Genomic DNA, 132,306 nt, shown 5'->3' with positions numbered 1-132,306 from the left:
CCAGCAAGGACATAAGCCACTGATAAAAGGAGAGAGGCTTTTATTTATTATTCAGCCATCTCCAGGGTTTCAGTGCCACAATGCATTACCCTACTTCCCATATACATTATTTATTTCCTGGTTCAACATAGGTAAAGCTAAAGTGAATATGAAAGATGTTTGAAGCCCATACACAAAAGACTAATCCAGCCCAGCTTCCCCAAGCTGAAATCCCTTCTCTGCTCAAAACCCGGACTAAAGATGAAATCCTGCTCCTGCTGAAGTCAAAGGGAGTTTTTAATAATGGATTTCAAGGGCTCAAAGCCTTAACAGATGTCTGAAGGAGGAGTGGCCCTGGATGCAGATGTCCCTCCCGAAGCGGGTCTGCCCAACCAGCCACCCGCTTTTGGGCAGCGCTGCCCCCGCCGTCTGCAACACAAATGATTACGAGCTCAGGCAGCACCGACACCAGCATCGCAAAACCAAAACGTCTTGGGATCCTGCTGCTACTTTTTTTTTTTTTTTTTGGCATCGAGCGTTCAAAGGGAAGCAAATTCAGGAAGCGGAGATGTTCCCGAGCCTTTGGGTCACAGCCTTACCGCCATCTGCAAAGGAAACAATCAAATTTCACCTCAACCCCGGTGAATCCCAGGCCGGCACCGGTGGCCGTCCCCGCAGGCTGCCCGCCGCGGCAGGAAGGCAGCGTGTGGTGGGCAGCTGCCACACTGCCGGCTCCCCGGGCTGGCAGGGATGGGCATCAGCTCTGGTCCTTAGTGCCGAGTTACTGTGGGCACCGTTTCTTTAGAGAACCACGGGGATTTCTTTGGATAAGCTGTATGTCCAGGAAGGAGGGAGAGGAATTTGATCCTCCACACCTCTGTCCCGAGAGGGGAGTGAAAAAAGATCAGCCGAGATTATTCAGGCATTTACATTTTGATGAAAGCCAGCACTCGCCGGGAGTTACCTTGCAGAGGAAATGTTCTTTCTTCCATCGTCCCTGCTGCAAGGGATTGACAAAGTCTGACAGGGTGGGCTCGCAACACTCAGCCTTCAAAAATGTGCTTTGCCACCCCCACACGTACAGGCAGGGACGTTGAAGGGGGGCTCCTCAGCGCAGGGACACGCTGGCTTCCCTCCGACCTTCTCCCACCCCTCCCCGCCTGCCACCCCACCATGGCCCTGGCACCCTGACCGGTAATTAGCAGAGCAAGTGCTATTAATGTGCAGCGTTTAGAGACCACTTAGCCAGCACTCCCCGTCCTCTTGCTGGGAGGTAAATGAGCCCCTTACCTGGGCCTGGGGGCTTGTCCCATGCGGTGGGGGCTCCCTGGGCAGTGTCCCTGCCATGGAGGGCTCTGGGACCCCACCTCCCCATGCCACCTCCACACCTCACCCCATGCCCATCCCCTGCCTCCTCACTCCAGGAATGGCTTTTGAATTCAAACTTCAGCTTTTTAATCCAGGCTCCAGCCTTGCCCAGAGGCAGCAGGATCTGGGGAGCTGGCACTGGGCACGAGCATCATGAGACCCCCCCAGTCCCCTCCTGCCAGGGCCAGCTCGGAGGAGAGATGCCCCTCACACAGGCAGGGTGCTGCCGGTGCCCGGCGTCAGGCAGGGATCAGCCACCAGCTCCCAAATCCTGTGTCCCCCTGATGCCCCTGCGGCTGCTCGGCCGGGGCTTGCTGCAGAAGCACTGTCAAGGACAGAGATTTGCTGGGCACCTCCGTCCGCCACCTCTCCTTGCTCTGCAGGAGCAGGGTCAGAAGGGGACGCTCCCCCTGTCCCTGCCACCCGCTTCACCTGTCACAAAGCATCGCCATGCCAAGACCAGCGGCCATCTCTGCAACCAGCTCCCGGGGGCTGAAACCCTCCTCAGATATGCAAGATCTCCCAGTCATGAGTGTTGATACAATGATTACCATGTTTGTTATGTTAAATACCACTATTTAAACAAGGGGTGCCCGTAAGCATGGTGTTAGGGAGCCCATGTCAATATTAGCTCGTGAGCAGCAGCAAGCAGGTAAGCTGGAACGGGTGAGGACATCCTCTCCCATGTGCCATGCAAGTAAAGCCTTCGCCTTAACTTTCGAACCTTCTTTGATCACTTCTCACAATTGTCTTGTCATCAGAAAACGGAATGTGGTTCTTTATAAATAACACTTGCTTTGATGTAAAATCTCTACGCTTTCTGCTAATAAAATGGCCTTGATTCAGCCCAGCCCCAAGCAAAGCCCATAAATATTGCTTTACCCTTCTTAAGAGCGTGCTTGAGTCCCTCCGATAGCAAGGGAAGGTGCGCACATGCTGCGACGCTTTGCCGAACGTGGGGAGGATTCATCACACGCTGCAATTTAACCGTGCACTTAAGTGATTTGCTGAACTGGAGCATTAAATGGGAAGCAGCGATTTCTTTTAACTGCCTATAAATACCATAACTTCTTCTCATAGCTGGAGCTATTTTTTAATGACTGGTGCTTAGCTACATTGAAGTTTAAAACCCCGTGGAAAAAAAAAAAAAGCCCTACTTCAGCACATGGCTAACACAAAAGCAACATTTCTTGTCCATATGGAGAACATATTGGCTGAACTCAGCTACGAAGCGACCTTTATCTTCGCTCGTGAGATGAGACCAATTAAGTCGGCGGTGGCAATGCTGCCGGTGAGTTATCGCTCTCCTTCCTCGGGCAGATAAAGGTCAGGCGTGAGGCGGGCGATGCGATGCGATGCTCACTGCGCGGCGGCTGGCTCTGCTACCTGTTGCCCTGAGACAACTGCGGATGCCCGCAGGCTGCTGTTCCTTGCATGGCCCAGAGGCTAATTTTCAGCTAATGGAGAGATTTTGGGCACCCCCACCTCACGGGGGATACTGGGGAGAAGGTCTTCAGACGCATGCATATATGTGTGTGTGTATATATATATATATACACACACGCTCTGGCACTGTGCATGGTGGAGCTCCAGACAGAGCAGCCTGAACCAAACCCCTTCTGCAGCCCTGGGGGTTTCTCCCCCCGCTGCCAGCCCCGTCCCACCGTGGGGCACGGCTGGGGACCACGGTGGCCTTCGAGCTGTATATCACTGCAGCCGGGTATCATGGTCAGGGCGCAGGGCAGCCACCTCCCCCAGGGGATGAATTACGGAGCAATAAACCACACTCGTCTCAGCAGGAGGGTTTTATGCCCACCATCAATCAGGAGACACAAACAGCTCCGTTCCCAGCCTGACTGGCAGAAAGCGAGGCAGAAATGGGTGCACGAGGATCCTGGGGATTTATGGGGGGGTCCCGGCCAGGGTAGGAGAGCTGGGCACCTCGGTACCCTCTGGCCCCGGTGCCCCTGCAGTGTAAAGCATTGCAGCGCCGGGGACGTGGTAGCATCTCCCTTATTACCCATCCAGCCTCTCTCGGCACCTGGGAAGGGACCAGGCAGAGGCAATGGCTGTGGCCATGGTGTCCTGGCTGCCTCGGGTCTTATTTAACCCACTCACATTGAATCTGAAGAAGTGCCAACAAACCTGGCAGCTCCCAGGCTATAAATACATGTATATCTACATATACTTTTGGAGTTTGTGCCCATGCACCTGATGCTACTTGGATCAAAAATTCAAATCAAATCCAAACCTGCCCTGAGGAGCCAAGGAGGTTTTGGGAGCTGGGTCTGGGGACGGCCGGGCCGGAGGCTGGCAGCAGCCTGCCCGCAGCAGAGACCTTGCAGGCGCAGTTTTGTCAGCAGACACCTCGCTCTCTGCTCATCTGTTTGATCTCTAATTGATAGAAAGCATCATGTGGAAAAAAAAAATTAAAAAATCCTCCTTGTGGAGATTTTGGAGGAAGGGAGTTGAAGATGTGCGTTTGGGGCTTGCAAACCCTGCAGCGGTAGTTAGATACCTAAGTGCCTTGCTGAACATGGCCCTAAACATCTGCTTCCCCATTACTTACAATTAGGAGAAAGAGCGAGATCCAAGCCAGCACATCCAAATGACTGTATCCTAAGCACAAACACCTGGACAGAGAGAATACCTCTCACCTGATAGCTGCTCTCCTCCTAATAGGTTTGTTTCCCTGGCGGAGAGGAGTTGCTTCCCGAAGCATCCTGAGCAGCACACTGCCAGCTCTCTGGGGCGGTCAGCTACAGACCAGCCTTCTTGTCAAGACATTAACTGAGATGAAAAGGCAATAAAACTACAGACCCTGGTTCATTCTTCATGAGAACAACCCAGATCCGAGCAGCAGAAAGACTGCAAACCTGTCTTCACTGTGGTGCAAAGGGTAAAAGGGGCTGCAGGAGTGCAGAGTCACCTCTTAACCTCGAAACCCCTCGGGATGTCCTCCCTACATTTCTTTGGGCAGCAGAGCTGCCTCGCACCCCCAGCAAGCAGCAGACCGTCGCCTCTCCTCCCGTAGCCCAGTTGGACGTTCCAGTCATCCTCCTGGCCGGAGCTCGCTCCCCCTGCGCTGGCAGCACGCGTCTTGCTCATTTCCATGGGATCCCAACACGCACTTTTTTTCTGCAGGAGATACTTCAAGGACATGAATAATAAGGGATAACGACACACCAAAGTACCATTCATGTATTTATGTACGGTCTTTTCCCTGGCTCCAGTTAGCTTCTATAAAGCCGTCAGTTTTAATGAGCATTTTGTTGTTACCCTGATGTCGCAGGATCTTATATCTTTTCCTTGCTCTGCTGTGAAAGTTTTCCTTGCTGTTGTATAGACGTTTTTCCAAGCTAAAAATAGGATTATCTTTTTACCGATCAAGTCTGTCTGGGATTATGTATTCAAAGAGCGTGATATAGAGACGTGGAATAAAGGTTTAATGAATCACAAAATTGAATTCTTTAGGGGCTGGCAGCATTTTTCTGAATAAAACAACAACTTAATGTCCTACGTGTTGTACTTTACGAACTGGGACCTAAACTTATCTTGTACAAAGGAAATTACAGAGGCAATCATGGGAGGTCTTTTATTAGTATTTCTTCTCTCCCCGGCACAGAGTAGAATATGAATTGATTGTCAGAGATGTTTTAAGTGCCTTTGATTGAAGAGATGATCTCTGATAAGCTGCTGGAGGAAAATAGAAGCCAACAGCTGCTCCATTTAACATCAGCTAGCCTCCAGTTCTGGCGGTTTGCTAAATAACTGTTTTACATTCATAAACACATCTCTGTGTCACAGCCACGCTTGCACACACCTCCCCGTTTCTGCGGAGCGCTGCGTGATGCCAGCTATTCAGTGGTGCTGTAGGAGAAGTTAAGTTGTGATGCTGAAAACACACGCAGGTCCTTCCTCATCTTACCAGGCTGGACGCTGACATTTTAAAATAGCCCAGCAGTTTCTGACGGTGCTATATCCCTTCTTAAAGTGGGGGAGAGATCATCATCCGTGTTTCAGAGCTGAGGAGAGAAAATAAGTCATTCGCTGTCCATGGCATTGGGTCTAGCAGACAATTGAGTCTCAAATATCAAACCTTTGCCATTAATAAATTTTGAGGGAGTTGCTGATCCCTGGATAACTCTGCCACACTTTCCCCCAGCTTGCAGTATATTACACCAAGTCACTGCCGGGCCCATTTTATAACTCTGGCAGCTGCTTATTCCATAAACCGCCTTTGCCCATGTCATACAAATTGTCTTTATTTTCATATCAGCACTTCCCATTCACTTCCCAGGCTGGACAAGGGCCCACAGCCCTGAGGTGCCTGGCCCCAGCAGGCGAGCACTGCCAGCTCCGTGCCCGGCTTTCGGCTCCCCAGCCTGCCAAACCAGGACAGACGTGGACACGAGCTGCCCCAACACGTGCGTGGGTGCCGGGGAACAGGCAGCATGGGTTTCTGTTGCCGGTGCTGCTGGGGACAGGGAGCCCTGGCCAGGGTCTGCACCCCACGGGGAGCATCCAGGGTCCTGCAGATATAAAATGCATCTAAATGACCTCCAGTTCATCAAGCAGTGACGAATGCATGGGTGTACACCTGCCATGCCTACCTTTGCATGCAAGAGCAGCCCTACGTGAGCATAGCTATAGGATAAAAAGCCGGCGCTTTCCAGCGGTGGGTGGCAGGTGACTCCCCAGCCCAGTCCTGTGACATACAGCCGCTGCGTGCACAAGGTCACCCCACAGATGCGGGAGCGGGACCGGAGCGGTGGCCCGGGGCAGCAGCCTGCCCCACGCTCCCCCCTCACCCGGCTCCAAAGCCCAACCTAAGAGAGGAATTTATGTCCCACAGCTCCTCTGCGAGCAGTGCCCTGAGGCACCCAAAATGAATCCCTCGGTACAGTTTTATTACTCAGTTCAAGGTGCAGTTGAAAGATGTTGTCCAATGCAGTCGTGCTTTTCTCCTCCTCCTCCTTCCTTGTAAAGGAGAGGAGGAAAACCAAGTTGCTGGCTGCCATCAGCACCGTCCCTGCCCTGGGCACTCCCGTGCCAGAGCCGGCACCCTTCGCACATGTTGCAGCCTGGTTTACTGGCAGCCTGCTTTTGATGCTGTCCTGGAAAGGCTCTGAGAAGCTCACAGGCCCTGCATTTAGCACCAGCAAAGCCTTTTCCAAAGGAAACGCTTAAAAGGTTATGCAAGAATAAAGCTAAAAGGGCTTGTAATTATTGAGAGTTGGGCAGGGGCTAAATTAGCCAAGCAGAGTCATTACCCACTTCAGATCTTGACTGCAAGGCAGCGAGAGGATGCACATCTCCTCGAGCTACAGAGCCGGTCAGTTCAGAGGCTTTACTCACCCCAGGAAACCTGGGTCTCCCAAACAAAGGGCAGCTGCAAACGGCCGGTCCTGCGGAGCGGCCACCTTGGCCCTGCTGTAGCAGAGCGGAGGAGCTGATGCTAAGCAGCTAAAACTTGCTCCAAACCGCCCTGACCTGGCCTGCCCATGTTTTGTAGGGAGTTTCGTGTCCTCTGATCCCTCACAGCCGACTGACCTTCCTTCTATTGGAGGGGAGCAGAGCAACCGCTAAACTTTGGGGTGCGGCAGCCCTGGGAGCGACTTTGCAGGCTCCTTCCCTCCTCTCGCCCCAGACTGCTGCAGCTTAAAAAGCCAAGGGGAAGATATGGCAGCTTTCGGCCATCACTCCTGATGAACCACTCGGCGAGGCAGAAACGACTTCTTCCTTCTGCCACAGGGTCTTTCTGCTGGAAAACATCCCCTGGGCTATGCCTGGCGTTGAGGGACCAGAGCAGGCCACGCAAAAGATGCCAGCTCAGACCTGTGCCAGAGATTAGTGATCAGACATCGCCGGGAGTGTTCCTGTCAGGAGAAACCACCTCCTGTCCGGGGCAGCGGCATGGACGGGAGTCTGACCCGATTGCTGAGGTCCCCGAGCAGGAGCAGTCGCGGCAGGGATGGGCAGGGGTTCCAGCGTGTTCGGGCAGGACCCGGGGCGGGGGGGGAGGCAGGAGTGGGGACAGGACTGACCACTGCGGTCAGGTCTGCTCTTACCATGTCTTCCTAACGCACAGGGAGAGGAGCTGTGTTTGTACCATGGGTAAGTGTGAGCTTATTAGAGAGATGGAGGGGGAACTGAAGCAGCACCTTCTACAACAGTAATGGCTCTCAAGGTGCTGGAGGAGAATCGCTTCAGTGCCCTGATCCAGACATACATTCCTTTTGCGATGTCTCCAGGGAATGAACCTGCCTGTAGCTGGAGGCCAGCACTGCGGCTCGGGGAGGCACCGTGCCAGGGCCCGGGGGTGCCAGCACGGTGGCTGCGGGGCACCATCCCCGCTCTGCCGGCTAGCAGCCCGAACGTTGGAGATCCAGCCGGTCTCTCCCGAGGTCTCCTCTACAAACCTGGCAGAATTTGGTTTCAAGATATAAGTTCACCATAAATGATATCATAAATATTAAACCAAACCAACCCTTCTGCACTTTGCCACGCTGGGAGCGCTGCCTGCAAGACGCACGTGTGGAAGCGCGGGCTGAATTTCTGAGCGCTGTAGTTATAGCAACAAGCGTTCTCGTTTATCTATCGGCAGCAGTTATGCAACTCTCGGCTGCACCTTGAGAAGTGCAACTCGCTGTACAAAGCCTCTGAGCAGCAATGGCAACCAAAAACTCATGGGCACTGGCAAGGGGGGTGGCTCTCAGGCATGGCACGAGCCCCTGGCTGCAACACGCCTGCGTCAGGCACCCTGGGAGCTCTTCAGCGACCTTTGCACCATCACCCATGGGCACAGACCCATAAAAAAGCAAGCCCTGTGTGCCTCCTTTGCTTTGCACAGCCCCCAAAGTGTTCAATCGACATTATGCAGAAACAATACGGACGCCTGCTGCTGCCTGGGGAAGTCAAGATCTGTTTGGTACCCAGCGTGCGCGGGTCAGCAAGGCACACCGGTGTCTTTAAATGGCACTTCACTGATTTTCTCTTCTTCACAACATGCAGCCGGGCTAAAGAGCAGTTCTCTTGTCTACAACTCAGACTCCTTGCTAGAAAATCAATAGTCATTTGGTGATATTCTGGCACTTGGCTCGCTGCATTGCAATGCCTTGGGAAGAGCAGTTCCGATTTGCCAGTCTCCAGAGTAAGCAAAAACCAGAAAGGGGCCGATACTCTCGGGCCATTTGAGCAGCACAGTCTGATAAATCTATCCGAAACTTCAGGACCCTCATTTTGTGCCTGTCCAGGGGACTGCCCATCAGATGGCAGAGAGCAGGCTGGAAAGGTCCCTTGGGTTTCCCACGTCCCGCCCAGGCAGCGCAGTGCACACCTTGCTGCTGCCCGCCTGATCATCCTAGAAGTCTTGGAAAACGAGGTGCACCCCTTGCATCAGCCTCACTAGAGTCTTGACAGGTTTATATGTTGGATTTATAGGAAACACATCCCAGCAACAGGTATCTCCAGCTGGCCCTAGTGTGGAGCGTGGATACTTTGAGGATCTGCGGCAGGAGAGCGGGCAGAGAGCTCCCAGGGCTGGACCTGGCACACACAGACCTGCTCCCAGGCTGCTCCAGAAAGATGACAAGGCACGAAGGGTACTACCAGCTTATGTACCTTAGCTTAGCTTATTTACCTACAGAAACGGAGAGAACATGAATTACAGAATTCAATGCTAGAAACTGGATTGCTGCTTCCAGAATTGACCCCGGATCTCTGAGTGGGCACCGAACCAGGCTGAAGCAATGTGTTTCTGTTCACTGGCTTGACCAGGGAGCCGGGGACAATGAAAGGTGGGCATGCCAAGCACCAGCTATGGTTTAAAACAACCAGAAAGCTTAAAATAGATTTGAGGAACTTTGAACCACAAAAAAAAAAAAAGCTGATGGCATCTTTGTTTAATGAAGAACAGAAATTGTTCTTTTCTGTGAACTAAGGAGGGTACCAGCAGGGCTGGATTTCAGCAGGTTTCAAAGGGCAGCAGACATATTATTTTTAAATTATAAATAAAATGTAATAGCCTGACCTCAGGAATACAATCATCTGCTTTCAATGCACTCCGGTTTCTTTAATTCTTCTCCATCAGCGCAGATATATGAACTGCCACAAATGCCTGCCACCTCCCCATCTGCGCGCATTACAGCCTGAAGCACAGGACCTGCTCTGGGTTACAACCTGACCGGGAAGCAAGTCCCTCCCGGAGAGCAGGAGGGGAAGGACATGACTCTTTCCCCTGGGTGCTGTCTGTGATAAGAGGAGAATTAAGACCTCCAATCTATTTCTAATGGAGAGGCTACAAGAGGGCATTTTGGAAGCAATTGAAAGGTTGGTAAAGGGGCTCAGCCAGGAAATGTATGGAGTCTCATTACCTTTTATCTTCTGAGTGCATAAAGTTTGCAGAATCTCTGTTTAGGTTAGCAGGAAACCTCTGCAAGAATTATATATGCTGCCCCCGTACTTATCAAGGGAGAAAGAGCTGTGCTCTATCAGCCAGCTGTGGGGCTCGGCGGAGATAAAGATATCCCCCTGCCCAGCAGTGACTTGGCATAAATCATCCTGTCCTCACGCTGCCATTACGCCTAACCTCTGCTTGGCCCCTTCCAATCGTCACACGATTTAGCCGCAAGAGCCAGAACGAAGGAGTGTGGCTGGGTCTTTTTCAAGCATCCTAGTGCTCTCCCCGCAGTGCGGGAAAGAAGGGAGTGCTTAATTTACAGTTCAGTTATAAATGCCCTGTTCTAGATAGCCTGTCGAGACCGCAGCTTGAATGCATGCCTAGATGGGCACCAGGAGAAACAGAGTTTGGATCCGGTTGGGTTTTAGGCTGGATCCCAAGGCTGGAGTCTGAGGGGCGGCTAGAGACCAGGCACTGGCTGGGCAATACCCTTTTTTCTGCAGACAACCCTCACCAGCTTCACGGGTGTCACCATCCCTTTGTGCCTTCAACCCTGGCTGCCTGTCATGTCCCACGGGAGGCCAGCGCTTGCTGCTGCCCCACCGCACCACCGGACACAACCCCCACGGAAACGGCTGGCTCCATGACACGCATTTCTGTGTGCCCCCCCTCCAACCTGACCTTTATTTCCCATAACGCTGCTCAAGCGATAACCACCAGTGATGGTGGTAACGGATGCGCCCGGCTGGGATGGCTGCGTCCCTCTCCAAGTGGATTCAGAGACAGGTAACGACACAAGAGCCAAGGGCTAATTTGAGCAATGCACTCACCTAGCCACGGTGCTGGTCAGTGTCCAACTCAAGGCAATTTTGGAAGAAACTAATATCTGTGGTCGGACTGCAAATATGGCAATTAGTCAATCATCTTAACCCCATGAATAGTGAGCAGCCCAAGACCCCAGCGGGCTGCACGCCAGGATCTCCCCTTGAGTAGGGACACCTCTCAAGGTTATTCCTCCAGGTTGAGGGAATCCTTATCACATCAGATACTCGGTAAGTGAATTGGGAATAAGCTCACTGAAACTTTGAAAATCTTAGTTAAGTGATATAAAGGATTGGTTGTGCACATATAATCCTTTAGACATAAACCATTGACCAAGTCTGGGACTAGGACTGGCTCCAGCCATACCTAGACTACTCTCTGAGGAGGAGTTTAGAAAGCAAGGGGGTCCTCTCCGAACCTCATGACTCAACAGGAGGGTCTCCCTAACAGTTTTGTCTGACCCTGTCCTCTCTGCAGTAAATAATCAAGCGTACCTTGCCATCGAATCTTGTTAAACCACTGTCGCATTTGCCATTGAACATTAGTAAAATACATTGCTGCTTCTCTCCTGCGAGTGATGTGCATCTCTATCACACCATCCGCAACAATTTCCCCCCCGAGACCTCCGACAGCCCCAGTCCCTCCATGGGATGCAGAAAACCACATGGGCCGAAGCTCAGGTCTGCCCTATTGCTGTTGCAAAAGGGTTTGCCACGACCCAAAGAGCGTCAGTGTTGCCGGCAGGGCTGGGATTGCAGCCTGCGCGGATGCAGCACATCGGCGGACCAGCCAGGCTGCTGTCAGAGCAGCCCAGGCTTTGTGTGGGCGACATCACCGCTAGCGTTCAGGGACCGTCACAGCCGTGAAGGCAGCGCAGCGATGTCCTCAGGTGCAAGAAGTTGGTGCGAATCTCAGGTTGTGCATAAAGAGAGAGACAGCCGCTGCCTGCAGCGCTTCTAAGTCCGGAGCGTGGGCAGCGGATGGTGCTAAGGGGACTTACAGCTGCCACGGCCACCCAGGGAAATCTGTCCCTTCCAATTGATTCAGCAATGATTACGAGGCACGCTATGCTCAAGAGACTGCAAATGGAGCTGTCTGGGCATAGCTATATAGTGTAAGGCCTGCAATATTTGCTGTCGGCCAATGCCACCAAGTCATGAAAAGTAGTGATGTATATAACCAAAATCCCAGAGGACTCATTGTTTTATGTAAGCTCCATACATACACCCAGAAAATAAAACTGCATGTGTGAAAGAGAACAAATTAAAGTCCAATTTCATCTATACCAAATAGATGCTACCATCAGTGGGAGGATGTAAGAGATATATTGGTACTCGCATAATTCCTTGGTGAACTTTTATGGGCCAATTGATAAAAAATATTCTCATGAGAGCAATGCACGTTATTTCTAGAGCTCCAGTATTTTACTAGCGAGTCAGTGCAGAGATGTGTGATTTACACAACGAACACAGAGGGCTACCTCAACATGGGTAGCACAAGCACGAGTGCTCCGTGGGGAGTTCTCCCCTGGAATCAATGCACAATGTCTCTGTTTGGCCTGCGGAGATACGACAATCTACACCAGGATTTATGTGGATCTCTCCTGTTAGAAAAGTAGCAAATGTTTTTAACAGCAACATTCCCAAGCAAGACAAAATCCAGTGCGATGAAGAAAATAAAATCCACAGCAGTCCTGCATCTTTTCTTACTATTGTCTTAAATGCCTTCAGCAGAGCAGAGCAATTTCCTCCAGCTCTCCACGTGTTCACAAAACTGAACATGAAAATCTAGATAACATATATTCATCTGTGTCTTCTTTCCAGATGCGTGGCACTGGGTCAAATTCTTGCAGAGAAACAAACTGCTCCGATAAGGCCAGCGCTGTTTCCTAAGGGTGATGTCTGTCCTCAGACAGCGCAGTGCAATGGTCAGCCGGTCCATGCTGCACGTGGGCACAGTCATATTCAAGGTTCCTGACACCTGAGGATCTCAAAGCACTTCCTAAATAGCAGTGAAGTGCCAGCTCCTTGCCCGGATCTGGCTGTAGCTCTCCTGGAAATCAATCGCAAAGGTTCCTCGTGGGACAGAGGATGCCATAGATCATCGGTCAGGATTTGCTTCTGGAAAACAGATGGAATTTGTGCTGTTTCAGATGAGAACTACATTCACTGACTTGGGCTCGTGGAGTTCAGGGGTAAAATCTCAGCTGAGAAGGCTCTGGCTCTGCCTGTTGCAGGCCAAGGTGGCACACAGCGCTCACAAGTGACGCTCGTGCAGCTGAAAGACGCGGTGGCTGCTCCAGTGCACTGGCTGTGTGTGCAAAGCCCTCCCTTACTTCTGTGCTCTCAAGGGACCGAAAATTTAAATAAAAGAAAACGAACATCAGTTTTCTGAGTTCGCCCACCAGGTGCAGTTTCTGATTTCTTTGAATTCACAAGTCCGGTCTGCGTGGAAGACAGCTCATTTAGTTAATTAGCGCTGTTTACATAGAAAAGAACATTCAAAACCAAACCTGAAGCAGCACAGGAAATTTACCCCAAAACTTGGAAACCAGGTGCTTAAATGATAACAGCATTTTTGCATTTTACTACACCCATGCCACCTGCCCCTGCTCTGCTGCCTCAGGCAAATCGCGGAGGCCCAGGACTCGGGGGATGCACCTCGCCATTCACCGCCGCAGGAGCAGCCGCGCTCCCGCTCTCCACCTCAGGCACCGAGGTCTGCAGGCAGAACCTCTCACCCCCGCGATTACGGAGGAGAGAAGTCCCTCAATTACGGAGAAGTCCCTCGGCTCTTCATGCAATGGAGGCTGTGAGGGGAGGGCTGTGTCAGGAAATATTTACTGGGGCTCAACATTCACCTGGGGGTTTTTTTATTATTTATTTATGCATCTTTGCATTAACACCTATCACAGCTCAGCCAATTTTCTTTTTTTTTTTTTTTTTTGCTTAAGTTTAGAAAAAAATAATCCAAGATGGTTAAATACAAAAACCTGAGGTTTTTATTTCTTCCATCCCAAGAACAGAGCAAGGAGGAGTTTCATGGGCTGCAGGAGGGGGCCAGCTAAGACAGCACAGCTAAGCCATGCATTGCAAGAGCATTGCAAACGCCCACCACTGTGGTCTCGTGCTCTCAGCAGCACGGCACGGATCCTGACTGCTTCGCTCCGGCGGGACAGAGGCATCCAGCTGGAGGTGCCGGGAGAAAAAGGATCAGGACGAGTCTCTGAGGAAAAAACTGCTGAACATGATGACTTTGTTACTTCTAGCCAGCCCAGTACTAGTCACCGTAATCAACTTTGCTGTGTTTTAACCTATTCAGCAGTTTTGTCTCTGCTCATCTGTCTGTACTAGCATGTGTAACTATTTTATTAAAGTCTAATCCAACTACAGAATAAATAAAAATCCAATAGTAATACTGAGGTCTAATTAAAGACAAAAACCTGTTGCCATCTTTCTAGATTAAACTGACTTCATTTTACTTCACAAATTTGCACTCATGTTAATCGGCCCATCAGGCTTTTTTTAGGCATGTAAACGACTCCAAGGGAGGGATGGGGGCTCCAGCGAGACACCCCCGGGCGATACGACCCCAGCTCTGCTCAGGCAGGTTCAGGTAACCAAGCAGTTAATCTTGCTGATTGCATCTTGTGTTGCATGGATCACACCTGACTTTGCAAAAGGCATTTCCCATGGCTGCTGACAACCTTACCTTTTTGCTTCATACCGGTCAGCAGCATTCTCACCGTGAGGGTTGATCCAGCAATGATTTTTGGTATTTCTTGGGTGTATTCAACAGCAGGAATAGCTGCTGCATCCCTCAGCCAGAGACACCAAATTTAGCATCTCGTGGGAGGCAGCGCCGGTTATAGCTCGCAGGACTGACTTGGGGACTGCAGCCTTAGCAGACCCTATTTGCCTCCGCGCGCGACAGATCTGCGCGTTTGTGATCTGACACCATTTGGGTCCATCAGATCCGAACAAATTTTGCAGGTCCATGTACAAAAGTGGTACCAGGCAGAGTAGACGGAGAGGATTTCCAGGCTGACCATTTGGTTTGAAATCAGATGCCATTGCTGTGTTGGCTTTGGCTTGGCTCCGCGAAGTCATATCCTCTGACCTCTCAGTTCTTTCTTTAAATGACAAAAGTAGCTTCTTGGAGTGCCTGAACAAACCCGAACTGTGAGAAGACACAAGGATGTGACCAGGCACTTGCAAAGTGCTGCAGTGAGCAGCTACCGGAGGAGCCTCAGCCCTCCGCAGCATTTTAACGGTAACAGCACCGGTTGCCTCCGACACGAGGTGCCTGCGCTGTCTTGCGGGACTGGGGGATTTCTCTGGCTCCTCTAACTACGACAAACACACATAAAAACATGTCCTAGTCAATAATTTATTATACTGAAATGGCAGCATAATTAAGTTACCAGAGGGCTTTGGGCAAATATCTGGTAGCATAAGGTGCTACGTGCTTTTGGCATGAGCTTTATTTAAACACATTGGATCAATTTGAATCAATCTGACATGTACACACTTCAGGGCATGGCTAGTTTCAAATCAATTAAACTCCTTATGACTTTATGATTAGAAACCTGAGGTTATAAAACATTAATATAAAATCACAGTTTATAAAGTGAAAAATAAAATCCCAGCGTAATGTTTCATGAAGATCACAGGAATCATTATATAAGCTTCATTAAACAAACAAGGTAAGGGTAATTAGGCTGTAAATTGAGTACAGTAGTTAAAAAAAAGAGAAACTATAATTAGGAGGTGATGGCCACTTAACCAAAAATAAGGAACTATGGATAACTAGTTGCCTTCTGCATGATTTCAAACAAAACCACGATTGATTTCTTTGTGAGATGGTGCGTCTGAACAAAACCTTCCACCGTAGAAGTTGGTGGTACCAAAGGGCTGCAGGACAAGCGAGGCAAAGAAATGGATTTGCGGTTTGCCTGGAAAGAGAAAAAAACACACTGAGCAACAAGGTACATACAGGTCTTACACAAAATAGCAAATAAAATCCTAAATTGTATCATAGCCACAAGTTGTGCTCTAAAGATGTGATTCAGCAGAGCACCTGGGCAGGTGCTCGGGCACTTCCCTATGGGGTGACCGTATATGCAGGGGTTACCTGGAAGGGCTGGTGTAAGGCCCACTATCGTGGAGAGGACTGAACTGTGCACTTCAGTGCCTGGCTGATGAGAAATGAGTTAGGCTGGGGGCTTGAGAGCATTTCTAGGGGAAGGTCTGCCAGGGGATTTGACCTTCTTGTGCATTTAGTGTAGGAATTGCCAAATTCAGAAGTGCCACCCCCTGGTAAGGCAATTTGCATTAACAAATGTGCCAGGGGAACTAAATCCTTCCACTGAGCATTCAGTCTGTGGAAGGAGCATGATGATCTTCGCTTCTTTTCTGTCTTGGCACAAATTACCCAAAAAGATCAAAATCATCCCCAGCACAACGGCATTGCTCGGGCAGATTCAGGCCAGCACGACTTTTCAAATGCTGTGAAAGATCCTATAAGCGATTCTCCTTCAGAAATATGGATAACGATTTTGCATGTGCTTTTATCTGACCTACCCAATAAATAGATGTTAATACAACAAAGTCCAGTATTTAAAAAAAAATGCTATCGATGAGAAAATGCAAAGGCCTTCCCAGCAGTTCCCTCCCTTACACAAGGGGCACTAATCGCGTCCTATAGCACTCAGACGTGTGTGCCAAAGGGCAGGGTCCAAAGTTAGCAGAAAAACTCATCAGCTTCAGCAGACTTTGCACCGGGTCTGGTGCACACAGGAAATCTCCTTCACTCTTTGTTTCAGTGCGGTTGAAACACGGGATAGCCGCACACAGCTTTTGTAGCTTAATCTTTGCTCACACCCAAATGGATGTGCGTTTAAAGATGTAGAGAGTCTGAAGGAAAAAAAAATGTAAAATGTAGAATGGGACAATCAGAACTGATGCCAGACACGGGAAAGCCCTCCCAGCAGGTATCACCCTCCGTGATAAGGAAACCCAGGCAGAGCAGTGTGCCCAGTCTGCCCAGTTCCACAGCCAGTTCAGTAAGAGACGATCCCCTCGCAGCGCAGCCCGGCTGGGAAACACTGGGCTTTTTCACGCAGCCCAGCTCCCGCGTCCCCCTCTCCCTGTCCTCCTCCCTGGAGAGCCCCCGCTGCCCATCCCGGGCTCGCACAGCCCAGTGTGGGATGCCTGTCTGTCTGTCTGTCTGTCGCCAGATGGTTTCACTTCACACATAACTGCATCCAGCCCCCTCCTCCCCTCACCTCTGGGCTTCCAGGGCGGCCGGGGGCTGCTGCACCGGGTCAGCCATCGGCACCCTGCATTTGTGGCCGGAGGGGGTCTGCAGCAAACACACGACCTGTTTCAAAGCCAAGCAGCCAGCCAGGCCAGGAGAGCCTTCCAAACGCCATAATGACATCCCAATGGCTCAGAAAATAAGGTATCAAGGCTCTCACAAGGCTTGAAATAAACCCCAAATCTGGATCGCTTCAGCCTCGCGCTGCCACTTTGAACTTCTTGGCAACTGGTTCAGAGCCTTTGAAGCTGCATCCCGGTCCCACCTCCCTCCCAGTTCAAAGGCGGCACGGCCGGCATGCCTCCATCAGCTGGCCAGCACATTGGTGGCAGCGCACGGCCGGGCGACGGCTGGATGGGCGACCGCGGCACCCCGGCAGCCCCGCCGGCACACTGGCAGCATCTCGGTCCTGCCGCGGTGCCCTCAGCCGGGCACCGTGTCTCAAGGGAGATTGATGGGGAATGCACCAGCTGGGGAGGGTATTGCGGGGAATTAATAAGCAGAAAGAAAGGATGAGCCTTTGCGGTGAGCTGTCAGGCCCCCAGGATCAGACCTAAAAGTTGAGGTATCTGAGTCAGGCTGCCAAAATCGTGACCTTGGTTTAGAGCACAGGGAGGTTTAACTCGCTGCCCAAGGCTCTGCTAGTTTCCACGTGGGTTTTGGTTTGGTTTTCAAGGGTGGGATGAATCACTTTTCCACACTTTCCCCCTGCCTGGAAAGGCGAGAAACAGCTAAAACCGAGAGACGCCCCAGAAGCCGACGATACTTCCCTGGCTTTGCTGCAGACGCCAGAAACCATCTGACCCCTGGGGAAAGGGCTCCGTGCGTGCGCAAACGCAGAGGAGAAAAACTGGTTCTGTTACAAAAGCCGTGGGGACACGGGGGGCCGGGTGACACCGTCCAGCCCCCGCCACCTCCCTGCAGAGCACGGGGCAATGAATCTCGAGTCGGACTCGGGGGGCACCCGGGGACCCCCTGCCTGGCTGTGCCACCACAGGGGGCTCGCACAGGGAGCGGGACCGGAAGGGGAGACAGCGAGGGAGGGTTTTACGAGCTGGAGTACGGCAACTGGCCAGAGATGCCTGAGCGCTGGCAGGGAGCCAGCACGACGCTCCTGCGTTTATTAGGGGACCCGCTGGCTTACCAGGAAATTACACAACAGTTAAACGCTTTATACATTGAACTAGTTTATTAAGGTGCTGCTTGAGATTTTTTCATAGAGGAACCATTCTGGGAGTTACGGTGCTGCGAGCAGGAGCTGGCCCTGCGATGCGGCACGGCTCGGTGACACGGTGCGTGGCTTGGTGGCACGGTGCCGCTGTGTCGCTGCTCACGGGGAACAGGAGCATAGCGTGCAGAAAGACAGAGCCATAAAACAGGAGATCTCTCCCAGGAGCCCACAAACAAATGTAAAAGAGCAAATCCCAACAGGCAGGCGTGAGCAGGGCTGCAGCTACGCCAGCCAAGTCACGGCTGCAGCACAGGCTGGCAAACCCACAAGGGCTTTTAATCGGTGAGGGTGGGCACCGCTGGACAATAAAACACGGCAGAATAAATCCCACCGGGAATAAATGCTTGTCCCATGCCTGGGCCAGGCTGGGGAACGGCCACAGCCCCGCTGGGGCTCCCACGTCGGCACCTCTGCCCCACGGCTCCTTCCAGAGATGGGACCAGACCCCGGCGCTGCTTCTCAGGTCACCTCGAATTTTCCACGGCAGCAAACCCAGCTGTGACAGCCTGGCCTCAAGCACCAGGCAGGATCTCAAGGCTGCCAGGCTGGTAAATGCCAGCACAGCGACTAATGAGGAGTAATCCCTGCCAGGTAACGAGTGACTCAGGCGCGTACCCCGGGCTTACAGGTGCCAAAGCCAACAGAGATAAATGACGAACAACGAAACTTGAGACTAGAAATAAAATAATGTGCTGAGTGGAAAGGTCAGGATGGGGACTGACCAGAAAAGTCACCGAGGCTGCTGCAGATAAGCAAATAAAGGAAGGAAAAAAATCCCCACACTTTCTTATCGCAGTGGGAGGCAGTGAAGGAGAAGAGCTGAATTGCTCCATCTCTGCAACGTGCTGGTGGCAGCAGGACTTTGCAGAGGGACACGGCCATGGCCAGGGGGTTGCACACTCATTCCTACAACCCACCCACCCCCACAGAGCACCCAGGTTTTGTTCGGTGGCCTCAGGCACAGCAGCAATCATCTGCAGGGACAAGGAGGGGAGGGCGACTGTTTTTGATTAGGTAGGAAAATCGGGGAGGCTGTAACTGCAGGATGGCTCCGACCCGTGAGCTCCCCAAAGGAGCGCGTTAGAACTGGCTCTACCAACACAAAACACAAAGGTCACCCGTGGCAGGAGGGTGTGCAGCCGTTATCGGGGGAACTGCAGCCATTCTGCACGTCCCAACGAGGAGCAGCAGAAAATGAGTTTTCCGTGGCAGGCATAACTGTCAACACAGCATTTGCATTGCATCGATTATCTCTGGAGAAAATGGGGACGGTGAGCATATTGACCTTTACAGGGAAAGCACCAAGTATCTGCAGGCTTTCTGCTGCAGAGAAGCGCGCTGCTTGCCTGTTACCTTAAAAACAACAACAAAAAAGGAGGTGTCTCGCTACCCCTGCCTCGAGGGCACAGGAGACACATCGCTCCAGTACGGTATTCCCTTGGCTTTGCCCAGAAATCACTACAAGACCTTCTCCCAGCACCTCGTCTCCCGCGCTTTCACTCCTTCGCCTTTTGACTTTGAAGGCAAGGTTGTGGAAGGTATTTGTGGAGCTCAACAGCTCTGCCCTCAGCCACCTCTAATCCTGGACAATCCAGGCATGCGTGGTCCAGCGGGCAGTAGATCATGTACAACTGCTGGAGTGTCACCAGTGAGGATGTGGCAAGCGGCTACGGCCACTCACCCATGAAATGTAAATTTAATGTAACTATTTGCAATGTAAAGTGCTTTGCACTTTGAAAAATATGCTATTATTTGTGCCTTTTATGGGAGAGAGGGGGGGAAATATATTCAGAAACAGTCTCTTGTGCATGTTCACTTCCTTCTGCATCCAGAGTTATGAGTTTATATTGAAATTTAGCAGCTGTGGGATACGCGGACCAACAGTGCCATCACCACTAAATCATCTCTTATTTAGCTAATGCCCTTCATCGCTCACACTCTCCTGCAAAAGCTACATATAGAACAGAAAATGACCTGCCAGGCTTACAGCACACTGGTCAAAAAAATTCCTCCATCGTTCAGTTCCTCCAAAATGTACTGTCCAAATAATACCAACAATGCGTTGATAAATATTTCAGGACTAGTGGGCTGACTCTTCGGCAATAACAACCTTTTCCCAAGAGTCTTTTTTGTTTGTTTTCGTTCACCTTACCAAAAGTGTTCCCCTCAAAACAGTTAAATCAGTTGCAAAGGAATACATGTAAATGCATTAAAGAACATCTAATCCATTACTGCCACTATTGCAATATTTTATTCTATTTAAAATTATGATAAAGACTTCCTAACTTTCTAGTCTCGCACTACATACTAAAGAGCTGTCTTTTTTTAACTGTACATCTGTAGATATTAAAGCAAGGCGGGGGGGGGGGGGGAAGAATTGAAATACTTTTTGCCATCTCCTGACTTTCAAATTAATCTTTCTCCCACCTTCAGGTTAACATTGTAAATTATGAGTTTCACAGCCAAGGAATTGGAGCCACTGGTAACTCAGAGATTAATAGATTGTGGGGGAAGCAGTTGAGAAAACCCAGTTATTGTTAGAAGTAATGCAAAGAAACTTCTTTATAAGTGTTAGTCTGTATCCAAGGACCCAGAGGAAACGCCTCCAGTAAATCCCTGCAGAAGATGGTTTCAGCAGAGCTCTCACATCACACCGCCGTGGGCTACTAATGCTCATGTAATCAATTAGTTGAGTGCAGGAGAGAAGTGATAACTTCTTTCCTCCTCTAAATCACTCACAAGCATCTGGCCACCTCCTTGGTCTTCAGTGAAAAGACAAGACTTGAGGCTGGCACGAGGTAGCTAACCTGATCTGAAATGCTAACGTACATCCACGGCGGGTGGTGGAGCTTCGGCCAGAAGAACTGGGCACCTCCATTTGTCCATCCGTCCCACCTCATGTAGGCAACATCACATCCCCTGTTTCTGTTTAGATTTAACAAGTTAGTATATCAAGCTAGTTACATCTTTATAAATCCCTCCCAAAAAAGAATATTTTTTTGCCAGTAAAGCCAAATTAAGAAAGACCATGTGGTGACCTACAAGGCAGCGCAACCGCTTGCTGATTTCTTTTCTTTCTTTGGTTCAAAATAAATTAGCTGTTTGTATTGTATTTCTTTGAAGCTACAGGTCAAATATGTGTTTTGCTCCAGAAAACGTGGGTGACTGCCTGGCCGGGCTTAAACTGGTGACGAGATTAGTGAATGGAGGTGACAAGTGCCATAACAGCCTCAGATACTTGGTAAGGAACGTCCCCACACCAAACCTTTATCTTTCACTAAAAGTCAGGCGTGCTAAACACTGCAGTAGAGTATCTGGTATCCTGGTACGAGAGGAGATGCAATTCATCGCAGATGACACAATCCCTCATCAGAAACTGCAGCGGGTTGCTGCAAGGGACATCCATCAGGAAGGCCTGCAGAGACACCCCTAGCCCATCCCTCACCCCGGTGAGCCTCAACTGCGCCCAACCTGTTGAGATACAGAAAGCTGAAGAGCGATGACGGTGAACAAGATTTTCATCACTCAGTGAGAGAACAAGAGGCAGAGATAAATACTTCTGTAGGCTGCAAGGCTGGGAGGAGTGGTCTTACCTCACGGTTCATTAAGTTTCCAGAAAGCTTCATCTGCTGTCGTTAAGAGCTATGCTAACGGGACGGTGTGGTTTTCCAGTGACTTGACTCCAGGAGACATAGCAAAACTTGCATCAAGCACTTCTTTAAGGCACAGCTTTAGTGAATGACTGAAAATCAAAAAACTGGGAAAAGAGAGACATGCGGGTCAATAAAAGCTGTGAGGGTGGTTCTGTCATGGATTTGCTGCACTGCGAAGGACAGACAGCAGCAGCAGGAAGGCAACCTGGAGCAGAGGTGTCCCAAAACCTACTTCAAGATCTGCAATGCTTCTAGCATGGGAAAACGAGCACCCATAGGACTGCGTGCAGCAGAGAACTGGTACAGATGACTTGATCATTTTCTGACTTACATCAGTGTAAATCGGGAGTACCCATGGAGTTACTAAGGTAAAGCCTAAAGTAACAACTAAGCAACAGAAATACCCATCCCAAAAAGTGAGACAGTGCTGAACTCCTCCCAAGGAGGACATTGACCCCAGGTCCCCTCTCAGGGTGCAGAGACACATTTGCATCTGCTGGGGGCTCGGGCAGAGCAGGCTGGACACAGGGGGAGCCTGCTCCTGGGCGTACCTGCACCCGCTCCGCTAAGCCAGCCATAAACCTCACCTGCTTATCTTCACTGCCCCAACACCACTCCCGGTGCCTTCCAGCAGACACATCAGGAGCAGGGACCGGAGGACTCGGACATCCAGTGCTCACGTAGGAACTTCAAGCGCGCACGGCAGCTGTCCCCAAGGAGGACCGCGGGCAGTTAAGGCACCGGGCCAGGCTCGGCCTCGGCTCCCCTCGCCCCACAGACGCAGCTGCCAGGAGACCTGGGGCTGGTGGGGTCCCATCGCATCAATCAGCACCTTCGCAAGCTTCTGCTGCTTTTATGCACGGCTTTCCTTCTCATTTAGCATACGCAGTGAAACGGGTTAAAACCTAAAGCCATTTATAGTAATTATTCTGAAGGTTGTCTACAGATAATGTAGAAAATAACACTGGATTTGGGAAAAAAAATCCCTTTTAGCTTTAATAAAAGCATTTCAAAGCACTAGAAGGTTATTTATAGGGTGTGTAAATGTAACTGGAGGGGAGGCAGAGTAAAGGGAGTTCAAAGGGTGTCTGTGAAAAGAAAAAAACCCACTGTGTTATTGACACCGCTTCCTGCTTTCTCACACTCAACAACCTTCTTAAAACAAACTGGAGGAAACAACAGCAACAACAACAACAACAAGCTACTGAGAGCTATTTGAGATTAAATAATACTTTTTGACAGCTGGTAGGAAAAGGACTGGTCCTGCATTCATGCTTACAATAGCATGCTGCTCCGTACCCTTACTCGCATTGTGGGAGCATCCCAAAGCCCCGAGGTGGGCAGGGGACGGTGCCTGCAGGGAGAGCCGAGCCCTGACCCGCAGCACCAACGGGCTGGGGAGAGAGCAAGGTGCTCCTACGAGGTTCTCCCTTGCACTGTAATCCGCCGGCATCACCTACGGCTCATGCCTGGGGTGTTTTTGTAGGACGCATGGTTTTCGTTCCTTCAGACTGAGGTCACCAGTCTCCGTCTCGTGAGGACCCCAGCTATTTTGGGATGCAGCTCTGGCCTCGCCACCACAGCCATTGGACGTTGGTGGGACACAGCACCAGCTGCTGGGGGCTGCCCAAGTAGGCTCAGATCAGGATGCGCGGGAGAAGTTTTCCTGGCAGAAACGTGGCTTTAGGCAAGAATAAACCCATGTAGTGTCTCTGTTTTCTCAGGGCTTTGGAGCACCCTTAGGCTGAAGAGAGCTAAGAGGGAGGCTGAGGGCTGCCCTGCAGCTCCCAACTTCTCCAAGGAGCAACAGCACCTTCCAGCTCATCCGCCCTGGCCATGCCCAGCCCTCAGGAAGGGCACCCACACACACCTACAGAAAACCACCAGATTTTTCCTTCAGCAGGCTCACCCGCAAATCCGCCCACAGCTTTCCCCTCGCAGGGTCTTTCCAAACCCAAGGTCTCACTCCTTTCTTCTGGCCTGTCTGGGGAATGGCCACTTTCTCCTGCACTGCCTCATGCAGACAGTCTTGCCCAATCTTGGGTTTCCCTGTTCAACCCTCCTCAGCATCACCACCCCACTGCCCCCTGCAAGTACCACGTACTTTAGTCAGACACACAGCTGTACGCATTCGGACCCGCTCATTTCCCAGTGAAAGAAGAAACCAACTCCTTGAGAACAATAACAAGCACAGAATTAAAAGCTGCTAAACCAAGTCACACAGAGCACCTTACAGAAGAACTGCCTGCCCTCCCATCTCCCCCAAAGAGCAACGAAGCAGAAGTTAAGGACTTGTGATTGTGCCATATTGGTAACTCTGGGATTTCGTGCATTACAGAAGCCATCAGCAAGCAAGGAGGAGAGACGATGAGCACCAGCTGGCTGGGCATCTCCTGCTCGGAGCAGCAGAAGAAACTACAGCTTCTGGAGGTCTTTGTACGTGCAGAGAGGCTGCTCTGCAGATAGTGCCACAGAATGGGAAGAGCACCTCTGCATCAGGACCTCGTCTGTAATTGCAGCTCGTTAGATGTGCACCCAGCGGCCTTCAGTAGTTCAAAAACGTGATGGAAAAGAGGAAAAAAACCCAACTGGCAGGTGGCTTGAAAACTGTTTGAGAGAACATGCACTAAGAAAATCTGCAAACACATGAGCATATTAGAGGTGTGTGGCTGGCAAGAAGCCTACATGGGGTTGTAAGAAATGTTCTTCAACCTAGCAGTAGGAAAAACAACCCAAAAAGTGATGGAGGAGGAAGAGATAGTTAAATTCCTTGCAAGAATCAGGGAGGGGAGGGAGGCACACTTGGATGTGAGCCATGATTACGTTCCTCCTGTTCATCCAGCTCTGAGGGAAGTGGAGGCAGGTGCCCTGCTGTACCCCAAGGTCCCACCTGCACGAGTCCTCCAGACCTGACCTTCCTGCTTCAAACAATTTGCACCACGTGTTAACGAAGCCGAGAGGATTTGAACCACAGGACGTGAAAGCTTCACAAACACACACCCTTTAAAATGTCTTCTCTTCTTCATCTTTTGCTATTCCCTTAAAAAAAAAAAAAAAAAAAAAAGAAACATATTACCTTAGATTACTACATGAACAGAAAGCCTCGGGGCCTGGGAGCCCATATTCCAAATGAAATCGCAGACACAGAGGCCGGCCAGGACTGGTCCTTCAGCCCCAGGCTTTCCTAATGAGCACTAACCGCACGGCCAGGGTACACACGGCAGCTGAGTTTTGGGGGCTGGATCTCAGCCCCCCATCTTGCAAGGTTTGGGGAGGAGGAATCTTTGAGCAGTGGGAGGAGAGTTTGCAACGCGCTTCGCCGAGCAGCGCGGCTCGGCGATGAGCGATGCTGGGTGAAAACAACAGGCTACAAAGGCGCTTCCCTATTTTAAAAAATCAGCATGCTGCAGGAAAGCCATCGGGTCGGCTGGCTGCTTCCCTTCTGTCTCGGGAGAGCGAGCCAGTGTATCGGATATTCATTCATTTGGGGCTAACTATCTTTTCCATTTCTGAACAGCTTCAATTTTCTTGATGTCTCAGGGAATGGTTTATGAGGAAATAGAGCCTTGAGGGTGGACAGATGGAGAAAAATCTCCCTTCTCACCAAATTGATCACTATAATCTTTCATCTGCTCGGCACAGACCTGGGCTGCTGGCATTCGGAGGTACCGCAGCTTTACCTGCGGAGCAGCCCGTCCGGCTGCGCGGTGCCTGCCGCTCGCTCCTTCCCCGGACTGAGAGCTGGGAAGGGGGCAGACAGCACAAGCCCAAAGCATTTCACGTGACAGAAGGAAGAGGAAAGGAGACGGGGGGGCGTTCAGATCCGAGGTCTCACCCCGGTGCCGAGCAGCCTCAGGGCTGGCCCACAGACAGGACTCGCACCGACTTAATTGCTGCCCTTGCCCCCTCCCCCTGCTACTGCTATTCTGTGGCATAAAGGAGCTTCACGTCACTACTGCTAATAATGAGAGGAAGAGAAACCCACAATCCTTGTTACGAAGCACTTGTGTAACAATATATCCTTGCTGCGGGCTATAACCGAAACTGTAATGGCGATGGCAGTGAGACACTGTGGGATGTCCAGTGTTGGCAGAGCTCAGGAATCACTTAAATAAACAGTTGTTGGGAATGATTTTGACACAGATCAACCTGCCTGAGGGCTGGAAAATGGACCTTGCAAGCTCTGTTCCCTTCCCATGTTCCCTGATGCAATGACTTTATAGGTATGGCTTTCCCTCCCCAGCCCTGGAAAGTTCTGGGGATGCTGAAAACGTGACCAGCTCAAGCTGGCCACTGGCGTGCCACTGGTAGAAACCATCTTCCCTCAAATGGCAACCTTAGCTAGCTGGCATTGAGCAAAATAAATATCTAGAAAGGAACACGCAAGGAGCAATCATGACACACCAAGTTCGACCAGATCTGTAGGGAAGACAGCTGAGCTTACATACACCAAGCTATGCATGATGTAATTCGAGCGCCTGCACCAAGATACTCACGGTGACTCATTTGACCATCACCTTTCTGGTCCTGAGACAGTTTTTCAGTCCTGCCCTGGGCTCGCTTTTCACTTCCAGGCTGCCTGAGCCGCTCCAGGGAGCATCCCCAGCACAGCCACCTAAAACCACCCGCTCGGTGGCCGGCTGGGAGGGTGGCAGGACATTTGCCCAGCCCCGAGGAGGTTTCTTGCCAGGGTGCCCATCAGCAGAAGTCAATGCAGACCTGTGGGTAAAGCTCACCACGCGGGTGACGCAGCCTCCGAGCGAACACCCAGCAGAGCCATCCCGACAGCTCACCACCCCCCCATGCCCTTCTCTCCTTTGGCTCCAGTCACTCCCGTGACTCTCAATTAACATTTAAGATTTCACTGAATAGCTGGCTGATTTATTTTATTTCTCAGGCCGGTAATTTATGGAAATATATTCTTAAAAATCAAACAAAATGCACTTTACTAATAGATGGGCCATTCTCTGACATTTCACAGAGTAAATGAGCATTTGTGCCCAGTGGCATGTTGTCCCATGACTGAACCCTTATAAAGGGCTTCAAAAATATCTATAAGCCAAGCTCATTAGTTTAAATATCATTAAAATAAATTATATTTCTCCACACAGGGCTTAAATAGGCCCCAAAGTGAATACTACTCTCAATAGTTACAGGTCAAACACTCATTTACTCTAAGGACTCCTTGCACTGAAAATACAAAGGGTCTTAAAATTAGTTGACACAACTGCAGTGGTACAGAAGGGTCCTGGTACAGAAACGGATCTGCACGTGCCTCGTTATCCAGCTTAAAAGCATAACATCAAATATGCAGAATTTATGACAGGTTTTCTTTTCCATAAGAATCAACTTTAAAGTTCCCTGCTGGTTCTGTGAACATGAAAAAGATCTTTACCTTAATTGTACTGATTTTTAGATTTATTCGTGTATCCACTTAACCTGTTTAGAGACCCATTTTAAGGGAGTACTTTAAGGTGCATTTATTTTGCTGTAGCTCAATTTCTCATGTTTCTGGTTTCAGTTTGGGGGAGGGTGGGGTTGGTTGTTTGTTTTTCCATTGATCAGGCCCAAAAAATTAAACAAAAGTAGCACCATCTCCATACAAACTGCACAACCTTAATTAGCCTGATTTAAACCACTCCCCACTACCAGGACTGATTTACTGCCCCTCTGCTAAGCCATCGCGCCGCCGCCGCACAGGAACTCCTCGCACGTCCCGCTGTGCTCTGCAGCTTTCACTAATGATCTTCCCGCTCGTCCCAGCCCTCGCCCCGAGCCAGGATGCGGCGATGGGCTCGCTGGCGGCCCGCAAAGTGCCCTCCTCGCACGGCGAAGGGCACAAGCAAGGCACGCGCGTACGGGGATACCTGGAGACGATGCAGCAAGAGGCAACGTGCTTTTAAACCAGAGTCTGCGTAACTGCACTGCCTATCTGCATGCTTACCCCAGAACAGAATTATTTTTGAACAGCAGAGATGTGGCTGTCGATTTATATTTTCGTTGTTGTTAGCTTTGCTGAGCCTAGGCTGCCAAAAGGGAGTATTTCCTTCTATTTCTTGTCATACCTCACCAACAAAATTGTTTCCAAAACTCCAAACAGTTGCATTTTTGTTGGACTGTGGAAGTTAATAGGTGGCAGTGGCATCACTAATGACATAACTGGGCTGCGTGTGGTTGCAGACAGGTCACACAACCCTGGCTCTGCTCTACTCGCCCCCTCTACTATGGGTGATACAAGGGAGAAGAAATCTAGGGTGGCTCCAACGTCCCTGGACTGAATTTGCAGAACTAGTAGTTACCGATGAATAATATGGTCAAGGCAGAGCGAACACGGCAACCCACAGAGTGATTTTCACAGCCGTGTCCCAGCAGGCTCTAACAGTCGGAAACAAGCAGGACCTTCGGCCAGGTGCTCTCTCTGTCTCAAAAGAAAACCCTCCCCAAGCAGGCAGTTCTACCTCCAGCAGGTACGTGCACACCAGACCTGCAGCTGCTGTAACTGCAAACACAAATTAGACAGCAGGCAGTTCCGAAGGCTGGATCTCAGTCATCTCTGGAGTGAAAAGTACATGTTATTACAAAAGCAATTTGTATGTTGCTATTCTCAAAGCATCACATGAGTTGTACTTTCCTTGTTAGCAGCACCTCGAGAACATTACCGCCAATGTAACAGAAATCCAGCATTAAGGTCCCCCTGTTAGGGCTGTGACAGATTGCAGGGAGAAACAATGCGGTGATTGAGGACCTGGACTAATCACACCAATTGATATAAATTACCATGTCAGCTATACCGTTGCCGCAGTCTGCAGGTTTACACCTCATTAAGCTTCCAAGTGCCAAATGAATCAACAGGGTTCAGCAGAACCATTCTTAATTAATTGTTGTAGCAATAGGGAAAAAGTAACGGAAAAAGAGAATCAGAACTCGCAGTGAACAGGGACGGGTTTACAAAAACTGAAACTGCTTCTCCGATTTAGCATTTGAGATTAAAGACGCCCACATACTAATCTCAGCCAGCAAATAACTGCCAGGGGCTGGTTTTGGACTAGGGTGGAGTGAAAATACAGGCTGGCGACTTGGAAAAGTTTTTCATTGAGTTCTTCAGTTTGTTTTGCATAGCTCTTCAGGCCTCAACGTTTTGTTGCCTGTGAAATCGCCAGGTTTCGATTTCCCACCCCACCCACAGCGGGCACCTCAGCATCTCTCGGAGCAGATGGAATTTGAATTCAGCAGCTTATTTTTAAGCCAGATGTGTCCATTTTTTCCTGTCTACATTCCCCAAAGCAAGATGCAAACTTAACAGAGAGGGAAGAGGCCAGGAGAGCTGTGGTCTCACCTCTGGCAGAGCTCCCAGCCTCTTGCTCTGGTGAATCTGCCATGTCAGGCTGCTGTAAGGACACAAGGTTGAGCTGGGGACAAAACATCAGCAGCCACAACGGAGTTTGAAAAGCAAAGGGCTCTCCCGTCCCTGACCTGAGCAGGATGCCCTTGTCCTCGCAGGTGGCTCTCCTCCAGCACCAGCACGTCTCATCGAAGCCTGGAAGACCTGGAGCTCAGGGGACGCTGCAGAAAACACCAGCACAGCCTGTGGGACTGCAGCATCTCCTACGGCTGAACCTACAGCCAGCCTCCACAGGGACACTTTGCTTTAACATCTTTTTGTTGCATCTTTAGGGCATATTAAACACAGTCCCCGTGCTCCACCGCAGGCAGCAGACCTGCACGGTGCCTGCTCGCACAGCCGCAGAGCCGGGGGGCTCTCCCCAGCAGGAGCAATGTCTCCAGATCCGCACTCTGGGCTGGCAGCAGGCAGGCAGCAGGATTGGGTGCAGGCAGCAGGCAGGCAGCTGGGCAGCATCCAGCTCACCAGAACGGAGTTACACCAGCACGCTCACGGACCAAATCCAGCCGGGACTCCGGCGTGCGCGGCTCATGCTCTCCAGGGGAGTTTTGTCTATCTTTTTCTGCCTTACCTCACACTTGCATTACACCAGCTTAAAATCTCCCTGGAGTTCACATCTGCTTACCACACAGCTTGTAATTGCTTGTGTAATGCAATGGTCAGTTTAGCGCTCAAACCACATTTCCAAGCCTTGAATGTCTACAGGTACTTACATTTTCCCCATTGCTGTCAGTCATCCAGCCCATTTTCCCTAATCTATAAAACATCCATCTAATATTTATATCGCAGTGGGGCTTCGACAGCTACAGCTTGTAGCTGTCACTGTTTTTCTCCGACATTCAAGCCAAGTTACACTAGACCATCCAGTTACTCTAGACCATCGATTAACCTGTAATTTCAGTAATTTGTAAGTAAAATGTTAGTTTGAGACAAAAATAGAGTATGAACAGAGATGTCATCTCTTTAGCGCTTTTAACTGGGGAGCACTGCTGCACAGCAAGGAAGCGTTACTATTTCCATTTTAAGGATAGGGAATTGAGGCACCAGGAGCGTAAGGGACATGCTCATGGTCGCTCAGGAAAACGGCAGCAGAGTAACGAGCTGAAATTACCCGTCCCCGATCCCACATCCTCCTCCTCAACCCCTTTTCTCTTTTCTTGTGCCTGGGGTTGAATCCAGTGGAAATATCTGGCCAGTTTCAGGGAACTTAGGGCTGTTTTAAAACAACATTAGCAGCCAGGAAAACCTGATACTGCAGCTCTAGACCTTTTTGCAGTGCGTGGTTAGGTCAGAGGCCCCCGGGCAGGCAGCCATCGATCCCTGAGCCGAGGAACAGGCACCACACTCGCACCTCGGTGCTCCCAGCACAACGCCTCCCGCGTTCCCATGCACGCAAAACACGCGCGTCAGGGTCTGAACCACGTTATCAATGAAAATATCTTCCCATGACTTGCCAAAAATCCAACCGATTCTCTTAAAGGACCGGTCTGGGACTTCACCCGCTTCCTCGGATTAATATGAATCATACCTCCTACCAACCTAATACATCATTATTTTCTTTCGCTTTTCCCCATATAAATCTATAAAAAAATAATAAAGCTGGTGATTTGTTAAGCAAAAATGATCTTAAACCATATTTCTAAGCCTCACAATTCCTGTTCTAGTAACTGTCGGTATTTGGAAAAAACCATTCATTGCAATTTGGTTTTGACAAAGTTGGGGCCAAAAATATTTATTTAACATTATAAATATTTTGTTCTTTTTAAATTTATTACTGCAATCGGTGCCATAACATTTCCACGTTCGTTTTAGGGGATTTAAGGTGAAAATTGGAGGATTAGCAATCCAAACAGAATAGCAGGAATAGAAATAGGCTTCCAACCCCATTTATAAACAGCTAATTACCGAAGAGTCTCTGTTAACAGTGTTCTGCGGTGAGACGAGCGAGGAGCCCAACACTGGAAGGCAGGTTCTTGTGTGGAAAGTCACTTCACACCTCAATTACAGCTTCTGCCAACCACTTCAGATCTGAAGTACAATGTTTTCTCTGGTGAGAGGATGCCATTAGCGCAAGGAGCAGTTAGCACCGCGGCTGCGAACTGAGCAGCACCCAGGGAAATCGCCTCGCAAGGGGGAACTCCTCAGACTTTTGTTTTTAGCCATTTTGAAAAGCAAATTGATTAACATGCACACACTCGTGCGCACGCACACGCTTCCCCTGCCGCCTGTGCTACTTAGATATTCAATGACATCCAATCAGCTTTGCAGTTAATAAGAAAAGCGTGATTTAGGACTTTTCATTAGGGTCATTAAGAGCGTGGTATTAAGGCTCCACCAGCTTATTGTTTCAGCAATACAGAGTAAGTTCAGGAAAGACATCTCACTAATTATTCCTAACTCAAATCCCTAAGGAACACAGCCTTAAGCATAACCACATTAGCATCCATATCTCTTAGAATAAAGATCTTCCCCTATTTTTAGACAGTATTATTCCACTTAGTCCCAGAGACCCTACATACCCTCCACGACTGTGACCGATGAAGTTTGCTGTCGGCCACCTGAAGACAACAGGGAACTTTCCGCCGGTGCGCCACACCAAACCCTCGCCTAACGCTTCAGACCATGGATAATCGTGTCACCGCGGATGAAGCGTGATCCTTCCTGCGCGGTGCCACGGTGAGCTCCCAGGCACATCAATATTTCTGCACCTTCACCTCTGCTGTTCCCCAGAGCAGCAGGCACACCGTCACTTTGCAAGCCTGAGCCGGGCACACGTAGCGCAGAGTTAAGAAGCAAAGCACATTAAGTGTTATAACTTAGACCAGATCCCATGGAGAGGCAATCTCCGCTCCCTCCTTCACCCCCAGCTATAGGGACCAGGCACAGACAGACCGGTCACTCAGGACAGGTGTAAAGCACTGTGGGAAGGTGATTGGAAGGATGGACCAAAAATCTCAACTTTCTATTGCACTCTTGGTAATGTGATTGTTTCAGACAATTTAATTCCTAAATTAATGAGAGGACTAACAACTCTTGAGTAATCTGCCAGGTACAGCAAAGTTAGGATATACCACATGGACACAAACCAACCTGCACAGATGCACACAGTGCGTATCTCCTCGCAGCGCTGTTCCAAGGTGCAGAAGCACACGAAAAAGCGCTAAGGCAATTTAAACGCAAAAGGATACACACCACGACTTTGATAGCCTTCCCCCTTCCAAGCGCGTTATTCCCAGGACGTTACAGTCCCTGTGCATTACTCATCACGATGACACACAACACGTTCTGACCATATTTTATTCCTCAGGTATTTTCCAGTTGGACTAATAGACAGACTGATCTGATGAGTTACCTACTGCCAGTTGTTAGCAGCCGAGCAGAAATCAGCAGGAGAACCAGCAACATGTTATCCTATTGCCACTATTGATCCATCAGCAATCCTGAGAGCGTGAAAGAGGGAAGCAGCTGCGGAGACATTAAGCTACTTGTCCGGGACAGCAAATACTGAAAAGCCATGACAGCTCATGCCTGTGCTCTGCCTGGTGCTCCCCGCTCTGGCTCCGACAATCCTGAGAAACTTCTTCCTAAATCCACAGTACAAAGTATTGCACTTGCTTCTCAGAATATCATCACTGAAACACAGATTCACAGCCTCAGATGCTTTGACCTTGTCTGCTTTTATACTTCTACATTCAGATTTTAAAATTAATCATCTAATTCCATGTAACTGCTTTTAAATTCGGCCGAATGGGACATGAATCTTGCTGAACGAGAAAGGCAGGTCTCTATAGTGAAATAGATTAAGCACTGCTGCACTCCCCATTTTGTTTCAAGACTTCAGTTGCAATTGCCTGCTCTAATTTGAGATGGGAAGTCTCGCTATAGGGTAATTAAGCGCGCGAGGAGCTCGGGAGAGCTGCCTGCTAGCACCTGGCAGTGGGATTCCCCTTCCAGAGACACCTGCACTAAATGGTAATTCCTTCCCTCCATTTCCCACTTCAGTCCCTGATGCTTCTCCCGGCAGCTCGGAGGAACAGATGGAGCAATCACCCTCCTCCTCTCCACAGTACGGACCCCTGCTGCTACCCAGCGCCTTATGCAGTTGTAATACACATAATTAGGCAAATCAATGGACAATGCAGCATATTAGAGGAGGAGGAGTTACATCAAGGCAAAACACGAATCCCAATTTATTTACCACAGGAAATGGGACATTTCTGCGTAATTGCCAAAAAATGCGGACACGAGACAAAAAGTAATTACAGCCCTGGCAGGTAGGGTGCCGCAACCAGGTCACTGCCCGGGCTATTCCGAGTGCAGCTGAGGAGAGTTGGTTCTCATCTTGATATGCAGTTGATTTATGCCTTAAACATCTCATTACCACTTATGAGTTATTCTCCCAAATCTCTCACACATCCATAATTAGAGAGAACGATGTTTACTGCCGTTCACCCTATCACTGACTCCAGACCGAAAAGCACAACTGAAGGTTGCAAAATCCTTGTTGGAAGCAGCAGCCCTCCCTACCCTTCACGGAAAGCCACAGCTTGCATGGCAGAGCCCAAGCACACACAGCTCCTGTCTCCTGACAAAACCAGCTGCTGAACTTTCTCCTCCTGCCGCTCCCCAGGCACAGCTTTGTTTAAGGTGACTCCGTGCTCCCTGCCCAGCAGCTTCTCTCCTCTCCTCCTTCACCCCTTGCAGCTCCCACCGCATGAAAGGCAAGAGATGGTGTGGTCTCACCATATCCAAGTGGCAAAATACAAGCACGAAAAGTAAAATATATCGACGGAAAGAGCAGGCGTGCTGCAGGCAAGCACCCTGTGAAGAGGCGAGACGACGAGGGGAGTGATGTACAGAGATGGGACCTCCAAGAGCAGCTTAACACCGGAGAACGGGGGTTCTGTGCTGACAGCGGCATCATGCACGGAGAAGAGTGGTGCAAGCCAAATTGATGATGAGAATGAGAAGGGCTATTAAATTCCTGAGCTCTTCAAAGAAGGGGATCTGCCTGCCAAGGGATCTGTTCGGAATGCGTTAGAAACAGTCTCGCACACACAGTGGGTTTTATCCTGATTTGTCCTGACTCAAAGCAAGGCTATGCCCAGGGATCGCCCGAGAGCAGGTCCTTTCCAGAAGACAACCACCAAAGTATCATTAAAGTGTGATGAAGCCTCACAGATCCCCCTGGGCAGAGGGCCAAGAGGTCTGTTTTACAGAGGTATCGATACACAGTGGAACAGAGCGCGAAGCCTTCAGACACATCCTGCTGTTATTTTTTAAAGAGCTTTCTGGCATCTAATTTTGGCCAAGTTTTGCTAGTTTTCAGGGGTTTAGAAGAGCAGCAGCTCCAGCTGGTGTGGTGAGAACCACAGCTCCCAAGGCACCGATGGCCTTGAGTCAGATACTCAGATACTGATACACAGAAAGATATTTAAGAATGCATCAGAAATTGTAGATTTTAGCCTCTTGCCCTTGCTCAAGTCAGTAGCAGAGAAAGAAGTCTCCACTATCAGATTTGAACTTCATTCTTTTTTACTCTATTTCCATGTTCCCCTTCCAAAGCCTGGACCTTCCTGATTTAGACCCAGTACCTCTGCAAGACCAGGGAAAATGATTTGCCAAGTCACTCAGAACATCAACAGCGAAGTGAGGGACTGGCCACAGAGCTCCTGGGGTTACTGGATAGTAAGGTCACCACCCGGCCCACCTTGCTAGTTTATAAACCTGAAACTTTCTGGTTTTTCCCATCACTGTCCGACTGAAAGAAGCTTCTCCCACAGAAATGACCAGCTGTTGGGTCACAGCTGTCCTCCGTCATGGAGCTCTGCCAACATCTTAGTCCTCACCTGAGGGACATGGCTTTTGTTCTTGTCCTTGAGCATCCTCCAAAATGCCGCCAACTGTGCTGAATCGTATTGCGGCTTTTGAATATGAGAAAACTTTTAATGAAATGCAAACCAACATTACCAAACGCATTTCGGATACCATCTAAGTCAGGTCTTCAAATGCAGCATTTATGGAAATGGTACTCTCACTTCTCCAAAACCTAAGAATATAAAAATAGTGTGATTTATGGGTACCACAGTACTACAAACTCAAGTTTATCGTGTCAGTGCAAAATCATGCCTCACACATGCCCACATAACCACAGACTGCAGCCCACTTACCACTAACAAGGAGAGAAATAGATCCATGACAGGCTTGGAAAATACTTTAAAATCAGTGACTGGCTAAGAGAACTGACACCAACGCCATTTTGTTGTGTGCTGTAAAGGTGTAAAGATCATCCACTGCTGAAATAGTTAAGAAAAGCCTGCAAGTTCACATTAGACTTTTCCCTGGGTGCTGCACCCTACTCTCTGTAGAGACCCCCAGGGAGGGGGTACTGTATTTATTTGCTCCGTGTGTGAATGCCCAAGTACACCCGTAGCAATTCCGTATTCATTTTGTTCTCCCAGCTTATCTTCTCACAGCTCTGGAGTGCATTCTTCCTTATCTTGGAGACAAACGGCCTCCACGGAGAGCTCTAAGCAGCAGAGCTATTTATCTGTTTGACATGTGTTTCCCTGTTTGTTTTCTCCAGCCTTGAGACAGTCGGCTCAGGCTTTGACAAAATTCAGCTGTGTCAATGGCGGAGGGCTGCCTGGCCCCTTCGCTCCAGTGCTGTGCATCTATTTCTTTGCCATATTTATCCTTTACTGTAGTAAATCAAGTCTAATTGATGCTTGCTTCTTTTGATATAGAGCAAAGCCTTTACAAACTTTTCAGAAAGCTGGCTGGAATTACAAAAGCTGGGGGGAGGAAATCAATTATTTAATCAATTCAGCAGTAATTTTTTCTTTGGGGAAAGCAATGAAAAGGTGGCAATGTCCTGTGAGACACTGTCCCCATAGAAAAAAAAAGGAGGGAAAAAAAAGGTTTATCTACTGATTGTTTCTAGTATTTCACTTGCTTTAAAAACCTTATTCGTAAAGCACTACAAGAACAGGTATCTCCCTAACACAAGCACATCTCCATTCTTTCAGGGTCAACCCCTGGATGCAAGGGCCCCCCTCCACCCACACACACATCGTGTTGCCCCCAGTCCTGCCGAGCATTGGCACTGAGGCTCAAGAGCACTGGAGCTGCCTTCGTTCTCATTCACCAGGGCTGCGTTACACCCGGGCAGCTCGACAGCAGGGCTGGCACATATGCCAGCGAGAGCACAAACAGGGCCCTGCAGATCCCTCTCCTGCTGTCCTTGGCAGGAGCAGCGCTCCAGGCAGCAGCGAGGATGGAGAACAGACTCCCCTGGGGCCTCAGGCACGAATCCAGGCTGCCGCCATTCACTCACCCAGGGAGATCGGCTTTCTGGCAGGACAGCTCACAAACATCTCTGCGAAGACGCGGGGCTGGGAATGAGACCTTGCCTTTGCTTGGGTCTGGGTAAGAACGGAGGTCGGTGCTGTCCCGAGGACAGTCTGCTGCGGCAGAGAAGCATCAGGACATTAACTGGAGCCATCTTCCCACGGCCACCCTAGTTGGCTCCAGGGCAGCTCTGCACCACCACGACATAAAGTGGGGACAAAGATGCTCTATTTAGACTGCCTAGATCTATAATGACAATGTTAACCGATTAACGTTAAACAAGTTAATTTCCAACTCCATTTAATCTCTCCCCCAGAGCACTCCACACACCTCAGACAACCCGCCTTCCCCTCCCCTCCAGCAAAATCCCACAGCTCTTCCCCTCTCAGGCTGAGCTCATATTTAAACTTATTTTCAGTAGGAATTTTGTCCAGAGACTGCAATTCTGTTCCCTTCGGACTGATTACAATGATGAGCAACAAATGCCCTAAAACAAAGTATTGGCTGTGCTACAAATAGGCTTGGGTGGATGGGGTGGGGAGGGGCACTAGGAACAAGGAGAATTATAAAACCAACAGAACAGATTACACACGTACCGAGTTCCTCATATATCAACAGATTTCCAGCCCGGAAAACTTGAGAACAATTCCTACGGATTCACGTAGCTCCTCTACGTAAATCTGACTCGTTATTGGAGTTCATTCACTTCTTTCAGACCCCACAGCTGCTTATGGGATTGAGGGGTCGGGGGTGGTGGCAGGGTTGGGGTTTTTTTGTGTTTCCCAAGTGTTTGTGGTTCATGGATTTGGCAAGCCTCAGTTTGGACTAAACAAGGTTACTGAGCCTCACTTTTCTTTTGAAAGTGCCTCTGTGCATTCTTTTTAGGGAAGCAAGGCTTCTCTTTCATACAGATGTTGCTCATTCTGAGCACTCTGGGTGTGCTGGATAACACAGCCACATGTGAAATTCTTATCACCCGATACAGAAAAACTTCCCAGCTCTACAAGCACCACTACAAAGGTCACATAAAATTGCTATCAATCAATATATAAATCAACACTCATTATCAGCTCCTCAACAACAAGAGTTTTGCAAAAAGGTAATGATGAACATCAACCATGGACAAAAAGGGGAAGAAACCTGGGAGTGGGAAGCGGCCACGGGGTACAACACACCACAGGACGTTACCCCAAGTGCAGAGGAAAAGCAGGACAGAAGCAGAGGGAAAAAGCACGCTGCAGACCTGCACCAAGACACTAGACACCTGTATGTTTTCGGAGGCAGAAACAGCTCAGCTATGTGGGGTCTCAAAGGTGAGGACATCAATGACATCAAAGTTATCTGGGAGTTAACATCTGCATGCATGCCATGTTCTTATCTGGCATTTATTGGGGCACCACATTGTGCAGACACTGAAGACATTTACACCCAAACTGGATTCATGCAGATGTGATGGAAAAGGCTCATGAATGGCATAAAGAAACCGTGTTTTAAGGCACGCAGAGAACAAGAAGATTACCTAAAGATGTTGTCCTCACTATAGAAGAGGCAGCCAGGCCCTGCAAGTAAGCAGGTCTGTTAGAAAAAGAGGAACATTCTCCTCAGCAGTCTGCCACAAAATGGGAGAATGGAGGAAGAAAAAAAAAAAAAAAAAAAAGAGTGCCAAAGACGCGGGATATTACAAATACCTATCACTTTTCACAACATGTATTTCCTAACCCATACTGATTTAGCTTTTTCCAGCCCATGTTCAACTGAAGGAAGTTTCAGAGTTCATACCTGTAATTTGGGGAGAGAGGGAGGTAGGTTACTTATCCCCCCCCCGCCCCAAGCACATTTTTTCCCCTCTCAGACATATGCTGCATAATAGCAGCTACAGTGTAGATTTTATTGCTAGCATTTAAAAGAGTAAGTGCTCACTGACATGCAAGATGGGAAAGGTTCCTCCCCTGGGGAACAGAACACAGAGACTGATTAAGCGACCGGTAGGTATTTAAGAACATAAAAAATACTGGCAGATCCGGGCTGCAGTTCTTACTGAACAGGAGTCAGCGCAGGAACAGAGCTAGCCTGCTGATTTCCAGCAGGGTGTAGCATTGGTGAAGAATAAGTCTTTAAGCTCAGGATTTTTATACATTTTTTAATAGTAAAACGGTTGAAAAGTAATCACGGCTTGTTCCTCCAGAGGCATGAATCAGGTGCTCCTGTTTTGTCAGGCTGCTGAACCAAGCCTGGTGGTCCATGGCCCATCCTGCCTCCCTCCCAAATCCTTTTGTAGAGATTGAATAGCAGCATATAATTTGCAGTAGCCACCTGATTTCAAGAACCTATCTAGAGTTAACAGAAATTAGCACAAAATATATTGTCTAATTGAGTCATTTTAACATTATAAAGACAAAAAGGAACAAATGAGTTGGCAAAACTAGTAACAAAGCCAGGTCTAGACAGCACAACTTTGCTTTCAGTCCTATACTCAAGACCACTGTCCCATGTTGTTTCTTCATTTTGGTTAACACTACTACAATAATATTAAGAGCATATTGTGGTGGGTTGAGCTGGCTGGGGGCCAGGTGCCCACCAGAGCCGCTCTCTCACTCCCCTCATTCACTAGACAGGGGAGAAAAGGCATAACGAAATGCTTGCAGGTCGAGATAAGGACAGGGAGAGATCACTCACTAATTGTTGTCACGAGCAACACAGACCAAACTTAGAGAGGGAATTCATCTAATTTATTACTAGGCAAAACAGAGTAGAGGAATGAGAAAATAAAATCAACTCTTAAAACACTTCCCCCCACCCCTCCCATCTTCCCGGGCTCAACTTCACTCCCGGCTTCAACCTTCCCCCCCCTCAGCGGCACAGGGGGACGGGGAGTGGGGGTTACGGTCAGTTCATCTCATGGTGTTTCTGCCGCTTCTTCATCCTCAGGGGGAGGACTCCTCTCATCGTTCCCCTGCTCCAGCATGGAGTCCCTCTCACGGGGTGCAGACCTTCAGGAGCAAACTGCTCCAGCGTGGGGTCCCCCACGGGGTCACAAGTCCTGCCAGCAAACCTGCCCTGGCGTGGGCTCCCCTCTTCACGGGTCCACCGGTCCGGCCTGGAACTTGCTCCAGCGTGGGCTTCCCACGGGCCGCAGCCTCCTTCAGGTGTCTCCACCTGCTCCGGCATGGGGTCCTCCACGGGCTGCAGGTGGAATCGCTACACCCCCTCATCCTTCCTCCATGGGCTGCAGGGGGACAGCCTGCTTCACCATGGCCTTCACCACGGGCTGCAGGGGGATCTCTGCTCCGGCGCCTGGAGCTCCTCCTCCCCCTCCATCTGCACTGACCTTGGTGTCTGCAGAGTTTCTTACATCTTCTCACTTCTCTCTCCGGCTGCAAAAGCTCTCTCCCTCTAAGTGTTTTTCTACTTCTTAAATATGTTATCACAGAGGCGCTGATTGGCTTGGCCTTGGCCAGCGGCGGGCCCATCTTGGAGCCGGCTGGCATTGGCTCTGTCAGACACAGGGGGAGCTTCTAGCAGCTTCTCACAGAAGCCACCCCTGTAGCCCCCCCGCTACCAAAACCCTGCCACGCAAACCCAACACATTCCACCCCTCGCCTCTGTGAATCACATATTTAAGAATTATTAAAACATATTCAACAGAAAAACTACACACACACTAATCACATCAACAAGGAAAAAGAAAAAGAATTCCCCCCACCAGAATCAAAGCAACACTATCACAACACTAAACAAGAGTAGACAATACACACAGAATCCACCTCTCGTCCCTTCACCGCTATTTCACTCTCAATCTACGTTCAGTCAATGTTTTGCTCGTTACCTCTTCCAATTACTGTCCTTATCTCGATTTTCTCGAGCCCCACGTTGGGCGCCAAAAAGACTGTGGTGGGTTGAGCTGGCTGGGGGCCAGGTGCCCACCAGAGCCGCTCTCTCACTCCCCTCATTCACTAGACAGGGGAGAAAAGGCATAACGAAATGCTTGCAGGTCGAGATAAGGACAGGGAGAGATCACTCACTAATTGTTGTCACGAGCAACACAGACCAAACTTAGAGAGGGAATTCATCTAATTTATTACTAGGCAAAACAGAGTAGAGGAATGAGAAAATAAAATCAACTCTTAAAACACTTCCCCCCACCCCTCCCATCGTCCCGGGCTCAACTTCACTCCCGGCTTCAACCTTCCCCCCCCTCAGCGGCACAGGGGGACGGGGAGTGGGGGTTACGGTCAGTTCATCTCATGGTGTTTCTGCCGCTTCTTCATCCTCAGGGGGAGGACTCCTCTCATCGTTCCCCTGCTCCAGCATGGAGTCCCTCTCACGGGGTGCAGACCTTCAGGAGCAAACTGCTCCAGCGTGGGGTCCCCCACGGGGTCACAAGTCCTGCCAGCAAACCTGCCCTGGCGTGGGCTCCCCTCTTCACGGGTCCACCGGTCCGGCCTGGAAGTTGCTCCAGCGTGGGCTTCCCACGGGCCGCAGCCTCCTTCAGGTGTCTCCACCTGCTCCGGCGTGGGGTCCTCCACGGGCTGCAGGTGGAATCGCTACACCCCCTCATCCTTCCTCCATGGGCTGCAGGGGGACAGCCTGCTTCACCATGGCCTTCACCACGGGCTGCAGGGGGATCTCTGCTCCGGCGCCTGGAGCTCCTCCTCCCCCTCCATCTGCACTGACCTTGGTGTCTGCAGAGTTTCTTACATCTTCTCACTTCTCTCTCCGGCTGCAAAAGCTCTCTCCCTCTAAGTGTTTTTCTACTTCTTAAATATGTTATCACAGAGGCGCTGATTGGCTTGGCCTTGGCCAGCGGCGGGCCCATCTTGGAGCCGGCTGGCATTGGCTCTGTCAGACACAGGGGGAGCTTCTAGCAGCTTCTCACAGAAGCCACCCCTGTAGCCCCCCCGCTACCAAAACCCTGCCACGCAAACCCAACACATTCCACCCCTCGCCTCTGTGAATCACATATTTAAGAATTATTAAAACATATTCAACAGAAAAACTACACACACACTAATCACATCAACAAGGAAAAAGAAAAAGAATTCCCCCCACCAGAATCAAAGCAACACTATCACAACACTAAACAAGAGTAGACAATACACACAGAATCCACCTCTCGTCCCTTCACCGCTATTTCACTCTCAATCTACGTTCAGTCAATGTTTTGCTCGTTACCTCTTCCAATTACTGTCCTTATCTCGATTTTCTCGAGCCCCACGTTGGGCGCCAAAAAGACTGTGGTGGGTTGAGCTGGCTGGGGGCCAGGTGCCCACCAGAGCCGCTCTCTCACTCCCCTCATTCACTAGACAGGGGAGAAAAGGCATAACGAAATGCTTGCAGGTCGAGATAAGGACAGGGAGAGATCACTCACTAATTGTTGTCACGAGCAACACAGACCAAACTTAGAGAGGGAATTCATCTAATTTATTACTAGGCAAAACAGAGTAGAGGAATGAGAAAATAAAATCAACTCTTAAAACACTTCCCCCCACCCCTCCCATCTTCCCGGGCTCAACTTCACTCCCGGCTTCAACCTTCCCCCCCCTCAGCGGCACAGGGGGACGGGGAGTGGGGGTTACGGTCAGTTCATCTCATGGTGTTTCTGCCGCTTCTTCATCCTCAGGGGGAGGACTCCTCTCATCGTTCCCCTGCTCCAGCATGGAGTCCCTCTCACGGGGTGCAGACCTTCAGGAGCAAACTGCTCCAGCGTGGGGTCCCCCACGGGGTCACAAGTCCTGCCAGCAAACCTGCCCTGGCGTGGGCTCCCCTCTTCACGGGTCCACCGGTCCGGCCTGGAACTTGCTCCAGCGTGGGCTTCCCACGGGCCGCAGCCTCCTTCAGGTGTCTCCACCTGCTCCGGCATGGGGTCCTCCACGGGCTGCAGGTGGAATCGCTACACCCCCTCATCCTTCCTCCATGGGCTGCAGGGGGACAGCCTGCTTCACCATGGCCTTCACCACGGGCTGCAGGGGGATCTCTGCTCCGGCGCCTGGAGCTCCTCCTCCCCCTCCATCTGCACTGACCTTGGTGTCTGCAGAGTTTCTTACATCTTCTCACTTCTCTCTCCGGCTGCAAAAGCTCTCTCCCTCTAAGTGTTTTTCTACTTCTTAAATATGTTATCACAGAGGCGCTGATTGGCTTGGCCTTGGCCAGCGGCGGGCCCATCTTGGAGCCGGCTGGCATTGGCTCTGTCAGACACAGGGGGAGCTTCTAGCAGCTTCTCACAGAAGCCACCCCTGTAGCCCCCCCGCTACCAAAACCCTGCCACGCAAACCCAACACACATATGCAGAAAGAAATAAGAAATAATTATGATTTCTATTCTTTAGAGAGCAATAGTAGTGTCCACATGTGGAAACATTTCAAAAACAGCACAATAATACATGACAAAACTGTTGAAATAACTTACGTAAGAACTGTAGAAATATAAGCTATAACCCTTCTATCTTGTAGAAATAGAACTTATAACCCTTCTACCTTGCACTGATGATAAAGAAACTTCAATTATTTTGTACAAAAAATAGAAAATATTTATATATTTTAAAATAATTTGTCAGCACTATTTAGACTCTTAAATTTATAACCATTGTTTTTGAAGTGGTTAGCTATAAAGCATTTTAGAATTAAACAAAATGCAGTAACATGTCATAAACAAGTTTATACAAACATAACAAGGGTATTTTTCAAGTAAATCCCAACAGTTAAAGATAACTAAAATGATGTTACAACTCATTTCAGTTGTATTCGATTAGGACATCATCGTACTACTGAATAAGCTTAAATGAAAACCTTTTCTAGAAGTTTTCTCAAATTACACATTCCCACATGTAGAGATCAAATCAAGACTCTGTTGAATCGGAGAAGAAAAATAAATATCGAACTACGAGGGTATCTATCATGCAGTCATATCAATTCTTTTCAAGCAGTCTTGTCCTCCAAACTGTCAACACAACAAAGAAAAATATCAACTTTTTCTGCAGCGCAGGATAGCCTTGGGAACACCTCGTTATAGCAATGAGCTGTGTTGCTAGTGGGTCACACCGTGTTCTAACATGGTCCTTTAGTCTTCATCTTCATTTGTGCTGCAAAGAAAAAGCAATGGGTTTGTCTTTGAAGACACCTCCAAGAAATTTCCCTTCCCAGTAGTATCATTTGAAAATCTGTCAGGTTCAGATACACGGTTTTCTTCTTGTTCCTGTAAAATGCAGCTTGCAGTAGCCAATCCTTCAGGCTGTTCTGAAAGTCTAATTGCAGTGTGCATTTGCTTTTCTAATTCTTCTATCAATTTTCCAGGAACAGATGTAGATTGCAAAGAAACCTTTGATTTTTCATCACTAACCTCAAACGTCGAAGTGTTTGTGCCCTGCCTTAATCCATTACAGTCAATAAGTGGAGCTGTCCTCTCCTCTTGAAGCATGTTTTGTAAAGAATTTGTTTTCCCATCGTCACTGGTTGAGGACTCTCGCTCATCTGAATCAGAGCCTTCTGTCTCAGATGATGAAGTACTGCTTGATTCTTCAGAGTCACTTGTCTCCGACTCAGAGGAAGGCAGCTGTTGCTTGGAAACTGTGCCAACAGCTTTTAACATGCGCTCTTCCTCCTGTACCAGCACTGCCGCTGCTTCCAGCTCTTCTAGTTCAAATCCCACGTGGGACTTCGTGAGTGTGGTTTTCTGCAAGGATTCAGAGAGTGCAGCCAACTTTTTTGACCTTTAACAAAGAACAAGATCTATTATTTAACTTTACAAACAGAACTTTCCCATTTGATAATGAGAACACAAATCTTAAATGTTCCTACTATTTGCTTGGTTTGCAAACAACTTTCTTCTTTGATTGTGATTGTAAAAGTAGATGCTGCAGGGAGGGATAGGAGAAATCAAAAGTATTCATAATTATTATTATTTTGGGTAACTTTTCATACACGGCTACACAATATCCCACTGAAAGTCTTCGGTGATGCTTTCAGAGAAGATATTGCTGCATTGATGTCTCCACAGCACACAGCAAGGGAAAACAGATTTCAGGAGAAACCTTTTCAGGATTGCCATCCTTAGAGGTGAACTCTGCTGCAGGATGTGGCTTGCTGGATTAAGTTTATATACAGAAAAATCATTTTGGTTTACGACCCTTCCAGATATGTCAGTTAAATGCAGATGAACTGATAGAGCACAGCTGATCAGGTCTATCTCAGTGATATATTATCCTCCTCTCACAGCTAGCTTTATGCACCCATGATAGCAGATGTTCTATAGATGTGCTTTACCTTTCACTTATAACTCCGCTGAAATACAATTCAACAAAAACATCAAGGCCATTTAGATAAACACCTCTAATAAAGCAGGCACGTTATGTCAACTTCAAATCCTTGGTACAGCCATATCCATTTCCTCAAGTGTTTTAAAGTCAGCACATGCTTTACCAGAAAGGTGCATCATGGATTTATAAACAGAACAAAAAGTAAAAGAGTGCCTTGAAATGGAGGTGGGGGACAGAGGGGAAAACGGGTATAAAATAACAAACATACATCCTGTTTCTTGTTGTAGAGTTTTGCCTCAGACTATCAATCAACTTTTCACCACTTCCTGCAACAGCAGGTCTACTATAAATCCTGCAGTAACTGACTGGGTTTCATTTCCTCTGCCAAACCTGCTAACCTGCAAGGCATGACACACTGACACTGGAGCAAGTAGCTGATAATGTAATACATGACTCCTGCGAGGCAAAAGTTAAAGTGCTTGTTCTCTCAGTTGAATGATTTTAAAGATCTTTATATTCTATTTCCCAGGGGGCATAATTACTCAGTATAACATAGACGCTTCCATTTTTTTTTTTTGCTCCTAAAGGAATTGGATTTAAAAGTGGGGGAAGGGAAATTCAATGCAGCTTCTTGCACATTTTAGAGAGAGCGCACAACATCTAAAAGCTGAACTTGGAATAAAGCATATTAAACTTCCTTAGCTCCACCAATAGACTAGAAAACTAAGAAATAAGTGTTTTCCAGAAGTAACTGAAGCAACAGAGAACAATTTATATTTCTAGGATTTTTAAATCTAAAGTTAAGAATTAAATCACATTATCCTAGCAGCCTCCAATATAAACACAAATACCAAATTTTGAAAAGTTGCTTACTTAACACTATTCTGATTTGTTCTTTTTGGTGATATGTTTCCATTTTATTTTTGTCAAGAGCTTGAATTTTTCTTGAAAAATTATGGAGGATTTGAGAAATTGCCAACTAATTGGGAACAAAGAAAGCATTCTCCCTGCTCCATAGTTAAAAAGAAAGAAGCAGCAGCCAAGTGATACATAGAAAGGTTAGTGAAGCCTTGCAGATAGGTGGTAACAAAATAACTGGCTTGCAGGGGAATCTGTTTCCTGAACACATTGGTGAGAAGCCAGTTTACACTCCAAGTCACAAGAGTTTATAATCCTTTCAGAAAACATTTTGCTTTGCTTTTGGAACAGTCTCTTTCCTTCCTTCTAACTCTATGTATGTGTGTGTATGTGCCGTCTTCCCTGTAAGAGTTGTTAATAATATGAAGGTACAATCCCTTTTCCTGTCCTATTGCCTGACTGTCCACAGGAATACAACGAGCTCCAAAAGCTAAATGCACATTGTGACAGAGAACATTGTTCTGTACCCATTTTATATGCAGTTCCTTTTAATTCCATTGACAGCCGTGAGCAACTAACTGTAGGCATGACAATTTCCTCTGGTGATACATCTTCAGCTCCAGCTACCTCAGTCTCACCTACCTGTTTTACTATTGCCATTATAGATAGAAAATCAATTTTGAAAGTCCCGTTTGTCGTCACATCTCTTCTATCACATCTGTCACTGTTTCCCAATCTTGTATGTATTTTTCCCTTTTCCCTATTTCTGCTGTTGTAATTTTTCATGCATATTTTTCTGCTAGATACTCTCAGACCTTGAAATCACTCCCTTAAAATCCTCTCCTCCTCTTACTACTATCTTATAATACAGTTAACACCTTAGATACAGGAACATGTCAGGTAACTGCATCAAGTAGTAAGGAGATGTATGGCACCATGTACTTTGTGGCATTAATGAATGTGCTCCAGATTATAATGCCAAGCGTTAAGGAAGAAAACACACAGTGATATATTAATTTGACTCAGCACACATTATGTTACTAAATTAGATGCGGTACTATTGACAGATAAAAGAATGGCTTCTCTAAAGCAGCAAGCATTTGATCACTCTATACACGAATGCATTTTTATCAATGAGCTCAAAGAGATGAATGAAAACACTGGTGCCTGCCAGCTACAGACAAACACCTGTCCTGCTGGACAACTGGAAAACTGCAAAAGGCATTCTTAGTCTGAAAACCTCGGGTCAATTCCTTCTGAGTGATCAAAATACACTATACAATAATGGTAATAACTGATTTCATAAAACAACTGTGGCTTCAAGTTTCACCGTTAGTCCTTTTTCCCCAGAAGTTTTGATAGAACTACTGAGAGAGGACATGCTTTTATCTTTACAAAGGATTACAGAAAAAAGTGTCATTAATTAAACACCCTGCTCTTCCCTTCTAACAATAACAGCACAAATGGATACTCTGCTTGGATGAGTAAAAGCCTGCAAAAGGCCAACAATTCCATCGATCCTCTTAACCTCTACAACTGCCTTCCGCCAGCTCTCTCCCGCAGTGGTCCCATGGAGCAGCATGATTGCCAACACCGTGCACAAGGACACAGTCCATGAAGTGCCAACCTGCACACTTCAGGAAAGGGGAAGGAGTAGGGACTTCAGGCAGACCTGCACAACTTTCTGTCTGCACCAGCAATGCCCCAAAGATCACATTAGGCCAACCACAATAAGAATCTTCTAATAAATAATTAAAAAAATATTATTTTACTATTTTTTTAGCCCTTAGCCCCATCAGGAATTTGATTTAACCAGCATGAAAAAGTCTTTTTTCAGTTACCCAGATCTCTTAGCAGGCTAAATGTTTCGTCCCAACTTTCACATTGGTCATCAAGTCTATTCCAGAAAAAAGAACGATAGAGTTCAATATTTCAATATGAGAAACAGAAACTCAAGCTGTCACTCTTGACAAATTTATACATAAAAGCAGAAAACTCCACTCCCCAACTTTCCAATCTTCTATTAAAAAGGGGAAAAAAGTGCACTTGAACAGCTTTTTTTTTTTTCCCCTCCCCTTGTGCAAGGGACTAACAATTACAATTAGCTATCAGCCCATCTTGTTTAAAGCAATTATCTAATTTCAAGGAGAAGTGAGTTTCAGGAGTGCATTTCACATCAGTCATAAGAAAAGGTGGCAGCAGTCCCTGGACAAAAAAACCACGGCAAACAATATAAAAATAAGAGCATGGAAATGCTTTCAATGGGAGACTGTGGGTCTCTGAGCTAATGATTTCCCTAGCTGAAAGATAAGCAACAATTCAGGAAACAAAAATGAGACACCAGAAATGAGATATCATGTATTAGAGACTTGCAGTAAACAGGTCCTGCTGTTTAGAAAAATCTTTTGAGTAGTGTTTTAGAGATTAGACAGCAAATACTTTAATTTTTCAAGTATGATTAATGGAATCGCATGATTACTTTAAGACATGCTCATTCAGTATGCACATTTGTGGTAATGATATCTTATTATTATGGTAATAGTGTTCTTACATAAACATGCATAATAGGCTTTAAAGGTGCTACGCATGATAATTATTAGTTATCAAGATGTCAGTTGCTTAGGGAAAATGTTTAATTACAGGTTAAACTGATCAGATGCATGTTTTGTTTAATGTATAGCTTTGAGGAACAGGTAACAACAAAGGCATCTCAGGTCTTGTCCATGTAGTCTGGAACTAAAATTTCAAGACAGAACTACTGTAATCCTTGTCTAGGCAACAGAGAGTTTCTCCATGCACCGGGGGGGGGAAATCTTGTTCCACAGGTCTCAGACTATAAAACAGTAAATCTGGAATGAAAAGAATCAAAGGAGATTTAGCAAATAAAGGGAGATGGATAGAACAAGGGAAAAATTTATGGCAACAGAAAAGGGAAATCGTTACAGGTTCACAGCAAAGCCCACCTATGGCAGTACGAAGAGAAGTGATGGTGCTGGGACTGGCTGCAGTGCTGAGACACAAGGAGCAGCCAGGTGGGAAGGAAGCAGGACACAACTCCTCCAGTCAAAGACCAACACTCCTATGAGCTCTGGTTCTACCTTCTGTTCAAGGAGTAAAGAGGGCACTAGGATCTAATCAATCAAGATAGCTGTTATCTCCAGAACATGGAGCTACTAGAAATATGTCTCATAGAAGACATATATTAGGATTTGATTGTTTCCAAGGAAGATTTATCTTTCCTTCCAGCTTATGTTAGAAGTCAATCTAGCCACAGAAAGCAAAAAATAAATGCAGGACTTGGGGGATACATCCAGGCACAAAATCCTGTAATTTTTTCCCAAATGTTAAAATAAAAATATGTAATTATGCTTCTGTATACTATGTAGAATCAGAAATAGCAGTACAAAAGGAAAACGTTTAAAAGAAAAAGTGTTAATGGACCAGGCCTTTCCATCTGCCTGGAACTCACCTTAGATCCAATTCTCTTGCATTAGCAGTTACATTAAAAAAAAAAACAAAAACAAAAAACCCTCCAAAAATGAGAAAAGCACACCACACTACCACAACAAAACCAAGCAACTCAAAGAGAACTTGAAAATATGAAAATCAGCATTCTGCTCCTCATTCTGTACGATGAGTGGCACTGCATACTTTATCACAGCATGGGACTTATATACCTAAAACACTGCAGAATATTTGCAAACATGGGAGTAAGTAGTCAAATTGGCAGCACAGCCCTTCAAAGCAGGAGTCAGTAACATTTCACTATGGAATGAAGAAGGACTTTTCTTGTAGAGGCACAAGCTCTAGCTTGCTTTTGTAAACATTAGAAGGATTATTTCTACCACTTCATAAGTTTGGCTTTGAATTTCACAGATGTACACAAACATCTACTTTTCTGAAGTACACAGTGTGAACTAGGTGTAAGACATGGCAAAACACAACCGTAAGGCAACAGCATTTTCTTATTATCTACCCCTGCTCAAGTCAGTGTACAGCGCACAAGTGCTGTCGTGGCAGATTGAGCTATTCTTGCCCAAGCACAACACAAAAGCAACAAAGCATGGGAACCTGTACAGCAAAAACACTGACTACAGCTTTGGTTACCAGTCTGGTGTTTGAATGTGACCTAACTGGTCTTGGAACCCAGCTGGAACCTAACTAATCTTGGAACCAACTTAAGTCATGTTACATTATGTTGCTCGAATGTGGTTAGGGCCTATTCACCATGCTACAATGGCAATCAGTCCTCCATGCTAACAATGCTGTAACTTGGCTCTACAGGGCTGACAAGCCCTGTTTTAAATGTAAAACACTTTACATTAATTATCTTTAAGCCTTACAGGCAAGATAAACAGTCTCAAAGAAACAGTAGATACTTCAAGTGCAGACGTGCCTTTGCAGTGTCATAGGTTCCACCAATTATGAAAAAGGGCCTGTCTCATTGCCAAGCAGCCACCCTCCGGTATGCCTCCAGTTCCTTCAGATGCATTCAAATACAAACTAGCAGCATGCTGTGCCAGTCAGCAGGGCTGACAAATATAAAAAGGGCAGTTATTTCACTTATCTCCACTTAACAGGAGCTCTGGACACATAGGATCCGTCTAATAGTAAAGCTGCTGCATTAAGCAAAAGGCTTTCTGTTGCTGGATCACAAGGTATTCCCAACTGCCTTAATTTTATACATTTACTATATGAGAAGCCACCACATTTAAGGATAAAGTGTCAGTCTATATTTAAACTATCTTTCTCAACAAGGCCTGACAAAACTCAGACTTATGAGAGAAGTTTCACAGACACCTTCTTTCTTAGATAAAACAGATAAGATAACAAGCAATGCAACCAGCCAAGAGTATAACCACTTCAAATGTGTTCCAAATTACATACCTGGCAGCGTTGCTTACAATTTCCCCACAATTATTCTTTTAGCCAGCGGCATCGTAAGTATTAAGACAATTCTAGAGTTAATATTATCTCAGACATCACCAGATATTATCCCCAAGTAGAGCCTCAGCAGTTCAGATACAGAGGATGCATAAATTTAGTTTCTGCAAGACATTGAAATGTCAGCTAAACTGTAAGGGATAATGAAATCTTCTGCCTGGTTGAGGACAGGCTGCAATAGGATGTAACTACCGTTTCTGCACGGACTGTCACTGGTGGACAAAAGGGCACCTGCAAAAGGGCCAGACTCTCCTGGCCCTTCAGATCATCTTAGTTTTCCCCTGCCCAGAGTGGTTCTTGCTGGACTCCATCCATCACTGTCTTCCAGCCCAAGCCTTATCTGTCCAGACACAAGGAGTACGAAGAGACGCTGTTCAACGTTCAGTCCCTTGATAATGCCAACATTAACTTCCCACAGGAACTCTGTCATGATCTTGATGAAAATTAATATCCCTATGGCAGTAAGTCTACCGCTTAAGCTTCCTTGAAGCAGAAGGCTCAACAAGTTACAGCCAAATATGATATCAAAAGATAAGAAAGTAAGCTCATACAAGAATGACACAGCTGACAAAGCATCCAACTATTCTTATATTTACTGTAGAAGAAAATAAATTGTTCTTCAATCTAAAATTCAGATGTCAGCTTCTATCTAGTCCTGCACAGCTGCTTGGGCAACAAAACTGTTTATCTTTGGGGAAAGTCTCTTGAAGCTGATAATTGAGCTCACCTTGTTGGGTAACACCGTAAGTCCCTGGAACAGCATATTCTGACACCCAGGGGTGGACGACAAAGTGGGAGACACACATACTCTTGAATTACCCTAAAAAACCCTTAAAATTCAGGGCTTGAGATCAACAGTAGCAGGCTTCTTTCAGAAAGGCAACTAACAGTCAAACATCCCTCCACACTTGACATGCAATTTCAAACAACTAGAAAGAAAAAAAATAGAATAATTCTTATGATATAGAATTGAAAAATAATTTGATTTTAGTAAAATATTCAAGACATAAAAGAACCTAGGTTTGATCAGCCCCAACTAGTAAAACATAGAAGCAATAACGATGATGGCGTGAATGCAAAAGCAGACTTCATTAATGTAGAAACATCTAAAGTCAACATGCACAAAAAAAGCATAAGTGGTCAAACAATGAGATTAGATAACAAAGAAATCCTCCAGTTCAGGAAAAGGATCCTCACAAATGGACATTTAGCAGCAATAATAAGAAACTCATCACACTAAACACAACAGCCATTCGCCCTAAACTACTCTTTTAAGTCATTGGTTACAAGTGAACATGAGCCTCAGAATCTGCCTGGAGATAAGAGACTCAATTACACCTTTTAGCATGTGTTTTATACGAGATGCCATATTTCACTTTCAAGGTTATTCCTAATGAGTGCTTCAAGTTATACACTAGTCAATGACCTCCAACCACAGTGAAATAGTTTTGAAAAAGCAAGCTCAGAATCAGTGAACAAAAATAATCCAAATTAAGTTCTGAAAGAAATTCATAGCAGAAAGCCTGTAGTTTTGGTAAACGTTAACAGAGAGTGACAACCACTTTGCCTATCTGTACACACTGTTGCATTACAGACTATAACAATGGACATAACTTTACACTTTTCATTGCAAAGTACCTTATACATCCTTTAACCCCAATTCCCCACGAGCTTGGGGAAACTATTCACAGATGTTATTTCATCTAGCTCTGGGAACACAACCTTTCTCTACAGTGAAACATGGCTAAAACTTAACAAAGCATAACAATATTACCATCGAGTTTGAGGGATGTAGTGGAAAAGAAAATACACAGAGCACCTGAACCACAGGGCAACCCTTTCATGGAAACAAAAGGCCCTCATTCAGAAGAGCACAGATAATACTTGTCTATACTTGCGCCACGCACAGAAAATGCTGTAGGTTCCTAATGAACAGAAAAGTCTAAACCCTATTTTACCTGCCTTTTCAAAATGGCACCTCTATCCACAAAATTCCTATTTGTGTCAGTTAAACAGAAAGATGAATATGCAACATTTGAAAATCACTTTCCAGTTTTTATTAGCTGGATGGGTCATCGTAACCCTACCTGGCTTATGAGATCTGAAAGAATCACAGCATAGGTAGTACAGCCAGCAAGATAAACACAAACAGAACCATTCAACAGTTTCATGTGCTTAGTTTATTATACATTTCTATCATAAGAGGCAGAACCAATAAATAACCCCATTAAAATCTCATTAGCTCTGATCAATGAGTACGGAAGATAAGAACAAAGCTGAATTTAATGTATTAGTGAAAGAGCAACAGGACCATTTTCTTCAGGGCTCAGGTAAAAATTAACCTAAACTTTAACTAATCTTCTACATTATCTACAGCAAAAGAAAGACAGATGAGTGTAAACACAACAGAAACATTTGTTCACATGATTCAGTACGAGATTAACCACTGTCTTCATAGGACAGAAACACGCCATCGCCACAACACAGCACTAAAGACTGCTTAATTTCTATACCTCCTTATGAAAAGCCAGCTGCTAAAATAAAGTGTGCTCAGTCTGTTCAAGATATTTCATGCAATTGCAGGTAAGAATTCATTCCTTCCATTTCTCAAGAGGATGGATTCTCATTTTTAGCCTAAATAACTTAGGATTACACAGTTATACTGTCCATGTCTATACCTACTGTTAATTATTTCATTCCTAACAACTCCTGGAAATACCAGGCAACTTCAATCAAATTTAAGAGCAACTAGAGGTTAAGAAAGATCTTTAAATTCCTACATATTTCATGCAAATGAGCAGAGGTAGATCAAAAATAATGACCCTCAGGAGAAAAGGCCGGCAGAACACAGCTAATGTGTATGGGCTTGGTAGGAGGACACAGCATGCACATTCCAACCAGCTGATCAGTGCTAAGACCAGCTACTGCATATGCTGCCTCTTGCCTGGTGAAGGTGTCAAAGGATGTGGTGAAGAGATTAGGGCACAAGGCTTGGGTTTGTAAAAAATTTATAGAATCTTTTTTTTTTGTTTTTCCTCTCTCCCTTGTAGACATCAAAACAGAGACTGGAAAAGCGTTTGCTGCACAGCAAGTCTTTATCTTAAATATAGGAAAACCACACTATAAAAAAAAGGGAGCACTGGGTTCAAAAAGAAGTCTGGAAAATACATCTGCCCGTAAGCAAGATGCCACCACTTTAAACTGACAGGATTAGAAGAGAGTAATCCAGCATAAAGAGACTACTTTTAACAAGAGAAACCCACCACTTATCTTCAGGTGACAGAAAGCAGTCCTGCACAATAAAACAATGGCTGATGTGGAAGAATCCAATGGGTTTAAGGGGAACATAAAATGCTTTCATCTTGAAATTCTGTCTTTCAAAGGGCATTACATGAATTCTGATGCTAAGAGAGTGATATACTTACACTGCGATCCAACTTGCAGTCTTGTAAACATGAACTGCTATCTACATAGCTTAAAGTATTACAGTTTGTTAACCATAAATCAAATACAAAGCACAGCACCATCATTTCAATTTAAGTGTCTTCTTTTATGTTAATAAGTCTGAATATTTCAAGTGACTTTCCCTCCATATTTATTCAGAAATTCTACAGTGCTTCTTTCATAATGAATCTAAATACTGCATGAGCTGAACTTCACATTTATAAATATTTTAAAAAAAGATGAAGCTTTCCAATATAACATCTTACCTTCATTACTTGGCCTTTTTGATAAATTGTAACCAAACATATCACGGATTATAAAGGAAATCAAGTACAGCTTACTTATGGAGATGTTACTATGAAAATATTCATAAGAGAAAACAGACTTAGAATCAATACTGGACTATAAAAAGAAACTCAACACTATGTATACGTTCTAAGAATACTTTGAGCTTAGCAGCAGCTCAGTGTTGTCAAAATAGCTTCAGTAAGTTGCAACCAATCCAAACATCTAACAATGGCACAGCTTCCAAAGTTATATATGATAAATACAAATAATGAAAGATGAATAGATAACTCACCACAACACAGACACAGAGAAAGGAACATATTTTATAATGTGATATAAGTATTGGCTGCACTACAGAAATGGAACGCTGTCAGTTTTTCTACATTAGTCCCATCTCCCTCAAATTTCTTAACTCCCATTACCTAGAACTTGGTCTTCATGATCACCACTGGTGATCTAAGAGATAGCACTCCTAACACTGTAAATGATACAATTCGTATTACAATATGGGAATGAAAGATACTCGCACAAAGCAGTGCAGAAGATGTGAATTTTAGTGTCAGGATAATGCTAGCAAAGTCATGTATTACAAAAATAACAATGACAAGCAACAGGCTTAAAGGCACAATTACAAACATATTATCCCAACATGATCCTACCCATTTACAACAGAATTTATCCACCAAACAACAAAAGTCCTAGTGAAGTCGATCAGAGTTTTAACTTTGACACTGTTCCATTGCTTCTGACTGACACCCGTAATACCAGAAGAGAAAACACCACCTGTAGCCTCCCCACTCACAGTCCATTCTCAACTCATCCAATCTAAACACTAAAGGACACCAAATCTGAGCATCCTGCAAATTCCTGGCAAGGGCCTAAACTGAACAGTCTGCTCCCACCTTCTCCTCCCCACACCCTGTTGTGTCTGTAAGGCACCTGGTATCAGATGCTCTAGAGCATGATCATGCCTCTTATGAACAATAATAACAAAAAATAATAATTAATAATACCACAATCACACCCCACTGAATTGGCTGCAGGGAAACTTGCAGGCCACACATGCAGCGTCACGTAGCTGGCCCACTCTGTGCAGTTCTTGCAGAAAGGAGACCCCAGGAATAGTGGGGAGTGGGTGTTAGGCCACAGACTAAATTATCATCTCATTCAACATTTTTTCTCTCTCATTCTACCTCTGTTCTGTCTTGAGATTTATGGGACAATCACTGCAAGGGGCAGGTGGAAGAGACCAAGGTAGCTACCGACAAGGTTCAACAAAACAGGAAGATGTTATCAGCCTGCAGATCTGCTTCCCACTTTGATCACAGCTGCACACTCCACCTGCTTAGAAAAGCAACAACTACACAAGCTCATCCTTCCCCTAGTCAAAACAGAAGAAGAGTCAGCTGAGATGTGCTGACTGAAAAGACATGACACAGATCGCTGACCCTTCTGTAGGCAGATAGGAACTGCCTCCCAACAACTTTGGAAAATCAAAGCAGTAGCCTGAGGGGGAAAAAATGGCTTTCTTCTTTGCCTTCTCTACCCACAGCAAGGTGCATTCAGACACAGCCTGAAGGAATATGAGCTATAGAAAAGTGATGGAATAAATAGGAAAAAAAACAAGAGAGGAAAAACATCAAAGGAAACTGCAGCTAGCAGCTGGGAGGAGAGATTAGACCCCTTGTTAAAAATCCATGTTTTACAGGGCTTGCTAAAACATATATAAAGGGGAATTTCTGGTATTATATCCACCTGTCTATCACATTTTTCAGCCTTCAGGGCAAACAGTGTCTTGCTATAAGCCTCTTAAGTCAGTATATTACATGGGTATTGTTATTTACAAAGTGCTCTATGTGCACCTACTGCTTTACAGGCAATTGAAGTGACAGCTCAGGCCTTAAATAAGATGCAACATTTAATAAGAGGCATGGCAGCCCAAGATGACAGTAAACAAAAAGAAACAGTATTAAAAACATGCATCAAAACAGTGAAAGAAGAGACATATATAATGTGCTTGCAAATTATTAGTTACTATTTTTAAAATCAAAGAACTGTGATCTAAGGATTAAGAGCGGATGACTTGGGATGAAAATAAATAAAACTGGGTTCTCTACCAAATTCAGGCACCAACAATCAACGTACTCTTTGATAAACTGGCAAACCCTTATCTAAGTTCTAAGGAAAATGATAGCATTTCCTCTTGTAAGACTAGAAAAGGCTGTTTCAGTAGCATAAAAAATTGCGCAGAATCTCAAATACTTTCTGCAGCAGACCCATAGCTAATGTTTGAACCATGAGGTATTTTTTTGAGCTGTGCTTTCTTGATGGAAACAAATAAGACAGTACAGAATTACCCAACAACCTAGGGAGAATGAGCCAACTCATAATTACTTTTCACTAGAAAAATATGAAAACTTATTGCTGCCTGAATTTTTCCTGTTTCCTGTTCAACTAGATGGATTTTATTTGTAATTCTTTTTTGTTATACTACACAGTGGCTAAAACCCAAAATTTCTGTCCCATCATACTTGGACACAAGTCTAAATCAATCTTTAACTTTCTTACCAATGAACTGCTGAGTTTATTTGGTCTCTCACCATAACATAGGTCATTCACACACATACAATCATGGAACATTTTTTTCCCCTAATTCTCTCCATTTTTCAACATCTTTTTGAATAGACACTAGAATTAGTCTGTGTTTTAACACAGTCTCACAAATGATGCATTCTAAGGTCATGCCACTTCCTTCTCCTAAGTGATGCTACTCTGCTTCTTCAGCTGAACACTGCACTCACCCTCTTACCTCCTCAGAGGTGAATAGGTGCTCAGGTTCAAACTGTGCTCAAGCATGACCCAGCCTGGACCTGCTGCCTTCAACTGTCCTATATTCTCCAATCCATAACTATGATCTACAATCTTTTATTGTGAATGTGCCATCCTATACATGATTGTATAAAAATGCATATTGTTCAAATAAGCACATGTTGCCAATCTGGGTCAGTCTGTGCAATTCGTTTTCTACCTTTAAATAAATAACATCTAATGTCACTAGAAATTTTTATCTAAAAAGATATACACTGTATTTACTTACAGATTGTTAAAGATACTGGACAGTACTCTGACAACAAAGGATGATCTTAACTTTATAAAGCAAAAAAACCTGTCTTTTCCCCCATTTGTCTTTTGTTTTTTCCATTTTCCAGTATCTCCTAGAACATTGGCATATTAGTAACTCCTACAGTTGATGGTATGTAAACTGAAATATAAATAAAATGAACCTCAGAGAGAACATTTGAAGTGGCCACTCCCATTATTGGTAAAAGCTTGAAACCCAGCTGGGATATCTGGAAGTTAACACACCAGTACAGGCCAGTAATATAACAAGTCACCACAGGACAACAGGGGTGAAGCCTATATAACCAGATAAAACACAGCTTTCTTACTGTGTTCATGGAAAAAGTGTCATCACAAGCAGCACCAAGATTTTTTGGTTTATCCCTTGTACCTGTATGGCTCTTATTAAGCTGAAACAGCAAAGGAAAGAATATCTTTCAAATTAACAATCTCCAAAGTTTGTTTTGCAGGGGGCTGGAGGGCAGGAAATTAAGTGGCTTCAGTGTATCCACAATGACAATACCATTAGTGAAAAATATAATCCTCTACAACGTAGGTCAAAAGAAGGGATTTTGCAATGGTGACACTGGGGTTGTTACACTATCTGATAAATAACATAACTGCTACATCAGAACATACACTAAAAGCATATGTTACTGGCAAGGCTGCTTTCAAAGCAGCAACGTCAAAGAAATTTGGCTTCTCTGCTCGCTCACTTTGAATACTGGAGTTTTTATCAAACCTGAAATTAGCGCTGCCTTCACTAAGCTAAGGTTAACATGGGCAGCGATGAAGGCACAGTGAAACCTAAGCTACAAAGCAGAGTACAGTTGACTATGAAACTGTAATGCACCTAAACCACTATATTACGAGGTGTATTCTTCCTAAGGTCTTAACTGTAGTCTGTTTGAAGCACTTCATACAAATCAGTTTAATCCCACAGAGCCAAGCAGCAGGATTTTCATCCAGAATATATTACTGCTTTTGTCTTTGTTGTTCTGAATCATGGCTGCTGAATCCAAGAGGTTAACAGCTGAAAATTAGCATATTCCTCTAACATTTGGGGATGCTTTAAAGCACTGATTAATTTTTCTTATCTGTTAATATATCCCTCCCCATTACAGATCAAAAATTCAATATACATACATGTTAGAAATACACCTTTTAGGATAATTTTGCTCCTGAATCCTCCTGTCTGAACTTAATGTTTTCATAGTAGAGGTGCACAGTCAACAAGAGTTACTCTATTCACCCCTCATTTAGCAGCACAATCCTGAGTTTCAGATGTTACAGTTGAGTCATTCCTAGGAACATGGGAGTGCCACAAAGAGTGAATAGAACTTCATCAATATCAACTCTACAAGCAGCAAAAAAGCAAAGACCGAAAGATTTTTACAAGCCTGTTTTTCCTCTATTCAAGTATTTTGAGCTTTACAAAACTTTAAACCAGTAAACAAAAATGCCAAGAAACAGCTGCAAAAATGGCACAATCGAAACAGTTTCTACATACTTTGAAACACTTTTCAAAGTTTTCTAGATCTTCGCAAATAATAACAGTAAAGTTTTCCAAGTTTGCAGATGTATGATCAGTTTCACAAATAATTTTAACATACAGTTGGTATGTAGGTTAAAATTCTATTTACATTCATCTAAAGATCATAATATTTGACTCTACAAGCTTAAAGATGTTATATGTTACAAAACATTTTCCCAAATCTAGCAAGAGCTTAAGCTAATTCTTTCAGGAAGGCTATCATACATGATCTGTACTCAAATGCTTTTAGTCCTACATGCAAGCACAGCATAGGATATGGGGGGGGTGTGTGTGTGTAACAAGATACAGGGAAAATAAGTAAGATGCTCTACATAGGAGAGAACTTCTTGGAAATTAATAGCAGACCTATACAGCTATGCAAATACTTCTATGAACTGAGGAGAGGCTGTTGAAGATTCAGTGTGGTACAGTGTCTTTAAATGGGCGTGACAGTCAAACTATCAGCACTACTCTTATTAGCAAATGTATGAAAAAATGTTAGTATGCTGCCTTATACATTCAAACTCACTCTTTTCTACATATATATAGAGATGATGACTTGTAAAATGAATATTTAAGTCAGTTAAAGCCAAGAAAGAGGTCAGAATGAACATAATCTTCCCTCTACTAAACTTTACCGAACGCAATGGACTGAAACTATGATGCTGAAGGTTGAGCTCCTTACTTCTTGTGCACCTTAAGATACAACACAGGCAGTAAAAATCCTAAACCTCAAGGATTTTTTTTTCCTGTAAGACTTGGGCTCTTTAATGCTTTTGCAACATCAGGCCTTAACACTTCAGGCCCCCATTACACTATATTGATTAAAACAGTAATTCGGAAAACCTAGGAAAAATAAAAGGGGGGCTGAACAATCACAGCCAATCTCATCACCTCAATGACATGCTGTGAACGTAATTAATCCTACATTTATTTAGAGAACTTCACACCCTACACATAAAGCAGCAACTCCCCGCTGGCTTCAGACTAGGTAATTATGTTGTAACAAGGACTAGGTTTCGATTATAACAAAGAGATGAAAAGGAAAACAGACCTATGAAGCTAGCCTATCTTTTAGGGTATGTCTCACTGCAAATCAAGAAAAGCAAATATAACATGGGTAGAGTATCTGAGTTAGCTTTAATTTAGTTAGGTCCAATAGAGATAGCAGCGTCTATGGAGACTGCATAAATGCCACCAGGAATCCTGGTTTTTAATCTAAAGCAAATAGTCCATGCTTGAACTGGCACATTACACGTACAGTCACCAAAATTAGCAAGGTTGCATTTGTTTTAGGTATATGTGCTCCGCAATATGAAGGTGCAACTACAGAGCACGCATACATTAAAGCAGCCTATATATTGGTATAACACGTCAAGTTGCAGCTACAGTTCCAGAGGGGATGCAGCTCATCTCTCCTAACATACAGTTCTCCTCTACTGAAGCTACTACAATACACAACACAAATAATAATTTTATTCTTTATGGCATCAAACACCTTATTCTCCCGCATTCCTCATACCCATAAAACTTTGAGAAGTATACAACTGTACTAACCCCTGGAAAACTGCCAGGAACACTAAGAGCTTCACCTCCAATTCAGGAACACAGAAAACATCCATTTACTAAAGTGGTACACGTTTAAAACTAAACATGTATTTAAATGTTAGGTAAAAATATTTTAAATCAGCATGGGCTCAATTGTTCTCTTACACAGGCGTGCAGAACAGCATGCACTTAACTGCCTGCCTGGACAAGGACTCATAGGAAGACACTCGGCCTTCCACCTAGCCACTCATGTTATGGCCAGCAGTCATTACGCAGCCGAGCTACCAGAAGGCACGTATGTACAACAGCGGACAACAAAAAGCAATGTGAATAGAGACCGGCACAAAGGGGAATACAAAACACTGGAGAAAGACATCAGCCTACACAAAGGAACCTCAGCACAGCAAGAGTCAGTGGGTAAACTACTCCGACTTCTATAAAGGACACAACTCCTGTGGGGTCACAGACACATAACTCCCTTCCAGCAGAAGGGAAAAAGCTCTTCTGCAACAAACCCACACCTAGATTCCCCTGGTCTCAGCAGCCTGTATTGCAGCTATCAGATAACCAGTGGTTTCCCCAAAGCTCTTTCTCCTCTCTCTCATCTTCTTCTGCTCAGAGTAAGGAGTCAATAGATGGAGAAGAGCTCAGACTTATAATACAAATTCAGTTTTAACTTCAACTTGGAGAGGCTGCCATATGTATTATAGTGGTTTGTAAAAGCTCTGACCTAAAGAAAAAAAAAGCATGCAAACCAGACAAATTAAATTTAATTTTATTATGGAAATGAAAGTAATAACAGAAGTGACAGCAGGGTGGATGATAAGCTCACTTAGCAGGGGGATCAAATGAAGTGATGACATGTCATTATGACCTCAGGGGTTAAAGATGCAATTTTCCATCTGGCTGCATCTGGCTTTTCAACATAAATGTTGACACCACCTGCTGAGATTTACTACAAGCTGCTTCCATAGGTCTTTGTCTCACTTTTGTTATCCAGGTTAACATTTACTTTTCCCTCTTTTCTGGTAAGTTTTGCTGAGCAACATGCTCCCTTTCTTCAAAACCTAATGAACAAAGGATTTGACATGCCACTTTACACAACAGATCAAATTATTAATAGTAACTTTACAAGCAGCTCAAAGAGAAATAGTAGAACCTTAGAAAGCAGGTAAAATTAGCTTTAAGATTGCAAACAGGAAGATGAAATTTCAGCTACACTTGCTAATATTTTGCATTGTCTAAGACTTCTAGGAATCTAGTTCTCTCTTAATAACAGGTATCCAAATGAAATAATTTATCTGAAAAAATCTTTAGAATTAAAGAACTAGACTGTGTTCACAATATTGAGTATTAGCCACCTGCACGTGTTTTATTCAACAGCTTAATCATTTCCAATTCCAGATACATTGTGTTTAAAATAAATCATATTTTGCAGCCCAGTGACACATTCACTTATTCATCTAATTTAGCCACAATCAAACTATGACCTCAAACCAAATTTGTAATCAACTATTGACACACTGTTGGCTATAAGGTTTTTGTTTCCATGATAAATATTTAAATGCCAGTACCTACTGTGGTGTTGCTGTCTTGCAGGCTTAATCTGGGAAGAGGACTGCATGCTCACTACCACTTGATACATCCATTACATTTTTGCCTGTGCCAAACTTTTTTCCTAAACCTACAGCTCCCAGACTTTTCTCCGCCATTACAGGTGAGCTAAAAAGCTTGTTTCCAGCTGTTTTTGAAGTACACAGATTCTTCACTAGAAAGAACTTACAGTCTGTCTGAACTGTTTAAATAAAGAGGCCCCTACCTCCACTAGGACTTGGTTATATACCAGGAAAGAGGGGAAGAAAAGAAAAAACCTCCACAGGTTTTTGAGAGCACCCTGGGACTACAGCTATGAAAAGAGAGGAGAAAATGGAGACAAAGAAAGTTAATGAAGCTTGCATGGAGCAAAGAGTAGCTAAGAAACAAAACAGAGAAAGTATCCAGACTGATTGGACACGCAAATAAATTCATTGAAACACCATCACAAAAATACCTATAAATATCTTCCCCCTCCCAAAACTCTTGCACCACAAAGCAGGATGTTACAGAATAGAAGATGTACCACCTCCCTCTCCAGATACCTTACCTTGGGGAGCTGGGAACCCTTGTTCTTAACAGACAAGTCACCACTCATTTCTATATCTGTTAAGGTATTTTCTGAATGACAAGTGAAATTTGTTTTTGCATTCAACATAAGGGAAAAAACAAAGTGTTCCTGTTTACTTCGCACATGCTCAACTTCAAGCACATGCTTCATTGCTAAACTGAACAGGAGTGACTTAAGCATATGCTTAAATGCTTTCCTGATTCAGACCCTAAAAATAGGAATGTTTTTTGCAGTTCCTCTTTCTCTTGTTCTCCTAATGACAGACAACTATTGTGCCATGTCATTATGACAATAAGATAGCTTAATTGCCCTCTTTCCAGAAGCTGTCAGTTCTGCTTAACTGGAACATAATGTATGCGTCTGGGAGTAAATATGTTAATACATCACTCATATCTACCATACATTTTCCTCTGCTGTATTTAAAGAAAGCCTTGGGGTTTATGACTGACTTGCTAGACATTATATTCATTGATATGGGCAGCAGTGATATTACTGTATTATGACTCATTTCTTCATGAAAGATGCATGAAATAACTTTTTCCTTCTTCATTTAGTGCACTTTTTCAACTCAACTTCAACCTGAATGTGAATTTCCCCATACTTGTATTTAAGGCCTCCTCAAAAAATTACAGCATATAATGAACTGGCTGTTCCTGTAACTCATCAGGATTGAGCAATCAAAATGTTTGGAAACACCTGTGGTTGCTTTAGAATCCCAGACTGGTTTGGGTTGGAAGGGACCTTAATAAAGCCCATCTAGTTCCAACCCCCTGCCATGGGCAGGGACACCCTCCACCAGACCAAGTTGCCCAAAGCCCCATCCAGTCTGGCCTTAAACACTTCCAGGGATGGGGCATCCACAATTTCTCTGGGCAACCTGTCCCAGTGTCTCATCACCCTCATAGTGAAGAATTTCTTCCTAATATCTAATCTAAATCTCCCCTCCTTCAGCTTAAGGCCATTCCCCCTTGTCCTGTCACTACACGCCCTTGTAAGCAGTCCCTCTCCGGCTTTCACAACATTTTGTGCTTTGTTACATATAGGAACATAGTCACTGAAAGCATACAGAGAAGAGTAAGAATCAAAAATGTCTACAACATGCAATAAGCAGCTATGAATTGAAGGCCTTTAATTCTCTAAGAAGTACTGGTAAAGTCACACTCAAAATATACAGCCTGTGCAAGCTGGCTCAATTCTCTTTCATATTGCTCTTTCTGATCATGATTATTACCAAGTTCCCTCTATATCCTCTCACTGCTTTTGTGTCTTGTGCACTTGAGAGGTTATTTTTTTCTCCCACAGTCTCTCATTAAATTGTGAACTGGTATGCAAAGACTATTTTTAACCACTGTTTTATGAGTCTATATGTTGCTATATTAACAAATATGACAATGGCATTTTTTGTGTTTATATTAGTAATGCCTTCCTTTTCAGAGAAATATTACTTGCAACTCATACACATACTTTTGTGGGCCCTTCAGAGAAGGCTGTGAAGACATAAAAAGGAAGGAAGAAAAAACAAAAGCTGTATGAAAAATAAAAATAAATCTGACAAGAACAATATAAAGCTTAGTAAGATTTGAACACGCAACTTTCTTTGTTCATTTAATCCATTAATCACTGTTTTCCTATGAATACTTTGGTTTTTAAACCATTAAAGCATGCTGATACTTCTAACCAGTCTGGTTGCAAAGTTCCCAGGACTCTGGAGATAAGTAAAGCCACACTGACTCCATCGAAAGAACACAAGTGAGAGACCAAAGTGCTGAAGTGCAGGGACTTCGCCTGGAAGCGGCAGAGTCACTGTTTCCTCTCAAATGAAGTGAAGCCAAAGCATACTGCCAGGAAGAGAGAGCTGGCAAGCAGCTACAGGGGCAAGAGTACACAGCACACAGAGATTTGTGACAGTTATTCTGGTGTTAATAATCAATTAGTATAACTGCTACAGTCTATAAATCAACTGTTTCATATAGATGTAAATGGTTTGCATGTGCGCCTGACTAGAATTGAAAGTTGTCAGTTCTATTGGAAGTTATAAATTCAACCCTGAACTAGGGAGTTGTTTCCAACATTTTTCCTAATGTTACATAACTGCTATATAAAAACTTTTCTTAAGATCACAATAGAATGAAAATTGCCCAGAAGCTGTTTTCCCCCCCAAACCATTAATATATTAATGAAAATTCACATTTTTATTTAAAATACAATTCCTCCTCCTGTCCCCAAAGATGCCACTACATTAAAAAAAATGCACTGAATGTCTATTCTTACTATGTGTGTTGGATAGCCAAGGTTACTAAATGAAAAAGACTCATCACATTTCCATTTACAGGAGACAGCATTTTTTTTATTTTACTGATACTTGTTCATAGATGAAGTATGTTAAAAACATTTCCCACATCAATAACTACTTAAGAACTTACTTGGTTTTTTGAATCCAGATGCAATAGTCTGTAATGAAGAGATCATTAAGGATGTAGCCAGGGTCATTCTCCATAAAAATCTTGTGAATGTCCAGCAGACACTTCAAAACTGCAGCTCTTCCTGGAAATAGATTTTTATTTTTTTTGTAATTCACTAGAAATCATAATAGATAATCTTTACCATCTTCTCACCTTTGAGGCTTTAATAACCATATCTACAACCATCTTGCAACTTTAAGCTGATTCAAAGTCTCAGAACAGCAGTAATATGACTACGCCCTTCAGTACCCACATCTATGTGGATGTGGAGCCTCTGAATTCAGTAGGAGTCTCTCTGCAAGACTAAAGCCTCAAGGCATAGTCATGCGTGTAATTCTCTACAGCTGAAGTAGCCCCCTCCCCCAGCTTTTCCACTTCTCCCAGCTGTGCCAGCCCTAACTGTAGCACAGCCATACAGTGAACCATATTTAAAAAAAAAAAAAAAGGGCAAGCTGAAAAGTAACTCGCAAATAACAAAAAGTTATACCTCATCATTTATCTGAAGAAAGAGAAAACCTGTTTCCCCATATGTGTACACAAATACCTGTGCTGGAAAATAAAAAGGTTGGGAACACGCAGCACACAGCAGGGACGAGCACACAGGAGCCCCAGCAGTTGTAAAGCCAATGTAAGTGACACCATCACCTAACGTCTAACCACTACCTTGAATTAAGCAGAACTTTTCCTACTTCTGTTCATTACAAAATAATTTGGCAAAGCAAGCCCCCAGAACGAAAACCCCACTTCAGGCTCAAGAAGGTGCCATTTGACATAGAGTTGATAAATGCAATACAACATTAAAAACTTGAATGTTTTCTCATTCCACAACCAGAAATCTTTCTGTAGTCAGTTTAATTGTCTTCATATGCCACCATCATTTATGAAGAAAATTGATTAACATAACCTCCAATTAGCTGGAACTCCTCCCTTAGTTTTCTGATGAAGGTTGCTGAAGGGTTAAGTGCGGGAACACTAAAAAAAAAAATAATTTTCACTGTTTAATGGGGGGCGGGGGGGGGGGGGGGGAAACATTCAAATGAAAACAGCCACTACTGCAAATGGAATCTAATAACTCTCTCCCAAGAGGCTGGCTCCTCCTAGGCTATGAAACCTGAACATGGATGAAATTACATTTTACAGATTAGAAAAAAAAAAAAAAAAAGATCAGAACTCCCCCTGCTGTTCAAGCACAAAATTTGTTTGTTTTTAAGTGATTCTGTGCTGAAAAGACACATAGACAGAGAATGAAAGTTAAAGGATGTGTGAGATGCCAATAAGGAGAAAGAACCTGAAGAGTAAAAAGCCATGGCAAACAGAACGGAAAAAAACCCACTGGTTTGGAAGAAAGCAACTGAAGAAATGTCAGGAAAGAATGCAAAAGAAAACAGAAAATCCCAAATATAACTGATGAACTTTTAGATTGTATCACCATCAGTGCTTGTCAAGCCAAGCTTGTCAAACTTAACTATTTTGACTAAAAGGAAGTATGCTGTTTTAAAGAGAAGTGATACGTGGAATTAAAATCTTGCTAATTTTTTTGGTTCTAGCTGTCAAGCTGCCAGCCAGAACCATTTACAACATCCACAAGTCTTACTTATCTGCCAAGTAACAATGTAAATTAGTGACGGTAACACTAATTCTCAATAAAAGTAGTCTTTCTTCATAAATTCAAATTTTAGATTACAGTAGCTTAATGGGCCTCTAATCGGAGAGGTTGCAAATCTAGCCAGACTTAATAATATAGGGAACCCCACATACAGGCAAACACACAGAGCACGGCAAACTACCAAATTCCTGCTTCCAGAATATGCATCCTAATACGTGCAGCTTATAAACAAGAAATCCTCCTACAAAACTCCATTTAACTCCTTATCATAGGAAGAAAAAAAAAAATAAGAGGTGCGGAGCAAATACTATTTAAGCCTTAACATAGGCTATTCCATGACATACAAATGTTTCTTGGCCTATTTCCATGAAATTCCACACCGTAGGTTCTGTCTTTGGATATCTACTTCAGTTTTCAGTAGACAGCTGTTCTTAACTTTCAGGCTGTGGTTAGGTATTCAGTAGTATTATTACTTACACTGCCTTAAATACTCTTAGTTGTACTGCTTTGCCTCCCTCTTTTCCACAGCTCTTTGCGATGTGCCAGTGCAAGTACTGGTGAAACCATACAGTGAACTGCATCAAAGAACAGATGAAGCCAAAAACCAAACAGGCTAGGGGCTTTTTTGGCAGTTATGGCAGTCCAACTCACTGAAAGGTTGTCTATCAAAGCAAACCTAAAATGTGCTAGTTTTAAAAGTTTTACTTCTTTTGTAGCCCCAGGGTTGTCATTTTTTAGAATTCACTGTATATTGGAGTTAAGAAAGCCATTGAATAGAAGACAACGATATGCCAAGGATAATCGATTTCATTTTCTTCACATAGCTTAAAGAGGCAAGTGCTTTTAAGTTAAAGGGTGAAGAAGAAAAACCATCTATTTAGAAAAACAGCAATAAATGTTTAAGAGCAGGCACAAGAAACTTTTATAATAATTTCAGGAAAATATGAATGATTTATTTTTAAGTCAGTTTTTGCATATCTTCTGTGTAAAGTTACAGCTCTGCATTATACTGATCAATAAATACACTGCTTTTTATATACAATTTCCTGATTATTTGAAAAAACTAACTAGTTATATCTAAAAGTACAAGTAAAAGAGATTCCAACTTCTGTAATAGAATCAAAAATATTTGATCTTCTAAGCTATTAAAATTTAAGATGTAGAACATTATACAACTTAAGAGAGACTCTAATACCCTGTATTTTTGTGGGTGAAGGCATGAAGATCTGCGTTAGAGGTAAAGGAGGATAACAACCAGCTTGAGAAGTTGGGATATACTGCAAGATGGGGTATCAAATCTAAGTACTAACCCATCGTTTTTCTGAGACAAAAGTGGTTTTCTTTTCCTGCCCTTAAAAATCATTACACTGCTGTTGGGGAGGAGTTGTAATTTAGGAGGAAAAGCTGCAGAGTGTCTGAGCAGACAAGGCAAATATCATGAAAGTCAGTGCATATGTCTGCAGATCACTGGGTTCTTCTGGAGTTCATTGCTATGACAGCTGGTAGACAACAGCCCACAACTTTAATTCTACACTTCAGGAATCCAGTCCTCTTTCCACTTATTAGTTCAAAAAAGGATACAATTTGACCTCAGCTCTGTATCTGCCATTTGATATAATAACTTACTGATTTTACACCATCATGACATTCTACCAGCTTTAATCCTGAAGTTGGAAGCAAAGAAAATTAGTAGTCCCATCATTCTATTTTACATTAAGTTATTTTTCCTGCAAACTTCTATGTTTTTTCACATTTTCAAGAAGGAGGAGCATTCACCTAAAAAGATAAAACTGAACTTTACTGTCTCATTAAAAAGTGAGAACAGCAGCATTTTTAAGAACAAGAAAAGAACTCTTACAAACTTTTAAATGAAAACATCCCAGTAGTACCTTACCCAGCTAGGGGTTCTGTTCTTAATGGATAATTATATCATCCTATATCTAGTAGTGTTGTTAGCTTCTGTATGGAAAGAAGCAAAGCATATTTTCTGTTGCACTAATGAGTTTTCTCTTTATTATTAGCTCGTAGACAATAACTTCCAAATCAGTATTATGCAATGGTAACACAGTGTCCATAAATACTGACAGAATCAGTCCACACCGCTTACTCACTACAGGTCTACTGAAAAAAGGCCCCATGTATTTAGATAAAAACCACACCTGATAAAGTTTTGTCAAATGCAGTGTATACACTTTGTTGGAAATAGCATTGTAGCTGGATGTACCACTGCATTTCTTTTCCTTTTTTAATCCTATCCAAAGAAAAGATAAATACAGTAGATATCATACATAACTACATTGAATTTTGAAGAGTTTTGCTTAAGTATTTTAAGTAATAGAGATCACTAAAACAACATATGAAGAAATCTGCTGAGGACCTCAATGTTAACCAGCTTAATGCATTTGTCTTACAATTAACACTTTGGCAGGAAATCTTAATTCAAAATAAAAAAGTGCTTCAACCACATGCAAAGATCCATAATAGCTTCAAAAGCTATCCTGTACCTTTGAAGCGATCCACCAACATAGCACTAATATTTTTAAAGTCAAGTCACGTAACTCAAGGGATAATAGTTCAGTCCCATCAGAATTCTTTACTATTTTTAAATCAATTAGTTTACTGTGCTTATTATTATCAAAACATTATATTATACTATGCCCCAACTTCTGTTACCCGCATCCTGAAAGAAACCTCAAATCAGGATGAGGCCAACTCAAAGCGATTCTTCCTTTAAGTTAAACACCAGTCCTCTTGCATCTACATGAAAAGGAATAGTTTTGTGGTACTATTTAATTGAATTAATTACCTGTTACTTGACAGTCATTTTTACCTATGTTCATCACATTACATATAGCAATACAGTGCCGAACTGGTCAGGCATTATTTCCAGTAAACAAAGAGGGTAACGGAGCACTTAATGCTCTCTCTAACCACTGTGCTTTGCACAATGCATAGTTCGTAAGTATTTTGTAAAAACAGAAATTCCTCAAAAGCACGGCTGAATTTCCACTGAAGTTTGAAGAAGGAAACATTTTGACTGAACAAACTTTGGCAATACAAGCATTATCTACAAATCCATTTCTTTTAAGAATACACAGACACACACTCCCCCCCGCCCCCTTCTGATTACAGACAGGTAGTACATCCATTTTGTATCTTTCCCAATCCTTTGGCAGTTGACTATTTAAACACTTAGCACTTTTCACACTATACACACACCATAACGGTAAATACTAATTTGATACACAAACCCCAGAACTTTCAGAAGTTAACATTAATCACCATTTCTTTTATCGCCACACTGCTAACTTGCTAATGCCCCTCCCAACAGATTTATGTCCACATGAAGGAAGTAATGTATTTCTGCCTGTTTCCCAGGCAGCACCTGGAGATTATCATGGCTCATACTCAAGATTGTCTCCTCCTCTCTACTATTAACAACTCCAGTTGAAATGGGCACATATCCTCTTTTCTTGAGGCTTGCACATGCCTTTTCAGTGTCCTGAAGGTCCACGGCCAGCTCTGCAGAGGCAGCAGGTCACCCCATCCTGCCCCGTTTCCCACGCAACTAGCACAGCACAGAGATGCACAAAAGGCAGCTGGCCCTGCTGCATTTCTTAACTTCTTCCAGTGCTTCTAAACTATTCTAACCATCAACTAAAGTTGAATTTCTGTTAAACCTGATGGCAGTAATTTTTATGCAGATCACTGAGGACAGAAAAAACAAGGCTAGCCTATCTCCCGACCCAGTAGAGAATGAGTTACCATACCCAAACTACCCCTCCAGAGAAGATGGGGACTTTGCTGTTGGAACAAAGCAAGAACATCATGGGCAGCACAGGGAGACCGTGACAATAAGCACCACTGGGGCCACTGTGTTTTGGAAGCAGAGCATAAGGAGGCAACAGCAGCCACACGTCCAATGTAGGAGAATGGAGCAGGAAACCAGACAGAGTTATTGTAGATGCCACCTCCCTTAGCAAACTACTGAAAATATTTTGTTGGATCATGGAGTGTTCACTCTGATACCATTCTCCATCATAACATTAAAAGAAAAGTAAATAGCTTACCTCTGATGTACTAGCCTCTTTAAAAAAAAAAACAAAAAACAACACACTAAAAGGCTGGCAGCACCGTATGATTTCAGTTTTGTTACCAGAATTTTATTTTTTCACATTTATGAAGAGCAGCATAAGCCAGTGGAGATAAGTGGAGAACATATATCTTCCCCTTAAAACTTCTCTACCTGACTGTTATAATGTAAATGGCATTTTGAATCATCAATAGTTTTTGGCAGCAATAAAGATTAATATTGCCAATTGTGGTGGTTTGGTTTTTTTTTAATCCCACAACTCACAAGCACTGAAAATAAACCGAAGTGCTGTTCTCAGTGATTCTTCTGTCAAAAAAAAAACCCCCAAAACCCCTAACACTGAATGCTTTTTTTAAAAGTACTAACTCACAATAAATAGAAAAGTTGTAAGTAACTTTAATAACCCATGATATAAACATGGTTGTCTACAACTGCACAACTGAAGCTGAAATAACCATAGGTTTGAAAATTTGTACTGTTACATGAAAGCTGTCTGGGATAAACAGGGAATATATAAAAAGAATGTCACTGCTGAAAGAATAATTTGCAGTCATTAAGATGATGACAGCTCCACTCCTGAATGTGAAACGAAACAAAGCTACAAATATGTAGTGTGTAGTCAGTTTTTTACTCTTCAGTTTTAAATTTTTTTTTTTAAATATTATTTATTTTTCAATAGAATAGTTTTCATGGTATTCACTGCATGTTTTTTATGAACTGCTCTACTTGGCTGTTATTTAGAACTGTCTAATTTTCCTAACAAGCAGAAAACTAAGATAACCTATGCAAGTCAGAGATTTTGGCCTCTCGTCCTAAGAGAGAAAAATTATAAAGGAAATACTAAAAGAACAATGACGCAAAACAAGTTTTGATGCTGACACAAAGTCAGGATTTCGGTTTTTCCCAGACTATCACTGGATTTCCCATAGAGTCATCTCAATCCTACAGAGAACTGTAACACTGAATATGAACCACAAAACTACCCTTTGCCCTCCAACGTATGATTCTGTATGGCAATACTAAACTGGCACACACAAAGGAACAGTTTAGGAATTCAAATGGCTAGATGTCAAATACAGTTATTTTGAACAGGGAAAAAATAATTAATGGACTGTCTCAAAAAAACCAAAACCCAACAACACACAAAACCAACAAAAGATCTAATTCTAGAAAAAGAAACTGGCAAGTAGAGCAGGAATTCAACATTAGGGCAAGCTTCCTTTCTATCGAAACCCTATCATCACTGAAAATGGTTAAATTAAAACAATAGTTCTTCCAAACAGTAAATCATGAGGAGAAGCTGCCCAGATTTACAACTGCAAAACCATGATGAGAACTTAATCAAACAGAATAATTGAAGAGGATGCTTTAAAAACTCTCTTAGATGGAGACAAATCATTGAAGTTATCAGAAATCCATCTAATCTTTTTTAACAGGGCTTCAGTCAGGTAATTAAAGAACACAAAGAACAACAAAAAACAACCTGACTTCCAAAATACTTGTAACAATAAGTGACCCTGCTTTGAAATAAAAACTTAGATGCCATTAGAACAGGGTCTAAACCAATTATATTATCTAACCTACCCTAACAAAAGCTTCATTAAAATGTTCTTTTCCAATAAAAATCTCTTTACAGACAAATACAGCATACAGAAAAATACTTTTAAAATCAACAGAGTGTGAACAATTACAACAAACTATAATGTTCTCTGAAGACCTGTTCCCTGAAGCTTTACAAATCACAGTTGGACTATCCTGATTTATCAAGATACAAGATCTGATCAAAGATTTTTCTAAGGATGAGACATTCATAACATTTCTTCCGTGTGGATCTTCTGACATACAGCTGCATTTACACCACAAATGCATGTATCTTCCACTGGCTAATACATGAGTGGCTGCAGGGGCTTCTTCCTGGTTAAGACACTAATTTTGTTCTCTTCTCTCCCCAGCCCCATTTTCACAAAACCACAGGACCATTTCAACGTCCAGGAATGTTGAAATCTATCAAGTTTGGGTGAAACTGGCAAAAGATTTAAAAGTTATAAAAACAAGAGACATAAACGACGTGGTTATATAGGCATCACGTCCAATCCCTAAAAAACTTACCTAGTTGCAGTATCATGATTGTATCACTGAAGGCACGTGTCACTAATCCGAAATGTCTGTGTAGGGGATAGCATAGCACTCTTCTTCCAAAAGATACCAGGACGTCATGAATGCTAGTGAAACTCTGTGTGTATCAGTGAAAAATCTGAATTAGTCTACTTGCTTTTCAATACAAAGAATTAGGGTTTTTTTGTTTTCCTTTAAGGAAAAAAAGTCATAGCAGCATAGGAAAAACCCCCACATTTTTATATGTTATGCATCTAAAAATCTCTATTTTAATAGATCTGGAAATCAAGATGTTAAATAGAAACAAGACACTGCACATTTATTTTGCGTGGCAGGATAACAGAAGTCCTATACATTTTAGTGGTTTTGAATTAAAAAAAGAATGTAGAGAACATTAGAATATAACATCTAACTCAAGACTTTGCCATTCTTTAGATTAAAGCAATAAATTACATCTGTCCCACATTATTACATATATTAAGGGGAAGCTATAAAAAGCCTTTTAAGAATAAAGAAAAATTAAAACCACATGATATTAACAAAATACATGTGTACATATAAGATCTTTAAAAATGATACATGACTCTGCCTTTCATGAAAATTATAGATATTCAAGACAGGGATAAATATATCTGCCTAGGGAAAGCAGTTCATTGTCCTCCTTTACGAGTGAGGAAGACCTCCAATTTACTCAGGCCAGAGGCATTAATGAGTTAAAGACTTTCTTAAGAGACTGATTTCCTTTCCAGCTTTGACTTTTCAAGACAAAATATTCCATTTATGAATTCAAATAAAAATATGTATTTTTATCTTGAACTCTCAATTTATTAAAATTAATAAAAGTGCTTTGCTTGACAGCCAGCACTTTTTTGCATTATATGACTACCCCAATCTATTTTTCATTTTAATGGATCGCCAGTAAGCATTTAAATAATTTATGTTTTGTTATTTAATATTTAGAGTCTAAGGTGTGTACATGTCATGCACAGCAAAATGGCAGTCAGTTCAAACAAACCATAGCTGAGGCAATTTTGTTTACAGATTGATGAAAACACCCGCCTCTACATGGTTGGTATAACAGATATAGTTATTAACAGCTTGGTGCCAGGAGACTGAATTTTCTGGGTGTGAAATATACTGTTGGCACAGGCTGCGCCAAGAACTGCTACATTATAGGATAAGCACATGCAGAAGATCCTTCACTATGTTAGGATATGGATCTGAAAAAAATTTGAGCGATAAGGCAATCACTGCATTTTAACTGCACTCCTTAGCGACTTGCTACTGCAGAACATTCAAGTGGAAACAAATTAAAACTAACAGATCTATAAAACCAGTTGTCACAGAACAAGTTATTACTGAATATAACATTCGCCACTACTAGAAACATTTGAAGGTCTGAACCAAAAAATCCTGTCAGAAATTTCATTTTTGATCCTGCAAACTGAGACTTGGCTCAGTAATTTCAGGAATGAGGACAGGACAGTCCTTTCTAGCTTGCTGCCATCATAAAAAATAATGGATTACAGGCCAGGTTAAGTCCCTCCATTTCCAGCTCTGTAACAACTTAATCACACAGGCCAGTGTGCTTTCAGTAAACAATTGGAAAGTGCAAGGAATAGAATTCAGTTTGTTTCCTCTAGTCTATGCTGGTTTCAAAGGGCTAGCAGCAACTAAACAGAGATGCGGCAATAACACTGAGAAGAAGGGAGCAGGTAAAGCAACACATGCCCACTGATTTACTCTGCAAGAAACCTGAAACAAAAGTATTCAGCATTTGTCTGAAAAAAATCACACCACCATTAAAGCCTTAACGAGACAACAGTTTTACAACTACAGAACTGATGTCTTTTTGCTACAAGAATATGGAAGTCAGTTTCTCCATTTTAGGTGAAAAAAACCCCACCCAAACCTTTTGATTGAGTCCTAAGAGCTTTTCCTATTACTGGGTTTGCATTTACTTCCAGCCTTCCAGTTCCTCTCCAATGTACTCTGAAGCCACACAGCAGAATGGAGAAGCCAGAAGCCACCTGAACTGCAGCCAAGAAAAAGAGCAAGCTAGAAGTGCCGAATGATGAACTAGGAAGGCTGAAGAAAGGCTCAGCAGTCGAAACCCCCAGAATTGAACAATAAGCTGCTTTATTAAGGCCTGCCAGCTTCAAAAGTTATTAAAACATACATCTGAGGTAGGACTTAAAAGACACAAGAACACTAAGAAATTACATTCCCTGCTTTTTATGCCCTTTACCCCCTTTCTATCTTAACATGCTTTAGCCAGTTAAATGGGAAGGTACCTATGACTTCTCATCAAGGAGCTAGAAGGCTCTATTTTCTTGCCCCAAGGATGGAGTTGCACACACATACTGTGGACACATGTGAGAAGTAATTACAGTTACTTCCTAAATAAAGGTCAGAAGCTAGGGACAGCGTGCAGAAAAGCAACTTTTTTGTAGTGCTTAGCCTTAGCTTTTCCAGAATGGGCCAGCACAAGGTCCAGCACCCAGACAGATGAGAGGCCATACTCCAGCCTCTTGAGGCTACTAGTAGCTGGGAGCCCAGAAATCACAATCAATTTCTTGTAACATTTATTAAAAAGATGGCATACACTTAATTCATCTTCAATACTGAGAGTAAGCTTTCCACAAAGGCAACATACAATACCAAAACCAAATAATACAGCAAACACATAATGAAAAACGTAAGTTTTAACTTACCTCCAGCCAGCACAATGTTGCACTCAGTTTCCTGATGTTCCAAGATGATTCAACCTGATTTTAAGAGGAGACCATAAAACAAGTATTATCTAATTCAACATTCAAGACTGCTGGCAAACTATTTAAGATAACATTCTGGCAGCAATTTAAGAACCTTTGTGAATATGAAGCAGTAATTATATTACGTGCATTGAAATGGTCACAGGACAGCATTAAAAATTATATTCCAATGCAGATGTTAAATAACTGAATTGGTTTCCGTATTGGGAGTATCTATCCCACGCACAAAGCCTTTAAAATACAACAGTAATCATAGAAAAAGGGTATTTTAGTGGAATTCTGTCCCTTTTCACCGAGCAACAGAAACTTGAATCAACAAAGCTCAAGCTAAAATGCCCTGTTTTGTGAAAACAGCTCAAAACTTTTGGCTTTCAGAGAGGCTCCTAAAGCCAGCAGCACATGTAAAATGTCATTACTCTTAAAATGTGACAGATTCATAGTATTTGTGTGGTAGTGTGGTCTACTGGGATGATTAGGGCAAAAAGCCAGGAAGCCTTGATCTATAATCCTGGCTCTAGTAAAGATTTGTGTGGCTTGAATGTCTTGGTTCTCCTTTTAAAAAGAGGAGAAAGAAAGAAGAAAAAAAAAGGAAAAAACCCACAGTGTGTTTTCCACATATACCATATGGTTATTGCAAAGATCAATAAAGAATTGTACAATTGTGTTCCTTGCATATTTGCAATTTTGTGCAACACTAACACACAAATACAACAACCATCTTAGACTATATTCTGTTGAATAAGCAGGTCTGGACGTTTCTGCCTGCCATTCAAAAATCCATGCCCCGCAATTCATTCTGATTAAGACAGAATGGTTTTGATTATACGTTTCAATATTTTGATTAAAAGCATGGAGAAAACATCTCATTGGTTATTATCAACAGAGGAGATGCTAGGCATAAAGTTGTATCTAGGAAGCAAGTCCATTTCAGAACATCCACAGAACAGCACGGAATCCATTCTAAACTTCTTAATTCTTTATATCCTGTAAAAAGCCTACGATGCAGAACACTGGCTGCTGCTTGTGTAAGAGATGGGCAACACTAGAATCCTGAAAATGGAAACATGCCTTCCTACAGTGTTTGAATACTAGAAGAATAAAACTGTGCATTAGGATTTTTTTATTTTTTAAATGTGTGTCAATTTTTAAAATTTCTAATGTCTCACTCTAATTTCCAGAATGCCTCAGGAAACACCTTCCATACTCAGTGCATATGCTTTAAAAAAAAAAAAAAAAAAAAAACAAACCACAAAACACAAAAAGACCCCCCAAAAAAACCCACAAAAAACTTTTGTTAAAGGCATATAATGGCAGCCTATATAAAACACTATGTGCAGTTTCAGTTCTACGGACTTAATAATTTTCTATGCTTTTTCAGAATCCAAATCAGTAGTGGTGTTATTACAAACACACCTATTACAGAACTGTCCAAAAAACAGAAGGAAGAACCATCAATATAAAAGAACAATTATTTTGTGAAATCTGCATTTACAGAAATCAAGACTCATCACAATACAAACCAAATCAGAAACAAACAGAATTGTCTGGAGTCTCCTGCAACTCCACTTCTCTCCTACAGCTCAAACACTGCTCCAGAAGAACAGAAGTATTTAGAAATCATATTAATCCCCACGTGCACCCCAACAGCTCAATCTAGAGATATAAATACTTTCATTTTACATTTCTCAATTATACATTTTTAATTCTTGGAAGTTCACTTTAAAAGGTAAGTTTCCTAAATGACAGTACAGGGTCCAGCACTAGGTTCCTAAAACATACTAATTTTTTTTTTAAACTTACATTCTTGTCTCCTTCATTGACACAGATTTCATAGCAATATGCCAGAAGGATATCAATTAAACCAAGATATACATGATGACGGCTTCTTTTATCCAGAAGATAAGATTTATTCGTGAACTTTCTCAGCTGCTCTCTCTCTTCCTCAGAGAAGACAACTATAAAAAGTAAAAGGATAATTGATTATGAATTTAAAGCTGGCACATTCATTTTAATAGGTGGTAATACTACTTCAACAGTCTCTTTAAAAAGAATCGTGTAACTAATCACAAGTCACTCATCACTCAAGAAAGAAAAAGCCTAAATCATTCTCACTTTCACTTTTAACCTTTATTAAACTCTGATATATTCCTTTCAAAGTCAAGTTCCAGCCCTGCAATGTACTGCATGTACACACTGGCAATTCTGAACCCCTCTGAAAGTGCCAAGCGTTTCTGTGGATGCCTGGGTACCTTATACAGAGATAAATGCACAAGTTAAAGCCCATGTTGTATGGGATAAAAATAAGAAAACAGGATAATAAAACCAAATATATTTTCTGATTGTGGAAAAGGGCAAGAACTAAATAAATAGGGAAGGGAAAAAAAGGAAAGGTACAATTCTATATTTCTAAACCTCCATTTCAACTCATGAACTTGGCATGATTTAGGAGCTTCATTTATGCTGTCTGATAACATCCTTCCAGTGTGTGAGGAAGATCAAACAAAGATCAAAACCCCATCCCCACCGATGAAAGCTGCATTTCCTCCCAAATCCACCGTCAGTGACCATCATATTTGGCTTATCTTCATTGCACCTCATTTACTTAAGAACGGCTATACTGAGCCAACCCAAAGAATGTTCTCACCCAGTACTTTCTCTTTGGGATGCATGATGAAGATGACAAAAACAACATAGCAGGCACGCTGTGACTAAATCAAAGTACTTCTCTAGGAAGCAGTGGTATAGACATGGATAGCTAAGATTGAATATTGAATGGTAACCCTTCTGAAGAGTACTTAAAACACTTCAGAAAGGATGGCAGAATTGCCTTGAAATAACAGTAGAGATTAAGTAGATAACTGACTAGAAGCCATCTCTGTACAAACTCCAAGTCAATCAAGAAGCCATTTAGTACAATTAAAACAGCCAGAAGCCAGAGCAAAGAGATTTTCACCCAGGCTGCATGGAGCGCAGCCATTCCATGTCAACAGGCTCTGATTTACTGAACAGGATAGATGTAATGAGCACATTTTGGTCACACCACAGAAGAAAGTTACAGGTACAAGGAGAGCTGACGGGAGAAAGCACTGTTACTTGCTTAACAGCTGATGCTTTGTTGCATTGAGGAAGTCCCACTCTGTGATTTGTTCAAGCATCAGTAACACTGGAAGCAGCCCGAGTTTAAAATACCACACACTGAAGGAGATTTCTCTGACGACAAGGAACAAGCTTAATGCAGCACTCTTCTCACTCTTTCAAAACAAGCCCTAAATGCCAAGGGTAGATACATGATGTACCCCTTAACTGATTGAATTTTAATTATTAGAGGGGGGGGCATGACCAAAACCTTACAATCAATATCAAAATGCATCTTCAATTATTCTTTTACCACTCCTTTTTTGAGTCAGTGTGTTCTGGCATACTTAGCTGGGGGCAGAGAAAAACTGTAGGTTAGACGTACAAACTTTGAAGTGTAAAACATTTAACGACTAACTTGCTGAGATGAGGCAGGCACCTCGGAAGGGTCAGCCTTTGTGGCTCCCCAAGACAGATCCTTGAATACTGCTGAGCCATCATCTTCATCAGCACTAAAGACTTGACCTGATAACCCAACAATTCCTGCCCCAACTTGATTCCCTGTTTTTCTACTTTAGGATTTTGTACCTTCCATGATGGTATTTACCTCTGGAATCTTTGAGCTACTAATGATCCTGCCTCAAAAATCCTACCTGCAATTTCACTGTTGTTATTTTTCTGCAGACTCTCTCACAGTTCTTCCTCAGCAGCACATGCCAAGGTTATGCTGCTGGGCATAACCCATAATCCAAAGCCTTGGACCCTGGGATGCAGGCAGCGAAATTCCCGGGGGAAGCTTACAGCAATAAGTTACAGAAAGAAAAGGTTACAACTCTTAGTAAACCAAGTGCCTTTTTACACCCCTTGTCCATTTCTCTATCATGAGGATGAGGATTGCAAATGTGGTTATAGATGTGTCTCCTCAAACACTGCTGATCATCATTTTACACAATCCACAGTCTCAGGGATACAATCTGCCTGGAAGACATGTGGTCGTCTTTATCCCAGGAGCTTTCTACAAGCTTTCTAGTTTTATGACATGTTTTGAAACAAATGTTTGTAATGCCGAAGGCATGTACATATGCACACACCTCATCTTGAGACATAAAATTACGAATTAGAAAAAAACATTTTTTAATGTTTCTTCTTTATGAACTTTTAAAAATGTTTATATCAGCTTTATAACCATGAAATACTTGATTTAAATCCCTATGGAAACTTCTTGATGAGCTGAACATTTCTCTGGAGTCAAGCCAGTCTCCATTTATTTACAAGCTCCCACAAAAAGAAATTCCAGCTTTTATATAATCTTGAGAAAGCCAATCTCTTCCACTTGCTATGATCTAGTACAAAGTGACAATTTAGCAAGACTACGGCGGTTCTAACTCTGTTTTTCTGTTAATGCAATGCAGTTCATTATTACTCCTTAAATCACAAATATAGATGATATATCTATATTCTATCAGCAAATTTCTTTATAAGTTCTTAAACTGCATTGATTCTTCAGTGAGTCATCTGTATCATTCATATTAAAATTATTCATAAAACCGTATGTGTAATGTTGTAGCACATTTGAAAAAAATTAGTTTCTGAAAAACATAACATAAAACCACTTTGTAAGCTGCTACAGCAGGGTGGGTTTAACAAAGTATCACAACAGGGTGTTTACAGTTAGAAGAAGGTCCAATTGAAAAGAAAAAAGGCATTTCCAATTTCAGCTAGCTTTCACTAGAAAACCCTCTCCTGGAGTACAAACCAACTTGCTTTAAAATAATGGGCAAGCGGCACTTTCACTCTGAAGAGAAGTGCAAAAGAGGAGAGGTGAAACTGAAGCTAAAGATGGAAAAGAAATTCTGAAAAGCAAACAACCAAAAGTTTGTTAGCGAAGACTACTACAGCAGATCAGATTCATAAAGCTTAAAATCACTTCTGACGACTACAGTAATAAAGAAGTTTGCTACAAAGAAGCTAAATAATTCCTTAAAAGCACATGAGAATCTATGACAGACAGAATATCTGTTAAACAGTTATGCCAGCACTCTCATATTTCTAGGCCCATCACGATGCGCTTGCTACAGTTAGCAGTCAAGATGCACACATGCCAGGAACACAACTGTTCTCTTTCTGAAACTCATTACATTCAGTACTGGATCCACTACTCTGAATCCACTCTTCTTAATCAGCAACTAAAACCTGAAGATTGTTGTTTCATAGCTGATAAAATTAACTAATAAGATACTTATCATCAGAGATAAGAAACAGTCCAACACTGAGAGCAAACAAATCGACTTTGTGAAGTTGTACTAACAAGCATTTTTTAGATTCTCAAAATCCACATTCTAGAGGAACATGTAAATGTGAACCATACTTCCCTTCTAAGTAGAAAGCAAAGAAACTCCTAGTGAATGTCATGAAATATACAAGATAAAGTTTTCTTCCTCTAAAACGCAAACTCTCTGAAACATCGTAACACATACAACCGGACCATAAACACAAAAAAATAGAAGTCTACTAGACAACAGCAAACAAGACATAGACTAGATAATTCCCAAAGGTAAATGTTACAAGATGTTCATTAACTCACTGCAAAGCACCAGGTGTTCTAAATAAAATTTCTCTGTCTGGAGAAAAGACTTCAATTTTACAAACAAATATCCATCCATTCCTTAAAGTTTTTGAATGAATTATCCAGGCCTGAAATTCATTATTAACACATCAAAACTGCCACCTACTTTGCTTTCCTAATTCAAAAAATACAAGTACATAGTAGAAGATTAACAGAACAAGTAAAATTGTAATTACATATTCTGCTACATTAAACCCATATTTTGTACACTCATGTTACCAGTCTTTTACCTAACAATACCTGTACAACAATTAATATTAATCTAATGCAAAGCAGCATCAGCTGCTACTTATCAAGTACTAAATTTGCAAGTTTTCCCTAAGTTTGATTTTAGAATGTACTGTATGTTTGTCAGTGCCAAAACCATGCTTCTTCTAGCCACAGTATAACTGTGTATGAATACATGCACATCTGTAGGAATCAGACCAATTAATCTCACACACAAAGTTACTGTTAGATGATACTATAGAGATTGCCCTTACTCTTTAATCATCTCCTTTACTTATTTTTAACTAGCTATTCCTCATGTTAAAATAAATATATTTAAAATTGCTCTGTCAACCAAGTACAGTTTAATCTCTAAAGGGGAGGATGAGGTCTGACAGCTAGAGGGTGTTTTGTTACAGTCTTACTGATACTTTACGCTGCCGATCACATCACTTAAATCAAGCCAGCGTAAGATCCGTATCTCAAGACTACTGTGACACTTACTGCTCTAAATGTGTTAGGGGTACTTAGATAAAATGTGCTATCTAGACAGCTAGCCGACTCAGTGGGACTCAGAGAATCACAGAGAAGTATAGGTCAGAAAGGACCTCTGACTATCAGGTCTAGCCTTCTGGTGAAAGCAGAGCCTTGGCTTATGGTCCTGTCAAGCCAAGTCTTGAATTCCATAGCTATCTCGAAGGAAAATAACTCAGGAGAACTGACCCTTCTTTTTTTTTTTTCTGGTTTTTTTTTTTAAATGTTAACTAAAATATTATGCTACAATATTAAGTTTCTTAAATGTGTACTTCTATCCCTGTAAGTTAAGGAATCAGCAACACCAGATAAAGGAGGAGATTAGTCAGCAGAGAGCAAATTCGTCAGAAATAAAGTTAGCTATTGATTTTCATCAGTAGCAAACAAGTCTCTTTTCAAGCTCTTCCTAAGACATGAAAAGAGGAAAGGCAGCATTAGGCCGACTAGAAAGATGCCCAAAGGTGCTCAGGATCAGCACGTCCCCCAGTGCTGGATACTGCCTTAACAATACTTGACAATAATACTGTAAACTTAAACAAGTAACTAAACTAATGAAGCTGATTTTCTACTGATTTGTCTCTTGTGCTTGAATTTGTTGCCATCTGATAAGGTACGAAAGGTTACTGAAACTTTCCACAGTGCTGACACGCTGATAACATCTCTTTCCTGTATGCACTCTATAACATCTAAAAAGATGGCACTGAAGATTCAATAAAAGCACACTTTGCCTCGTACAAGGGGCCATTTTTGCAGAACTTGTGGGAAGTGATCATCTTTGAGACCCTCTAAAGCTCTGTCAAGGAGACTGTGATCAGACAAGCCTCAGTTCCTCAGGAAGTGAACTAAAAGTCCTAAAAACACACAGTTGTCTTCCTCCGCATACCTATATTCACTCTGAACTATGATGAGTCAAGACTGGTGTGTTCATCCCTCTCCTTTCTTTACAATTCTTCCATGAAAATTTTAGCTCCTTCACAACTATCTTTTCTTCCATGTCAAGTTTCCACTCTTCTCTAATGCTCAAATCAACATTTGCAGCCCATTTCCTCCATATCACTTCTCACCTTCTTCCTCCAAGCATTCTCCATAAAGTCACTGGACTTAGATAGTCTTTCCTGGATCTCACCATTGACTTTATACTAATTTTTGTCATTATTTTTTAACAAATCTGCAGTTCCTATAAACCATATCAAAACCGTACATCACTCTTTCTTCCATGTCTTACTGAGAGTATTTGAGATACTTTACAATACAGACCTATCATTTTTATGTGAAGAATTTTGCATGAACAAACAGCAGTCTTTCCTCACATGAAAAATACTTGCTCTGCAGCAGAACAGTGCCAGGAAGGTACACATACTGCAAAGGCCCAGAAGACTGAGTGAAACAGGTAGACAGAACAATTGCAGAAATCTGACAAAAAAGAAAAGTGATTGATCTTAAACTTAGGAATCTACCAGTAGTGGTATATATTAAGCAGAGCTACTGAAGCTACTGAAAGGTGGATCTTTAAAAAGAAATTGCTTCTCATTCTATAAAGAGATCAGAAAGAGAGAATGGTCACTGGTAAGCACGATGGGTTACCATAAACACAATAAATTATCCCTAGAGCAAATAAATATTATATTAAATACATATGTCAATCTGAGCCTTTGAAGACTATTGTGTTGCCTAAAAAAAGAGAGTTTTTACAGTTGTGCAATTTGAAGTACAATAAAAATTAACTTTTAACTAAGTTGAATGTGACTGTTACAAAACATTCCTTTCATCTGGAATCTGTAGAAGCGAGACTCTAATGTAAACTTCAGCAGCAGTAGAAAGCAAGCTTTCCAAAAGTTTTATTCCCTCATGGGAAAGGCTGTGTAATTAATTAGGCTTTACGGAGTATTACTCAACTTACATTAGACACTGTAAGCGTGAACAAAATCTAGGCCTTTCAGTTTAGAAGTGTCTGCTCCAAAAATGTTATTTTGCTACAAACACGATGCAAAACCTGCTCTCCAGTACTTCTTCTGGTTCCTCAGCCATAGTGCAAAGGCAGTTAGCTGCCTGGTGGCTAACAAGCCTAGGGGGAAAATAAACAAACAAAAAAACCTACAAAGGGCAAGAAGAGACAATACACAGCAAAATGTAAAAAAGGACAAAAGAAAGAAGAGACACTTAGGACAATAAAAGAAGAAATTAAAAAAAGACAAAATACACCATGCACACAAGCTGGAGAAAAAGTAAAAAGGTTAAATAAAAATAGATTCAAGGTAAGGACAGAAGAGACCTGAAGACTTTAAATGTTAATGAGAAGAGCTGATCCAAAAAGAAAAAAAAATCTGGTAATGAGACATTAAAAAAACCTGATGATGTAAAAAGAAAAGAGAATAACCAGGGATGATAGTAAGAGTAGTAATCAAACAAAATCTTTAGTTAATTGTAATGCCATGCAAAAAAAAGGCACTGTTTTTCTAATTACTCCTTGTAGCCAAAGACATTATAAAGACAAAAGTAATCAAGTTTTTGGTTCCAAGAAACCAATGAAGATAAAACCACAAAAGGACATTAATATAAATCATCAAAAGGAAGAAACAAAAAAAATAACTCTCTTGGTTCCGTGTGTCTGAATAAGAAAATATACTTTTAAAGAACCTGCTAATTTTTATGTCACTTTCCTCCACACCAAACTCACTTTTCCCTGTAGTAACTTGAGGAGTCAGTTCCTCATGACATTCCTGATCCCACAGACACCATGTAGATGGGAACTGTCCTAATGGTAGCAGTAACAGAGCACAATATACAGGGACTCTAAAGGTACCAGGTGTCAAACTGTAGTGCCAATACCTCAATATTGTGGTAGCCTGTACTGTAATCTACCATCAATTTTAACACTACCATTCCTACCTTCTTGCCTTACCTAAGTCATTTACCTTCAATGAACAACCCTCTAAGAAGATACAACATTTCATGTTTGAGGGTAGCAGACTTCCCCACTATGAGATGCTGCACATCCAACAGCGTGCAATTTCCATCATACCTGTTTCCACGTTCTTTGGTAGTGGCTTTGGACTGCACATGTTTAATCAAGAATGTAACCTTCTTTCACATTGGACAGAAAAATGCTTCTGCAAGCTGACCGTGGCAGTACACCTACCACGAGGTGTATAGATTTTATACACCCCAATATTTCAAGTCTCTTTACAGACTGTATGCTTGGAAGTACTCATCATGGAAGATTATGGAAATTACCTTATTTTAGATGCTTTCCCTAACACAAGACACAAATTTGGAACTTGGGAAGAGAAAAAAAATCTGGGTACTCTTCATTTTATGCCTCTTTTCCATAAGCAATAGAAAGAAACTGCATGAAGGTTTCAATCCTCTTCCTTTATGCCCTTAAACAGGTTCAAAAGTAAACAGAGGACATTTGTACCTGACTTTTATTAAAAAAAGTTTGACCTCACACCTACCTGCAGGGGAATACATGCATACAGAGGCTCAAAGACTCACTACACATCACTTCATAAAATACCTTGAAACATACTACAATACGTATAACGTTTGTGCCCCTAGAGCTTCTGTGCTCAAGTACCCTTTGGCTTTTTATAGCTAAGCACTAGTGTTCAAAGGCTTCTTACTACAAGAACACTAATACCAATGACAGCCTCCTTATCCTTCCAGCTGTATAGCACACCTTGGCTTAATGCAGTCAGACTTCTCCCCAGTTCTAGTGGAGATAACATAAAATTTCTCAAGTAGTAAAGAGGGTCTTTCACTTAGCACAGTTCTTGTTTCTTTTATGTGCCTTTTCTACGTCGCTTCCACTTACTAAGCACACATACTGGAATATATATTAATACAGATATGCAGTCAAATTGCATTCGGCTTCTAAGAATTCCTGAATCTGTAACTCAGATTAGCCGGACCATCCCTTTGATTGGATAAAAGCACAAAAGCAATACAAAACGACAGGGAACTCATCCTATTGATGATCAGATTCCAGGTCCAACAGCTTGGACCCACCTCCTGCCCTTTTGTATTTTCATTCAGAAGAGACCTTCAAGTGGAACCTGTACGCCCTCTCATGGTGGTTTCTTTCACCACAGCTCACTCAGGTTTAGGAACCTCCAATGGTTTCAGATTCTCATTCAGCTTCTTGCCATCCCCAGCTGCTGTGGCCATTCAAACAGCAGCAACATTATCAAAACTGAGGTCTTTCTAAGGGAAAAAGTGGGTTGTTGTCATTAACACAACCCAAACACCAGGTAGCCTCTTACTTTACTTACATTTCCTCAAGATCCACAAAACTACATGAGCCTCTTCACTCAGCCCAACAAAGGTCAGACTAATGTTTTAACATCCTTATTAAATATGTATCTATTATAACATTTTCTGCGTAACTTTCATTAGTAGGCTTGCCAGGCTTTCAAATAGTTTGTCTGTTGTTGCCCCTAAAACCCAGCAACATACTTTGGTGGGTTTCTTTCAGAATCTCAATTTGTTGTAAAAATATTCTTTATCAATAAAATCATCCAGCAGCTCTTCATTTTCATTATATTCCTTAACACAGGCAAACATTAGCAATGTTTCATTTACTAAGGAGTGAATGGATAAAAACAAACAAAAGAACCTCTCATTATTCTATTTTCAAGCCTCTTGTACCTTTGTCCAATGCTTATGATGGATATAATTAACAATTTCTGGCTTCAGAGGCTGAAAATAGACCAGTAATGAAGATCAGATTACATTCACAGTAAAATACACAACATTTACCTGAATTCCATTGTTCTTCTCCTGTAGAAAATGTGAAAGTGCAGGTATTATTACTGCACTAATATTTGTTAAGAACCTCTGGTGAAGGGATTATCATTATCTACTTTACTAATATCGGATTTTCATACTACATAGGAAATTAACAAAGGACAATAAAAGAATACACATAATAGTAACTTGTAATGCTCTCTGCAATCACTGTGTATAGAAAAGTAATCTCAGTTATCTGTTAACGGTACTGTTACAAGGTCATCTACTAAACCCAAACCCATCCCTTTTCATTTCTAAATGGACACAAAGATTTTCCTTTGAAAAAAGTCTCCAAGACCCATAAAAATAACAGTAGCGTAATAAATGCCACAAAACTTCTGTGGTACTATGTAAATAAAATAAAACATCAAACAGAGATAAGGGCTGATATTAGCACAGTCTTCCATAGCTGAGGCTTGGAAAACTTGCTGTGAAGTGTCTGCACCATATTTAGAAGTGGACATAAAAACAGTTTTGACTATTTTTGCCATTGCAAATACCACTAGGAAACGGAGAACAGTTACTTGAAAAATCTGAAAAAAACAGTAGATAAGCACCAAAGGACCCAATTTCTAGCTATTACAATCACTTCACAAAGATAGGTTTGATTTGATTTCAGATGCCATGACTTAGTGACAGGAGCAGCTCCTTTGAAATGTTAAAGATTACAGCATACCCTTAAAAGGGAACTTTTTCTTCATCGATACCTGAAATTCTAGAATGGCCTTTATGAACAGTTAACTCCAAAATTTGTTATGCATATGAAAAAGAGATCACACACTACACAACTGATAGAAAGTTAAGATGAAATGACCACTTCACAATATACTGTCAACTGCTCCACACACAACTGTCTCCAAGTTTTCAGTATCTAACTGTCCCACAGAGAAAAAAATTTTCTTTGAGGACAGAAGCAGTAACAGAATACTCCTCTATGAAGAATGGTTAAGACTGAAAATTGTAACGTAAAACCATCTTTGTCCTTTAAGAACAGTAACCTAGAAAATAACATGGCATCACAGCAATTATCATTCAAGCAACAAGTGTGTGTGTGTGTGTGTATATTCTCACCAAATGTATGAGTGTCATGTTCCTGATGACTTTCTCCCTGCAAGGCTGTCATTTTTTTATGAGCATCAACCCACCATGGTTTGTACTTTAAAACATGCTGAATAGCTTCATCTTCAAAAAAATCAGCTCTAGGGGGAAAAAAAAAATTCATATGCTATTTATTTCAGTTATAGTGTATGTGGGTATATTTTAATGCATACATAGAATACACCTGACTTGGCTCCAGGCTATTTTCCATCAAAAATATGTTCTTTGACTTAAAACCAGAAAATACACATTATTAAAAGCATAAACAATATTCTCTTATCTTACAGTATCCTTCCTTACTTCCTCCACCTTTTCTGAGCCACCTAGAAGTCTAGAAAATTGATGAGCTTGCAGCATGACATGAAGGTTAACAAACCTGATTTGTTCTGGATGAATCTAAAGGAAAACATTCCAAAGAGAAGACTTCTCAGAGAATGTCACTGGCAGCAAACCTGATTTTAATAGGAAGCTCTCTCACTTTAAAACCGCATATACTTTGGGGAGGACGGGTATGCAGCTGAAGGTATGAAAATAAAGTAGGGATAGGGACTGCCTTTTACGTAAACACAAGCATGCTGTAGCAAGGTAGAAAAAGAAGAGTTGTGCATGAATACTGGAAGAGAGATTATCTCCCTCTCAGTACAAAGCCACTGTGGTAAAAATCTCAATATAGTAATTCTGGGAGGATTTATACTAAAGGATTCAAGTTCTAAGCCTCCTCTTATCATTTTAGCTTTTTCTTCAAGCCAAACAATAGTATAAATACTAAGAACTGAAAAAAATGTAGAAAATTTAATACCTTCTTAATCATCATACAAAACCTGCCCAGTCTACTGAACACAGAACATAATTTGCTTCAGTCTCACACTGACAGATTTTTGATGTCTTCCTTCAGTGTCTTCATAAAGCAACTTAAAGGTATCAGCGAGTGTACATTTTCCTCAAAGGCAAGAGAACATTTCTGTTTGCCACTGTTTCTCCCAGAGCTGTCCTTCTCATCAGGGTACACAGGAAAACAATTTTTCTTGAAGAAACTTTGGTACCATCTGTTCTGAAGCATCCAAAACAAGCCATTGAACTAAACGGTCGTAGCTCATCTACCAGGCTAGAACAGGGAGTCTAAGATGGAAACTTACAATTACTGTAATTTGTATCCCATTATAGGTTAGGAACTACTTCGGTTCTACTGAAATGTACTTCCAAGTAATGTTTCAAGGAAGTTTTTCTACTTTTCATGTGCTACAGAAACACATGCAGCTGCCTCTGAAACACAGACTGGGAAAAAATTCCAGGTTTGCAGAGACACTTTCTGAAACAACTCAAAATGGGTTAAGCTTACCTCTTCCCTACAAACACACCACAAGTACTAACCCTCCCTACTGGGGACTACACTCTTCTCCCACCAAATCAATCTTGCAGGAATCACAGTGTTAATAGATCTCATGGCTTCAATTCAGTTTACTTATCTGGAAGTTTCTGAACCTAACTCGACCTGAAATACTCCAACTTGAAAGGCACAAAGAATCATTTCCACCTTCATTACATGGGATGAAGCACAAAGAAACACAAAGTTTTGGTTTGGAACTTTTCTTCGTTCTGCTGTAAAAAAGTTTCATGTGATGAAGGCAAAAAACCAAAGCAATCAAGACAAAATCTTCACAACTTCAAAACTCAAATTTACTTCTTCATAGACCAGGATGGTTCAGTAATTCTTGTTTCACAAGGGGAAAACAAAGTTCTGACATCTATAACCCAAAATGCTGGCAGGGATTGGCTACTCTGCTCTGAAGTGGTGAACTATGAAACAACATTCTGCAACAGTTCACAGCAGCCCCTGCTTGAATACAGACTCAAGTAGTAATTAAACAGTACAGTAACCCCAAAACAGATAAGCAATGTCTTGTGTCAGTGTCGCACTTAAGAATACACTCTAATGCCTGCTGTGATGAGACAACGAAACAGACAAATAAAAAGTAAAGCTATTATTTCCAAAAGTGATCTCAAACTCAATCATTTATGAAAAGAAAAAGTTAGTATTATTTCAGCTGAGGTACTTTTACTTGACCAGGTGAAGTAAAACAATACTCACAGGTAATGATCAGGCTCAAACTTGGCATCTTCAGCTGCCAGGCGTTTCCTCCTACGTTCATCTACAGGAGTTTGGTCTGGATCCTTAATGTCAATAACATCACTGAGTTCATCCTGCAAATGGAACAAAAAATTCTATGACCAAGCTACAGGTATGATGTGCAAGATTTAGTAAGAGTTTAGGAAGGATGCTTATCAGCATTACACTGAAATCCCTAGCTGCTCTTCAATCTCCCTTTCAAATCTTCCAAATTCAGGCTCCATTTTGCAAATAAAACATGAAAATTCCAAGGAAATTCAATTATTTCAAGCTCCTCAGAATGCATGATACTTTGAAGTCTATTCAGGCCATTTTATCATAAGGCAGGCAGGTTATTTTGCATTACAACAAAATTTGCAATGTTTAACAAAAGCACACAACAACAACAACCATGACGACAAGATAAAAACCATAGATACTGCTCTTGCAACTTTTGAGATTACTCTCACACTCTGAAGTGGCCATACATTCATTAATGGGCAACGGTAGTGCCCATTTAAGCATCATTAAGTAGTGGCACATTAATGGGAAGTGTACTTCTTCACAAATTTCATGGTAATAAACCAGTGTATATATCCTAACAGAATGTAAATACTTTCTCCATAAATAGCAATCCCTCTGCTCCAAACCCTGAAAATACTATAATTCATCCAATAATGAGTTAGTTACCTAATTAAGTTGTTTTAAACAGCTACAACTTAAATTGTTTAGACTAAGAACACTACAAAAAATTATCATCTACTATTTTAATAACAGCTCTGTATACTATGATTATACTACCTAGCATGCTACAGGTTGTAGATTAGCTTCAATCTATTCATGAATTAAAGAAACTGCTGAATGCACAAGAGCAAAGTAACTGCATTTTAAAGCTCCTATCCTATCAAATAATCCACAAAAGCAAATTTCAGTGCATCACCATAGCCCTAGTAAATCCCAGATACCAGGTAGGCAGACACCCCCAAGAGTGAACACTTCAAAAGTTATTGTCTTATGAGAAAATCAAGTCTAAAATAAAAAGTACAAAGAGAAAATTACCATGAATTTCACAATGAAAAAAATTTTAATGCAACAACCATAACAAGACCTATTGATTAGCCAGCTTTATTTTGGTTTGCGGTTTTTTGTGGGGTGGGTTTTGGGGGTTTTTTGAGTAATTTCTTCATTTAAAAACAAATTAAAATTTATGACATCTGAAATATACTGTACATTGATGTTAAATATGTTTCAAGTCAGAACAGAAGACAATACCAAATAGAAAGCAGAAGTGCTAACAGCAGACTGTGAACAGCCTGGAGACAAGTTTGCAGCTTGCCAGAACTATTCACCTGGCACATGGCCTACTTCATCAGGCCTTTGCTCCATGCCTTCACAGGCTAGTGAACCGTGCTGGTGACAGCAGCCCACTTCTAGAAGCCAGTTTTACCAAGGACCCCATTCAGCGTTTTCCTCTAACACTGAAATTATTGCAGAAACAAACTGGCCAGTTGACTCTGCCACACAGTTATGTCAGTCTCGAACACCCCCTACTTCTGCAGGAACAAGGACTTGTCTGTACTACTACATGCAAAAGCTGAATATTCTCAGTCACAGAATGGGATAATGAAGAAGAACAGTTACCTAATGATCCCCTCCTGACTACAGAATGAGCCAGGAAGCTTGCCCAACAGGGAAGTTACACAGAACTGTTATAATAGGAAAAGAAAAAAATGCATCTACCTGCAGCCGCTGGAACACCCCTGACCGCAAATTCCCAAATCCATAACGGTACTGTAGTGGTAGAGTGCTTTCTGCACTTTCTTTGTAAGGGGTCTGCTCTATTTCCCAGTCAAATTCTTCTTCCTCCTCTTCAGACAACTCAGCAGATGCAGCTGCATATATTGCATGGTCAGAAAAAGAAAATTATTACATAGAAAATATGTATGATTTAATAAAAAGGCAAACACTAATAACAAAATAAGGCGCTCTCATCATATACAACACTGGTCATAGAGGCAGATGCTTACATGAGTAATCCATATGTCCTGTTCCAAATTCTCCAGCTTTCAAAAATGAAGACCAGGACACTGAAAGTTTTAAGTACACTCACTCAAAGACTGAGTTAATTGTTCCACTGATTTCAACAAGATCAGAATTTAATGTTAAGAGAACCTTGACAGGAGCAAAGTGATGTTATCAATTATTTAAGATATGTATTAAAAAATTAAACACAGATAGTCAAACCTTCTTGTCTGTTAAATACTGATGTTAAGCAAGCCATCCACTAGAATCTGTGGCTTTAATTAGCTTCTACCATTTGAGCTACAAGTCCAGTTGCACTACCTTGTAGAAAGCAGAAGACTCAAATAAATGTGTGTGTATTATAGAGCCACTAGAGGGGTACAAAGACCTACAGAGGATTAGCATGTTAAGCACATTTTGGAAAAACATACAGATAACTTAGCCTATAAAGATGACATGTATATCACCTACAACACATTTATTTTTATACTTATCCATACTTTCAGATTTATTCACACTCTTCTTGTACCTTGGATTAGACAATAATAGAAACACTATTTTTCTACGTATATCACTATGTAATTCTATAACTATTTCATTATGTACATGTATCACTAGTATAAATAATTTGTCATACCTATCTCTTCTACTAAAGGTTTTGCTGATCTTGATTTCTTTGGTGCTAAAAGAGATGTGAGCATGTCCAGTCCCTCAAAATATTGGCCAGGAATCTCCTTAGGTAACCGAATTGTAAAAGTTCCTTAAAGGAAAGTCAGAATATAGTTACTGCATTAAAATATCCAAGACAAACAAGTATATGCATTTTTCCTCTAATGAAAAAGGCTCACAAAAAGTGGGACACATGCAGGTAGAATGTTACTATGCATAAATGTCTGTGCGTGTTCTTAACCTTACTTCACAAGTTTCACAAAAAGATTTTAATGATAAAGCATGCATGAAAGAGAATATTTAACCAGTTGTGGTCTCTTGACTCATATTGTATAAACACAAACCAACAGAATACAAGCTTTATTCGATTTTGAATCTTTCCACCAATCAAGCAATCAACAGAAGATCATAGAAAGCCACATCCAGCAATCTGATTGTCTTAAGTCAAGCACGTTATAAAGGCTTTGCAAGCAGCAAATTATAGGTTTTATTGCTGGTTTTTTTAATGAATACATTAATTCCAGAAGGTACATATTTTATTCCAGAAATACCTTCCACCTTAAGGTGTGGAGAAAGGCTGATGTCTTATCTCTTAAGACATAGCTGAGAGGCTGCCTCAGGATTATCTCATTTCTACTCAGCACTACCTGACTTCTTTGCAGATTTACTAGACTAATGATCTTGGTACAATGACACGTCTAGTCCCTACAGGGCTTTAAGAGGACTTGTACATATTTTTTTCATTATTAGGACAGATCTGAACACCTCTTTTGTGCTTAAGGATGGCCTAAATAAGTCCAATAAATCCTCAGCAAGATATTTTTATACTACATAACATATGAGAAAATTTACATTTATTTACAGTATCATATATTTCACTAAAGTTCTATGCAATTCCAGTGCAGCAAAGTATAAATTATTGGAGAGTTAGTAACATTTTTAATGACACATATACTAAGAACATTAACTAATACCTTTGTCTGTATTATAAGATGCTTTTTCTCTGCCATCTTCTACAATTCTTCCAGGAAGCGTCAATCTGCGGGCAAAAAAATCAGATGCCTCATTGAATGCCTGACTAATTCTGCAACTTAACGCCTCAGCCTATAAAAATGTAAGGCACGTTCCAAAAGCAGTACAAAGGAATAACTACATGACTCCTGTTGATACTAATGGAAGTCATGCAGTTAAATCCCCATGTACTTCAAAACCTTTTTCCCTAACTGTTGGTACAAGAGATGAACATCTAGGATAGAGAAAATCTGAGACTCCCGGTTTCCCAGCTTGGATGAGGTCACAGCCACCACAGAGATGATGCCCTTGGCACTATGTGCAACACTTGGAAGATTCTGCAATTTAAAATCTCTAAGCTAACCCACAGTGACAGGATATGAGAACTCATCCAGAGTTCTTGTACAGCTTATTCAGAATAACCAATTAATTGCATTCTACCAGTCCACTAAAATCCCTTGTGGTCTACTAATGTATATAGGGGAAGCATGTCCAAGCGTACAGGAAACAGAAAATAATAAACGTTAACAGCTCTTATATGCCAAAGGTTCTCTTAGCGCTTTGATACTGAGATTGCCTCTTGCTCCCTTCCTTCAGCGTAGTGAGGACCTTGCTATCTAGAGAAAAGATGCAGCCTAGAACCTCACTTCCTACTGCCTTCTCTCACATGACTTTTCTCCCCTTATGTTATCAGGAGTGCATCAAAAGCCATTCTTCCCCAAATATACTGTATCTGGCTCTCAACAGGGAAAAAGACACGCTTATTCTACACAACTTGCATACATCCAGAGAATTGTCTTGCCATTTTACCATTAAAAATCTATTGTAAAGTAAATTTAGAAAAGTATTTCTTTAAAGTCCCTTTAACATGATTTAATGCATAGAAACAAAGAGGCCAGATGCATAAAAACAACTCTTTGCACAAAATGGGCTGTCTGCAGTCTACAGTGTAAGAGCTGCAGATGAAGAATGTTCTGATGGGACCAAAATGAAGTTCATTATAAAAAACAAAGTCAGTAAAGAAAGTTCAATTTTTTTAAAAATCCTTCCACTACGTGCCTGAGAAAGTACGGCTTAGCATAAAATTTAAAATCTTCCCCTTCAAAATACACGTCAAACTCTGAAGCTCTGGCATAAGGTACTTTGATTATTATTGTAAGAAAATCCAGATCCTGGGTCAGCTCAAAAGCTGGAGTTATCATGATGAATCCAGCAGGAAGACGAACCACTGGCTGTGTGGCCCTATCAAGACAGAAAAACAAGAAAAAGATTATTGTAGTTTCCAATTTAGGAGAGTAAATAGTGTCTTCAAATTCTGTAAGAACATGATTTCAGATTCTCAAAAAATTATCTTCCAGATGCTCAAGAAGAAGAGTCATGACAACAGCAACACAATAAAAAAAAGCATTATGAAGAATTTGAAGTTACCACTTTTTTGCATCTTAATGAAACAATTGAACGGAAATGAATGCAAACATTTGGAGCACAGGAAAGCACCTATTGTATTCTGCATAAAAAATGCACTAAATTCAGTCCTAGAACTTGGCAGCTTTTTGTAACTGCTGTTTATAATTTCACACATAGCAGACACTAGATCTCTACACTTCATTAGTGAACTGATCACAAACCCCTATTAGAAAATAATGAAAAACAATAATACTTTAAAAAAAAATGAGAACTGTATTTTATAATCCATACACACATTAGCCAGTATACGAGCAATAGATTCAGTACATTGCAAACAGATTTTCTGAGTGTACACACTAAGCATACTGCTCTTCATGTGAAATTTAATGCATTAGCCATCGGGATAGTACAGACACAGTAAGTCAAACACGCTCCTTTGCAGTGGGCTCACAACACAAGAGCTACCCATATAGTTTAAACATGAGCAGTTGACACACTCAGGATGTCCAAGGTGAACATGCTTACTATTTTGATGCGTTTGCAGGGTTTTCACAAATCCTGAAAAAGCATCCTAAAAACCTCCCATTCCTATTGAAGATTCAGTCAAAGAAAACATAAATAATACAGTAGTTATAACTGAATTATCTCCTGGGATCTCCTTCACCAAGTGTTTTTAAGGACATTTTAGGTCAACATCCATCAGAACCATATGCATGTATGTACATGAACATGCATATATATTTAGCATGAGAAAAGGAATTTACACAGTACCATTCACCTGATACACAACTTGTCTGACTCTTCAATAGCTTTAAAAGGAAAGATAATTCCTTAGGTTTAACTTAGGATCCAGTTTTGTTTGTTTGGGGGGTGGAGGGGGAGAACCACACACTTTTGAAAATTAACTTTTAAGACAAAAGTATTTTTACTCAAAAATGTAACCTAGAACTATTACCTGGGAAAGAGCTACTTTTCACTGACTTTCAGAGTTATCTTTATTAACCATACCTCCATTCTGGCCACTTCATGAGCAAACACAGAGCATTAACCATTAATAGGGCTAAATTAACAGATTACCCACTTTTTTTTTTTTTCATATAGGTAATTCATATTGACTTCAATTGACAGGTATGAAACAAGTCAAACTCCCCATTTCGCCGTATCGCTCGATTCCAGGGCAACATTCTCACCCTCTGCAGGCCGAGAAGCTGCCCTGTGCTCATCGAGTTGTAACCAGATAGGAAACACCTGCCTTGACCAACACCTACAGCCCCATGTACGCGTCTGTGGGCTCCCTTCTTATCTGTTTAACCACCACACGCTGCCTAACAACGTGGGATAAGAGCTAACAAAAATCCACCGGCTCATTTAGACCCTTCGAGGATGATACGCCAGCCTACATTTTTATTTTCGCAAACGGGAGGTTCATAACATTGAACGGCAGCCCCAAAGCCAGGCCCAGCTGTTCCCGCCCTGAGCTTCTCAACGCTGCCGCACTTTCCACCACCCCACCACTCCCCCCCCCAATTTTTCCCACTAATTTCCCTTCTCTGCTCGCTAAACCGGGTCAAAGGCCGACTTTCAAGCCGTACCGCAGGGCACACAAGAAGGAGTCCTGTCGGCCGCACCCCTGACAACCGCGGGACAAGCGGAGAAGCCACTAAGACCGCGGGGACGCGGTGAGGGAAAGGACGAGCCGAGCTCCCACCAGCAAGCAGACCCGCACCACGCCGAGGGCCGTGAACCGCCGCCATCCCTCCCACCCCCCCAGGCCTGTGAGAGGAGCGAGCCCTCCGAGTAACGCGAGCGGGAAGAGCCGTGATCCCCTCAGGCCGTGCCCCGCCGAGCAGCGGCTCAGCCCGGCATCAGGCCGCCACTCACCACACCAACGTCCCGCTCCCCACGGCCTCCCGCCCTCACCACGCGCGCGTGTGGCGCTGAAGCGGGCGGGGCGCATGCGCGAGCAGCGCCGGCGGGGCGGGAACCAGCTCCGCCCCGAGGGGTTGGCCTGGCCCGGCCCGGCCGCCTCCCTCACGGGCAGCCCTTCTGGCCGGTGCCCGCCTTCGGAAGAGAACAGAAACGGAAGAGACGTGAGAGGGTAGTACCGATAAGTGAGCCGTGGGAGGCCGAGGGAGCCTCTACTACCCCTCGGGCCTGGCTTTCCCTCACGGTCTGGTGGTTGTCGGGGCGCCCTGGGCCCAGCCGGCAACGGGGATCCTTCCTTCAGGTTCCCCCCACTAGCCTTATTTTGTAACAAAAGCGATGATACGGTGTGTCAGGCGTCCAGATTCAAGGGCTGTCTAACGATCTCAAGAGACGAAAGCTGTGTTTGATAGAATCCTAACCCTTAGCTACTGTCATCCTGATCAATCTATTGAAATACTTGTCAGAGGATGAGGTGCTGCAGCGTGAGGATTGCCTACGTACCCTCAGCTCCTTCCTCCTTTGCGATAGCTGCAGCTATACCTAAAAATGTAGGCACCTGACACGGTCCGATATTGCTTCTTAAACAACGGGCTACTGAAAATAAATTGTGTGTCTCGCAGCTCAGAATATAAGAAATGCTTTTATGTGTAAGTAAAGCATGCAGTGAGAACAAACAGCTCTGGAGAGGAGAGAATGAAGTTAAGAACTGAGTAAATAGGAATGGAAGGTTTGGCCTAATGTAATTTAAATTGAGGTGGTAAGGATTAGATGATTTCAAGAACTGAAATACATTGAAGCGGAGGGCTGCGGAAATAAACAGAGTGACCCCATGAGCACTGTCAGAACAGGAATTCCCAAGTACGTAAGTCTCTTCTAAGACAGCAGTTAAATGTGAACAAGATTGGCAATGTGAATAGAGGCAGATCCTGATGAATCAAAAGAAATACAGCATTAAGGAGAAAATGCAACAAGAAGCTCAAAAATTGCTAAAAGCAGAAAAGTTGGTTTAAAAGCCATAATTTACTTATCTTGATATAAAGCACCCAATATAGAATCAATCTGATTTTTCTGTCATTAGACCATAAAAGGTATTCTGGTTCCAGATAATTCTCTACATTTTTAAGTGCTACTGACTCTCTTCCAGCCCCCTCTGAAAGAGATTTAAATGTTTTTCCTGGAGGGAAAAAAAACCCAAACATAATTAGGTACCTCCTGCTAATGAAGTTTTGGGGTTTTTTTGGGGGGATGGAGGGGTTGGGGGGGGGGGTTGTTGTTTTTTTTAAATAGACAAACAATCTTCCAGGCTGAAAAAGATTGATTTTTCTTGCTGGAAATCCACTGAATATGACACCTCTTCATGAGAAAACATGAAACTCTTGGCAGAACTGAACCAGCAGTTTAAATACTGCACAAAAAATAAATACTTGCTTCAAAATAGATTATTCTCCCCATTGATCTAAAATTGATGGATGGTTTTAATAGTCAGCCTAAACTTTCTTGTGTCCCAATCTTTTTACATGCAGAAATTGAAGATGCATGGCATATAAAATGCATTTTATAATACTAAAGAATTTTAGATACTGATTTGACTTGGACCAAAGCCTCGATCAAGTCCTCAGAAACTTCTGATGTATTTCCAGAGAACTTCAGCACTAATTAACTTCTGGACCTTACCAATGTAATCTCTAGTGAGAATGTTGGACAGGAAGCTGAATTATGAACCAGTAGGCACCATCTTCTCTGGGTAAGATCGAATTTGCATAAGACAAGTCTATGAAAGATAAGGAAGAAGTGTCATCGGAGAGTTTACTCTTGTCTAACTGACACTTTCCAAGACTGCCTCAGAATTATTTTTTTCTTTTTAGAGTCTAAGAACTCCCACCCTTTTTTGTCTGGCAATACTCTCCTTGTAAAAGAAGATTTTATATACAGATTTCAGTGAAGAAACTGGTGCATCAGCCATTCGTGTTTTCCATCCAAGTAAAGTATGAAGGAGCATCTCTAAGAAATTGATATTGCTTTCTTCTCTAAAAAGCATACTGAGTTTTTTAGAACTGTGATGAAAAAGTTTTATTTAAAAATGTAGAAATACTACTTTACATCTTTTGGTGCATCTTTCTGATGAAGAAGTGAATTTGGCTACGATATGTTTAATGGAGCACTGAAGAATGAAAATCATTATCTACAACGTTTTGGGCAAGTAATTAGCTGTCCCTTTGAAAAACAGAAACATGAAGCTTTGCAATTTATGAGCACAATTGACTCTATGTGACTAATAATAACAAGTAAATCTGGCATAATCCCATAAATACAATACATACTATATTCTAGACATATAATTGGCATGTACATAAAAAATGGTAATCAGATACAAAGTATGCATTTAGTTTAACAAGTAAAAAGAGGAATAAAACTGTTTCTCTACCCAGGAAACAAATGGAAATAAAGTGGGTATATGTTCCAAACCAAAACATATTTCTGTGTGAAGTATATCATGAAATACAATACAATACATAACTATTTCCATTGTCTAAATTATCAGTGCTATAATTTTTATAAACAACTAGAAGTAGTTCTGTAATTATCAGACACTTTGCAAAAATTCAGTGTAAATGATAATTGAGGGCTTTTCCTGAGATGGAACTAGAAGATACCATTGCACACTTGAGTAAAATTCATGTTATTCTTCCCTTTAACTTTGAAAACAATTGAAAAACAAATATTTTGAATTCTTTTGTCTAAGTGGCCTGAAGCATTTTTCCAAATCCAATGCATTTTAATCTGAGTTTCCTTTCCCTGTAGATCTGATTTTCGAGTTTCACTTACCCAAGTATTGTGTTCATAACACCATGATATCTTCATAGCTTTATTTTTGCTCTTTTCTCTTGCAGTTTCCATTATCCAAAGATAATGAAGGTTCTCATTTTATTTCTCCAGAGGAAGGAAGGATCCTGGATCACAAAGACCTTCTGTATTTTTCAGATAAGTAGAACAACATGTGTCTCTAGAGGCTAGATAGTGGTCTTTGTAAATTCAGGATCAACCTTGCAATAGTCTTTACAAGAATAAAATCGTAACAGTCGGGGATGTAAACATGTAATGTGTTTCTTGGTGTTACATTTTGTGGTGTTACCTGCCAGACAGATGTCAGACTTGCTTTGAAGTAGGCATATGTAAAGTTTGCATGTGAGAGATCGAGTTATAGTTTTGCTTCTTAGTGACTGAAGGTCATAAACTGTAATACTAGTAACTGTAAGACAGAGGCCCTGAGGAACCTCTGTGAGAGCCTGACCTGCCACTGCTAAGCCATGGAGTAGGCAGGGACATTGAGTACAGCACATATTTGTGACAAATGTGGTTTTTTGGGCTGAAGCAACTTTCAGGTTTTTGAACAGCTTCCCAGGGATCTGTTGTGGTCTCTTGTGTGTTAAGAGCCCTTGGAGTTGTTCAACTTACACTCCAGAAGTAGCATATAGACACCTTTGTTTGCTAGTCTGGGTTTTTAGCTCGGTTGTCGGACAGTGAGTTTTTGAAATTTATTACTCACTAGGTAGGGTGTGGTATAATTTTCCTTCTATGCCTGATCTGTAGAGGGAGTATTTTTGTTATAGCTCTGTTCCTGGGAACCTGGCTCTTTTAACACAGTCATTTACTCTTGCATTTAGTTGCTTGAATCTTTGGCTGCTGCAGAAAATAGCACCTCTTAGACAACCTTAGAAATTGTAATTCAGAAAAATAAAATTGACTAAGAAGGCTTCATTTTTAAGATTTTCTCAAAATATAACTATGCTTTAAATTACTTCCTTACAGAGCTACATAAAAAATCTTACATTGTAGTAAAGGCCTTTGAATTATTTGCCTTTTAATATATACAACAATGCCATGATATTGTGTCTGCGATACAAAAAATGCCAAACACACTGGGTATTAACACATTTGTTCAAGTCTAAAATATATGAAGTTTTACTTAAGCTGGCTCTCACTATTGTTTTAGATCTAAGCCATCGGTTTGACTGAATATCTCAGGGGCCACTGTCATGTATCAAGACATCGTGGCCAGTCCATTGCTTCGCTGCTGAAGTTGAACACTTTGGAGAGTGCAGTGGATTCAGCAGCGCTGATTTGAAGCTCTTTCAGTCCAGCAGTGGAACTGATTTTGAGCATGCACACCGGTGGCACGGAAGTTGATATTTGCACGATATCATCTGAAAGAAAATGGTACAAGTGGGAGGAGGTAAGTGGTACACTACTGCGTGTCACAGAAACAAGGAGAAAAGTCTCTAAAATCCCTTGGAATGTTTTTCAGATTTCATGATGTTTACCTTGATATTTTTATAGAGACATTGCTAACACATCTGCTATATATGAAAGAGATTTTATTGATAGTATGAAATGGCACATTTGTACAGGTTGAGGATTTCAGGCGGTTGATACTGGTACTCATTTTTTTTATTAAGTATAAAGTTTGGTAGGGTTTATTGTAGTACGTATAGTCTCAGAAAAGAGCATATGTTTATGCATTGTGGTTTTTCTGTAGTTTCTCATTTAGTATTGCTATTTTCTCTTAGCATGAAGTAATTTATATTTTTACATCTGCTCAGAATCTGAGTTGGATGAAATTCTGAAACAATAATTGTTCATTGCATTTGCGTTGGTACTAAGGTAAAGTGTATTTTGAGATACCATTGGCAAAGGCCTGTCGCAATAGCGGTATAAAATGGCCAGGCTGTGTAGTTTTACTGCCAAGAGAAAGCCATTTAAGTAGTGAAGGACCAACTCTTGAAAGATTTATCCTAAAAGTAAGCCTGACTTTACAGAGTAGGGCTGTGCAGCAGGAGGTTCACCCTTTTGCGTGAGATGCATAATTTACATATGCTGATGCCTTACCTTGGCAAGGTCCTGATCTGAAAATACGAGAGACTGTCCTCACAGCCTACCTCGCTACCAGTCTGAAGTGTAATGCGTCCCTGCAGGTAGCGCTGTGACTTCAGCCATGATCTCCACATGATAGTTGTAGCACTGAGCATTTATTTGAAAACTAACAGATGAAATAGCCCTGCAGAGAGCACACCTCCACAGAGGTGAGAGGCATCCACCCCATAGCCCTTCTCCAGTGCAGTTCAGCAGCGTGTGGTCACTGCACTGCACTGCACAGCAGCCCCCAGAGCTGGCAGCAGCCACACAGTCTAGTTCACTTCCAGTACTAACACCATGGGGACACGCGAGGCTCTTCTTTCCCTGCTCTCTCCATTCCAAGAATGTCTCCATTCTTTGTGCAGCTTATACTCAAGCTCTGCGGGGCATCAAGAATACTTGTATTTCTGTCATACCGTACATTTAAAGGCAATAAATCAGGTTACAAACCTAAGTAGGATTTATTTCTGTGAAATTCAGAGTGTTGCGATCTCTGCTGACATTGCACAGAAGACTGGCTAAGTAACTTGATCAGTTGGACAAGTCCAAAGCCACCCAAAAGTAAGTGAATGCTTATACTCCTTCGCTGTTCTGCAAGTGTTGCTGTTTATCCCGATACAACCTGCCTTTGAGGCAGGCGGGACAAGAATAGTGTGTAGGTGGGTGATAAACCGTGGCCGCAGGGTGGAGGGACGCTCGGCACCAGTTTGCCTATTAGCACAAACAGATGACACGTGCCTCAGAGACCAATTCTCTCTCTCACTTTTTTCTCCTGCTCATCTTTCTGTGCACACTCACGCTCTTCCAGCACTGCACACCTGCACAAGCTGGGATCCTTGTGGGGCGTGGAAATCAAAGGTACCTTTGAGTAACACAGTCTGCCAGCAGCGAGGATTCCAAAGCCCTGCCTCACCTTTCTTGCTTTAACGAGGAAACGCTACTCGATGACTGCGTTATGACATGATAACATTTTACAAAGCCCCTGCGATCCCGTTACCTCTGCCCGCGAACCGCCTCCCAGAGGTTTTGCGGTCATCGGCGAGCGCTGCAGAGACCTGCGCGCCCCGTCGCGGTGCCGGGTCGGGCGTCCTCGGCCCCGTGCGGCTGCGGGCTGGCCCACCCTTGCGGGACCGCCGAGAGGACGGGGCGGCTAGTCCAGAGACTACGGTAGGGCGCGCCCCGCCCCCGCTGCCGGGAGCCGGGCCGGGGCTCGGCGGCCACGTCCCCGCTCCGCGCCGGGCCGCGGGCGATGTCGGCGGCGGGCGGGCTGAGGGGCGGGCGGGCGGCGCGCCCCGCGCCCTGACCTCCCGCGCCATGCGGCTCTCCTGCAAGGTAGCGGCGGCGCTGCTGTGCCTCGGCAGCCTGCTGCTCCTCTATCTGCTGGCGGGCAGCGCCGCCGCGCCCCCGCGACCGCCGCCCGCGCCCTCCGCGCCCGCCCGACCCGCCGCGCCTCTCGCCCGCCGGCAGCCGCGGCTCAGCCGGAGCCCGCCGCGGAGGAGCCCTGCCGGGGGCAAACTCGCGAGCGCCAGGTAACGGCCGGCGTCGGGACGCGGGAGCTCGGCCGGCCCACGCGTGAACGGCCAACGCCCCACGCGCGACCGCCTCCGGTCTCTGCCTTCGGTGGGATGCCCGCCAGGCCCCTCCTGCCCAGCTCCGGCCGGGCCGCAGGAGCCTGCCCGCTGTCGGGCGTGCCCAGCCCCACGCGTGCCCGGGCCCTCCTGCCCCGTCGGTCCCTTCTGCTGTGGCCGCTCGCTGGTGTCTCTTCGCCGCCCGGTCTTTCAGGCACTTCCCTTTTTCTCTTCGCCCCTGCAAGTGACCGGTGAATTGGAAACCCTTGTGCGAATGGCTCTGTCTGTAGAAGTATAAACGTTTTCCTCTGTGTTTTCACTTTGGAGCATGGTTGCCAGAGATACCACGAAAGCGCGTGGAGGAGTTAACCTCTGCCTCTGGTCCCTGCGTTGGAGCAGGGTGATACCTCCTGTGCGTGCCTGTGCAAGGGCGGCCTCTGAAATAGCTGCTTTTCCATGAGTTTTGGCCTTGTTTTGAAGGCTGACGTGGGGAATGTGGTACTCGCTGGCTGGAGTCCGTGAGGAGCTGCTGTCAGTCTCGGGAGCTGCACTTTTGCGCATTTTTCATTAATGCTACAGGGAAAAGGAAAGGTGGCTGGCTATTTCTGTGTGGTGCTGCTGGGTTCCAAACTGCGAGGCAGTGATGGATTTTAAGCTATTTGGAATACTTTTTATATGTAAATTAATTTAATGAAACTTGAAAAAACAGTTTGAAATCATAGTGTGTTGTGTTCCCTCTTGCAGCACCTTACAAGCAGAATATTTTTTTAAAAAACAGTAATTACTTCAGAAAAAGATACGGGCAGTGTGCTTTCAGTGGGTGGAGGACTGTTTTCCCCTTTGCATTCCAACTATATTATGGTCAGTGTGACCTCATATCTAATTAACTTGGTATGCCTTTGTGTCTTTGATTCATGATTTGACAGAGATGTTCTGAATGAAAGACTATTCCTGGTTTTTGAGCTCTTATTCCTTAACTTACTAAAGCAGTTGGTTTCTTACAAGCATTGTTATGCTACTGAATGCAAGAGATGTTTACTGTGGCTGAGAATGGATCATGGACAGAATTCAAATGCATGTATTAAAGCAGGATTATTTCCACTAGCAACTGTACCTCCTGAAGTCATTTTTCTTTAAGGCATATCTCTGCGATTATCATGGAAATCAAGAACACTGAAGGAAGGAGCCCAGAAAGTATGAAACTGCTAGAGAGTGTAAACAACTGTTCTATTTTCAATGAGCTTCTTCATGTTCCAAAAGTTGACATTATCTAAGTTTTCTATTATTTTTTGACTTTGCAAGTACTTTATACAAGGTCTGCAACATAACAGAAAAAGAAAGGAATGCTATATTTAAACCATGTATTTTCTTCAATTTTGGTTGGGGTTTTGTTTTTGTGGGGTTTGGTGGTTGTTTTTCTTTTCCCTCACATCTGCTGGCAGGACATGATCGTGCACTATTGGCACCAGCAGGAGTTTGTATAACTGATACGCGCAATTCTGTGGGTCCAGTTCTGCCCCTTGCCGAAAGATTCGGTATTGTGTTAGCTACTACTAAAATAAAATTTATTTAAATGTGGGTATCGATTAAAAAAATATTTTTTGGGGGGGTGCCATAATGTGGTCCAGGTCAAGGAGATGCCTGCCTTGGAAAGGCAGAAATACCCGCCAACAGGTGCCATTCTGGAACAGATCACATCCACGCTCACATGGTGAGGGCATCAGTTGGTGGGATCTGCTTGGCTTACAAAGCTTGATCTAAGATACACTGAAAGCTGTGTGAGGCTATTTTCAGGGGGCTTGAATTTGGAGTGGAAGAAACAGACAATGATTTAACTACTTATTAACTTCAGGAGTGACTATTCCCATTGATTGAATAGGCTTTGCTTATATGTGTGCTTATAGTAAAGCATCTAATGTAACATGCTGAATTAGGGCCATTACTGCCTATTCATTCCTATAATATAAATAATTACTATTTTAGTTACTCCTTATGAGCAAAGGAAGATTTTTATTAATTTTTTTATTTGATGTGAGAGCTCCTATATGAAGTAACTGATTCCTTTGGCATAATATCTATTTGTGACTGTTTAAGATCTTGTGATCTGGTCATGGTCTATGTGTTTATTTGTAGACCGCATGATTGATTCAAATCACCTTAGTGAAGCTTTGCCTATGTGAATGTAAAAAGTTGTTTTAATTCAGTTTTGCCAAGTTGATTTGTGTAGTTTTGTCAGAAGGATGCAGGTTTTGATCTAAACTCAGAAATAATCAAAGGCATAATCTAGGATTTGCACTCGTTTTATAAGAACCGGTCATGTTGAAGGCAGGGTGAATTGTAGTTAAAGTGGCATTTTTTAATACTGCTTTCTGTAGCCACATAATAATAATAGAAAACATTAGGTTTTAATTTTTAAGAAGTGCAGGTTTCTTCTTATGTAAGTAGTCATACATGATAAAAGCTTAACTTAGTCACATATCATTAGCTGGCTGGTACCTAGCAAGTGTTAGTAAGTATGTTCACGTGTCCTGCTTTGGTCATTAGATAATTTTGGCAAATCTAGATGACTGTTGCATTTAACTGTCTGGTTAGCTTGGAAAACTGATTTTTGATGGTGGTTTTACTGATCCTTCCTCTTGGAAGTAACGAGTCCTATGCCTTCAGTAAGATTTTTTTCATATGAAGAATTCTAAGTATGTGCCAAACCAATGTGTGCAAAGTATCAAAAAGCAAAAGGGTTATTTTACATTTGAAGGGCAGATGTGACCACACTTTCTATTAGACCAGCATGGCAAGGCTTGGGAAGTGAACCTTTGCCAGCACATTTAGTTCCCTGGAAGTAACTTTTCCAAAGCAAAACATGTCTTACATGGCAACCTGTCAAAATAATTCTTTCTTTGCAGCCTGTGTGCACATGCACACAAGTTAGGCTTGAGTTTGGTAGCCTATAATGACATGCTGAAGGCCCAAATACCTCAGACTGGTCTAACAAAGAACCTACTTGATAAAAGAAGAAGATAAAAACATCCACTCTGGTTTTGAGTGTTTTTTCTCCCTTTTCTCTGAGCAATAGAAGGAGATTGAAACTTCAACATTTTTTTGTCAGCAGCTACAGTCGGTTTTGTGCAACTGCATTAAAGTGACAAAACTTTATTTAAAAACATTTAGAGCCTTTCTAATTTAGATTTTAAAGTGTGCAAGAGAATATGTTTCATATAATAGAGCCACTGTTGGGACATTGACTCAGTGTTGACTGTGAGGAAAGGAGCCTATTTAGTGAATCACCAGTTTTGATACATTGCCTAAATCTAACCTTGTTTATGCTGCAAGAGTAAATGAGATCATAATCTGAAGAAGGTTTCAAAAACTAACAACTGTATTGCATTTTGTAAGAATCTGCATGCATTATTTTTCTCTCAGGAATAAATTTGAAGGCTTGAATAGATTAGCAGGCTCTGTAATGAGATGGGAATGCATTATTTTGAATGGATCTGGATTGATTTAGACAGGTTTTGGGTTAATTATGTTTGAGACACTTTGGCTGTGACTAATAAAAAAATTTTGTGATGCTGTCTGTAGTGCTTAATCTTAGGCAACAGTGCTGAATTTTAAAGCCATATAATAGGAGAACAGGAGGAGAGGGAGAGCAGGAAGCAATTTTCTCTGAACAGATGGGTAAACGGGGAACAGAGCAAAGAGTTTGACATAATGTTATATTAGTTAGATTTATAAAATATCGACAAGCTACATTTATGTACTGAAATTAGAAGAAGGATTTCAAGGCAACAAAGAACTTGGGTATATAATTTCTTTATTTGTTCTTGTCAAACACATTAAACTTTAAGGCCCAGGTCACTGTATTGTTTTAGATGCATTTAAACATTTAATTTAGGTAATAAAATCCAATTATAGACTTTATCCATAACCAATAAGTTGGACTATAAATGAATGAATGCACATATAAATGTTAGGAAGAATTGGCTAATGATTGTAGTACTCTGTGGATCTATGTACTTTTTGATGTGCTTGGAAGTCTCTTGAGGTAGGTAACTATTACCACTGTAACAGCTGTTCCCATTTTACAGGTAGGACAACTAAAGCAGAAAGAATTAGTGACTCACCAAAGCTTTGCAGGGGCTGACTTGCTGAAATGAAGCCAAAAATGGTGCCCGTTTACCCTTCAAGCACTACCTGAGTACTTCTCTGAGTCAAAAGCTTATTCATGTTTCAGGTTGATAACCTAGCAATATATTCTTTCTGGCTTGCCAGCTGTTTTTTTATTCTGTGTAACAAATTTTATCCTTTGTACATTTTACCACAATACTAACATACTCTATCCTTTAAAAGAAAGTTTGTGCCTTTTGTCTGTTGTGTTTGTTTTATTGTCTAGGACCATCTGAGCAGGTAGTGTTTCAGAAAACTCTGGGCTTCCCAGTATGTTTGCATCAGCCACTGGTAACTACACAATAAACATTTGCAATTAGAGGAGATATACTGTATTGAATGAGGATTCCGTGCGTACCTTATAAGAAACCTCAGCTTATAGAAGGCCTTTCATTAAGCAGTAAGTCTGTTTGACTGAGAAGGCTCCTGGTGCCTTGCCTGACCTACCCCTGTTAGATATGAAGTAGCCACCTCACTGGTATGAGCTAAGTTCTAACCTCCAGTTTCTCTCTTGACAACGCATGGTGGAGGCTCTCTTTTCTTCAAGAGGGCATCCAGATAAGGCCGCAAAGCTATTCATTCTGTGTAAAGCAGAAGCATCCATGTGCTGTTGGTCAAACTGGAGCTGTTTTGGGTTGAAGACATTGGCTGTATCCTGCAGATCTTTAAGGAATATCCTTTCATCCAGATGTTACTTCTCCCTGTCCCTTCCCTTCCTCCTTGTGCTGTATGTACGTGCACGTATAAACAGAGAAGGGAAAGGGAGTTGTGATGTTCTTTGCTAGAATCTGCTCGTTTGCCTTCCTAACAGTTTGACTTTGCCTTACACTTGCCTCTTTTCAAACTTCTGGATAATAATAGTAATTTTGTAAAGGCCAAGCTAAAATTGTTGTTAAATGCATCCTGCTATGGCACTCTTTTTATCTCCCTTTCCAGCTCACCTTTGTTCTCACAGTTGTCTTGGTTTCTTTATGTACTTATAAAAAAGATGTAAAATGTTGTGTCCCAACATTCTTCTGTACCTCATGTCTACTTTCCTTGCTAACTGTTGCCCTCAGTGTCCCGGACTACTACAAAGGTAGTTCAAATCCTACCTCATGCTCCTTTTCTCAGGGATTTTTATTCCTACTGAGGCCATTGCAGGCTCCTGTACCCCTTCGGCTGAGACCTTCATGACTCATAATTATTCATCTCCGAGGTTCAGCTTTCTCCTCCACTCTCTGGGGTGGAAAGGTGTTTGTGTTGGCAGGTGGGATGTCTCTTGTTCATCCGTAGCTCCCATGGGCTTACAAGGCATTCTGTTTTCATCAAGGGTTGCTTCTGCCGAGTCTGTTCCTTGGAAGTGCTTCTCTACGTATACTGGATTTTTCACTACTAAATAGCTGCGTAATGGAGTGTTCACTGTGGCTAAAATTTGCAGAGAAAAGCTTAGTGCTTTGGTGTTGGGTTTTGAAATGTTGCAATAAAAGCTTAGAGCTTAGTCCCTCTCCCAGTGAATTCCATTGCCAGAAGCTATATCAAAGCCGTTCTCATCCTGCATATGGCTTGATTTAGAGACTCAATTAAGAGGGAACATTAAAGAGATAGGGAGAAGGGGGGAAAAGGGGATCTGTGTGAGCAGCTAATTATTCACTTCAATAATTCAGTGGTTTTTACACTAATAGGTTGGAAAGTAAATACCACTTCACATAGATGTAGTATTCCATTATTTATACACTGATGAAATTGGGGTTTAATTAAGACTAAAGCCTAAGACTTTAAACCCTTAATGAAACATGTTGCTTTGTATAGTCAGTAAAGTACTATTGGCTGGTATTCCTTAACACAGAAGCAGGTTACTCTGTAGTGTAGAGCGATACTATTATACAAAGCAGCATTTTAATGTCTGGAAAAAGATAATGACAGCTTTATTAACTGTCATTTTTCTCTTTACTAGAAACAAAAGTTCTGAATATTAACTTTACTGATTAATTATATGTATGTAATTGTGTGTGCTGAGAAGAGGCAGGGATTGATGTCCTCTGTTCAGTGATATGTCAAGAACTGGTAGTGATCTATGATTAGCCTTTTGAACTCTTCTGTAATGATTACGATGCTTGTGATTTAGTTGCTTTGTCAGCACACATCCATCTAACACAGTATAAATGCCATCCGTGTTGGAATGTGAATACGATACAGTAGAAGCATTCCTGGAGGATGTGATTTTACCTCCACACTAGTGGGGGGGGGCACACAAAACCAGAAGGCCCTATTTTCAAAATGTCTCAATGTTTCAACTCTCCAAAAGAGCCCTGATTTTTCTGGCTAGGAAGTAGCTTCAATGTGTCTTTTACATGCAGATTCCCCTGTCATCTAGCTGAAATTTATTTAAAGCCTGCACAGATGGGTGCAAACCATAGTTTGGCCCCTGACTGCTCGTGGAATATAGTCTGATTCATGTGGGACATGTGAATATGTTTGTTTTTAAAAATCTCTATTTTAACAAAATCTCAGGGATTCCATTGGGTGAAATGGAGAGCAGTCCTTTGGAACTATGCCAGTACCTTCAGGCCAGGATTAAGGCATGCATTTTTAATAGCAAAATTAATTAACTGTTAGAATAATTTACATATGGATGGAGTGCATTTTTTTTAAAGTATGGATGTCTTCTTCCAGTGTAGCCATTATGGGCCTGGTAATGAAGTTACTGGATGTAGTTCTGTGATCTGCATTGTGTTATAAAGTTGGCTAGGTAGTAATAAGTCCATTCTGGCTTCATAACATATACACTGGGAAAAAAAGCTATCATTTGCACAGAGCAAGTTGTCTGGTTTGAGGTGCTATTGAATTAATTTCATCTGTGTATGTAGTGCAGTGATTTATGCAAATCCAGAAATGTAGGAATAACCAGAAAAATTCTGAAAATAGCATATTTCTTTGTGTTGTAATTTTAACACTCTTGTACCATTGACAAAATTGGCCACTTGCATGTTCTGTGGATATCTAATCAGAAAAAAACCTCCTAATCCCTTACGAAGTGAAGGGGAAGAAAAACCCTGATATGTGTTAATGCGGGATTCTCTTCATGTTTACCTCAGTATGTTTTATCTGCCTCTTTATGAATTTTCAGGAAGCCTGGAGAACAGAAACATTCAAAAGAGCCTTCATCTTTGCAATGCATGCATCTGGCAGTTGTGGCATGTGGGGACCGGCTGGAAGAGACGCTAATCATGCTGAAATCAGCAGTTCTCTTCAGCAACAGGAGGCTCTGTTTTCACATATTTGCTGAGGATTCCCTTAAGCCTGAATTTGAGAAGAAGGTGAGTTTCTTTGTCATTTGGTAAATAAATAAACAAGTAAGTTATAAATCACACATCTCTGAGAAAAATTACATCGAATTAAACAAGTAGCAACTAAATGCTTTTTTTTACTGTCCGCAGTTTATAAATTCCTTAGGCATGCATATTTTTTTAAAAAAAAGCTATATAACATATAATGTCTAATTCCTCCCCCTATGTCTTTCAGTTAAAGGAATGGCCTTCCTCATATACAAAGAAGTTTGAATACAACATTTACCCAATAACCTTCTCAGTAGGAAATGCTCAGGAATGGAAAAAGTTATTCAAACCATGTGCTGCCCAGCGCCTTTTTCTTCCGGTAAGGCACCTGGATTGCTGAGTAGGTTGCTTCAGGAAAAGGTTAATTCCACAGAAAGGAAGCTTTCCTGGTGTAATATTAAAACCATTTTCAGGCTGAAACATCTGCTTAAAGATATTTTAGTCTGTGCTTTAGCCACTTAGCAAAAAAAAAAAAAAAAAAAGAAAAAAAACCAAAATAGAAATCCAGCCTCGTTTTTTCTCCTGCTAACAAAGGATGTGTGTTTCTTATTTGCCTCTAGTTCCATTAGCCTCTCGGACTTTTAAGACTCAGCGCAAGAGCTCACTCAGGGCAGATGCTTTCAGGGTAGATGCTGCATGCCTTCCATAAATAACATTCTTTTCAGCGTGCAGTCATCATATCCTCTTTACCCACTATCTCCCTTTCCATATGTTAGCCCTTAGACTGATGCTTTCAGCAATCCCTTTTCCTCGAGTTTTATTTCTTTTTCCAAGACTGTCAGATTTGCCCTTAAAGTAATAATTCCAATGTGCTCAAAGTCAGATTTCATGCAAGAGCCCTGTGTACCCTGGGATCTTCAGGTTCACTGAAAATTTGTGTTCTTTACTGTATAGTACTTAGTGTCATAAACTGAAGATATTTAAGGTTGCTGGAGAGAAGGAAGGTGTTGATAACAATTTTGCATATGCAGAAATAGCAGAAATTGAAAGAACTTTTGCAAAAAGCAATTTCTGTGGAAATGAGGACATCTATCAAAAATATCTTGTGCATTGCTGTTGATTGGGGTGACTCCAATAAAGTGACATGCTATTCACATGATCCAGGTTTCTTCATTGCTGTCTTATGAGAAATGGGGGACACACACAAAGAAATCTTTACTTTCTCAGATGGAAACAATCAGGAGACAGCTGCACATCCAGATACGTAGACTGTGAATACATATGTGAGAAAATATGTGCTGTCAGCAGTTCTGTTTATCTGCCATTTAGGGGTAGACTATCAAATGCACAAAGGCCAGATGGCCTGAGAGTAACTCCAACTTCAGCAGGGATCCTCTCTTCTCCAAGTAAATACTTATATCACCTGGAAAATAATCCTGAAGTATTAGCTTGTTCAATACAGATTGTTTACAAGGATGTACTCAAATGGGGTTGTTTTCACTAGGTAAACACAATTCTCTGTTCTTCCTATTTCTGTGGTATTTTTTGTCATTTCGGTACACTCTCATCACAGAAACTGTTTCACTTTTGTTTTTCATCATCCTTCTGATAACAGAAGAGGGTTATGTATTCATGCTAATTCCTTTAGGCTGGGCAGTGCTTTTTTGGTGCCTCTTTTGTCACTGGTGTTACTGGAAAACTCCGAACTTCGGCAGCGTCTTGTAAGGAACATTATACTGTTGCATGCTGTTTTAGCAAAACTAGGAGGCAGCCTGAACTGTAAATGTTTGTTTCTCTTGGGGCAGTTGCAAAACGTTGTGTTGGTCAGGCTGAGGTTTATGGCTTTGAATAGGAGGGGTTGTCTGAGAGTAGTTGCACCTGACACTAAGTTCATATGGATAGAGTAAAGAAAACAAGTTGTAGTAATAGCTGAGGTGGCAAGTGTCCAGTTGGACTTTTGGTACTGAAGTTCGCAGCCTGGCAGAACCTTGGGCTGTTTCCATGTAATTTCAGCCACCGTTATTTTTATCAGTTCTTGATAACTAGGTTCTGATGTCCCCTCCGATTGAGACAATGCTGTAGAAATCAAATCTGCACACAGCAGGAGCAGAGGATTTCTAGTGTTACTGTTTAGAGAACTATTTTGACTTGTATTTTAAATAAATACCAGCAGGGTATCAGTATCCTTTTTTTCTTATCCTTCCCTGTCCTAAGTGTTTTACCCTGCAGCGGCATAAAACGTGACTGGATTTAGGGAGGGCCCCAGGAGAGCAGTAGTTGAGTTTATCAGCTGTTTTGCCCTCAGTTGTGCAAATTGCTTTGCTCCTGATAATGCTAAGCCTGAGTGGAATGTGAGTCTTTGATTCACAAGTGCCTCTCCTGCCAAAGAAATCTCTCTCCTGCAGCACCATGTAAAAGTGGACAGGAGGGTAAGGGGAATGTGTTAAGGGAAAATTGTGTAAGAATCTTTCAGTGGTTTTACTCACTGATAAAACTAGAGCTACGGGATGTGATTCTGCAGCTTGTAGTAATGAACTGTTTTGTCTTGGGTAAAAGGTTGACGTACGCATTGAATCTTGGGTTACTAAAATATTAAGGAAGCTCATATGGCTTCCTACATTTTACAGAGGCATTCTGTGACATCTGATCACATTTGCTACATAGACGCAGGGAAAGTAGATTGAGCCTCCATGTAATCTCACAAATCTAAATTTCTTGCTGCAGTCTACTATAATAAAACCATCAATGGGATTTGCAGAGATGGAATATAGAAGATGTAGATCTAAACATGAACACAAAATGAAACTAAAAATAAACTAGGAGGGTAATGCTCTCAGCAATCACTTGAAACTGTTTTGTAATACTAACACGGATCTTGAGACACCAGGTGAAAAACTGTCTTCTCACGAATGTTGCATAGCACAGAGCTGGCTTGCAGCTGTTTCTATATTGCTGGTTTGGAGCTACCAAAACAATCAGCTAAAGTACAATGAAATGCTTAAGGGATTTTTGGATGATTTTAGCTCTAATAGTAACTAACATTGAGAACCCTTCTCAAAACATTTAATCTACTTAAGAGCTTTTAAGGTAGATTAGCAATATCCCTGTATTATAGCTGTCCTCTTGAGTACGCTGAAGCATCCAACCCAGTGGATCAGTAGCAGCACTGGGAATAGATGTCAGGACCTTATCCAAACAAAAGTCTCTGTCTGTGTTGTAACTTGAGCTAATTGCTTGCTACAATTCAGTTTAGTAACTCAACTTGGTGGTAGTATACATTACCATCATAATTTTGGATAAAGCTCTGATAAACTGCCACACTAGCCGTTGCAAACCATTAGGTAGTATAGCTTCACAACACACCAATATGTGTTTACACAGTAGTGTGTTATTACTTGCCAACCTTGCTAACACAGGGACAATCTATGGAGACAGAAGTTGTGAAATCAAATTACAGATAATTGAGTATTTAAGTGAAGTGTCAGGCTAAATATAGCCAGTTCTGTGCAGAACTTTTTGACAGATTTACCAAGAGTACTCTATATAGCTGCAAAAAAATCACACTTCTTTTAAGCTGTAAGCGCCTGTAGAGCGAGGAGGAAGACAAGCACAGTCGAGCCATATTCCTGACCATTCGTTTCAAAAATCACAGTCTGTCAGGTATGTCTACATGGTTTGTGCTAGCAAGCATGAACTCAGACTACCAGACACAGTCTCGCGTTGCTTATGCTCCAGGTCAGATGCATGTAATTTTTAACCTGCAGCCACGTCCCTCTGGTTAGCCTTCCTGGCAAACTCGGCGCGCTGCCAGCCCTAGCTATGCAGTGTCTGGTTCAGGCAGAGCAAGCTGGAGCAAGATCTCCTGGACCACAGGCTTGCCTTGTGCTCACCCGCTTTTGGTACTGAAAATCAGCAGAATCAAAAATAAATCGTCTCTTGTATGCTTTTGAATAAGTCAAAGCTAAATATTAAGGACTGTGTAAAGCCTAAAATATTTTTTTTTTGGAACAGAGCTACCTGAAAGCTATGGGACATTGGGAATGCTGGAGTTATTTAAATGTTTATCCCCGGTGTAACTCCACTGAAATCCTGGGAGCTATGCAATGAACTCTTAGAGCTGCAATTTCTGAAATTAAATTCTTCTACCCAAGGCGAAGTTAAATGCAGAGCCAGAAGGGGGGATGTAATCAACTCAAACTGACATGCATAGGTTTTAAATAAGTCTTAACACTTCACATGCGAAAGAGAAAAGTGTGAAGGCCTCGAAGCAATTAGCACAGCTTTTCCTTTAGCCTGTTGGGTGTCTCCACAGGGCAACACCTCAGCCACAGGAGACGGAAGAATCTTCTGACAAATGAGAAAGGAGAGTATGTGAATCCTGAGCAGAGGGATCCAAGGTGGAAAGTGTGGGGCCAAATGCTGGTAGGCACCCACTTCACAAAGAACTGAATTACCTGCTTGAATCCATTTGTTTATAGGAGAATTATTACAGTCCATTGACTTCCACAGACTTAAATTTCTGTGTATGTTTAAGGTTGCTGAAAGAACAGTTTTCTGCTGGAAGCAGCAGTACCCAGGCTGTCACTTATGCTTGAGAGGAGAGTCTGTATGCACCCAGTAAACTTCCCCCTTAACACTCTGCTGGAAAATGCCTGAACTTGTCTCTCTACCAGGTCACCCTTAGAAAAAAAATCTTATGTAGTCTACAGTGTGCTGTGGATCCCTCAGGCAACATCTAATAGCTTTTGCTCTGTTCGTGTTCATGTCTTATCTCCTCTCTCAGACTAAATTTTGGGGAATTTTTTTTTTAATATATTTTGATTATGTATGACTTCATATTGCAGGTCCCTATGAATTAGGACTTCTAGGTGCTACAGAATAATATACAATATCCAGGATATCCTTAAGTTGAAAAACCCTTTTGTATTTTCAACTGTCTGTATTCTATTGATTTACTTTTAAAGTAGCTGTCTTTTTTTTATTTGGGGTTTTTAGTATTGGACTCCAAGATTCTTAACATTTGCAAATATTTACCTCTGAGCTCTTAGTGTGTTATTGAGCTATTTGTGTCGCTCATTTATTGATACCTTCATGTGCTGTTTTGTATTTTTCGTGGAAAAATGGTGTATTGCTATAACCTTCCATCCAGCAGAGTGATCTGGATTGTGTTGGACTTGTTTACATGGAATTTCTTGTAAGCATAGTTTTTGTTTAAAATGTAAAGACACTTTCCTGCTGTGTAGGAAGAACATATAGTTATCACATCAGAAATACAGGTCAGGGATTTGTTAAACTTGGCTAAATGTCAGTCTGAATCCCAAAGTGTTCAGTCAGCTGAAAAATCTCATTTAAGTCCATACTCAGGGATTTGACATCTTAGTGGATGCCTGTTGAGCGTGCTTAAAGGTAATTCCTCCCCACACACACTTATTCAAAATCTTAGTTTTGTTCATTGTCTTTCACAGGTAATCTTCAGTTACAATGCATTTCAATTTATGTAAAATTCAATTTCTTTAGTAGAATGTATTCTTACCTGTATACCTGTCATTAGTATCATTGCAACTGGATGAGAGAGTGATTATTCTGTTCCATGGCATGGTGAAAATCAAGAGCCTTTTGGATTTGCTTTTCAAAGGAAGAAAGAAAGAGAGAGAAATAGATCTTTTGGCTGAAACCAAAGTAAGAAAATGTCAATCCTTCGGGAATTTTTGAACAGTTTTAGCAAATAATGAAGAGGAACAACAAAAATCCAGTTGGAACTGATGACCAACTTTAGCTAATGATATTTATTACCTAACAAACAACCTTACAAATAGCTGGTGCAAACATCAAGAGAGTTTTCTTGAACTGTTGAAGCACTATATAATTTGCCCTACTAAAATTAATGAATGAGCATGTAAGGATTTGGTTAGCCACAAGGGGGAACAGTGTCAACAAGAATAGATTAAATATCCTGGATCTAATTTACAGTTTACACCCTCCTGACTTGACTAACTTTACTGGGGTATTCCTGATACAGAGACTGATAACAGAGATCAGAATCTAACCTGGTAAGTTTTAATGTGATGTTTCTGTTTACTGAGCAAATTTTGTTCTTCAGCAGGATGTGTGTAATTAAGAAAACCCTATTGATCACAAAAATGTAATGTGAAACGTTTGTATATATTAATGCTGAATGTAAGTCTCCTAGGAGGATAAGGTTGTAATAGGAAAAGCAGTCATTAGAAAGGCATAAGGAAACATGATCCCAAATGGAGATGAAAAGTTTTCTCTTACACCAACTCATCCTTTCTGTCTGGGGAGAAAGCTATATGTTTCATCAAGGTATGTGCTAGCCAATCCAATTGCGGGATCAGGATCCAAATTAGCTTCTGTGACAGTGAAAGCATCTTTCATACACACACAGAGTAGCAGGTTCATAATATACTACATAGTATATCATTTTCAATAGTAATCCTTTCAGAATCCTTGCTATACAGTGTGCCAAAATTGCATGTTTTCTACAAACCGTTAATTTTTTTTGTACAACAATACTACTTACAGATCTTTAAAAGAACAAAGCTATGTAAATATACCTTCTTTGCATTTTATTTCTGAACTGATGCTAAATGGGCCCTTCCCATTTTTTTGAGAACTTAGTGGATGGCTATGTGGTTTTTTTATATTACTACTTAGTGGATTTCATATGAAGGTTAGAATCCAACTCCTGTGGTCTGGTAGCTGTTTTGCTGTGCAGTTTTGAAAAAAAACCAACAACCAGCAAGCCAATAACCTCATAACAGTTGTTCCTGTGTGCAATTACATTTAGCTGATAAATCAATAACCTCTTTCAAATTACTAGTTTAAAAGAAAAGTACCTTTTGCCAATAATCTTCCTTTTTTGTTATCTATTTGTTTTCTTTTTCATCTCTTCCCCTCCTTGCTGTGCAAACCCAAAAGGTCATTTTAAAGGATGTGGATTCTCTCCTTTACGTGGACACTGATGTTCTTTTCCTGAGGCCCATCGATGACATCTGGCACATCCTGAAAGAGTTCAACTCCACACAGCTAGCTGCTATGGCCCCAGAACATGAAATACCAAAGATTGGCTGGTATAGTCGATTTGCACGTCACCCTTATTATGGGACAACTGGAGTCAATTCTGGAGTGATGTTAATGAATTTAACACGGATACGCAACACTCAGTTCAAGGTGAGAAGAAATACAGCTGCTGCAGAAACTAATGATTTATGTATTTTTCACATCTTGTAAAACTTACTATAAAATTATATAAGGTTTGTAATATAAAGAATCTGAAAAGTATAGAATATATATTTGGATACTAAAAGCAATTATAGTGAAAATGATTATTAAAACAAGTGAAACTTCCTCAAGAGACTGGAGCACTGAGAACTCGCAGATGAAGCAGGCTGTTAGCAGTAGTAATAATGGCTTCTTCGACATTTAATTTTCCCTTGAAATATACGTGAAAGAAGAAACCAAAGGATCTTCAGTGCAGTCACTGTATTGTTTTTTTAAATTGGGAAGCTTGATGTAAATATCCAGAGAAACTGTAATTTTTTGCATCTGCCGTAAATAGAATTTTGTATCCTGCTGCAGATCAAGTGACTCCATGAATTTATATAAATGAGAAGGGAATATTTCCTCTGACATCTCCCCTCTTTTGTGAAAGGCCTGACTTGTAAAATCTCTTTTTGTTTTGTTGAGCATGTATTCTCTAACCTCTTTAAAAACTTTTTTTACCCCAAGTAGTAGTCTTCCTCAGTCAAGGCCAGGGATTTCCTGTCGTTACAGGAACAGCATATAATTCCCAGGGAAGATAAGTTTTAGTCTGCATTTTTCCTTGCTTTTACACCACAGTTTTCTTCTTGTCCCTGCGTTTTTGCATTTTTCCACTTTTCCACTTTTTCTCCCTCCTGTTGCTCAGAATAGGAAGATTGTGAATAGCAGGAGCTGACATCACAGCTGGACCCAGGAGACCTCGCTTTCCTGTTTAGATAAACAAGAGCACAGTCAGCTCTGCTGTTCCAACTCTGTCCAGGTCTAACACTTCCTGGCAATTCTTCATTTTTCATCTAGGTATCTGACATGGCTTAGCAGACTTACAAATACATGAGTGCTGCACTCTGAGTCATGTATCACATCACTGTTCACGGTATTAACCCATTGCTTCTGTTTTTCTGCCCTGCAGAACAGCATGATACCGAGTGGTCTGACTTGGGAGGAAATGTTATATCCATTATACCAAAAGTACAAAAATTACATTACATGGGGAGACCAGGATTTACTAAATATAATTTTTTACTTTAATCCAGGTAAGTAATGATTCTTGGAGTCATGATTATCTGTGTTAAGACAATTTCTTGAACTTAAAAAATTTAAAAAAAAAGGTGCTAGTTGTTATTTATAATATGCATTATGTACTCTGATGTGAAGTTAATAGGATTTACAACCTATGAAAATACTTCTGAAAGTGGTGCAGGTAGTGGGGCTTGGACTTGGTTCCGTTGAATATGTAAATCTGTTTTTTGGAGATACTGAGAAAATAAGGAAGTATAACATTAATGATCAAGTGCAGGAATGAAGTTCAAGTTGTATTTGTGCTTAAGAGTGTCACTGGCCCAGGGCCTAGCTGAAAAATATTTTTGTTTCAGATGTTTATCTGAATGTGAAATTGCCAAACTTTCTCCAAAGCTATGCTCTACTTTTCTGAAATTCAGCTGAATTCTGATATTTATGCAAACAAATAACAAAGCTAATATAAATAGAAAATGGAAAAAGCCATTGGAATATCTCATCTAAAACTGCTGCCCTCCGTACTTTTGCTCCTTCACTAAAAGTTACTTTTTGAGAAGGATGCTTCCAGCCTCTCAGTGGAATGATCCATCCTCATTGGGCACCAGGACAGTGTCATCTATATTCTGCTGCTTAGATTTGTCCATTTTCTACTCTTCTGTATCCTGCTTGCTCTGGGACTAGGAAAAGCTATGGAGGACTTCAGGTCTATTAAAACTTGTTCTCAGAGAACAGATGGCATAACCCACCTGTCCCAGCGTGACCAATAAGTTTGTACTTGTCAGCCCAGCAAAAAGTCATATCTCATTCCTGTCTGTCACTCTTGCACAATGCCTCCATAAACAACTTGTAACATTTTTGGTTTGCGGTTGTCCTTTTTTCCCCTCTTGAATTGGAGTCTTACTCGCACAAGTGTGTATTTCCAAGGAACTGGCAAGTTTAGGCATCTTTCTTTTTTAAAAGAGTGTGACTTTTTCCACAAGTGCTGAGACAGTTTATGGAAATTCAGCCTCTTGTAAGTATTTTGCACTGATCACACAGAAATCACTTCAGGTGCTTCCAAAACCAGTAATACCTGAGAAATGCAAGGATTTCAAAATTGTGGCATAGTATGTGCTTCCCAAAGAAGCTGAGAACCAGATTTCATGCTTCTGAATGTGCTGAGTATCCATTCTTACTTGCTTTTCCTTGTTTCCTATGTGACCTTGTATTCCCTCAAGTGATCTTAAGAACAGAATAAGTTTGGATTTATCTTTATTTATTCTGTTCCCTTTTCTTTTTCTCTAAGGAGTCATAGGGTAGGTAATTGGATATACCCAAATCCAGGCAAATAAAAGGAGAGAGCAAAAGCAAAGCAATAAGCTAACATCTGTTTACTGCAGACAGATGTCAAACATCAGTGTCCCTGGTACACCATGTATTTACCTCAATCCTAGGGAGAAAATAAAGGGGAAGAAATCTTCATTATGAAATCATAAATTAACTTCCAACAAGAAATGAATGTTACGAGATAGGATCTACTGGAGGATGAAAAAGACGAAGCCAGATTAGTTGTGAAGTCGAACTCAAGCCGCTAACTTTAGCGTGGAGGAAGAAAACAAAGATGGCAAAAATATTTTAATTTTGTGATGAGAGCATTCTCTATCAAATCCACATGTTGAGACTCTCTTCAACACCATAGTCTGTCTTTTCCTTGTAACTGGTAAGTATTTTTTTATGAATTGCGTCACATCAGACTACACAAGAAAAGAAAATGAAAGAACTGGATACAATTAAAACAGAAAGCTAGATTTTCCCGAGGTTTTAAACTGCTGGATTGTTGAGACTGGCCTGGGAAGGAATCAGTCAAGATTACTGCAGGTGGCTGTTTATCGAGGCAGTGCATTGGCTTAAAAATACACAGAACTGTGTTAACTGGGGGCTGAAGAGATGCACCCTTTTTCCCATCTCCAAAGGTTGTTCTGATGATTAATGGATATGAGGAGTTTGAGTCCAGCTGTGACAGCAGAAAATGCACAAAAGTGCCATGGTGAGGAGAAGAATATGCAAGTGACACGTATGAAAGCTCATAAGCGCCTGCGGACATCCTCTCCCCATAGTGACCTGCTGATGAGCTGTACATGCCAACGTCTGTTCAGGGCTACCAAAGGATCGCCATTAACTGTGACAGAGTTTGGCTCAGGCCTAGCTGCTCTTCCTGTCCTTTAGCAACTCCGGGGAGCAATTCTGAATGTGCGATAGGTCGGACTGCATGGAAACCACTTAGATCAACCCTTTCTTGAGCAGTCTTCTGCTAGACAGGGCTCAAGGGAAGAAATGTTTCAGAACCTTTTTCTCCTACTTCTTCAAGAACCACACAGGACCAGGTGCAGACTTCTGGGAAGCTCAGAAAGGCCAAGTGAAGATTTCAATCTTCAGTGCTTCTGACATGACCTGCTGGCATAGTGCAGTGATTCATTGTACTCCATTTCTGAAGCAAAAAGGTCACAGGGACTGGCGTGATTATTATAAGCATATTGCAAATACTGTGGGTGCATAGAGAAAGTAAAAAAAAAAAAAATCAGTAGGAGAAAGGAGGTTACAAGCCCTTTTCAGAAATTAGGCTCATCGTTAAATAACCTGGACCTGTGAAATTAATGGATGACAACTCTTAGAAGGACTGTGGATAAAATACACTACCTCATATACTCTGCTCTATCTCAGTATAACAAATTGTCATAGCTCAGTGAAAGCTTCACCAGCAAACGTTGGATGTACTTTGCAAGGTTTCCCGTGCCGTCTCCAGAAGGATTCAGGATTTTGCATAACCCTCACTGCTGTGTGTGCTTCCTTAATAATTTCTGTAGCTCCAGAAACTTCATACTAGGGCAGAGGACCCTGGCTAGTGCCACCTGGTACATACTCTCTGAGTTCGATCCTGTCACTTTTAGCTTTGTAAAATGCTCTCTTGGGTTATGTTTGCACCCGGTCTTTGTGTTGCCCTCTCTGTTAGCTCAGGTCTAACAGTGCTGAGATAGGTATAGTCATCCCCTGAGGAAAGGAATCTTCTATGTCAGGCTGCTACTTGGGATATTTGCAAAAGAAGTAACTGAATTTTTTTCTGATCATCAGTCCCAGCCTTTTCATAGAAACATGGTTTACTTTGCTGTAACTCTTGTTTGATGTGTCTTTTTTCTTTTTTTTTTTTTCTTCCCCCCCCATCTGCCCTGACTGACATTGGCAGAGTGTCTCTATGTGTTTCCATGTCAGTGGAACTACCGGCCTGATCACTGTATGTATGGAAGCAACTGCAAAGGTGCAGAAGAAGAAGGTGTCTCTATTCTGCATGGAAATAGAGGTGTCTACCATGATGACAAACAGCCTACGTTCAAAGCACTCTATGAAGTAATACGTGATGTAAGTCTTCTATCTTGGTAGAGGCAGTGCTTTTATTTCAGCATCGATGGCTGCTTTATCCGGGTCACTCAGATTGCTATTCCAGCAGATCAGGCTGAGCATAGTCTCATGTATACCCATCCCAACACAAAATGACAAGGTTGCTTTGGCCTGTTTTACTGCATGTGTGTATTCGAGGTGCTTTAAACAATTCTCCTTCATACTATATTAAGCTTTTAATAAAAAAGGCTGATAAATTGCTTGTCTATAATATTGGAGGTGGAAAAAAGTATTCGAATGGAGTTCTCCCTGCTGGTACTGCAGCTTTGGTCCATGAATACCCAGTGAAAGCTTGTCCCCTCTGGGCACATGGAAGGCAGAAGCTCGCATACACGCACAGGTCCATATTTCCACTCTGAATGTTTTATGTGTACAACTCCACTCTCTAAAATACCCATTTTGTTACAGTATCCCTATGTTAGTAAATCTTTAAATACAGACTCTAGAAATACACTTTCTGGGAAGTTGGCTATTTCAGGTAGTATGTTTCTGAAAGCAGAGCAGTGGTTGAAGTTGATAGGCTTTGATGACACTGAGAAGGCAAGGGACAAGTCACTGCCTACCTATATAAGGTTTTATCTTACAGAAACTTCTCAAATACCATTTTGTAACTAGTGAAAACTAATAATTCTTCTTCTCTTTTCTTTAGTTTCCATTTGAAGACAATCTCTTCCAGTCTCTGTACTACCCTCTGCAGTCTAAGTTTCTGGATACAGTGCACACTTTATGTGGGAGAATTCCACAAGTATTTTTGAAGCAAATTGAGAAAACTATGAAGAAGGTGTATGAAAATCGTGTCATTGTATACTTGGGGGCCAACCACAGATACTAAATGTAGCTATATTTTTTTTTACACAGGTTTTAATTCTTGTACTCGCATCTCATGAAGCATACAAATGAAGTGTATGGCTTCTTGTACTGAAACTCAGAATTAAAATATTTTCCTTATCCAATTTCCTAATAAGCCCTGAAATTACAAAACCAGAAGAAATCCCAGACGTTTACCTAAACTGTCCTTTCTTAGGCCTTTTGTTCTCTTCCTACGTTTCACTTGGTTGCAACAGGGAGAGTTGATGATTCTCACTTTTCTTTGACGAGTTTAGTTTGGTTATCTGTTTAAGAACAGTTGTATTCACTGTAAATTTTTTTCAGGTTATGCAACAGCTTGTACTGATCTTAGGCTTAACAAAGAAGTTACGATATGAGCTACATAACATATAGGGAATATACCTCTTGAAATGATAGGACAGGTATTCTTGACTATCATGAGAGTGGTGAATTACAGAAAAGATGGCTTTTGTGATAGGACGAGTTAAAATTTACTGTAGTAAGGGGAAAGTATTTGCTTAAAATTGTACTTCTGTCTGAAGATATATCACCTGCTAGTCTTCACATGTAGGACCTACGATTTCTCTTACTTAAAAAGATCGGGGAATAGGAGTGCCTATTTACTTTGTATTTTACAGCACTTTTTGTCTTGTGATTGTCAGTTTCGCCTCTGCCCTTCAGTAGTTTTGTGAGGGCTTCTCATGCGGGAATTGGAAGGAAAATAATTACAGGATAAATAGGAAAACAGTGTACAAGAAATGGGAGGGAGATGCAGTGGGAGCTGTGGCGCCTGCACAGCTAATGCAGAACAGAAGGAGAATCCTGCATGGAGTAGTCATTGTTTTCCCCTCCACTATCTTATAGTGTTACGAATGTATTCCCTAACTTGGCAATACTAATTACACTAGACACACTCCAAGAATATTGTGAATGAAGAGTACAAAACCAGGTACTATTGATCTGTTTTCCTCTTTAATTAATCCTCTTTAATTGCTATTTACTGCACAGTAATAGTGGTATGCCACCACTAACCATTCCCCCATCCCTGTGTGGGGAGACTGGGAGTGCCGCCTCTGACCTCGCTCTCTTCTGCTTCTGGGGCGCAGAAACGCATTTCTGCCTGGCACGTTCGTTCATGGGAGTGGAGAGCTTTATGCTAGGATCATGATGAATAGCCTCAAAGTGAAAGAGGATACAAGATGGCTTTGATGTTTATTTAAAGTACTTTGCTTAGTTTAGATTTTGAAAGTATGATGATCATCTTAGGGTATGTACAGACAAGAGCTTATTAAAACTTGCAGTAGCTGAAAGGTGCTTGGGACAAGTCACAGGGGAACTGGAAGTGAGGACACTCTTTGGGAGCAGTGATACAAGAGCAGAGGCTCAAAGGGCATTTTCTAAGTGTCAGCCCTGAGGGGTGCGCGTGGGTGAGTGCTGAAACAGCAGAGAAAGTGATCTTACTTTTCAAGTCTGTTCAGTAAAAAAAATGAGCCTTTACGTGGAACTACTTGCTTTTATATCTGGTAGGCAAAGAGGGGTGAGATACATAAAGCTTTTCTCTAATGAAAGGAAAACTGGTACAGATCATATATCTTGTACATGTACAACACATTTGTTAGAGATAAATATTTGGGGTGCGTGGGTGAGGGAAGGGATATGTTTCCTAAGTTAAAAAGTAGGATTTCTGAAGAATTGCAGTCTTGAGGGTTTCTACCCTCTCCAGTCAGAACTGATGCACAGTTTCATAAGAAAACTGTCTCCAAGAGAAAGTGTTTTAAGCTTGCACATTCCTCTCTCCTTGTGTGGCACCTGATGAGAGGAGGGAAATACAGGCCTTGCTGGCATCTCAGGCTGCCGGAGAAACAGGCTGTATGCGGGATGAAGTGCCGGCAAACTTCTTCCAAACACAGGAGTGTGAAAATGTCTGTGACACATCCGTAAGCGTGCTGGGTAAATGACACATGGCAAACGGTATCGCTGCAGTCATCTGGGTAGAGGAGGTGTTAAAATAGAGGCTTGGAATAAGGGGCATACGGTCTTGGTCCTGGCAATTTCACTTCTGGTCTATGCTAGTCCTCACAGGCGTGACAGACAGAAACATCTGTTGTTTGCACCTCTGTGTGCTGCAAATTCTGAGCAGCGGTTTGTGCATGTTTCTGACCCGGATCTGTTATCTGGCAGCCTTTGCCACGTAAGTGTAGATCGACATGCAAAGGGCAGAGGCAGCTCTGCATCTATTTTGATTGAAAGCCTGGAATTTCCTAGTGAGACCCAGAAAGGCATTTAAACTCAAGTGTAGATGTTACTGTGTCTCACAACTTGCCTTAGTATTTTCTATTTTACCTGAAGTTTTAGTTGCCACTTAAAAAGAATAGTACATTTCTAGCTACAGAGAAAAGTTTGAAAACGTAACCCAAATGAACCTTGAGGACTTCAGAGCCAGAAGGCAATGAAAGGAAAATTCAACATGCTGTTTTAAAAAGTTTAAGATAATGTAAGCCTAACGTATGACAGGTAAACCTTTTAGGCTAGCTATACTGAGAACTTGTAAAAAATATTAGCTTGCTTTTTGATCTTTATTTTCACGTATCAGGGTAAAGCTGCCTGTAGGTCAAGCGAGGATAGATGAGGCGCATGCTGGGCACTCTGAATTCCTCATTTCTCTGGTATCTACAAGCCACAGAAACTTGCAGAGCAAAAGTCTTGTTGCCCGGACAGTTGCAGCTCTGGTGCTAAGCCTCTGAAGTTGAGGCGGCTGTGATTGTGTAAGCTATGATTCAGCAGAACCCTGCAACTATGGGCACATTAAAATGAAGGAATGGAATTCATTACAAAACAAAGGCATTGTTGCATATAAAATGATTAGAGATTAAACCAGTGCTTTTTATGTTTACAGGAGGTGCTACATTATGTTTAGAAAGAACTGTGCTATGTTCTCAACAGCTATTAAAATATATGAAGTATATGCTTTAACGTGTAGACTTTTGTTAATGTAATATCAACTTGCAGGAAGAATGAGGGAGGTTCCCCCCTGCTGTGCTTTTTCTGAGGAAAAAGCTATAATTTGAGCTCTCCAAAGTGTTTTAAAACAATTCTATAACTTTGAAATTTTTTTGTTGTTAGAACTATTAATTTATATTTTATTACAGCTTCCAAAACCGTATTATATTTTGGTTTTAACAGTAGTTGTTTCTAGTATTAAGCTTATTTCAGCAGTTTTCATTCATTTTCTATTTCATACTTGTGGCTAATTCCTTGTTAATTAGCCTTCATTTATTTTAATAACAGGATGTGTAAATACTTGTATAGACTTTATATCCTCATTTCCCCTTCCCCTCATGTATTTTAGTTATTTCTAATGGTATAATGTAACCAAAACACCTTTGCTAATGTAACACCTGAGCAGTGTCATTGTAACATGGGGGGAAACCAAAATAGTTTTCTTTAAATGAATAGAAACTCCAGCGCATGGAATGTATTGGTAAGCAAGGAAAAGAATCGCATTTCACACCGAGACGGAAACTGCAGGTATACCCAGAGAACTCTGCCCGGCTTATTTGAGCAGAAGCTCTACCCTGGCAAATGTTTGATACTCTGAATTCTGCCCGGGTGGGCGGTAGGCTTATAAGCAACGTGTGAAGTTAAGCATATAACCAAGTCCTTGCTGTAATGGCATCAAATATTCAGGTTTTAAATTTGCCATGTTATACTTGAACTTGCCGAAGATAGGTAAATAGGGCTTTAAGTTAAGAGCTGCTGAGCACCGCCTCCTAGCCCAAAGCCACTTAAAAGAGTGTCAGGCTGCCAGTGGGCATGGTACAACAAAGAACTGCCGGTGGGAAGCATTTGGTTGCATCATGTATAGAATGTGAGAGGGTTTCTAGGCTATTTGCCTGCGTAGCACAAAGCGGGCTTACATAGCTTTGCTATCATTTCCCTTACCGGTGGAAACTGGAAACTGCTCTATGTGTGCATGTGTGTGTACACAACAAGAGTGTATGTGTAAAGAATTCTGTACCTTTTCTCTATCATTTAATTGCTTGTGTATTTTTATTGGACAAGTGCACCAATTGTTTATAGCTCCCAAGGAGGCCTAGCAGTGCATTTCTGTGTCAATTAAGATCCTTTGGCTTACATTACAAATAAATGATGTTTTAAGCAAGCTCTGTATTTTGATTATTTTCTTTTAAATATAAGATTTTGTGTATGTGTGTGTGTGCTGGGTCTGGTTGGGATGGAGTTTAGTATTAGTGATGTTACAGTGTACGTATGCAGGGTATGTCTATCGAGCAGAGAAAAATGTTCCTCTGACAATTTTATTCTAGTGAGAGAGTACTAGATGGGTATGTTACTGAAAGACACGTACATCTAACTTTCCTTGGAGTGCTAATGGGTCACACTGCAACACCAGCTATGTTACGGTGACTGTAAATCAGAACCTGCTCTCAAAGGAAACGGGTGTTTTACCTTTTACTTTTTACTGTTTCTCCATTATCTTCTGCTCCTTAGAAGGTTTGGTCATTTAGCATCATTTCCCTTCCCTCTTTCTTGTATTTGATTTCTTTGACACTCTTGTATGGTCACTGCTGCAATGTCCCTGGTTTTGCTGCTACATCTCTGTGTAACAGAAGTTTGAGTTGTCTAGTCAGCCAAACCAGTTGTCCACCTGGTGATGAAATTGTTTTCTCACTTGCTCAACTTGCCCAGCTGTATGGTATGTTGGGCTCTGTCACATTCCCTTTGAAGTCAAGAGTAAAACTTCCATTGATATTCGTGAGAAAAGGTAAGGCCAGCTGTAAAACAGCAGTACTCTATGCAGCGCTGCTTCATCTCTGGCCTGGGGAGTGGGTAGTTGTGTGGTGTGTGCTTACACGTTCCACAATTGAACTGGTCAGTGATGTGCTGATCCAGGATTCTTCACTGGCAAACGTGGCTGCGGTCAATATTGCTGTGGGGGAAACACACAGTTTCTGAGGGCAGAAGCTAAGCAGAAGACAGACGGGCACATCAGCGAACAGGATGGGCGTTTACCTGTTGGTGGTGACCTGAGCCGTGACTTCCCATGTCCCCACTGCCCCACTGCTGGACTCGTTCCATCACTAAGGCCCGTGGCCTGCAGCTCTATTTGGAAGAAACAAACCTCACTGAGGCAAGGCCATGGAGCTGGGTTACCCACAGCTTGGGGACCTGGCCGCTGGAGGGGTGTCTCTCTCCCCGCCCTCACTGCTGTGCGCACATCCATGACCACGGCTCTGGCTCCAGGCATCCTTGTCACATTGGCATGGAGCATGGGTCTAAATGGAGCTCGGCCATGATTTTGCATTTATCCTCATAAGCATGATCCTAGTAGAGGGAACTTTTTTGTCTGTTTTGTGATGTTTCCTTCCCGCTTGTCCAAGAAGAGGCTCCTAAGAATCAGGTACCTGTAACCATAAAGAAGCCAAATTTCAGAGATTGTTTTGCTCCTCTCCGTCAGATGCAGTCAAATACGGTGCCAGTAAATAGACACTGAGTGCCCAGCCAGAGATGGTACGTGGGTTGTCCCCCACTGAGGCTGGAAACATCCCCCCACTGTGCTCCTGCAGCAAGTGGGTGTCTACGCTGGGACCCACACGGACCACAGCCGCCCAAGGAGCCATCGTGGGCAGGGGACAAGGAACTGCTATTTGTGCTTCAGACAAAATAGCGATGTTTGGAAATTTTGCTTTCCTTCTGGATGGGAATAAACACCAAACTGTCAACACTTCCTTTGCAATGAAAATGAAAAATGAGACAAAACACCAAAATGAGGATCGGCATTTAAGATTAACAAAGTACTTTGTTAATGTTTTCTTTTGAGGTAAAATATTTTGGTTTAACTTCTATAAATGTACCATGATCACTTATGTTGTGAAAACTAGAGTCTAGTCCAAAAATGTGTAACAGTGTCTTAGAACTAAAATATTTTGGCCATACTGAAATAATGATGCTGAAATGACATGGCCCTCTTTTTAAAGAAAGAAGCATCATCAGTTGATGTGTTCCTGCAGAAGCATCTTTCCCAAATCCTTCTGGAACAGGTTAATTCCCTGCTGTGCTGGTTAGAACTGTGCAAAGCAGGTGCCCTCTCAGGGCACACACCTCTGAAAAAGCTTTCCTTCCTGTTCTGCTCAGTGCTTCTAAAGGGCAACTTGTTTTGAATACTGGCTTCCTCACACCTGAGGCTCCAGGTGAAAAAACAAGTCTGGTTTTAATCTGAAGGATCTTGTAGTTTGTAGAGCAGTCTCCAAGCAGCTTTCTGTCCCAGGGATGTGCTGGGAGGAAGGTGTGAGAAAGCAGCTGGGAAAGAAAACTCTACTGGCACTGGTTTGCCATGGGCTCTCGGATTAATGCGAGAAAATCCGTGGGGACTTGATGTGTGTCGGTGTAGGGGTTAGTGGCTAACCTAGGTAACAGCCCAGACTGTTTTATCACATCTAACTGTTACTTTTTTTAATCTCACTGTGAGTACTCTTTCAAAATAAAAAACAACTCCCACAAATACCATTTTTATGTTTTCAGCCTTTTCTGGATTTCTGACACCACACATGAGCTATTCTGATCTTTTGGTATGCCCGAGTCTTCTAGATCTATTAAAAGCCTATTAAAGATTTGTAGTCATTTTCTCAGACGAGGGACATAATTTTTCTCAAAGTGGCTATGATGTATTTTAAAGAAAAAAACCAAAAAACTTTCCATTCTGAATGGTTCAGACACACAGTTCTTAGTGTCATTTTATTGTACCATACTTGAGTTTCTGCAGCTATAAACCAAAACTCAAACCAAACCAACAAACCCCTCACCTCCTTTTGTAAATCCTTTGATGTGTACCAATGTGCAGTATTTTCTGAAGATCTAAGTGAGTCTCGAAACAGGATTTTTCCCATTTTCTTATTGTTCTCACTATTCTTACTCTGCTGCATCTCACTTGCTTGGTATTGCATTGAAATGCTACAGATTCTTTCAAAGCACACTAATCAATTTTGGTTCAAACTGAGTTGAAATACCTTACCAATTGCTGTCACACATCAATGAATGAAATTACTTTAAGCCAGGTTAAGTCAGGGATCTCTAGATACCTATTCCGAGCTTCATTACTGAAAGCATAAGTATCTGCTGATTCTACGCCCTCCATCATCATCAGCATGAGGCCTATCGATCTGTGCCCGGGGCTGGACAGCCTAGAATTCTGTGGAGCTTTTAAAAGTCTTACAGTCCTAAACCTCAAGAATCAGGTTTGTTGTTTGTTGTGGAGTTAAAGACCTTCCCAGGCAGTGAGATAAACTAGCCCAGCTGAGCCCCAGTATCTGCCTTCTGCTGCTTTTCCCTTGCACCAGCTGTCCTGGCCGTGCCGCACCAGGAGAGCTGCTGGCAGTGTTGGGAACTAACGTTAAAAAATAATCACTTTTAACTGGATCGACATGAAGGAAGGAACTAGACACAGGAATGCCGTTTGCGGGTATTGCACATTAATCTCTTAAACATCCGTCAGAATCAGCAATATATTTTCTGCCCTTTTTTTAATTTGTTTTTGTCTGCAGAAAGTGTGACGTGATTGCATTGCTGTCACTTGGTTTCTAGTTAGTTCTAATTTCTGTTGGTATTTCAGGAAGAGGAGAATGTGGAAGTACATAATTATGCTATGGAACTTGGATGTTACTTCTGTATCTTCCTTCAGTACTGATGAATAAGAACCTAAGTCTGAGCTGATCAAGTGAGAAAATAGAGATTTGTCCAAGTGCATCAGGCAGAACTGGTCTGATATTGTAGGCAGGGCCCGGTCCTGCTCTCTTTGAAAACTATCAAAAAATATGTTTTGCAGAAGGTTAAAAGAAATCTAAATTGTAAATCTGAACACAGCCTTGTGTAACTTTAGTGCAAGAAGAAAAACAAAATCTGGATTGTAAACCAATTTCTCATCATTCTTTAGTTAAATGTTTAAAACCACATCATCTCCTTTCCTAACAAGGTGATTTTTTTGCGTTGTCGATTCTCAGTAAATACCCTACAAGCAGCATTGGGAACTTACACAAAATGAAGTCACACTCTCTGTGTATGTGTTTATTAAAGGTGTGCCAAATACCTTACCAAGAAGAGTAATTATCATGTCTGTGTCATTAATGAAGAAACACAGGCATGATTGCCTAACTCATTTGCTTGAGATCACACAACACATCAATGATGAAACTACCTACAAGCGTTTTTGTATTCTAGGATTAGATTTAAATGTTTCTCCTTTGAAAATGGAAGGAAAAGATTATTTGCTGTGAATTAAAATATTTTTCAGTTAGTTGAGGGGATGTGGGTTACAAAATATACAAACCTCCCCTATGTTGAGCTTCATCCTAAAATGCATTTGAAATAATCTTTGTTACCACACAAATATACAAGCCATTTGTGCACTTTCTTCGCTTTATTTCCATAGTAATAATTGTGGGTTTTATTTTGTTCCTGCTCCAGAGGATATGGCCCTAGATTCCTCAGAAACAGGTAGATATTATTTGCATATCTTTAAACATTTTCCCCGAAGCAAACAAACAAACAAAACCCCCACAGTGTTTTCATTAAATCTACATGTCTGTCATTGAGTTTACAGGAGCTCTTGATGTTCAATGTTTGTCATTTTTAAATA

General features: G+C 42.4%; 2 protein-coding genes across 8 annotated transcripts; one reads left to right on the top strand and one right to left on the bottom strand.

The window, feature by feature from the left end:
- Positions 1 to 36,520: 36,520 nt before the first annotated feature.
- SHQ1 (SHQ1, H/ACA ribonucleoprotein assembly factor) lies at positions 36,521 to 97,207 on the bottom strand. 5 transcript variants are annotated; one of them, XM_054838774.1, is made up of 13 exons: positions 97,151 to 97,207; positions 94,922 to 95,104; positions 93,826 to 93,890; positions 92,820 to 92,942; positions 91,901 to 92,052; positions 90,143 to 90,255; positions 88,027 to 88,154; positions 77,526 to 77,680; positions 75,666 to 75,719; positions 72,946 to 73,069; positions 65,099 to 65,219; positions 43,860 to 44,229; positions 42,825 to 43,602 (listed from the first exon to the last, which is right to left on the bottom strand). In XM_054838774.1, exons 2-13 carry the CDS (start codon positions 95,062 to 95,064, stop codon positions 43,594 to 43,596), a joined length of 1,557 nt encoding a protein of 518 aa, XP_054694749.1. In that variant the 5' UTR covers positions 95,065 to 95,104; positions 97,151 to 97,207; the 3' UTR covers positions 42,825 to 43,593. The 5 variants fall into 5 exon arrangements, with proteins under 5 accessions (XP_054694750.1, XP_054694749.1, XP_054694747.1 ...); XM_054838775.1 differs by lacking the exons at positions 42,825 to 43,602; positions 43,860 to 44,229 and adding an exon at positions 36,521 to 36,640; XM_054838772.1 differs by having other exon boundaries at positions 42,825 to 44,229.
- Positions 97,208 to 103,262: 6,055 nt separating this feature from the next.
- GXYLT2 (glucoside xylosyltransferase 2) lies at positions 103,263 to 127,818 on the top strand. Of its 3 annotated transcripts, none has more exons than XM_054838584.1 (7): positions 103,263 to 103,276; positions 110,951 to 111,140; positions 111,346 to 111,477; positions 118,038 to 118,289; positions 119,290 to 119,413; positions 122,617 to 122,789; positions 123,478 to 127,818. In XM_054838584.1, the coding sequence occupies exons 2-7, from the start codon at positions 111,000 to 111,002 to the stop codon at positions 123,658 to 123,660; spliced, it is 1,005 nt and encodes a 334-aa protein (XP_054694559.1). In that variant the 5' UTR covers positions 103,263 to 103,276; positions 110,951 to 110,999; the 3' UTR covers positions 123,661 to 127,818. The 3 variants fall into 3 exon arrangements, with proteins under 3 accessions (XP_054694559.1, XP_054694557.1, XP_054694558.1); XM_054838582.1 differs by lacking the exon at positions 103,263 to 103,276 and adding an exon at positions 103,318 to 103,638; XM_054838583.1 differs by lacking the exon at positions 103,263 to 103,276 and adding an exon at positions 103,720 to 103,928.
- Positions 127,819 to 132,306: the final 4,488 nt, after the last annotated feature.

This window comes from Grus americana, chromosome 11, assembly GCF_028858705.1.
Source record: "Grus americana isolate bGruAme1 chromosome 11, bGruAme1.mat, whole genome shotgun sequence".
Classification (NCBI taxonomy): Eukaryota; Metazoa; Chordata; class Aves; order Gruiformes; family Gruidae; genus Grus; species Grus americana.
This window is presented reverse-complemented; position numbering and strand designations above follow the sequence as displayed.

Excerpts from the sequence above, each read along its gene's own strand:
- SHQ1 (XM_054838772.1), bottom strand. The coding sequence starts at position 95,064 with ATGATAACTCCAGCTTTTGAGCTGACCCAGGATCTGGATTTTCTTACA. Across the intron at positions 92,053-92,819 it reads ACCTTTAGTAGAAGAGATAG|CTGCATCTGCTGAGTTGTCT; the intron begins GTATGACAAATT and ends CAATATATGCAG. Across the intron at positions 88,155-90,142 it reads TTTGAGCCTGATCATTACCT|AGCTGATTTTTTTGAAGATG; the intron begins GTGAGTATTGTT and ends TTTTCCCCCTAG.
- GXYLT2 (XM_054838582.1), top strand. The coding sequence starts at position 103,424 with ATGCGGCTCTCCTGCAAGGTAGCGGCGGCGCTGCTGTGCCTCGGCAGC. Across the intron at positions 119,414-122,616 it reads AATTTTTTACTTTAATCCAG|AGTGTCTCTATGTGTTTCCA; the intron begins GTAAGTAATGAT and ends TGACATTGGCAG. Across the intron at positions 122,790-123,477 it reads TCTATGAAGTAATACGTGAT|TTTCCATTTGAAGACAATCT; the intron begins GTAAGTCTTCTA and ends TCTTTTCTTTAG.